This window comes from Oncorhynchus mykiss, chromosome 11, assembly GCF_057628025.1.
Source record: "Oncorhynchus mykiss isolate SJ-2025 chromosome 11, ASM5762802v1, whole genome shotgun sequence".
Classification (NCBI taxonomy): Eukaryota; Metazoa; Chordata; class Actinopteri; order Salmoniformes; family Salmonidae; genus Oncorhynchus; species Oncorhynchus mykiss.
In genome coordinates, this window is record NC_143032.1 from 65,337,473 (window position 1) to 65,481,651 (window position 144,179).

The window sequence follows — 144,179 nt, forward strand, 5'->3', positions numbered from 1 at the left end:
ACTGTCAGAAATGGGTGTGGCTTAAATAGCTGAATCCACTAATTTGAAGAGGTGTCCACATTTTTTATATTTGTAGTATATCTGCTGTTAAAAGAGAAGACAGCAGAGAATGATTGACCAGGACAATTATACCTATTTTTACACTGTCAGTCGCAGCAATTTGGACTTGCGCACATTGACTCCTATACCCATTTTTCCCAATTTAGTCACATCAGATGACAAAATAATTCTCTCTACTCTACTATCACAGGCAGAGTTTTAGGGAATTGATTCCTTCCCTGGAGCCACAGAGAGCACAGAGATTGCTGGGCTGACTGGTTGCCCACAAAGAGGGGAGAGGATGTGCTACACTTGTAAATCTCATACAGGGTTAGTTATCAAGATTTTCTTGAACTCGTTTTGCAGTCTGACTATCTCACAAAGCCGAAGTGACTGGAAGTGACCCCAATCAGCAGCTACTATCTACAGTTAGTTTCAGTTGTCACTCACTGCATAAACTTTTGCTCTTGCACAGCAGAAGTGTTCCTTCAGTCTGCCAGAGCAGCTGTTATCCCAATTAATCACCTCTGCTTCTACCCTCTTCTCCATTACATGAGGCTGATTGAGGTGCGGACTGGATGCTGACAGGTTGTTTTGCATAAGCTCTCTGCACTTGGGTCCTCCGGGTTTTCCTGTGTAACAATGTGTACTACTGTCTCCTTGGCGTCCATTCCAGTGATAATGTGCCTCGTTGTAAGTGGAGCAATTTCAATGACAGTAGGGCTGGCCAAGCACTGGCGTCACTGGACACTGGCGGTAATCTAATGCGACAATCATTATTACCGGCGTGCCCATCAGGCCCAGCAGTGGGTAATGACAAGCGAAGCCCTAGGCTGCACTGGTGATCACATCCGGGGGAGAGACAGACAGCCCAGGCAGTGGTGCTATGTGGGAAGGAGCTGGCCTTCCCAAGGCCCAGAGTGGTTAACATACCACAGCTGTTCCCTGGAGGATGTTGTGAGCAGCCTAAGAAGCTCTCTATCCCTTATGTCCTATCCATGCTGTCTGTCTCCCCCAGCATTTTTCCAATGTTGAAAATAACGTGTTTTCAACTCCAGTGGTTTTGACCGAATGTTCCTCCTCCGTTTATTTATAGACAGTTGCCCTCTGCCAGGCCCAGAGGTGGCATGGAAGACACCAGAAGGACTGTTTCCTATCTGATCTGCAAGGTCACAGTCCACAGTGCACATGCATGGGAAAATCAGGTACTTTCCCATGTATTGATTAGGAAGCAAGATGCCAACTATTTGTTTTGTTTATCATTAAGTACAGTTAACCCTGTACTTGACACTTCAAAACCAACACAACAAAAAAGTATTACACATATTTGTTTTTGTAGCGTCCATGTAATCAATCATACTATGACCAGACTCTGCCAAGAGGTTTGGTGTTTACGGCACAGGCAGTAATGCACTTGCTTTATTTCTCCATGGACCATTGGTTCAGGCCCCACCAATGATTACCCTTTATTTACTATACCAAGTAAAACAGTATGTCCAAAACATCTCAAAGAAAATGTGATTACAAATAACAGAAAGCAGTAATTTTACCTGGTTTATGTTTAATAATGTGAAATTAAGAATTTTGGGCATTTATAGCCCAGGAATCTAAATTGAGGATAGTATTAGGCTAATACAGCAATCTCCTCAATTTGAACCAGTATACTATACTGTCTGTCCTCAATTTAGATTTCCGATTATGTAAATATGTGAAGAATGATCCGTTTCCTTCATTGTTTAAATCCTGTTGTCCCTCCTGACCACCCACCACCCCCTCATAATCGCCGTATAGCTTTTAGTACATGAGAAATCACCTTTTTGATACTATTCAATTAACTTGCGTCGTAGCCTGTGTTTGTGAACTCATTTTCTGGTGTGAGCGTTCGCAGACGGAGCTAAAACCACTCGTGAGGAAATTCACATCTGTCAGCGAAACGAAACAAACCACACAGGGAAACAAGCTCGTCGTGCAAACAACTTTTTAAGAATTGCTTAACATTTCAAGTGATTTGTGACGTTTTAGGGATTTTTCTCTGAAGAAATGCGGTGCTGTCCATAGAATGCATTATTGTTTTTCGCCTCTTATTTTTGAAGAGGTGCGAATCACTATTTTGGGCAGGTGAAAGCTCTGACTGTGCATGGTTTTGATGAGCGGGCTTATGTTTCTCAGTACTGGCTGTCTTTTTATATAAGAAAATAGCTACTGGATCCAAGACCAGAGACAAACTAATCAAGGATGCGCTTAACTGGAGTAGCCTACACTGGCGAGGTGTCCCTTGGATCACCGCCGGGATTACGTTGTCGTAATGTTCAATACTTCGGACGTCGATCACACTTTCAATAAGAGAGAGGATGTTTCCGAAGTTATCAATGGCACTCTGGAGCTTGTCTACAACGTCACCGCTGATCCTACAGTCATGTGGAACGATACGTGCGGGGAGACACTACTTGATTTCGGCAGTGGAGAGAAGATAATTATCGGAGTGATGTTGGCTATCATCACAGCGGTCACTGTGATGGGAAACACATTGGTTGTCATAGCGGTTTGCGTGGTGAAAAAACTAAGACAACCATCAAACTATCTTCTCGTGTCTCTGGCCGTGGCAGATCTCTCCGTGGCAATAGTTGTAATGCCGTTTGTTATAGTGACCGACCTAACTGGAGGCAAGTGGCTTTTTGGGGAGGTGTTTTGCAACATCTTCATTGGTATGGATGTAATGTGCTGCACAGCCTCCATCATGACCCTGTGCGTGATCAGCGTTGACAGGTGAGTTAGTTAAACTCTAACAGTGGAATAAAATGTAGGGTGAATAATGGTAAAGTGAAACACTCAAGCTTTGTAATGGATATCTTTAAATGTGTACAATAACATAACCAACAATCAATGCCTGTGTGTTAGTGAGGAAGTATGTCAGGATAACTAATGGGTTCAATGGGAGTGACGTCATCGCTGTGGGCGTGGTATCCCATGGAATGACACGTGTCTCTAGACTAGAGACATAATGGTAAGTAAAATTACATAGGGTTCTGAGGTCAAATGTTATGGTTATCTAGACCTAGGAAAGGATATTCAGTGTCTCAGTAAAACATATTTTGTAATGGGATGTGCTTTTTACTCACAAGCATTTCGCTACACTAGCAATAACATCTGCTAACCATGTGTATGTGACCAATACTATTTAATTTGATTTACTTCTCTCACCTTTTTAGAATATAGACATTTTGGCGGTGTCCCAGTATGCCAATTTAACTACTGTCAAACTGGGACACTCCTCTAGGCCATTTTGATGCAATAAAATATTTGGGGGGATTATGAAATACATGTTTTCTTAACAGAAATCCTCTAAATTTTCTAAATCAGATGAAATGTTGGATTTAATTTTCCTCAAATCTGTTATCAGCTAGCATAGCTGCATTTTACTTAGAAAGATATTAATTCAACAACATAAAAAATCCTAGCTAGCTATATTCATAACCATACGATGACAAAAAAACATTTATTTTGCTGTATTTGACTCTGGTGACAATAAAACTAATTGAAATTGTTGAGGGGTGAGGTCTTTCTGGTTTCATTCTACAAAATTTCCACTAGAGTACACTGTTGAGAATGTTGAGCTGATAGGCCTAGATGAAGTTTGTTATTTATAGGATTTACAATTACATATAGGCTACTTCATATAATTATAATCAAGTATGATGATGATGATAATAATATGAATAATAGTGTAATAATAATAACAATAAATTATCATTCTTAATGTTCCACAAAAATATCTAAAGAATGCATATGAATAATTTATCATTAAAATATTCAAATCTCTAACTCATCCTTCTTTACAATAAAGAATGAAGTGTCCCACTTTGCCAATCAAGGTGTCCCAATTTGCCAGTATCGACAATAAATGTGGTCTCAGGACAATATGTTTGAAGAAGAGTCATCCATCCATTTTTCAATATTTTTTTTTATTTTGTATAGTCTAGTAGAGTTTTTAAGCTATTTGGAATGGTATCATGTTGGGGGTTGAGACAATGGGATGTTCCTGTAAGGTGTTCCAGAAAGCACATTTTCATAAAGTGTCCCACTTTATCAATACTCACCCTAAAACAAGGAAGGAAGTATCTAATGTATAGGCTATTAGGTGACATTAGTCTGGGGTTGGGCTGATTTTTATGATTAAATCGAATATCGCAATATTTGACATTGAAGATGTATCATGAAGTGTAAGACGATATACCGATAAGACTGTGCAAGACTCTATTTGAACTTTACAAATAAACTGTACAGTTTTTTTCAGTTAGACTGTATCAACATGTTAAACATTAAGTATACATTTATAAACTAAGCCAAAATAAACATGATTATTTAATGAGAATAGCTAAGTTATCCATCCAGTTGCCAACAGATTTTCATGCCGATATTCTAAAATCTGCTGAAAACAATATGTGCATTTTCCCACCAGAGGTGTTTCCATCAAATTGGCTTGTGGATAAAATGCTGTGTGTGATGATGTAGTGCACATAAACTTTTGCGGTTAAATTTCCATGTACCGAAAAAAATAAAACTAGTTAAATGGGTTTCCATAGCATGTTCAACTCTACTGATGGTTTAGAATTTTGCGCTATTTAGCAAATGTGCCTACTCTGGTCTTGGCACGTGCTCTCGAACCAACAGCTTGCAGATACAGTGAGGCTAGGCTACAGTACATACATAATGAGATTATTATGGACAATATAGCAAGATTATTTTGATTTGTCAATTGGCAGCCAAGTATCGATCATCATGTCACCAGAATAAGACCCTATTTTTATTGGAAAGGCGCAATCAAGCTCATCACCATGGACTTTCACCACCCTGTGAAGTTCATCATCATTTATTTGATCTGTGGCCTAATAAACTGTAGCCTATGCTTTCCAGAGTCCTAGTGGGAGGACCACAAAATATAATTGCGTGACTTCAAGTTTACTTTGATTTGATGGTTATTAATCAAATCAAATTTATTTATATAGCCCTTTGTACATCAGCTGATATCTCAAAGTGCTGTACAGAAACCCAACCTAAAACCCCAAACAGCAAGCAATGCAGGTGTAGAAGCATGGTGGCTAGGAAAAACTCCCTAGAAAGGCCAAAACCTAGGAAGAAACCTAGAGCGGAACCAGGCTATGAGGGGTGGCCAGTCCTCTTCTGGCTGTGCCGGGTGGAGATTATAACAGAACATGGCCAAGATGTTCAAATGTTCATAAATTACCAGCATGGTCAAATAATAATAATCACAGTAGTTGTCGAGGGTGCAGCAAGTCCGCACCTCAGGAGTAAATGTCAGTTGGCTTTTCATAGCCGATCTTTAAGAGTATCTCTACCACTAGAGAGTTGAAAACATCAGGTCTGGGACAGGTAGCACGTCCGGTAAACAGGTCAGGATTCCATAGCCGCAGGCAGAACAGTTGAAACTGGAGCAGCAGCATGGCCAGGTGGACTGGGGACAGCAAGGAGTCATCATGCCAGGTAGTCCTGAGGCATGGTCCTAGGGCTCAGGTCCTCCGAGAGAGAGAAAGAAAGAGAGAAAGAATTAGAGAGAGCATACATAAATTCACACAGGACACCGGATAAGACAGGAGAAGTACTCCAGATATAACAAACTGACCCTAGCTACTACTGCAGCATAAATACTGGAGGCTGAGACAGGAGGGGTCAGGAGACACTGTGGCCCCATCCGATGACACCCCCGGACAGGGCCAACAGGAAGGATGTAACCCCACCCACTTTGCCAAAGCACTGCCCCCACACCACTATAGGGATATCTTCAACCACCAATTTACCATCCTGAGACAAGGCTGAGTATAGCCCACAAAGATCTCCGCCACGGCACAACCCAAGGGGTTTGCGCATCAAGGCCTTTCCACCGCCATTTTACTGAAACAAAAAGTGCCCACCTTGTCTAGTGTATTTTGTTTTGTCGACATTTGGAACGTTTATGACAAATGTGCTTTTTTTCCCCGACATGTACTTTACTCTCATGAAAAGTTTAGATGGAAGCCTGGTTAGTGTGACTATGATATTGTAAATAAGCACAAAAATTGCACAGTCTGGAATGATTTAGTCATTAACAGAGCAAAACGATTATATCGGATATCGAAATATTTAGAGTAGCATATCATAGAAGAGGTCTCGCCAAATATCACATAACCCTACATTAGTCAAAACATTTATAGCGCCAAATGACACACAGTAAGCTGGATGTGAATTGGTTCGCTTGAGGTTGTCCAGCAGAAAAAACATGAGCTTGCCAACATGAGCCAACAATAACACTTCCCACTGTGCAAAAACTGGTTGAATCAATGTTGTTTCCACATAATTTCAACAACAAAAAATCTATGTGATGTTATCTAGTCATCAAAGTACGGGAATTTTGTATTTTTTGCACCCAACTTTTAAGCTAAATCCAATGACGGGGTGACATTTTTTTGTTGAATTCACATTAGTTGACAACTCAAACGAATGTAAATCAAATCTAGACATTGAACTGACATCTGTGCCCAGTGTTTTTTGTTGTTTAGTTTTTCCAGTTAGCAATAATCTAATTATTGATTCACAGCCCTTTGTGAGTGGATCAAGCAATTTATAAGGGTTGGTCGCTAGATTTGTTTCTTACATGCCAATGTTAAAGTTATGTTTAGTCACTGCAAAGAGCGTTTGACTGTGAATAACTAGTTAACAATTCTAGATAGACCATTTTTATGTTACCAGTAATGTTCCCCTGACGTTTGTGTGTCCAGTTTTCCTAAGTTAGGTGAACATTCTTTGTATGTCAGCAAAAACATCATAAGAACCTATTTAGCATGTTTTGGCGTTTAGTGTTAGAACACTCCCTTGATGTCAAACAGAACATACCCAGAACATGGTTACCAATGTTGGAAGGTTATTATAGTAAACTAAAACTGAAAATAAACTAATCATGAAAAAACTATATTAATTTAAGAAACCAATTTGAAAAATGTGAACCTTAGTGAAACTATTATCTTTGACTCCCAAACGAACTAAGAAAAACATAATAAATTATGTTCAGTTTTTAGGTAGTTAAAAAAAATACTTTGGGCAAAAATTGAATGGGGTTTCCAAGCAGTTCTTTCCAACAGGGTTTTCAGGCATCTGAATCTGGCAGGTAAATGCTGCCAGGAGATGCCGATGTTTTAAATAGGCCTAGTTTGTGCGTCACTAATCTCTGTCGACAGACTGATAGCCTCATACAATGTACCAATGTTCCTGCATAAGTTGCGTGTCACCAATGACGTCACCGCCACATCTTCTTATTTTCCTAGTGTAAACATACACAAAGTAGTAGCTAGCTAGGAAATGGAGAATGCAGAGGTTATTTTTAATGAATGCCTTTCGTAAGTGTTTAGTTTGTATCATCTACCTTCACTAAAACCACTGTTTTGCCTGCAAACTTTGGTTTCAAATTGTGATGTCCTGGTAGAGTTCAAAGGTGTTGACACTCTAGACCCAAACTGCCACAGACCTATATCTATCCTACCCTGTCTTTCTAAGGTCTTTGAAAGCCAAGTTAACAAACAGATTATCGACCATTTCGAATCCCACTGTACCTTCTCCACTATGCAATCTGGATTCAGAGCTGGTCATGGGTGCACCTCAGCCACGCTCAAGGTCCTAAACGATATCATAACCGCCATCGATAAGAGACATTACTGTGCAGCCATATTCATCGACCTGGCCAAGGCTTTCGACTGTCAATCACCACATTCTTATTGGCAGACTCGACAGCCTTGGTTTCTCAAATGATTGCCTTGCCTGGTTCACCATCTACTTCTCTGATAGAGTTCAGTGTGTTAAATCGGAGGGCCTGTTGTTCGGACCTCTGGCAGTCTCTATGGGGGTGCTACAGGGTTTAATTCTCGGGCCGACTCTCTTCTCTGTATACATCAATGATGTCGCTCTTGCTGCTGGTGAGTCTCTGATCCACCTCTACGCAGACGACACCATTCTGTATACTTCTGGCCCCTCTTTGGACACTGTGTTAATTAACCTCCAGACGAGCTTCAATGCCATACAACTCTCCTTCTGTGGCCTCCAATTGCTCTTAAATGAAAGTAAAACTAAATACAAGCGATCGATCATTGCCCACACCGGCCCGCCCGTCCAGCATCACTACTCTGGACAGCTCTGAATATGTGGACAACTACAAATACCTAGGTGTCTGGTTAGACTGTAAACTCTCCTTCCAGACTCACATGAAGCATCTCCAATCCAAAATTAAATCTAGAATTGGCTTCCTATTTCGTTTTGTCACCAAAGCCCCATATACTACCCACCACTGCGACCTGTACGCTCTCATTGGTTGGCCCTCAGTTCATACTCGTCGCCAAACCCACTGGCTATAGGTTATCTACAAGTCTCTGCTAGGTAAAGCCCCACCTTATCTCAGCTCACTGATCACCATAGCAGCACCCACTTGTAGCACGCGCTCCAACAGGTATATCTCACTGATCACCCCCAAAGCCAATTCCTCCTTTGGCCGCCTCTCCTTCCAGTTCTCTGCTGCCAATGACTGGAACGAACTGCAAAAATCATTGAAGCTGGAGACTCATATCTCCCTCACTAGCTTTATGCACCAGCTGTCAGAGCAGCTCATAGATCACTGCACCTGTACATATCCCATTTGTAAACAGCCCATCTATCTACCTCATCCCCATACTGTATTTATTTATTTTGCTCCTTTGCACCCCAGTATCTCTACTTGCACATTCATCTTCTGCACATCTACCATTCCAGTGTTTAAATGCTATATTGTAATTACTTCTCCACCATGGCCTATTTATTGCCTTAACTCCTTTATCTTACCTGATTTGCACTCACTGTATATAGACTTTGTTTTCTTTTTTCTACTGTATTATTGACTGTATGTTTGTTTATTCCATGTGTAACTCTGTGTTGTTGTATGTGTCTAATTGCTATGCTTTATCTTGGCCAGGTCGCAGTTGCAAATGAGAACTTGTTCTCAACTAACCTACCTGGTTAAATAAAGGTGAAATAAAATAAAGAGTTGTCTGTCTGAAGCGGACCCTCCCCGGAATTGTCCAAGAGAATCCGACATCCTCCTCAGACCTAATGCTGCTGTTGCCTAGGTTTGGGATTTATGGGACTAGTGCATCACTATCATTAACTAACAAATGTGCTATGACTTCATTTGTTGTTTTTCCTCTCTGTTTCTGTCAGATAAAGGTTGATTCTTCTTACATGTATTACTAAAGTTGAAAAAGCATGTCATTAATTTAAACATGGGGAAAGAGTTTCCTTCCATCATGTTTCTGGCACCAGTCTAGGTACTAATCCTTTTAAATCCAAGTCACATTGAGATTCACTTTATCATTTTAAAGCTAGAGTCCTTCATTGAAACAATAACAAATGGAACACCCAGTCTCTGTTTTGGTAAAAAGCTGAGGGATGCATGGGCCTGGAGAAATGTAACCACTCTCAAATTCATATACAGAGCTATGTCTGAAAGGGCTGACCAGGCATCCATGATATCAAAAGTATAATTTGTATTGTATTGAGGCTATAGTGTGTGTTTATATTACATTGTTTAGAAACATTGGATAATATTATTTGGAGTTCTGATGTTGAAAACATTTTTATTGAACCTTTATTTAACTAGGCAAGTCAGTTAAGAACAAATTCTTATTTACACTACGGTACTTAATTGCTATGCAGAAATGATTTGATATTGATAAAAACATCTGCATTGGGACTTTAAAGCTAGAATCCTTAGTTGCTACATTCATTTTTGGACTTATACATCAATTATATTAATACTTTTGTCCTAACAGGTCCGGAGCCTGCTGGTTTTCGGTTCTACCTGATAATTAATTGCACCCAGGTCTAAATCAGTCCCTGATTAGAGGGGAACAATTAAAGAGTGCAGTGGAACTGGATTCGAGGTCCAGAGTTAAGTTTGAGGGATATATACTGGATTGATTCTTGAAAAATACAACTTATAAATGCCTCAGGAGCTTAGTTGGGCTTCTGAGTGGCGCAGCGGTCTAAGGCACTGAATCTCAGTGCCTGAGGCGTCACTACAGACATCCTGGTTCGATTCCAGGCTGTATCACAACCGGCCGTGATTGGGAGTCCCATATGGCAGCGCACAATTGGCTCAACGTCGTCCGGGTTTAGCTGGTGTAGGCCATCCATTGTAAATAAGAATTTATTCTTAACTGACTTGCCTAGTTAAATAAATACAATGAAAAACCGATATCCATCCATTTTTAGCCCCCCAAAAATTCACAGGCAAGAATCTTTCTAGGATTGTCTTGGGGTGGTCATAGTGAGGAGGGGGAAACTGAAAACTAGCTGTTATTGGCAGAGAGGTTTGGAACTGTTTTTTTATTGGTCTATTGACCAAATTTGCCGCATGGTGATGTCACCATGGACAGCCAAAACTCCCGCCCCTGCAAACCTGCTGATTAGAAGGTCCTGTGTATGCTGTATTCTCATCCAGCAACTATCAGGACATAACACTGATCACATTTTAAAAACTTTTACAGTGTTCGTTTCATCAGCGGTTGTACAATATGATACAAAACACATAAAAAAACAGAATTTTGACAGCACTGGGCTTTTAAACCTACCCTAACCTATGACCTGACCCATCAATTTATGTATTACTGCCCAACAGTGGCAAGAAGTGACATCCCCAGAAACACAACTATAGGCCTACAACACATACAGTGCCTTGCGAAAGTATTCGGCCCCCTTGAACTTTGCGATCTTTTGCCACATTTCAGGCTTCAAAAAAAAAACTGTATTTTTTGTGAAGAATCAACAACAAGTGGGACACAATCATGAAGTGGAACGACATTTATTGGATACTTCAAACTTTTTTAACAAATCAAAAACTGAAAAATTGGGCGTGCAAAATTATTCAACCCCTTTACTTTCAGTGCAGCAAACTCTCTCCAGAAGTTCAGTGAGGATCTCTGAATGATCCAATGTTGACCTAAATTACTAATGATCATAAATACAATCCACCTGTGTGTAATCAAGTCTCCGTATAAATGCACCTGCACTGTGATAGTCTCAGAGGTCCGTTAAAAGCGCAGAGAGCATCATGAAGAACAAGGAACACACCAGGCAGGTCCGAGATACTGTTGTGAAGAAGTTTAAAGCCGGATTTGGATACAAAAATATTTCCCAAGCTTTAAACATCCCAAGGAGCACTGTGCAAGTGATAATATTGAAATGGAAGGAGTATCAGACCACTGCAAATCTACCAAGACCTGGCCGTCCCTCTAAACTTTCAGCTCATACAAGGAGAAGACTGATCAGAGATGCAGCCAAGAGGCCCATGATCACTCTGGATGAACTGCAGAGATCTACAGCTGAGGTGGGAGACTCTGTCCATAGGACAACAATCAGTCGTATATTGCACAAATCTGGCCTTTATGGAAGAGTGGCAAGAAGAAAGCCATTTCTTAAAGATATCCATAAGAAGTGTCGTTTAAAGTTTGCCACAAGCCACCTGAGAGACACACCAAACATGTGGAAGAAGGTGCTCTGGTCAGATGAAACCAAAATTGAACTTTTTGGCAACAATGCAAAACGTTATGTTTGGCGTAAAAGCAACACAGCTGAACACACCATCCCCACTGTCAAACATGGTGGTGGCAGCATCATGGTTTGGGCCTACTTTCGCAAGGCACTGTAACTATCTCCTAGCCTCCGACACAGTCTATTTGGTTCTTCTCATCTTTGTCCATTAAAACTTGTCCCCGAGGACCTTTTTGTAGGCCTCTTTTCACTATACTATTTCTCCTCTAACTTTAATTTTACTTCAATTAAAAAGGCTTACATGTTCCCAATCAACAGTAGCCTAGGCCAAGTCTCCTTTCACTCGCTCTGTCTCTCTCCTCAGCAGCAGGCACACTTGACATGAACAGCCAGAACCAGTTTCAGCTGTACATAAGCTGTACCTTTTATTGTGCTGCAATTGGCTAACACAGTTAACAAGCTCCCGCTTGAGTCCCGGGTTGGATCTCGGAATTTCGGGTCTGTTCGACCCGTGAAGACCTCTAGCCCTATGCTGCTTTCTGTCACTAAAACTGAAACTAAATAATATAAAAATGAAGTAGAAATGTTTTTGTCAAACTAAATTTGAATAAAACGAGTAAATCAAGTCTGAAATCTAACTGAAACTAAACTGAATTTCAAATGAGAATCGAAAACAAAAAAAATGTAAACACAAAACTATAATAATCTTGAAATGTTGTAAGAACGTTCATGTGTCCAGTTTTCTGAGGGTTAGGAGAATATTCCATCAACATCACACCAAACATACACAGAACATGGTTGCCATGTTCTCAGAATATAAGATATTAATGTTATAGACATGTTTCATTGTAACGTTGTAAGAACATTCCTCTATCCAAGGATGTTTAATACATAGGACATTCTGCAATGGTCTCCGAAGGTTTTTCTTGTTCCCGGCTTGTTCCTAAAGACGTTTTTAGGACGTCACCGCCCTAAAGAAACTTTCATTACACATCATCCCTTGATACTACTGCCGAGTCCATTGAGGCACTGATTGGTGAATCACTGATCCATGTTGAAAGCTCTTTTTCTGTTGGAAAGGTTTGGGACACCCACACACAGTTTTCAACTTTCATATTTGACATACATAATTACATTGTATATGTTTATTTATACAGTAACTATCATTCAACATGTCTTCACCTGGGATTTGAACTCCCAACATCTTGGTTCACAGCATTCCAATCTTCCTGGTACCCCACCATGTCTGTGTCAATGACTGATTTCACCTGTATTGCTACACTTTGCACATCTAAGTAAATCTCAGCTCTGTTAAATGCACACTCAAGAAAAACAATTGGTATTTATCATAGTGATTTAGGAGTAATATTAAAATAGAGTAATATGCCCCACAAACATTAGACAACTATACAGAAAAACCCGAAATTTGCTGATTTAAGTAAATAAAATCAATGATGTGAGATTAGCTGGCGTAGCAGGAAGATCGGAATGCCGTAAACCAGGTTTAATAATAATTCCTGTATAAATTAACAATGTTACCATGTATATCTGTCACCACTATTTTATGCGAGTAAAGTCGTACCGTATGGAGAAAAAAAATCACGACAGCTGTGATTTATGGGTGTCCCTGATCTTTATGGGTGTCCCTGATCTTGCCAACAGACACATAATGAATTAATTAGCTATGAATGGATCAGCTGCCATTCTGTATAGAAAGAAACAGCTAGATTGATATTTTCAATGTCTTTGTTAAGCCACGACTCAGAGAAACATAGAATATTACTGTTCTTCAGATCACATTGATAGGATAGTCTCAGTGAGCTTGTTCAGTTTATTCTCCAGTGAAAGGACGTTCGCCAATAGAACAGGGGTTCAAGGTGGTTCATCCACTCACCGAGGTTGTCTTGTCAGATATCCTGCATGCTGGCCTCTGTAATGCCCCCTCTTCCTTCTTAGAGTGTTGGGGATTTGGGCCTTCTCCTGGATGAGTAGTATGTCATTCATCATCGACATTGATCTAGAAATGCTCATCCAAATCGAGGTTAGTGGTCACTGTTCTGATGTTCAGACGCTCTTTTCTGTCATAGGAAATGATGGCATAAAGATGTAAACATTATTATATATATTTTTTTATCTGTGCCAGAACAACACACACAATTGCACAATTGGTCATGAGCCCGTAAAACGGCTGATATTCCATTCAGGCCATTTCATATCATTTTTTGGGACCATCAGGCAACGTCCTAAATATGCGTGACCCCGGATCAAGCTGAGAACTAGACCAAAACCTCCAGGAGACCATGATAGAACAACTTGTTTAGAACATTAACATCTTATATTCTGAGAACATGGCAACCATGTTCTGTGTATGTTTGGCGTGACGTTGATGGAATATTCATCTAACCCCCAGAAAACTGGACACATGAATGTTCTTGCAACATTCCCATGAAATGTGTCTATAACATTAATATTGAATATTCTGAGAACAGGGTAACCACATTCTGGTTAAGTCTTTTTGACATTAAGGGAATGAATGATATCTTGGAAACAGTCATTGCACATCACTGTAACATTCATATGAAAACGTTAGGTGACCTAATGAGACTCTTAAACGCTTAAGGGAATGTTTTCTGAAGTTGTGGGAATGTTTGTTGTTAGCTGGGTATGAATGCATAAATTATTATGATTCTGCAAGTCGCGCAAATGACACGATTACATGCCAGTGGTTTTTAGGAAAAACAAGCAAAAACAGGGAGCCATGCCAAGACCAAGGTCTCTTTTACAGATCTGCCATTTTCACACATCAATATACACTATAAACATCAATATACTCAAGGTTCACATCAATACACAAAAAGCAAAACATACTCATAGAAAACCAACACATTCTTCAGTAAAAATCTGCATTTTGAATTGCCCTAGAGGCACCAATTCATCCAATTTTAGAGAGCCTGGAGATTATTCCACAAGTAAGGTGCGGAGGTACGAACTGTTCTCTCATATGTTAAGAATGAAGTAAGGTACGGCAGAAGTTTATGCAGGTGGGCTTTCTTAACAAAAAGAGTGCAATACATCGATCTACAATACTTCAAAGAGGGCCAGCCTACTTTCTGATACAAAACGCAGTGATGTGTACGGAATCACCTAGCGTAATGTGCTGTGATAAACTGTGTCCACTGGCTTCAATACAGTGGCAGCTGCTTTCATACAGACAATATCACCATAGTCAATAACCTGTACAAATGTCGACTGAATTATTTTGCTTTATTATTATTCTGCTATTTAATGAAAGGCATGAGCTATTACTATAATTAAAGTCATTTGAATTATTAATGTATTTGTAAAAGATAGCTTTTCATCAATCCAGATGCCCAGATATTTATAAGCATGTACATGATCAATGAGGGCACCATCCAATGTACTTATGCATTAATCATCATTTATGTGATTTGGAGAATAATATATACAGTACTTAGGGTTGCAAAATCCCAGGAATGTTCAATATATTCCCCTTTTTTTTCCAGAAATCCTGGTTGAAGGATTTCCTGCTTATTCTCTCCTAATTACGAGAATCCTTCAACTGGGAATTTGGGAAAACCAGGGAATATATTAAAAGTTCCTGGTCCATACCAATTGCAGACAATATTCTTTACCAATAAACAGTATCGAAAGCCTTTGATAAGTCAATAAAGAGGGTCGCACAGTGTTTCCTCCTATCCATACCGATTACCACATCATTTAACACCAAGGTTGCAGCAGAGATGGTGCTATGACCAGGCTTGAAACCAGATTGGTGAACGCTTAGAATACAGCTCATATACAAGAAGGATCTAAGCTGACAGTTGATTAATGACTCTAAAAATGTTGCTAGGCAAGACAATTTTGACAAGGCACATTTTTGGGGGGTTGGAGTGGTCACCACCTTTGTGGAGACGGAGTACATGGGCCACCTTCCAATCCCCGGGGATAGAACCTGAGATAATCATAAGATTAAAAACATTTGTCAATGTCTCCGGAATCAGGGGAGCAGAAAGCTGCAGCAAGAAAAGAATGTACTTCCGTCCTGTCAAGTGATCTTCCCATTAGAAAATAAATGAGCAGACAAAACATTTATTTATTTAACTTTTTAAAATTAATGTATAGTCATTTTATTTGGTTATCCATTCATACCAGAACATGGATACAAGCATGCATAATTACACATGTTGGTTAATGCATTGTGTATTCTATGGATTATGTACAGTGTTTGTGTTAATTGTCCACATAAGCTACAATGCCTTCAGAAAGTATTCACACCCCTTGACTTTTTCCACATTTTGTTGTGTTACATCTTGAATTGAAAATGGATTATATAGAGTTTTTTTTGTCGCTGGCCTACACAATATACCCCATATTGTCAAAGTGGAATGATGTTTTTAGACATTTGTACAAATACATTAAAAAGTATTGGACTCCCAATCACGGCCAGTTGTGATTCAGCCTGGAATCAAACCAGGGTCTGTAGTAACGTGCCTCTAGCACTGAGATGCAGTGCCTTAGACTGCTGTGCCACTCAGGAACCCTATATTGCATGGACTCTGTGTGCAAAAATGGTGTTTAACATTATTTTGGAATGACTACGCCATTCAAATACAATTCTGTAAGGTCCCTCAAGTCGAGCAGTGAGATTCAACCACAAAGACCAGGGAGGTTTTCCATTGCTTCATAAAGAAGTGAACCTATTGGTAGTTGGATAAAAATAAAGCAGACATTGAATATCTTTTTGAGCCTGGTGAAGTTACAAAATTACACTTTGGATGGTGTATCAATACACCCAGTCACTACAAAGATACCGTCCTTCCTAGCTCAGTTGCTAGAGAGGGAGGAAACTGTGCAGCTATTTCACCATGAGGCCAATGGTGACTTTAAAACAGTTACAGAGTTTAATGGCTGTGATAGGAGAAAACTGAGGATAGATCAACGACATTGTAGTTACTGAACAATATTAATCTAATTGACAGAGGGAAAAGAAGGAAGCCTTACAGAAGATTCCAAAAAATACATCATAATTATTTACCTTTATTTCATCATGCAACGAGGCACTAAAGTAATACTGCAAAAAATGTGGCAAAGCACTTTACTTTTTGTAATGAATATTATGTTATGTTATGTTTGGGGCAAATCCAACACAAGACACTGCTGAGTACCACTCTCCATATTTTCAAGCGTAGTGGTGGCTGCATCATGTTATGGGTATGCTTGTAATCGTTAAAGACTGGGACTTTTTTCAGGATAAAAAATAAACGGAATGGAGCTAAGCACAGGCAAAATCCTTGAGGAAAACCTGGATCAGTCTGCTTTCTAACAGACACTGGGAGATGGAGTTGTTTACCAAGAAGACAGTGAATGTTCCCGAGTGGCCGAGTTACAGTTTTGACTTAAATCAGCTTGAAAATCTATGGCAAGGCTTGAAAATGGTTGTCGAGCAAGGATCAACAACCAATTTGGACACACCTACTCATTCAGGGGTGTTTCTTTATTTTTACTATTTTCTACATTGTAGAATAATAGTTAACACATCAAAACTATAAAATAACACATATAGAATCATGTAGTTACCAAAAAGTGTTAAACAAATATTTGAGATTCTTCAAAGTAGCCACCCTTTGCCTTGATGGCATCTTTGCACATTCTTGGCAATATCTCAACCAGCTTCACCTGGAATACTTTTCCAACAGTCTTGAAGGAGTTCCCACATATGCTGAGCACTTGTTGGCTGCTTTTCCTTCACGCTGCGGTCCAACTCATCCCAAACCATCTCAATTGGGTTGAGGTCGGGTGCCTGTGGAGGCCAGGCCATCTGATGCAGCACTCCATCACTCTCCTTCTTGGTCAGATATCCCTTACACAGTCTGGAGGTGTGTTGGGTCATTGTCCTGTTGAAAAACAAATGATAGTCCCACTAAGCGCAAACCAGATGGGATGGCGTATCGCTGCAGAATTCTGTGGTAGCCATGCTGGTTATGTGAGTCTTGAATTCTAAATAAATCACTGACAGTGTCACCAGAAAAGCATCCCTACACCATCACACCTCCTCCTCCTCACTCCTCCTCCACAGTACTGTCTTTTATCGATGGTTGTTATGATATCGTATAGTACCTTGAGCGTGGCTGAGGTGCACCCGTGACCAGCTCGGAAACCGGATTGCACAGCGGAGAAGGTACAGTGGGATTCGAAATGGTCAGTGATCTGTTTGTTAACTTGACTTTTGAAGACTTTAGAGAGGCAGGGCAGGATGGATATAGGTCTATAACAGTTTGGGTCTAGGGTGTCATCCCCTTTTGAAGAGGGGGATGACCGCGGCAGCTTTCCAATCTTTAGGGATCGCGGATAATACGAAAGAGAGGTTGAACAGACTGGTAATAGGGGTTGCAACAATAGCTGCGGATAATTTTAGAAAGAGAGTTCAGATTGTCTAGCCCAGCTGATTAGTACGGGTCCAGGTTTTGCAGCTCTTTCAGAACATCCGCTATCTGGGTTTTGGGTGGAAGAGACGCTGGGGAGGCTTTGGCATGTAGCTGCGGGGGGTGCAGAGCTGTGGGTAGGAGTAGCCAGGAGGAAAGCATGGCCAGCCGTAGAGAAATGCTTGTTGAAATTCTCGATTATCGTCGATTTATCGGTGTTGACAGTGTTTCCTAGCCTCAGTGCAGTGGGCAGCTGGGAGCAGGTGCTCTCATTCTCAATTGACTTTAGTGTCCCAAAACTTTTTGGAGTTAGAACTACAGGATGCAAATTTCTGTTTGAAAAGCTAGCCTTTGCTTTCCTAACTGACTGCATGTGTTGGTTCCTGACTTCCCTGAATAGTTGCATATCGCGGGGACTATTCGATGCTAGTGCAGTCTGCCACAGGATGTATTTTGTGCTGGTCGAGGGCAGTCAGGTCTGGAGTGAACCAAGGGCTATATGTGTTCATAGTTTTACATTTTTTGAAAGAGGCATGCTTATTTAAGATCAAATCAAATCCAATTTTATTTGTCACATACACATGGTTAGCAGATTTTAATGCGAGTGTAGCGAAATGCTTGTGCTTCTAGTTCCGCCAATGCAGTAATAACCAACGAGTAATCTAACCTAACAATTCCAAAACTACTACCTTATACACACAAGTATAAAGGGATAAAGTATATGTACATAAAGATATATGAATGAGTGATGGTACAGAACGGCATAGGCAAGATGCAGTAGATGGTATCGAGTACAGTATATACAGTGGGTAGAACAAGTATTTGATACACTGCCGATTTTGCAGGTTTTCCTACTTACAAAGCATGTAGAGGTCTGTAATTTTTGCCATAGGTACACATTAACTGTGAGAGACGGAATCTAAAACAAAAATCCAGAAAATCACATTGTATGATTTTTAAGTAATTCATTTGCATATTATTGCATATTATTGTCAGGTAGGGTGGAGGTGAAATGGTCCTTGACTAGTCTCTCAAAGCACTTCATGATGACGGAAGTGAGTGCTACGGGGCGGTAGTCGTTTAGCTCAGTTACCTTAGCTTTCTTGGGAACAGGAACAATGGTGGCCCTCTTGAAGCATGTGGGATAAGGATCCATTGAATATGTCCATAAACACACCTGCCAGCTGGTCTGCGCATGCTCTGAGGACGCGGCTGGGGATGCCGTCTGGGCCTGCAGCCTTGCGAGGGTTAACATGTTTAAATGTTTTACTCATGTTGGTTGCAGTGAAGGAGAGTCCGCAGGTTTTGGTAGCGGGCCGTGGCAGTGGCACTGTATTGTCCTCAAAGCGAGCAAAGAAGTTATTTAGTCTGCCTGGGAGCAAGACATCCTGGTCCGCGACGGGGCTGGTTTCTGGTTTTCTTTTTGTAATCCGTGATTGACTGTAGACCCTGCCACATACCTCTCTCTGTGTCTGAGCCATTGAATTGCAACTCTACTTTGTCTCTATACTGACGCTTAGCTTGTTTGATTGCCTTGCGGAGGGAATAGCTACACTGTTTGTATTTGGTCATGGTGGTGAGGAAAGCACTTTTAAAGAACGACCAGGTATCCTCTACTGACGGGATGAGGTCAATATCCTTCCAGGATGCCCGGGCCAGGTCGATTTAGAAATGCCTGGTCGCGGAAGTGTTTTAGGGAGCGTTTGACAGTGATGAGGGCTGGTCGTTTGACCGCAGACCCATATCAGATGCAGGTAATGAGGCAGTGATCGCTGAGATGCTGATTGAAAACAGCAGAGGTGTATTTGGAGGGCAAGTTGGTCAGGATAATGTCTATGAGGGTGCCCATGTTTACGGATTTTGGGTTGTAGCTGGTGGGTTCCTTGATAATTTGTGTGAGATTGAGGGCATCTGGCTTAGATTGTAGGACTGCCGGGGTGTTAAGCATATCCCACCTAACAGAATGAACTCTGAAGATAGATGGGGGGCAATCAATTCACAATTCACACACAGCTGGGAGCTGAGGGGGGTCTATAACAGGCAGAAATATCCCAAGGGTCCCAGCTACACAACAAATGTTTGTTTTGTTCGATAAAGTCCTTCTTTTTATCCCAAAAAAGTCAGTTTAGTTGGCGCGTTTGATTCAGTAATCCACCCTTTCCACTTGTTCAACATGCAGACAAAGGAATCCGAAAAGTTACCAATAAACTTCATCCAAACAAGTCAAACAACATTTCTAATCAATCCTCAGGTACCCTAATATGTAAATAAACAATAAAATTTAAGACGGAATGTAGTATGTTCAATCCCGGAGATAAATAATGAAGTGCGCGCCCTCATCCACCTGCGCCACAAGACTACAGTCCAAACTACTAATTAATTTTAAAAAAACAAGCCTGAAACCCTTTCTAAAGACTGTTGACATCTAGTGGACGCCATACTAGTGGACGCCATAGGTGGACATCTAGTGGACGCCATAGGTGATATAAATAATAGTAGCAAAAGAGAATGTTTTGGGATTTACACCCTCCAGACATTATTTCTTAGGCATTTCATCATTAAGACCTCTATGTATGTTATGTTGTAAATGTGAATATGAATTATGTCCCCATTTCAGATTATTATTCAATTTTTCTTGTGCTGTACCCAATGATTTATGAAATCTTGCTTGGTAGGTCGATGTCCTCATTGTGGTTTTACAGACGTGTTTAATAAGTTTTATGTACACTTATTCTAATATTTATGAAATGCACATTGTTATATTTGGTAGCACATATTTGTTTTCCCTCAACTCCAATATCATTCGATGCGTGGAACTAATGTGAGTGGGGCTATGTCTACATAAGAGTGCCAATTTAAACTCACAAAAGCTTTGACGAAGGCCGTGAGGCCGACACGTAAAGCTTATTAAAGAGCAGTGTGTGGGTTTCTTCTTTCTTCTAATTTTATTCAACTGTTACCTACCATGCACCTGCTAAAAAGATTGCTCAGATGTGCGAGTGCCTTTTGAATTAAGAATCTCAATTATAAAATATACACTTTTTTTTGTTACTAAATGATTCCATATGTGTTATTTCATAGTTATGATGTCTTCACTATTATTCTACAATGTAGAAAATTAAACTAAAGTAAAAACCCTTGAATGTGTGTCCAAACTTTTGACTGGTACTGTGTGACTTGTTTCAGGAAACTAGGCATTTTTCTTATATTACCTTTATTTAACTAGGCAAGTCAGTTAAGAACAAATTCTTATTTTCAATGACGGCCTAGGAACAGTGGATTAACTGCCTGTTCAGGGGCAGAACGACAGATTTGTACCTTGTCAGCTCAGGGATTTGAACTTGCAACCTTCCGGTTACTAGTCCAACGCTCTAACCGCAAGGCTACCCTGCCGCCCCACTTGCGTCACTAATTCACATAGCTCTCGACCTTCGCCTCTCCCGAGTCTGTACGGGATTTGCAGCGATGGGACAACACTGTAACTACCAATTGGATATCACAAAATTGGAGCGTAAAAGGGGTAAAAAAAAAGTCCCCCACCCCCCCCAAAAAAATATTTTTACAAAAATATAAAAAAATACATGACCTGGTCAGTGTGTGTGTAAGGTAATCCTTAAATAAATCACATAGTAGAACTACATGTTGCTCTCCACTTTCTGGAAGACCGAGATTAAGAGTATGATAGCTAAGGAGATGGAGAAAATTCTCGTGTTTGATTGCAAATATGCAGACAGAGTCGAAAAGAGAACAAACAGAAGGATGTTGAAAAAACACCTGTCTCCGGGTTACATCTTCAAACTAAGGGCAACCATGGCATCCGTGACAGAGCGGGAGAAGCCTAGTTGGTGTACGGGTCCATGTACGGGTAAGATAGTCTAGCTAGCTACATTTTCAGATATTACACGTTTCTAATTTTGTCAGAAGTAATTCATTTCAAGTTAAAGTGTACTGTACTGTATGATCTGTGTGTAGTTATAATATTCGTATCTCAGATCTATTTGCATTGCTAGCTATAGCTTAATGTTAGCTAGCTAACGTTGAACTGGGTTGGTTAGCAACCTGCCGTTTCCTTCAGATTAGTAACGTTATGAGTTGGGATTATGGTTCATTGTTTAGCTAGCTAGTTACATGTCTAAACAAAAGACTCCATTATGCAAGTAACCGTTTCAATACAATGTTCATGATGTCATTGCGACAACTGTCGCTAGACGTAGCTGGTAAATTTGCTCTGGCTATCTGTTCCAATTTTAGAGCACTCTCGTCTGAGTGTGCCTGAGTGCAAAATAACTGATGAATTTACAAACACTCAACACCCATTGAATAGGGCCTGAGTTAGTAAACATTGGCAAAAAAGCGTAATTAAATTGTTGCCAGCAGGACAGTTGCAGTCACCAATGCTCTGGATAACATAAATATAGCCTAACCAGCTCTGCCAGGCCGAGTAAAATGGTCAGAGTGAGGTGTTCTTTCATTTTTGTCTGGAAGTAGCTAGCAAGGTAGCTAAAGTTAGCCAGTTAACTTGGGTGCTTGACTGCTGTTGTTAGGTCAGAACGCTCGGATCAACTCTACTCCTCGGCCAGAGCGTCCAGTGTGCACTCTGGACGCTCCGAGAGCAAAACACTCTGAATTTACAAAAGGACAATCTGACAACGCTCTGAGTTTATGAACGACAAGTGCACACTCTGAGCACACTCTGGCACTCCAGGTTAAATTTACTTACACATCCGTAGTATAAACCAACCTTTAGTCCTAATTTTTGTTTGTTTGTTGTTACATGGCCACACATGTGAATCCTTAAAGAGATGGGTGGGGCTAAGGCTTTAGAGGATGTGAATGATGCTGAATGGGTGTAGTCGAAGAGCTCTCCAGTAGGTGTACCAAAACATTTCAAGGGCCATTTTCTCAAAAGTGGGTTTACAAATGTATACATTTTAAAAGCAGAATTACGTTCCCATTGTTCCTCAACTGGAGTGTATGATATAGCATTTCACATTTCGCTACATAAGCCATAATCATGCTGGTTGGTTATATTATTATTATTATTATTATATTTTAAAAAAAAAAAAATGTTTATGTACAAATCCATTTTAATCCCACCTTCTAACAAAATAATGTGGAAAAGGTCAAGGCTGTGAATACTTTCTGAAGGCACTGTGTATGTAATACAATCCACGTACTCACATTGCTAGATTTAAAATTCATGCAACATTTGATGTCATTCTGCAAGCATGCCGTATGTGACTCACTCTCCTACTGAGCATACTGGACCAACCCATTGCCAAACATCCCTGCTTTCAACGGTCAAATAAACATGCTCTCTGCCAATTACACTGATTTTTGATACTAATATGTAGATACAAATCATCAAAATGGGCAGCTCTTCAGCAAGCATACTCGGTACACGCTATCCTCATGCTTTTTGTACTAGCCTCTCTTTGATTTGCCAAAATTATGAATGCTTACAAACCAAATTATTTCCTCAATGTATCTTTGCTTGCATCCATCCACAGATCTTTCTCCTGATGATAACTGAGACCCTGATTAGTTCTACGTTGAACATTTTGATAATAATCGCCATACATTACACCAATAAATTATTCATGGTGCCAGCACTGCTTTCGCAAAAATAGAATAATTCTGTATGTCGGAAGAGCTAATACTATTAAAGGGGGAACAGGAACACTCCGACGCACAAGCACGTCAATTAATTAACATAATAACAAATACCCATAAAAATATGTCTGTTTAAGCTAAAGATATCCAGTTTTTTTGTATGGGCTGCGTCTCAATCCACCTCATCCGCCTATGTAGGCCTTCTGCATCTGCTGTGGAAAGTGGCAAAGCTACAGCGCTGTTTGTCAGACCAGGAGGCATCCTTAAAAAAAAATTATTGCGAAAATGTCTATAGCATCCGAACCGTTTGGTTTAGTTCTACAAATTAATGGAAAGGGGAGACTTACGAACATGATGGTGTTCTCCGTTTTGTTCTACAACCCCTGCAAGTGTCACGGGACTCGTCTGAAGGTAACCCGATACTGCTTTAAAAAATGTATGGAAGTAGTTTTGTGCCCGCTAGATATATTATTTTTTGACTGTCTGTTTTGTTATATTTATGAATGTGTTATTCAATGCGTTTCGATGGGCAATAGTAGTAAAAGCCAAATTCAAAATGTTATCAAAATAGCTAAATGATCCATAGTTTGACCATCTTATAATTAATTTAAAAAAAATAAAATAATAATATAATTCCATACTCACATTTAGACTGAGAAAACAAAGTAAAAGGGCCAACATACCAGGAATTAATTAACTCAAAAATCCTTACCAAAAGAACCAAAATAGCGAATGAATTTACCCAATATTACCAAAAAACTCTATACTCCAGAGGTACAAAACTCTAATATAGAGAAAATACAAAAATACTTAGAAAAAATGGTACTGTCCGAAGGGACAGATGAGCAAAATAATTTACCATTTACTTTTTTTTTTTTAAAGAAGAGAAATGTCCAGGTAGCTACGGATACACTAATGAATTCTATAAGAAATTCAAACAAGACATACAGTTGAAGTCAGAAGTTTACATACACCTTAGCCAATTACATTTAAACTCAGGTTTTCACAATTCCCGACATTTAATCCTAGTAAAAATTCCGTCTTAGGTCAGTAAGGATCACCACTTTATTTTAAGAATGTGAAATGTCAGAATAATAGTAGAGAGAGTGATTTATTTCAGCTTTTATTTCTTTCATCACATTCCCAGTGGGTCAGAAGTTTACATACAAATTGAGTGTATTTGGTAGCATTGCCTTTAAATTGTTTAACTTGGGTCAAACGTCTCAGGTAGCCTTCCACAAGCTTCCCACAATAAGTTGGGTTTTGTCCCATTCCTCCTGACAGAGCTGGTGTAACTGAGTCAGGTCAGTAGGCCTCCTTGCTCGCACATGCTTTTTCAGTTCTGCCGACAAATTTTCTACAGGATTGAGGTCAGGGCTTTGTGATGGCCACTCCAATACCTTGACTTTGTTGTCCTTAAGCCATTTTGCCACGACTGTGGAAGTATGCTTGGGGTAATTGTCCATTTGGAAGAACCATTTGCGACCAAGCTTTAACTTCCTGACTGATGTCTTAAGATGTTGCTTCAATATATCCACATAATGTTTCTGCCTAATCATGCCATATATGTTATGAAGTGCACCAGTCCCTCCTGCAGCAAAACACCCCCACAACATGATGCTGTCACCCCCATGCTTCACGGTTGGGATGGTGTTCTTTGGCTTGCAAGCCTCCCCCTTTTTCCTCCAAACATAACAATGGTCATTATGGCCAAACAGTTCTATTTTTGTTTTATCAGACCGGAAGACATTTCTCCAAAAAGTACAATCTTTGTCCCTATTTGCAGTTGTAAACCGTAGTCTGGCTTTTTTATGGCAGTTCTGGAGCAGTGGCTTCTACCTTGCTGAGCAGCCTTTCAAGATATGTCGATATAGGACTCGTTTTACTGCGGATATAGTTACTTTTGTACCTGTTTCGTCCAGCATCTTCACAAGGTCCTTTGCTGCTGTTCTGGGATTGATTTGCACTATTCGCACCAAAGTACGTTCTCTAGGAGACAGAACGTGTCTCCTTCCTGAGCGGTATGACGGCTGCGTGGTCCCATGGTGTTTATACTTGCATACTATTGTTTGTACAGATGAACATGGTACCTTCAGGCGTTTGGAAATTGCTCCCAAGGATGAACCAGACTTGTGGAGGTCTACATTTTTTTTCTGAGGTCTTGGCTGATTTATTTAGATTTTCCCATGATGTCAAGCAAAGAGGCACTGAGTTTGAAGGTAGGCCTTGAAATACATCCACAGGTACACCTCCAATTGACTCAATTATGTCAATTAGCCTATCAGAAGCTTCTAACGCCATGGCAACTTAAATGGGATCAAAATAAACTGAAATACTTATGTATTACTATCCCCTAAGATGTGACGAAACTACATCAGTATAACTTTGGGACATTGGAAAACCAGCTTATACTGGACCTACAAAGATGGAATTTTTTATTATTAAAACGAATGTCCTCCCAAGATTTGAATTCCTTTCCAAGAATCGACTAGTAACTATTACTCCAAATATTTTAAAACAGTGGGACAAGCTACTGAGCACATTCATTTGGGGAGGAAGAAATGCCAGTGTCAAACTTAAAACAATTAAACAATGTAAACATGCAGGCGGGCTAGCATGACCAAACCTAATTAATTATTACATAGCCACTAATGTTCACTCTAATTGTTTGGGGCAGTAATCAAATTATCGGTCTTGTGATTGGAAATTTGAACATTGTGAGAATTTTGTGCAACTTCCGTGTTGACATTGAAAACTGAGGCTGTACCCTTACAGTTTTAGACAGTAGCCAATACGATATTGTGCCTATTTGAGAATAATTTAGGCCTACCAACAAAACCAAAGGAGCAAATCCTATATGTGGTGTTCAATGTCGCCCTACATTACATGAGGCTTTTAAAAAACATTTTTACATTATGAAGGGCTTGCCATTAATTAATTAGTTTTTTCTTGATCTGTAACACCATGGACCAAATATGTGACTGTAAATTGCAGTGAATTGTGTTGTACCAGTTTACAAAATAAAATATAATTGTTATTACCATACAGAGAATTAGACAATGTAGGCTACCCCTCTGCATATTGGTTTATTTGCATATTCGAGCATGTCTCAAAATACAACACTGCCTCTTTTATTACGACGTAAGCATTTTACCTGACTGGCTTTTCAACTACAGCTTGAAATGTAGCCTACACGCAGTAACTCCCTATTGCTGACCTATACTTATCTAAAACTGGGCTAATAACTCGCTAACTAGCAAAGAATATTAACAAATGTGCACACACGCAGCTCTGCGCTCTGATCTGAAAAAACAATTCACTCGAGGGTGATTGAAAAACCGCTCATGGGTTACATCCGCCAATAGAATTCTACTCTGTTGCGATCTAGCTCTGACTACATAATCACAGACTCAGTCTTGCAAAGTTAGAATTGTTTTGTTTTGTTGCATTGAAAAGGGTCTGATATAATGTTGATTCGATCACAGAAAAAAACTTGATCTATATAGTGCAAACTAATGGGGCGAACTCAGTGAAGTTCATTCTCTTCTTCTGAGCGGCAGTCCTGGAGGAAGTGCGCGTTCGCAGTTTAGAGGGAATATTGATAGCCGCCCATCTAAAAAATTATTATTGTATGGATGAACCCGGCATCAACAACTAAATGGACAGAAGGAAATCCAACTATATTTAAGAAGACAATCAATACCGACTCTAGGAAGATGATACCTGTATAAATAACAACATAAAAGTCTGGACAGAGATCACTCAAACAAAATGCATCCAAACAGACCTACTACCTGCGAGAAATTGTAATGGACAGCGACTTTAAGCCAAATATGATCGGTGATACATTTAAATGATTTGGGAAGCCAAGCTGCAAATAAATCTATGCATGATGGCGCACGCGCGCAGCCGGTTTGGGTTCCGTGTAGAGGCCTTTCTACTGACTCTGAAAAACACAAAAAGAAGATGCCCAGGGTCCCTGCTCATCTGCGTGAACGTGCCTTAGGCATGCTGCAAGGAGGCATGAGGACTGCAGATGTGGCCAGGGCAATAAATTGCCATGTCCGTACTGTGAGACGCCTAAGACAGCGCTACAGGGAGACAGGACGGACAGCTGATCGTCCTCGCAGTGGCAGACCACGTGTAACAACACCTGCACAGGATTGGTACATCCGAACATCACACCTGCGGGACAGGTACAGGATGGCAACAACAGCTTCCAGAGTTACACCAGGAATACACAATCCCTCCATCAGTGCTCAGACTGTCCGCAATAGGCTGAGAGAGGCTGGACTGAGGGCTTGTAGACCTGTTGTAAGGCAGGTCCTCACCAGACATCACCGGCAACAAGGTTGTGCCCAAGGTGGGCACAAACCCACCGTCGCTGGAACAGACCGGACTGGCAAAAAGTGCTCTTCACTGACGAGTCGCGGTTTTGTCTCACCAGGGGTGATGGTTGGATTGGCGTTTATCGTCGAAGGAATGAGCGTTACAACGAGGTCTGTAGTCTGTAGCGGGATCGATTTGGAGGTGGAGGGTCCATCATGGTCTGGGGCGGTATGTCACAGCATCATCGGACTGAGCTTGTTGTCATTGCAGGCAATCTCAACGCTGTGCGTTACAGGGAAGACATCCTCCTCTCTCATGTGGTACCCTTCCTGCAGGCTCTTCCTGACATGACCCTCCAACATGACAATGTCACCAGCCATACTGCTCGTTCTGTGTTTAATTTCCTGCAAGACAGGAATGTCATTGTTCTGCCATGGCCAGCGAAGAGCCCGGATCTCAATCCCATTGAGCACGTCTGGGACCTGTTGGATCGGAGGGTGAGGGCTAGGGCCATTCCCCCCCAGAAATGTCCGGGAACTTGCAGGTGCCTTAGTGGAAGAGTGGGGTAACATCTCACAGCAAGAACTAGCAAATCTGGTGCAGTCCATGAGGAGGAGATGCACTGCAGTACTTAATGCAGCTGGTGTCAACACCACATACTGACTGTTACTTTTGATTTTGACCCCCTCTTTGTTCAGGGACACATTATTCAATTTCTGTTAGTCACATGTCTGTGGAACTTGTTCAGTTTATGTCTCAGTTGCTGAATCTTGTGTTCATACAAATATTTACACCTTAAGTTTACTGAAAAAAATGCAGTTGACAGTGAGTGAACATTTCTTATTTTTTTGCTGAGTTTAGTATGGAAACGATAACTCATAGAATAAGAAACAAAATGACTATTTGAGACGTTATAGTATGAAATATTTATAGGCCCTAACAGGAGATGAAATGTACATGTTTTAAACGGACGAGTGTGGGTGTGTGTGTGTGTGTGTGTGTGTGAATGGGTGCATGTATGCAAGTTTAGAAGTGCCAGTTTGTGTATGCATGTATGCAGTGTGTATGCTTGTATGTGCGTGTTTGTGTGTGCATATGTTTGTCCTGCATTAAAAAAAAAATACCCCTAAAAGGCTTAGACTTTTAGGGGTTAGTATTGTTGGGGCCCTTCCTTCATGATGCCTATATGGTAGGGAGGATAAGTATGACATATGATGACATGGTCCTATTATGAATCAACAAGTGTGACAGAAGCATTCGTTGGGGAAAAGATGGTTTGAGAATGACCGTATTTGAAATATTCAGCCAGGTCAGTGTGATAGACACTGACAGGTGAGGAAAATTGATGGCTCAGAGAGACAGAAACTATGGTATGCAGTATGGCCAGTGGTTGTTCACCCTTCAGTGAACTCAGCATCTGCCTTTCTATAGCATATGTCACTCATGGATCCTCTCTCAACAAATACTTCAGCTGTCCCACATGCAGGTGGTTCTAAAGGCCTACATTTTCATAACAATCAATGACAGGCTGTTGTCAATAGGATTGGAAAATAAAGGTAAATTAAAAAAACAAAAAATATCCTTAAACCTCCCTGACTTTCCTGCTTATACAGAATGACTCCAACATTTTCTTTGCGCAAGGAGAGCAAGATCCATTCATCTAACCATTTAAGCCATCGATTTCATCCTTCCTCACAAATATATTCCATCAAGCTAACCTATAAAAGGAGAAATAAACAAAGCTAATGTGTTAAATATAACCACGCTTTTGAGGACCGCAGCACGGAGAGCAAAGTCAACATGACCTCACCCCTTGTTGGGCATTGTTGACAGACAATTGGCCCCAATCTTTAAAAGGAGGTTGTCTCAGTCTCGCCCTAAACAAAAGAAAAGCGTCATTGTGACTGCTGTTTATCAGGGACCATTGTGTGAGATAAAATGTTCTAGTAATTAGGGCTCTGAACTGAACAGCTCATCGCTTGTGCTCAGCGGACCCAGGGAGAAAAATACCTTGTATGAGGGAAAGCATGTCTAAAATGATTAGATGGACAATTGGATCAGTCAACTACTTGAGACAAATAAGACATGTGCGTGTACACAAAATAGTCATCGAGAAAGGGAAGACCTTTCCAGAGTTTAGTTTCATGCTGCAACTCACTTCTCTATTGGGAAATTAAGTCTAAACTGATCTAGCACGGTAGCACCCTAGATCAATAATGCCATTTTATAAAGATGTAAATCATCTTGAGATAAATGCTTGAGATTATGAGGAGATAATCTTCTGGGATGTCAGTATTATTGTCAGATTGGGTATTTAGAGTGATTGACTGTACCTGCACACTAGGCTATATTCAGTCATATCCTGGAAAGCTGAAAAGGTTTTGCTCTTCAGTGTTGCGTACTCATTTAGAAAATGACTGTGCAGTTGTAGAAACATTTTATTGGCCTATACACTATTGATATCTGTGTAAAAAAAATATCTATAGATTGATGAATTTGTCAGTTGTAAAAAAAATAAAAAAATAACTAAAACTTTGATTGTGGATCATAGTGTCAGTGTGTTTCAGGGGACCAGTTTAAGTAAGGTGAGGTGCAGAATCTGTAATCTTAATGACATAATTTGGATTTATTTTGGATTCAAGGTGGTGATTTGTAGAACAGTGATTCTTCGCAGTCGAACAGCATGCATCGCAATGTAGTGATTTAGTGAATCTCAAACATATACAAGCAGTGGTTTTTCACCATATATTGCTACTGGTCAAAGGAAGTGTACTATAAATGATGCCTGCTAGATTGGCATGATCCTGTCAGCATTTTTGGCAGGGCTAAAGGATTTATTTTTATTTAACGAGACAAGTCAGTTAAGAACAAATTCCTATTCGCAATGACGGCCTACCCCGGCCAAACCCTAACCCGGACAATGTTGGGCCAATTGTGTGCCGCCCTATGGGACTCCCAATCACGGCCTGTTGTGATACAGCCTGGAATCAAACCAGGGTCTGTAATGACGCCTCTAGCACTGAGATGCAGTGCCTTAGACCACTGCACCACTCAGGAGCCCATCGAAAAACATGGACCACTCGGTTGGTCCCTAGCTGCCCCGTCTTGGACACACGCAGGCTTGCACGCGCACACACACACACACACACACACACACACACACACACACACACACCAATACAGTGGGGCAAAAAAGTATTTAGTCAGCCACCGATTGTGCAAGTTCTCCCACTTAAAAAGATGAGAGAGGCCTGTAATTTTCATCATAGGTACACTTCAACTATGACAGACAAAATGAGGGGGACAAAAAATCCAGAAAATCACATTGTAGGATTTTTAATGAATTTATTTGAAAATGATGGTGGAAAATAAGTATTTGGTCAATAACAAAAGTTTTTCTCAATACTTTGTTATATACCCTTTGTTGGCAATGACAGAGGTCAAACGTTTTCTGTAAGTCTTCACAAGGTTTTCACACACTGTTGCTGGTATTTTGGCCCATTCCTCCATGTAGATCTCCTCTAGAGCAGTGATGTTTTGGGGCTGTTGCTGGGCAACACGGACTTTCAACTCCCTCCAAAGATTTTCTATGGGGTTGAGATCTGGAGACTGGCTAGGCCACTCCAGGACCTTGAAATGCTTCTTACGAAGCCACTCCTTCGTTGCCCGGGCGGTGTGTTTGGGATCATTGTCATGCTGACAGACCCAGCCACGTTTCATCTTCAATGCCTTTGCTGATGGAAGGAGGTTTTCACTCAAAATCTCACGATACATGGCCCCATTCATTCTTTCCTTTACACGGATCAGTCGTCCTGGTCCCTTTGCAGAAAAACAGCCCCAAAGCATGTTTCCACCCCCATGCTCCACAGTAGGTATGGTGTTCTTTGGATCCAACTCAGTATTCTTTGTCCTCCAAACACGACGAGTTGTGTTTTTACCAAAAAGTTATATTTTGGTTTCATCTGACCATATGACATTCTCCCAATCTTCTTCTGGATCATCCAAATGCTCTCTAGCAAACTTCAGATGGGCCTGGACATGTACTGGCTTAACCATGGGGACACGTCTGGCACTGCAGGATTTGAGTCCCTGGCGGCGTAGTGTGTTACTGATGGTAGGCTTTGTTACTTTGGTCCCAGCTCTCTGCAGGTCATTCACTAGGTCCCCCCGTGTGGTTCTGGGATTTTTATGATCATTTTGACCCCACAGGGTGAGATCTTGCGTGGAGCCCCAGATCGAGGGAGATTATCAGTGGTCTTGTATGTCTTCCATTTCCTAATAATTGCTCCCACAGTTGATTTCTTCAAACCAAGCTGCTTACCTATTGCAGATTCAGTCTTCCCAGCCTGGTGCAGGTCTACAATTTTGTTTCTGGTGTCCTTTGACAGCTCTTTGGTCTTGGCCATAGTGGAGTTTGGAGTGTGACTGTTTGAGGTTGTGGACAGGTGTCTTTTATACTGATAACAAGTTCAAACAGGTGCCATTAATACAGGTAACGAGTGGAGGACAGAGGAGCCTCTTAAAGAAGTTGTTACAGGTCTGTGAGAGCCAGAAATCTTGCTTGTTTGTAGGTGACCAAATACTTATTTTCCACCATAATTTGCAAATAAATTCATTAAAAATCCTACAATGTGATTTTCTGGATTTTTTTTTCTTCTCATTTTGTCTGTCATAGTTGAAGTGTACCTATGATGAACATTACAGGCTTCTCTCATCTTTTTAAGTGGGAGAACTTGCACAATTGGTGTCAGACTAAATACTTTCCCCCCCACTGTATATACTCACAGTTGAAGTCGGAAGTTTACATACACCTGAGCCAAAAACATTTAGACTCAGTTTTTAACAATTCTTGACATTTAATCCTCGCAACAATTCCCTGTCTTAGGTCATTTAGGATCACCACTTTATTTTAAGAATGTGAAATGTCAGAATAATAGTAGAGAGCATTTTTATTTAAGCTTTTATTTCTCCTTGCTCTCACACGCTTTTTCAATTCTGCCCACAAATGTTCTATAGGATTGAGGTCAGGGCTTTGTGATGGCCACTCCAATACCTTGACTTTGTTGTCCTTAAGCCATTTTGCCACAACTTTGGAAATATGCTTGGGGTAATTGTCCACTTGGAAGGCCCATTTGCGACCAAGCTTTAACTTCCTGACTGATGTCTTGAGATGTTGCTTCAATATATCCACATAATATTCCGTCCTCATGATGCCATCTATTTTTTGAAGTGCACCAGTCCCTCCTGCAGCAAAGCACCCCCACAACATGATGCTGCCACCCACGTGCTTCTCGGTTGGGATGGTGTTCTTCGGCTTGCAAGCCTCCCCATTTTCCTCCAAACATAACGATGGTCATTATGGCCAAACAGTTCATCAGACCGAAGGGCATTTCTCCAAAAAGTATGATCTTTGTCCCCATGTGCAGTTACAAACTGTAGTCTGGCTTTTTTATGACGGTTTTGGAGCAGTGGCTTCTTCCTTGCTGAGCAGCCTGTCAAGTTATGTCGATATAGGACTCGTTTTACTGTGGATATAGATACTTGTGTACCCGTTTCCTACAGCATCTTCACAAGGTCCTTTGCTGTTGTTCTGGGAATGATTTGCACTTTTCGCACCAAAGTACGTTCATCTCAACGAGACAGAACATGTCTCCTTCCTGAGCGGTATGACGGCTGCGTGGTCCCATGGTGTTTATACTTGCGTACTATTGTTTATACAGATGAACGTGGTACCTTCAGGCATTTGGAAATTGCTCCCAAGGATGAACGACTTGTGGAGGTCTACAATTTTGTTTCTGAGGTCTTGGCTAATTTTTTTTGGATTGTCCCATGATGTCAATAAAAGAGGCACTGAGTTTGAAGGTAGGCCTTTAAATACATCCAGAGATACACCTCCAATTGACTCAAATGATGTCAATTAGCCTATCAGAAGCTTCTAACGCCATGACATCATTTTCTGGACTTTTAAACAGCTTGGAAAGGCACAGTCAACTTAGTGTATGTAAACTTCTCACCCACCGGAATTGTGATACAGTGAATTATAAGTGAAATAATCTGTCTAAACTATTGTGTCATGACTTGTGTCATGCACAAAGCAGATGTCTTAACCAACTTGCCAAAACTATAGTTTCTTAACAAGAAATTTGTGGAGTGGTTGAAAAATGAGTTTTAATGACTCCAACCTAAGTGTATGTAATCTTCCGACTTCAACTGTATATTTATATATATATATATATATACACACACACACACACACACACACACACACACACACACACACACACACACACACACACACTGACTGCACATTGGAGAGTGTGGCCCCACTTCACAATGATTGAGGATTATGTTTTTGTTGTCTTGGGATGGATTTTCTCTATGGGTTGTTTCTGCATCATTTGTGGTTATGAAAACCATGCAGGTAAATGAATTCTGGCTCAACTATCATCCCTGGATGAGGATCTTCTCAATTGGGTTCTACTCAGCTGTGCCAAACAATATACCCGAACAGCTCTTACTAAGTACATGATCACTGCATAAATCTTACTCTGGAAAGTGTGAGTAGGAAAAGAGTTTTCAGAAATATGATCAGGACTTTTCTCCATCCTTTGTTATTACTTTTCTGTCCCTCCTCACTCTCCAAACAAACAAATTCATCATCATTTGGAAATAGTCTTACCTAGCACTAGAGCGCCCTTGTCCACTCCTAAAAAGGTGCTTTCTCTTATGGCCAGTTCTAGTTCTCACCCCTCTGAGAGTAATACAGTATATTGTATATACATTTTTTCAAAAGCCAGATATTAATTATTCATTGGCAACAGAGGGGAGAGAGAGGATATTCACTGTCTAGAGTCACCCAGCCGTTGACAAAATCTAGATGGTACTAAAGGGAATGGAATAGTTAGTTATTGCAAAAACACATATCCTCATTAAAATTGCAAATGAATAAAAAACAGTCTTGCACTCAATGCATTTTTGGATGGAGGGAATGATATCGTATGTCTTAAATGGTGAGGTGTCCCTCTTACAGGGTCAGGCAGGCTGCTAGACTAAAGATGTCCCTTCTCTATGTGTGATGTGATTCCCCTCCATTTTAACAGCCTGCTTTGGCCCTTAAAGCACCTGGATAAGCCCAAGCAGACTTGACAATCCTGTAGATTCTAACATACTGTAGTGATCTTTGAAACTTTTTAAATTTTTTTAATAAATTATCCGCCTCTACCTCCATTCTATTGGTGATCGTACAATCACTGCAGGACAAACTGGACGAGCTCTGGTCGAGACTATCCTATCAAAGAGACTTGAAGAACTGTTTTTTGGAGTCATTGCTGAACAAGGACATGGATAATATACATCTAGCTGGTTTTTCTATGCATCAGCAGGACAGAACAGCAGCATCAGGTACGCTCCAGGTGGGAGGTGTGTGTATCTTTGTTAACAACAGCTTGTGTGCAATCTCTAATATTAAGGAAGTCTCGGAGTTCTGCTCACCTGAGTTAGAATACATCATGATAAACTGTAGACCATACTATTTTAAGAGTTTTAATCCATATTTTTTGTAGCTGTCAATTTACCACCACAAACCAATGCTGGCAATAAGACTGCATACAACAAGCTTTATTGGGCCAAAAGCAAACAAGAAAATGCTCATCCATAGGCGGCACTTTTAATGCAGGGAAACTGAAATCCATCTTACCTCATTTCTACCACTTTGTCACCTGTGCAACTAGAGGAGACAAAACCAGATCACCTTTAATCCACATGCAGAAATGCATACCAAAGCTCTTCCTAGCCCTCCATTTGGCAAATCTGACCATAGCTCTATCGTCCTGATTCCTGCTTACAAGTAAAAACTCAAACAGGAAGTACCAGTGAAGTGGTCCGATGAAGCGGATTCTAAGTTACAGGACTGTTATGCTAGCACAGGCTGGAATATGTTCTGGGATTCATCCGATGGCATTGAGGAGTTTACCACATCAGTCACCAGCTTCATTAATAAGTGCATCGACAATGTCGTCCCCACAGTGACCGTATGTACAGCTTACAATCCAGACACTTACCAGAAATCCCGCTATGACCTCCAAAGCATCACTACAGGACATAATTTGAATCCTACTACACTGGCTCTGACGCTCGTCGGATGTGGCAGGGCTTGCAAACTATTACGGATTACAAAGGGAAACCCAGCCGCAAGTTGCCCAGTGATGCAAGCCTACCAGACAAGCTAAATGTCTTCTATGCTCGCTTCGTGACAAGCAACACTGACCCATGCATGAGAGACACTAGCTGTTCCAGACGACTGTGTGATCAAGGTCTTTATAGCCGACGTGAGTAAGACCTTTAAACAGGTTAACATTCACAAGGCCGCAGGGCCAGATGGATTACCAGGACGCATACACAAGGCATGCGCTGACCAGCTGGCAATTGTCTTCACTGACAATTTCAACCTCTCCCTGACCCAGTCACCAATACCTACATGTTTCAAGCAGACCTCCATAGTCCCTCTACCAAAGAACAGCAAGGTAACCTGTCTAAATTACTATCTCCCTGTAGCACTCACATCTGCAGCCTTTCAAAGCATTTCATAATGCTGGTCATGGCTCACATCAACACTATCATCCCAGACACCCTGGACCCAATCCAATTTGCATACCACCCCAACAGATCCACAGATGACGCAATCTCTATTGCTCTCCACACTACCCTCTTCCTTCCTGGACAAGAGGAACACGTATGTGAGAATGCTGTTTATTGACTAAAGCAAAGAGATTTGATTTGATTTATTAGGACACCATAGTGCCCTCCAAGCTCATCACTAAGCTTAGGACCCTGGGACTGAACACCTCCCTTTGCAACTGGATCCTGTACTTTCTGACGGGCCGTCCCCAGGTGGTGAGGGTAGGCAACAGCACATCCGCCACGCTGACCCTCAACACGGGGGCCATTCAGGGGTGCGTTTTTAGTCCCCTCCTGAACTCCTTGTTCACCCACGACTGCGTGGCCACGCACGACTCCAACACCATCATTAAGTTTGCGGGCGACACAACGGTGGTTTTCCTGATCACCGACGACGTTGAGACAGCCTATAAGGAGGAGGTCAGACCTGGCAGTGTGGTGCCTGACATCCAGGACCTCTATTCCAGGCGGTGTCAGAGGAAGACCCTAAATATGTGAAAGACTCCAGCCACCCAAGTCATAGACTGTTCTCTCTGCTCCCGACCGGCAAGCAGTACCGATGCACCAAGTCTGGAACCAACAGGACACTGAACATCTTCTACCCCCAAACCATAAGACTGCTATAAAGTTAGTTAAATAGGTACCCAGACAATTGGCCCTTTTTGCACTAACATTTTTGACTCATCACATATGCTGCTGCTACTGTTTACTATCCATCTTGTTGCCTAGTCACTTTATTCCTAGTTATATATACATATCTGCAATTACCTCGTACCCCTGCACATTGACTTGGTACTGGTACCCTGTGTATATAGCCAAGTTACTCATTGTGTATTTATTATTACTTTTATTATTACGTTATTACTTTTCTGTTATTTCTCTATTTTCTTTCTGTCTGCATTGTTGGGAAGGGCCCATAAGTAAGTATTTCACTGTTACCTGTTGTTAATGAAGCAATAACCCTATTGGCGTGTAGCGAAGGGTGTTTGCCTTTCACACCTGTGACCCGGGTTCACTTCCCTGCCGAGCTTTTCGCTACAATACTTTATATAGTTCCTTTTTACTACCTTTTGATAATTGCATGTCAGCCAGTGCCAATTCTGTAGAACCATTGAAAAATACCAGTGCAGTGCAGTGTCTTCAGAAGGTATTCACACCCCTTTTCCACATGTTGTTGTGTTACAAAGTGGGATTAAAAATTGATTTAATTGTCATTTGTTTGGCAATGATCTACAGAAAATACTGGAAAGTGGAGGAAAAAATCTAAGATTTCAAAAATGTATGGAAAATGGAAAACCAATATATTTGGATTAGATACGTTTTCAACCCCTTGAGTCAATACATGTTAGAATCACCTTTTGCAGCGATTACAGCTGTTAATCTTTCTGGGTAAATCTCTAAGAGCTTTGCACACCTGGGTTGTACAATGTTTGCCCATTAGTCTTTTTTAAATTTTTCAAGCTCTGTCAAGGTGGTTGATCATTGCTAGTCAGCCCATGTCTTGCGATATACACTGCTCAAAAAATAAAGGGAACACTTAAACAACACAATGTAACTCCAAGTCAATCACACTTCTGTTAAATCAAACAGCAACACTGATTGACAATACATTTCACTTGCTGTTGTGCAAATGGAATAGACAACAGGTGGAAATTATAGGCAATTAGCAAGACACCCCCAATAAAGGAGTGCAGGTGGTGACCACAGACCACTTCTCAGTTCCTATGCTTCCTGGCTGATGTTTTGGTCACTTTTGAATGCTGGCGGTGCTTTCACTCTAGTGGTAGCATGAGACGGAGTCTACAACCCACACAAGTGGCTCAGGTAGTGCAGATCATCCAGGAAGGCACATCCAGGAAGGCACATCAATGCGAGCTGTGGCAAGAAGGTTTGCTGTGTCTGTCAGCATAGTGTCCAGAGCATGGAGGCGCTACCAGGAGACAGGCCAGTACATCAGGAGACGTGGAGGAGGCCGTAGGAGGGCAACAACCCAGCAGCAGGACCGCTACCGCCGCCTTTGTGCAAGGAGGAGCAGGAGGAGCACTGCCAGAGCACTGCAAAATGACCTCCAGCAGGCCACAAATGTGCATGTGTCTGCTCAAAATGTCAGAAACAGACTCCATGAGGGTGGTATGAGGGCCTGACGTCTACAGGTGGGGGTTGTGCTTACAGCCCAACACCGTGCAGGACGTTTGGCATTTGCCAGAGAACACCAAGATTGGCAAATTCGCCACTGGCGCCCTGTGCTCTTCACAGATGAAAGCAGGTTCACACTGAGCACATGTGACAGATGTGACAGAGTCTGGAGATGCCGTGGAGAACGTTCTGTTGCCTGCAACATCCTCCAGCATGACCGGTTTGGCGGTGGGTCAGTCATGGTGTGGGGTGGCATTTCTTTGGGGGGCCGCACAGCCCTCCATGTGCTCGCCAGAGGTAGCCTGACTGCCATTAGGTACCGAGATGAGATCCTCAGATCCCTTGTGAGACCATATGCTGGTGCGGTTGGCCCTGGGTTCCTCCTAATGCAAGACAATGCTAGACCTCATGTGGCTGGAGTGTGTCAGCAGTTCCTGCAAGAGGAAGGCATTGATGCTATGGATTGGCCCGCCCGTTCCCCAGACCTGAATCCAATTGAGCACATCTGAGACATCATGTTTTGCTCCATCCACCAACGCCACGTTGCACCACAGACTGTCCAGGAGTTGGCAGATGCTTTAGTCCAGGTCTGGGAGGAGATCCCTCAGGAGACCATTCGCCACCTCATCAGGAGCATGCCCAGGCGTTGTAGGGAGGTCATACAGGCACGTGGAGGCCACACACACTACTGAGCCTCATTTAGACTTGTTTTAAGGACATTACATCAAAGTTGGATCAGTCTGTAGTGGATCAGTCACTTTAATTTTGAGTGTGACTCCAAATCCAGACCTCCATGGGTTGATAGATTTGATTTCCATTGATAATTTTTGTGTGATTTTGTTGTCAGCACATTCAACTATGTAAAGAAAAAAGTATTTAATAAGAATATGAGCAGTGTATTTTCTAGCCCTATTTAAGTCAAAACTGTAACTAGGCCACTCAGGAATCTTGGTAAGCAACTCCAGTGTATATTTCGCCTTGTGTTTTAGGTTATTGCCCTGCTGAAAGGTGAATTTGTCTCCCTGGGTCTGTTGGAAAGCAGACTGAACCAATTTTTTCTTTAGGATTATGCCTGTGCTTAGCTCTAGTTCTTGCCTGCTTGAAAATATGAAGAGTGGTACTCGGTCACATCACTGGGGTGAATTTGCCCCAAACATAAGCTTTGTATTGATACACCATCTAAAGTGTCATTAATAACTGCACCATGCTCAAAGGGATTTTCAATGTTTTACCCATCTACCAATAGGTGCCCTTCTTTGCAAACCATTGGAAAACCCTCCCTGGTCTTTGTGATTGAATCTGTGCTTTAAATTCACTGCCCGACTGAGGGACCTTACTGATACAGTATATAGTCTTCCTCTATCATGTATTGTTGTTGGTGAGCCAGTGAATAAGTTCAAACAAGGGTAGGCCTGTGTGTGTGTAGTTGTTTGGTGCAGAATGAACATCCACCCACCAGAGCACAGCACAACAGCACACGACCTGGATGACGGTTGCACAGGTAATACAGAGTGACACAGAGGATGATACACACTCAGTGGCATTTTCCCTCCCTCCTCCACATCTCCAAAGATGCAGTCCCCTGCCTAATCTCAAATATGTAGGAGAGGAGGAATGTGGCTGAGGAGAGAGGACAGAGGAGGTCTCCTGTAAGCAATAGTAGTGCAGTCATATCAAAGTGAATGCGTGCTTGGAGAGGCATGCTTCTTCTCATGTAATCCTTTAATAAACACCCCCCAAAATGTATAGATTTTCTGCAGAAGTCCATCAGTATATTATCCACTGATATACAGTGCCTTTGGAAAGTATTCAGACCCCTTGACTTTGTCCACTTTTTCTTACGTTACAACCTTATTCTAAAAAGGATAAAATATTTTTTTTCTCATCAATCTACACACAATACCCCATAATGACGAAGTGAAAACCATTTTTTTGTAATTTTAGCGAATGTATTAAAAATAAAATAAATAAATACCTTATTTACATAAGTATTCAGACCCTTTGCTATGAGACTAGAAATTGAGCTCAGGTGCATCCTGTTTCCATTGATCATCCTTGAGATCTTTCTCCAACTTGATTGGAGTCCACCTGTGGTAAATTCAATTGATTGGACATGATTTGGAAAGGCACACACCTGTCTATATAAGGTCCCACAGTTGACAGTGCATGTCAGAGCAAAAACCAAGCCATGAGGTCAAAGGAATTGTCCGTAGAGCTCAGAGACAGGATTGTGTCGAGGCACAGATCTGGGCAAGGGTATCAAAACATTTCTGGTCCCCAAGAACACGTGGCTTCCATTATTCTTAAATGGAAGGAGTTTGTAACCACCAAGACTCTTCCTAGCAATCGGGAGATAGGCCTGTCTTGGTCGTTCACTTGGTTCTCAGCTGTCACAGAACTCTGATAAGCTGTCTGGCCAGCTCTCATTGTGCAGCATGTAGCCAAGCAGTTAGAGGTGAGCCACCAACCTGAGAGTTGCCAGTTCGAATCCCTGTTCCGATGGGAACATTTGGTGGGAAGTGAGCTGGCAACCGGAGGGCTGTAGGTATCAAATCCTAAATCCTATCCTTGAGCAAGGCACTTTACTACCCCACCTCCCACCTATTAGTGATGGACTTTAAACAAATACTGTACATGCCCGTCATTGAACAAACCCATGACATGAATAGAAAGTGAAAGAACACACCAATAGCTTTCATAATTTCTTTAAACAATGAAAGCTCATTTACCAACAATTCTGAAAATCGATATAAATCATTTTGGAATAAGACTCGTATGCATCATACTTAGAGAGAGAAGGCACAGTGATGGAACAGGGACCTTGAAAACTTCCCAGAATAAACTTCCTCAGGCAAGGTGTTAATGTAATGATCAGGGATAATTGGGTTGTGAATAATTTGCACATTTTGCACTGTGGGTTCAATACAGAGCAACACAAGTAAGAAAAAAAGAGGTTAAAGTATGATGGATTAGCTATAAACCTCCAGGAGATTGAGACCTGCTTCTTTTAATATGCATATCATGTGGCAGTGACTTGCATGTATAATCTCAGAGCAAGAGAGAGAGCATGCTGGGGGGAAAAGGCCAACTGTTTGCAAAGGTTTTAAATGGCGCAGGGAGTTTGGCATAAATCACATTGCATAAATAATGTTGCAGGTTGCATTATTCATCTGGGAAAGACAAAAGCTAAACGTTTTACACAGAGCAGGATAATGGGAATCCCATTGATGGAACAGATTATATACTGTAGATTGTGTGCTGTGTGTGTGTGCACGCGCGCTTTGGAGTTGTTATAATGCTCTCCAACCAAGGGTACTAATGAGACACAGATATACTGTACATCCCTGTCGATGTGAAGATATATCATGTTGGTAAAGTCTTCCACTCAAATGATGATTGGTAGTGAATTTTTTGTGTGTGTGTGCTGGTGTGTGCATGTGTGTGTATGTGTGTAGGCATGCATCTACATATCCGGGAAGAGTTTTCACTCTCAATTCCAAAATTCATCATTTAGAATTATGATGCTGTGGCAATATGGCTGGCATTTTGCTGCTTCCTATAACACCACAACTGACACAGGGAGAGAACACAAAGTACAATTATCTGTGAATCACAGATTCGTTTTTTCTTTTGGCCTTTACTCACATTAGAAAGCTAAGTCAGCAATCTTTCAAAGGTAATCTTCTCTCAGGGAATAAATATCCTACTTATTTCATGCTGGAATTAACTGTCATGACTTTGACACCCACTTAGGTATTTACAATAGGCTATAGCAGAGTGGAGACTTCTATCATTTTTAAACCCTTTCACTTAATGTAGAATAACCTAGCTAGGTTTATTTTTAGGAATCCTTAAGTCCATCAATGCTACTTTAGATTCTCCTATAACACTTCTGTCATATGTTGTTTATACTGTAGATGCCTGGTGCAATCCATGTTTACTGTGTGAGTGTACACTTTGTTTGCTCACCTGTAAAGGTACACTTCAGGTATCTAAGAGGAGATATATAATATATATATATATAGCGTAGAGATAACACGTCCTAGCAATATTCAAACTTGTAAGTGAAGATGATGAAATAGATAGAGGGTATGAACATAAGCTATTCCATGCTTACTTTTTTGCTCATAGCACTGAATGTGTTTAAAGAGATAAACAATATTGTGCTTCACTGTAAAGTTTCCCTGGTAATGGGATATATTAAGATAAAGTGGAGAGTTATGCTATAGTTTCCTACTATATTATTCTGTATGTGCATTGAACAAACAAACAGAAACAGACTCTCCCCAAAACCTGTCATTTCTGATGCATGTCAGTAGCTAGGTTCCCATCTAGGTTCCCATCTAGGTTCCCATCCAATTGGAGACAGATTTTCATGTGAATATTCGAAAAGAAAACATGTACATTTTCCCACCAGCGGTGTGTTTCCACCTAAAGGACTTACTGCAGATAAAAATCAGAGCGTGATGATGTAGTGCACACAAAATGTACTTTTCTGCTTAAGGTTTCATGTACCAAATAAAAATCTTAAGTTCAATGTGTTGCCATCTCATTTTCAATTCTACCAATAGTTTTGACACCAAACCTTCCGTTAAATGATCTTGGCACGTGTGCTCTAGCCAACAGCTTGTAGATACAGTGCGGGCAGGCTGTGGAGTTCATCATAACATATTTAATCTGTAGCCTAATAAACTGCATGGTTTCCTGAGTCGTAGAGGGATGACTACACACCATGTCATCCCGTCATTACGTCAATGTTTGTGCATAAAGGCGTTTCCACTGCAATTTCTCGCATAATTCATTTTACAGACACAAAAAGATCCCACCATGTCGAACGAGCAAGTGATCTGTCGGCTTTCATAAAATTGTACCGAAACGTACTGTTTTCATCACAGCTGATTTTTTTATATATGGTATGACTTTACTCGCATAAAAACTGTAGATGGAAACGTGGTTAGCGCCTGCATTCAAATTAGATTACATTACATGTTGTTTCCTTGCTCTCTCTTTTGGAGGTGTATTCATTGCTGATGTAAGCAATAGGGTAAGACCGTTGCCTTTCCTTCTTGATAAAATGAATTAGTCATGAATTTCCATGTTAAGATATTACCATCTTTTATCTGTACTTTTTTGCCCTAGTCTCTCAGTAATGTTTGGTGTTTGCAGTAACAAAGGTCAAACTACACACACTGTACAAGCCAGTAAGGGTTTATTTACTTGTAGGCAGTGGCGTGTCCACCCCCCACCCTGAAATATGATTGGCCACACCAGTGGCCCCCCAAGAAACTCTGAGATCTGAAAGGTTGTCTCTGAATATATTGATAATTTTGACCAAGACGCAATCTCACTGAAGAAAGCATCCGAGCTAGGCAAACAACACCCTCGGTCTTAGTATGTGTAAATCAAATCAAATCAAAGTTTATTTGTCACGTGCACCGAATTTAACAGGTGTAGACCTTACAGTGAAATGCTTATTTACAGGCTCTAACCAATAGTGCGGAGGAAAAAAAGTGTGTGTGTGTAGGTAAGTAAAGAAATAAACCAACAGTAAAAATACATTTGAAAATAAGAGTAGCAAGGCAAAATAAAGTTAAATAAATAAAGTTTGTCAGGCTTTTTGAGGTAGTATGTACATGTGGGTATGGTTAAAGTGACTATGCATATATGATGAACAGAGAGTAGGAATAGTGTAAAAAGAGGGGTTGGCGGGTGGTGGGACACAATGCAGATAGCCTGGTTAGCCAATGTGTGGGAGCACTGGTTGGTCGGGCCAATTGAGGTAGTATGTACATGAATGTATAGTTAAAGTGACTATGCACATAAGATAAACAGAGAGTAGCAGCAGCGTAAAAGAGGGGTTGGGGGGGCACACAATGCAAATAGTCCGGGTAACCGTTCAGGAGTCTTATGTCTTGGGGGTAAAAACTGTTGAGAAGCCTTTTTGTCCTAGACTTGGCACTCCGGTACCGCTTGCCATGTGGTAGTAGAGAGAACAGTCTATGACTGGGGTGGCTGGGGTCTTTGACAATTTTCAGGGCCTTCCTCTGACACCGCCTGGCGTAGAAGTCCTGGATGGCAGGTTTCTGGGTTAATGGTGTTGATGTGAGCCATGACCAGCCTTTCAAAGCACTTCATGGCTACGGACATGAGTGCCACGGGTCTGTAGTCATTTAGGCAGGTTGCCTTTGTGTTCTTGGGCACAGGGACTATGGTGGTCTGCTTGAAGCATGTTGGTATTACAGACTCAATCAGGGACATGTTGAAAATGTCAGTGAAGACACCTGCCAGTTGGTCAGCACATGCCTGGACCACACGTCCTGGTAATCCATCTGGCCCCGCAGCCTTGTGTATGTTGACCTGTTTAAATGTCTTACTCACGTCAGCTACGGTGAGCGTGATCATACAGTCGTCCGGAACAACTGATGCTCTCATGCATGCCTCAGTGGTGCTTGCCTCGAAGCGAGCGTATAAGTGGTTTAGCTCGTCTGGTAGGCTCGTGTCACTGGGCAGCTCGCGGCTGTGCTTCCCTTTGTAGTCTGTAACAGTTTGCAAGCCCTGCCTCATCCGACGAGCGTCGGAGCCGGTGTAGTATGATTCAATCTTAGCCCTGTATTGACGCTTTGCCTGTTTGATGGTTCGCGATTTCTTGTAGGCTTCCGGATTAGAGTCCCGCACCTTGAAAGCGGCAGCTCTACCCTTTAGCTCAGTGCGAATGTTGCCTGTAATCCATGGCTTCTGGTTGGGGTATGTACGTACAGTCACTGTGGGGACGACGTCCTCAATGCACTTATGGATAAAGCCAGTGACTGATGTGGTGTATTCCTCAATGTCATCGGAGGAATCCCAGAACATGTTCCAGTCTGTGATAGCAAAACTGTCGTTTAGCATCTGCCTCATCTGACCATTTTCTATATAGACCAAGTCACTGGTTCTTCCTGCTTTAATTTTTGCTTGTAAGCAGGAATCAGGAGGATAGAGTTCTGGTCGGATTTACAAAATGGAGGGCAAGGGAGAACTCTGTACGCATCTCTGTGTGTCGAGTATAGGTGATCTAGAATTTTTTTCCCTCTGGTTGCATTTAACATGTTGATAGATATTTGGTAGAACTGATTTAAGTTTCCCTGCATTAAAGTCTCCGACCTCTAGGAGCGCCGCCTCTGGGTGAGTGGTTTCCTGTTTGCTTATTTCCTTATACAGCTGGCTGAGAGCGGTCTTAGTGCCGGCATCTGTCTGTGGTGGTAAATAAACAGCCACGAAAAGTATTTCTGAGAACTCTCTAGACATGTAGTGTGGCCTGTAATTTATCATAATATACTCTACTTCAGGCGAGCAAAATCTAGAGACTTCCTTCGATTTCGTGCACCAGCTGTTGTTTACAAAAATACACAGACCACACCCCCTCGTCTTGTGCTGTTCTATCCTGCCGGTGCAGCGTGTATCCAGCTTACTGAATATCCATGTCGTCATTCAGCCACAATTCCGAGAAACATAGGATATTACAGTTTTTGATGTCCCGTTGGTAAGATATTTGTGATCGTACCTCGTCTAGTTTAGTGTCCAATGATTGCACATTGACGAGTAATATTGACGGTAACAGCAGCTTTCCTAGTTGCCTTCTGCGGGTCCGGACGAGGCATACGGCTCTTCTTCCTCGGCGTCGCTTCCTTTTGCGAATAATTGGGATCTCTACCCTGTGGGGTGTTTGGAGAATAACGTGTGAGTCCTGCTTGCTGCTGCTGTTGTTGTTGAAAAAATCTTAGTCTAATCCGAGGTGAGTGATCACTGTTCTGATATCTAGAAGCTCTTTTCTGACCTAAGATACGGTTGCAGAAACATTATGTACAAAATAATTTACAAATATCGCGAAAAAAAACACATAATAGCGCAACTGGTTAGGAGACCGTAACTACATGTGTAGCCCATGTATCTGATGCTGTCTGGCCAAAAAGAGCATCACATGTCATATTACTTTTGGCCAGAGAGCATCAGATACATGGGCTACACATGAGATACACCTTCTCCAGTGAGAGATTCAGTCTCTTGCGAATTGAAGAAGAAGTATGAAACACATATGGACACAAATAAGAAATAATTGGATATGTGTTATTTCTGTTTTTGTCCCTATCCGTGTTGCCCAGCAACAGCCCCAAAACATCACTGCTCTAGAGGAGATCTGCATGGAGGAATGGGCCAAAATACCAGTAACAGTGTGTGAAAACCTTGTGAAGACTTACAGAAAACGTTTGACATCTGTCAAACAGACACATCTCAACATCAACTGTTCCGAGGAGACTGCGTGAATCAGGCCTTTATGGTCGAAATGCTGCAACGACACCACTACTAAAGGACTCCAATAATAAGAAGAGAGTTGCTTGGGCCAGGAAACAGGAGTAATGGACATTAGACTGGTGGAAATCTGTCCTTTGGTCTGATGAGTCCAAATGTGATTTTTTTTTCTCCAACTGCCATGTCTTTGTGAGACGCAGATGAGGTGAACGGATGATCTCTGCATGTGTGGTTCCCACCGTGAAGCATGGAGGAGGTGGTGTGATTGTGTGGGGGTGATTTAATGGTTGACACTGTCAGTGATTTATTTAGAATTCAAGGGACACTTAACCAGCATGGCTACCACAGAATTTTGCAGCGATACACCATTCCATCTGGTTTGAGCTACCATTTGTTTTTCAACAGGACATTGACCCAACACACCTCCAGGCTGTGTAAGGGCTATTTGATCAAGAAGGAGAGTGATGGAGTGCTGCACCAAATGACCCGGCCTCCACAACCAACCGACCTCAACCCAATTGAGTTGGTTTTGGATGAGTTTGACCGCAGAGTGAAGGAAAAGCAACCAACAAGTACTCATCATATGTGGGAACCCCTTCAAGACTGTTGGAAAAGCATTCCAGGTGAAGCTAGTTGAGAGAATGCCAAGAGTGTGCAACGCTGTCATCAAGGCAAAGGTTGGCTTCTTTGAAGAATCTTAAATATAAAACATATTTTGATTTGTTTAACACTTTTTTTGGTTACTACGTAATTCCATATGTGTTATTTCATAGTTTTGATGTCTTCACTATTATTCTACAATGTAGAAAATATTAAAATAAATGCACTTCTGAATGAGTTGGTGTCCAATTTCTGACTGGTACTGTACATTTGCAAAAATGTATAAAACCTGTTTTTGCTTTTTCATTATGGGGTATTGTGTGTAGATTGATGAGGGGAAAAATAATTTAATCAATTTTAAAATAAGGCTCTAACGTAACAAAATGTGGAAAAAGTGAAGTGGTCTGAATACTTTCCGAATGCACTGTAAATGGTCAACTGTCTGGGCTAGTTTCTCTCCTACTGAAGCAGGATGTAACGTTCTGAGTGTAGTGGGTGAGAAGTCAGGCGCAGGAAGCAGAGAGTGCAGGGGAGTGCTATTTTAATGCACAACAACGGCGAACATAAGCCAACCCCACGAAAACACAGGGCGTAATACAAAACAAACGCCCCAAACAGGGGGACTTAAACTGTCCAGAAAAGACCCACGAAATGGGAAAGCACGTAACTCACAGACGTGCACACAAGTTTACACAACACAGAAGGTCACAATAATTAATCCTGCACAAGGAACCAGGCGGGCCGGCTGACTAAATAAAGCCTCACTAATTATACATAATTCAAAACAGGTGCACTCAATGAACACATAAGGAGGGGGAGGAAATAATCAGTGGCAGCTAGTAGGCCGGCGACGACGAGCGCCGAGCGCCACCCGAATGGGAAGGGAAGCCACCTTTGGTCAGAGTCGTGACACAGGAGCCAGGGGACAGTATAAACACCCAGTCTTTCAAAATTGGAGGCCGTTCACCCTTCAATGTTGCGATGAATATTGGCAAAATGTATTTGTCATAGAATTAAAAAGCTTCTTACCGGATATTATTCATCAAGGTCAGACAGGATTCCCAAAATGAATATATATTGGCGACAACATTACACAATGATTTTAAATAATTATAAACTTTGAGAATGCATTGAAACCAGGTACAATCTTTAAAGAATATTTTGAGAAAGGCTAGAATTTATTTATAAGTGCATGGATTATTTCAATTTTGGAGAATCTCATAAAATGGATAAAAGTAATGTATAACACTCATTTATGTACAATTATAAATAATGGTTATTTCTCTGAGAATTTTGAATTGCCAAGTGGTTTAAAACAAGGTTGCCCTCTATCACCATACTTGTTTGTTATTGCCATTGAATTGTTAGCTATAATAATCAGATCCCATGATAAAATGAAGGTGTTTGAAAATAATGCATTAGAAACAAAGGTATCAATGTATGCTGATGATTCAAGTTTTCAAGTGATTCAAGGGTCTGATTGAGGACCTGGAGAGTTTCTCCAGTTTATCTGGACTAAAACCCAACTATGATAAGTGTATTATATTATGGATTTGGTCTCTAAAAGACACAAACTTTTAATTGTTATGTGGTCTCCCGATTAAATGGACACATGGTGCAATTATGTACTTGGTGTTCACATCCCGGAAATGTTGAATGATCTTGCAACTATCCATTTTGATCAGAAAACTAAGCAAAATAGGTAGGATCTTGAAACCATGGAAATGGAAAGACTTGTCCATCTATGGGATAATATCACTAATTAATTATCTAGTGATATCACAGTTTACATATCTATTCATGGCTCTACCGACTCCAGGATAATCTTTTTGCGAGCAAAAACATGTGAGCCAACAGAAATATTTCATTTTATTTGGAATGGAAAACCAGATAAAGTTAAACAGACATATTTATATAATGAATATGACTTTGGAGGGCTAAAACTATTAAATATCAAGGCATTAAACCTCTCTCTTAAAGCTTCTATTATACTGAAACTGTATCTAAATCCAAACTGGTTTTCCAGTAGGCACAAAAGGGGGCTCTTTGCTCATGTACAGATTAAAACCATCCATTTATGGTGGATTAACAATGGAACCCGGTTTAACGTATCCATACAGAGTTGGCTACAGTTCCAATTTTATCCTCCAGTACAGGCAGAACATATATTACAGGAAATAATATGGCTAAACTCCAATATACTGACAGAAGATAAATCCATTTTCTTGAAGAGATTGTATAAGGATGGCATCGTGTTTATGAATGACATAGTAAGCAATGACACTAAAATTGTTACACAAGCAATTAATCAAGATTTATGGAGAATTATAACTAACTCATCGCAGCTCTGCCATAAAGAGGGAAGTGGCAATTACTTAAAAGAGGAAGAAATAAATTGGTTTGTCTGCCACCAATTAAAAATCATAAATGGCTTAAAATGACCAGTATAAATCTTAAAATGTATCAGTTTCACTGACGGTGAAGACGGCTGACAACTATGCTGCATAAAATACAAGATAATTGGGAACAGATTTTCAATGTCTCAGTACCATGGAAATGGGTTATGAACTGATTGACCCATCAATCTGTTATTTTCGATTGAATCTATTATATATAAAAAAAGCTCAGTGTATGGGCCATTGAACACGCGGAAACAGACTCAATAGAGCTCCTCTTTTGGGACTGTTCATCAGTGGCTTGTTTTTGGAGTCAGACCTGCAAACTGTATATTTGGGGGATTTGAAGGACCACAGTCTGTAAATAGGAAATATAATTTTGTTCTTGGGTAAAATGTTTATTGTTGGAGCAATTTTGTCAGAAATGTTGCAGATTGGGAGGTTCAAGTCCCTAGAGAGACACCATAATATAATGGATGGATGTATTGCAAGAGAAAAGCATGATGATTAACTGGGAAACATGGGTTGATCAACTGGGAAACATAGGTTGATCTGTGGCTGTCTGAAGTTTGGAATTAATGAGTAGGAATAAATACATACACACATGCACAGTATAAATGTTTGAGGTCCTCCAATCAGGGGTGAGTGTGGGGATGTGATTATTTTATGTTTTGTGTTTATTCCTGTTTTGGTTTCACACTGTGAGCGGTGTGTGTGCTGGTCCTGGTAGTTTGGGTGCGCTCACTTCCATGCCTGCATGGGCGTCCTCCCTGGGGGCGAGCACACCCACTGACCAGAGATCCCACTGATGGGAGTGGCCATTTGTATTGTTTTATATTGTATTGTTTTTATTTTTTTTAATTATTTTTTTAGAACAGGGAAATGTACCAAACCTAAGCTGAATCATTAATGCGTTTAACAATCATTATTTTATTTTAAAAATACACCTTGCATCTATTAAGGTTCAACATTTTATTGCCCCCTAAACTGGGTTTGTGCTCACCTTTGCCACCCCATTAAAAAAAATCTGGACACGCCACTGCTTGTTGGAACATGGATGTCACCACGAAACACTGAATGAATATTGAGATGAAGATTACCGTTGGTCTACATTGATAAAACCGTATGTCTTAGTTATGTTTTACTCTCTGTTTGCAGAGCTCAGGGCAGCAGACACATTGATATACCCCAGGGAAGACTTAACATTTACTATAATTAAAGTCTCTTCTCTTTCCAGCTATACACTGAGTATACAGAACATTAAGAACACCTGCTCTTTCCATGACACAGACTGACCAGGTGAATCCAGGTGAAAGCTATGATCCCTTATTGATGTCACCTGTTAAATCCACTTCAATCAGTGTAGATGGAGGTGAGAAGACAGGTTAAAGAAGGATGTTTAAGCCTTGAGACAATTGAGACGTGGATTGTATATATATGCCATTCAGAGGGTGAATGGGCAAAACAAAATATTTAAGTGCCTTTGAACGTGTATGGTAGTAGGTGCCAGGCGCACCAGTTTGTGTCAAGAACTCAAACGTTTCCTGTGTTTAACAAGAATAGTCCACTTAATTTGACACAACTGTGGGAAGCATTGAAGTCAACATTGGCCAGCATCCCTGTGGAACACTTTCGACATCTTGTAGGCAATGTTCCCTCAAAAAAAAGGTCAGCAAATTTCAGGTCTGCTGAGCTCAAACAATTCTGTGCAACTTCCAGCGTACGTTTACTGTGAACCTTGAGGCTGTACCCGCTTTAAGTTAGTTTTAACAGTTGCTAAGTAGGCTACTGTGGCTATTTGATCATAATGTAGGCCTACCAGAGTGGCCTACCATCAGTAACAATGGAGATAATGCATCCTATAACATTTTAACATGGAAATAGCTGTTCTATCATTCAGCCTACGGTAACAGCCAATATGTGGTGTTCAATTTACTGAGGAGTGGCTTCTATCTGGCCACTATAATATTAATACCTGATTTTGGTAAATTGCTGCAGAGATGGTTGACCTCCACAGAGGGACTGTGGAGCTCTGTCAGAGTGACCATTGGGTTCTTGGTCACCTCCCTGACCAAAGCCCTTCTCCCCCGATTGCTCGATTTGGCCGGGCGACCAGCTCTAGGATGAGTCTTACTGGTTCCAAACTTCTTCCATTTAAGAATGATGGAAGCCACTATGTTCTTGGGAACCTTCAATGTTGCAGACATTTTTTGGTACCCTTCCCCAGATCTGTGCCTTGACACACATCTGTCTCGGAGCTCTACGGACAATTCCTTCGACCTCATGGCTTCGTTTTTGCTCTGACATCACTGTCAACTGTGGGACCTTATATACTGTAGACAGGTGTGTGCCTTTCGTAATCATGTCCAATCAATAGAATTTACCACAGGTTGACTCCAATGAAGTTGGAGAAACATCTCAAGGATGATCAATGGAAACCGGATGCACCTGAGCTCAATTTCAAATCTCATAACAAAGGGTCTGAATACTTATGCAAATAAGGTATTTCTAGTATTGTGTGTAGATTGGTGAGGAAAACACATACTTTTATCAATTTTAGAATAAGACTATAATGTTACAAAACTTGCAAAAGCGGAAGGTGCTGAATACTTTGCGAATGCACTGCTGGCCACAGGAGGTTGGTGGCACCTTAATTGGGGAGGACGGGCTCGTGGTCATGGCTGGAGCAGAAGAGGTGGAATGGTATCAAATACATCAAACACATGGTTCCATGTGTTTGATGCCATTCCATTTGCTCTGTTCATTGCTTATTCCGCACCGGTCTGCCTAGAGTACGGGCTGAGTCGTGCTTAATAATGCAAAATAGTCCTACTCCAATGAGTTCTGCCTACAACAAAATCTATTGTAGTTAATTTTGCATACTAAGTCTTGCATGGTTCCTTTGTTTGGTTATGTTGCATTGAGAGTGGCTGATATTGCATTGATTCGATCACAATTGTCACAGTAAAGGGAAACGTTTATAGTGTTAACTAACAGAGAAAACTCTAGAAAGTTGAGTGAAGTTCAATCTTGTGCTTCTCTACGTGGGCTGATACTGTATTTCTGCTGCTGCAGTCTCGGGGCTACTGCGGGCCCGCGCAGGTGTGCAGCTTAGAGGGAACATTGCTTTTAGGTGTTCCTAATGTTTGCTCTACTCTGTAGCGTTAGCTCATTTCCCATAAATGTTGAATTACAGAGGTCGAGACAACGTACAGATTCTGAACAGATATTTAATGCTGTGTGAAGGACACATGGAGGAGAAAAGCATGACTTTTCACTGTAACATGAGATATATGCTGTTATATAAAACATATTATCCCGTGTGCTCTTTTGAAAAGCTGATGGAGCTCCCCCATCTTGAAGATCTTCGAAGGAAGATGGTCTCCCTTTCTCTCTCGCTCACACACTCTCTCTGTCTCAGGGTGTTTTTTTTACAATGTTGACCTGCAAAGTGCTATTAGGGTTGCATCATTTAAAAGCTATTAGGGACAATGAAATATGGACCTTTAACCAACATCCTTTGGTTTTTAAATGCATTCAAATGGACACAGTAAAGAGTTAGAAATAATTTCCCCCACATTCCTGTTCTATTCAGTTGTCTACATCTAGAGATGTTTAGGTTACAAGCGGAGGCTTCAACTAGGGAACTTAGATTGTGAAATGTAGGTGAGACGGATAAAATAAAACCTGCTCATTATGGTGTTGGTTACCTTGGTCCCAGAGGTCAAGAGCAAAAAAACATATTTAACATACAAAATTATTTAAACCTGTACCATATCAGATATAGAGTTTAAATTGATTCAATTTTGATTTTGCGTCCCAATATTATACTTTATGTAAATCACAGAAGACTGAAATATAACAAAACTGGGTTTTCGGAATTTAAAAAAAGTTATGTTTATTAATTATGAAATTATGAAAAATAGGAATAACATTCCACCCATGAGGCCACTAAGTCATTTGACTGCAGGAAAGGGCTACCAGTATGATATAGATTACACAGAATGATGGGTAAGTAAACATTATTATTATTTATTTTTTAATATATTTTTTTCACCTTTATTTAACCAGGTAGGCAAGTTGAGAACAAGTTCTCATTTACAATTGCAACCTGGCCAAGATAAAGCAAAGCAGTTCGACAGATACAACGACACAGAGTTACACATGGAGTAAAACGAACATACAGTCAATAATACAGTATAAACAAGTACAGTGCCTTGCGAAATTATTCGGCCCCCTTGAACTTTGCGACCTTTTGCCACATTTCAGGCTTCAAACATAAAGATATAAAACTGTATTTTTTTGTGAAGAATCAACAACAAGTGGGACACAATCATGAAGTGGAACGACATTTATTGGATATTTCAAACTTTTTTAACAAATCAAAAACTGAAAGATTGGGCGTGCAAAATTATTCAGCCCCTTTACTTTCAGTGCAGCAAACTCTCTCCAGAAGTTCAGTGAGGATCTCTGAATGATCCAATGTTGACCTAAATGACTAATGATGATAAATACAATCCACCTGTGTGTAATCAAGTCTCCGTATAAATGCACCTGCACTGTGATAGTCTCAGAGGTCCGTTAAAAGCGCAGAGAGCATCATGAAGAACAAGGAACACACCAGGCAGGTCCGAGATACTGTTGTGAAGAAGTTTAAAGCCGGATTTGGATACAAAAAGATTTCCCAAGCTTTAAACATCCCAAGGAGCACTGTGCAAGCGATAATATTGAAATGGAAGGAGTATCAGACCACTGCAAATCTACCAAGACCTGGCCGTCCCTCTAAACTTTCAGCTCATACAAGGAGAAGACTGATCAGAGATGCAGCCAAGAGGCCCATGATCACTCTGGATGAACTGCAGAGATCTACAGCTGAGGTGGGAGACTCTGTCCATAGGACAACAATCAGTCGTATATTGCACAAATATGGCCTTTATGGAAGAGTGGCAAGAAGAAAGCCATTTCTTAAAGATATCCATAAAAAGTGTTGTTTAAAGTTTGCCACAAGCCATCTGGGAGACACACCAAACATGTGGAAGAAGGTGCTCTGGTCAGATGAAACCAAAATTGAACTTTTTGGCAACAATGCAAAACGTTATGTTTGGCGTAAAAGCAACACAGCTGAACACACCATCCCCACTGTCAAACATGGTGGTGGCAGCATCATGGTTTGGGCCTGCTTTTCTTCAGCAGGGACAGGGAAGATGGTTAAAATTGATGGGAAGATGGATGGAGCCAAATACAGGACCATTCTGGAAGAAAACCTGATGGAGTCTGCAAAAGACCTGAGACTGGGACGGAGATTTGTCTTCCAACAAGACAATGATCCAAAACATAAAGCAAAATGTACAATGGAATGGTTCAAAAATAAACATATCCAGGTGTTAGAATGGCCAAGTCAAAGTCCAGACCTGAATCCAATCGAGAATCTGTGGAAAGAACTGAAAACTGCTGTTCACAAATGCTCTCCATCCAACCTCACTGAGCTCGAAAAAATGTCAGTCTCTCGATGTGCGACTTACAGCTGTAATCTCAGCAAAAGGTGGCACTATAAAATATTAACTTAAGGGGGCTGAATAATTTTGCACGCCCAATTTTTCAGTTTTTGATTTGTTAAAAAAGTTTGAAATATCCAATAAATGTCGTTCCACTTCATGATTGTGTCCCACTTGTTGTTGATTCTTCACAAAAAAATACAGTTTTATATCTTTATGTTTGAAGCCTGAAATGTGGCAAAAGGTCGCAAAGTTCAAGGGGGCCGAATACTTTCGCAAGGCACTGTATATATAAGGCAAAATATAAGGCAAAAAAAGGCCATGGTTGCAAAGTAAATACAATATAGCAAGTAAAACACTGGAATGGTAGATTTGCAATGGAAGAATGTGCAAAGTAGAAATAAATAAAGAAATAAAATACAGTAGGGAAAGAGGTAGTGTTTTGGGCTAAATTATAGGTGGGCTATGTACAGGTGCAGTAATCTGTGAGCTGCTCTGACAGTTGGTGCTTAAAGCTAGTGAGGGAGATAAGTGTTTCCAGTTTCAGAGATTTTTGTAGTTCGTTCCAGTCATTGGCAGCAGAGAACTGGAAGGAGAGGCGGCCAAAGAAAGAATTGGTTTTGGGGGTGACTAGAGAGATATACCTGCTGGAGCGTGTGCTACAGGTGGGAGATGCTATGGTGACCAACATGGATCACCATGATTTGGATAGAAACAATGGACTAGGTAAAGCATAAATATTCAGCTTCTACCAATAGACATACATATTCAGCATCTACCAATATATTTGTCGTTGCATAATAATGAGAAAATAGTTGTCAAATTCATAAATATTTTTGTGACCATTTTAGGACCCCTAGTAAATGAGTTTGGTTCTGGGACTGGCTGGCTCATAAATATACTCTTCATGGTAATATTACATGTCGTATAGCACAACTGTGTGTGTATGCTGGTTCATCACAATCTAATTTATATCCTCTCTTCACTCTTATACCTTAAACATATTTATCTATAATTGTTTTTTAGGTGTAATTACCCACAATATCCAGAGGAAACGATAGAGCTTATTATCTAATCACAGACTCATACACACTCAAATTAAACTTGACATACACACCCGCTCTTATGTATATAAAGTGACAGACCAGCTGTGCACTATATTAGTGTTCCCATTAACCGTTTATTGTTTTGACTCTAATAGCCGGCTATTATCTTTATATGTGGGAAACTCTATAAACTCGTGGTGCAGGTGGTTTCTGAGGCCTGCAATGATCCACTGTAAATAAGGCTATAAAACATGAATGTTTTATTGACTAACACACAGTACCAGCCGCTGAACAGGCTGGTTGGAGAGAGGAATGAAGAGACATAACAGAAGAGAGAGAATCTAACTTTGGGATATTATGTGCTCACGAACTTGCAAACTTTATCACAGGGTTACTGCTCAAACATCCTCCTCTTCTAAAGTGGAAAGAGTTATGGTTTCCAGTCGATGAGGCACAGGCCAGACAAAAAGGTCTACAGATTATATGCTTTTGGTGGGATTCTCACGTTTCAGTGTAACAGTGTAACAGATATGGTTATGTTTCCACTGTTTCCACTGACACTGCAGAAATATGTATTTGATTATTTTTTTGGGGTTCAAGTCAGATGTCAATAATGTGTTATGCCGTTGGTCATGCTTGCAGATAGGGGGAGATCGCAATTGCACATTCTTCCCAGTCTGATATAGACATGCAAGCGGTAGATCACGTTTTGAAACATTCTATTCTATTTTACAATGTATACGAGTTCACTATGTACATGTCCTGATGTGTGTGTGTGTGTGTGTGTGTGTGTGTGTGTGTGTGTGTGTGTGTATACATACACACATATATATATATATATATATATATATATATATATATATATATATATATATATATATATATATATATCTATGTGTATACATACATACGTGTGTGTATATATTAGAGGTCGACCGATTATGATTTTTCAACGCCGATACCGATACGGATAATTGGAGGACCAAAAAAGCCGATACCGATTAATCGGCCATTTTTTTAATTGTATTATTTGTAATAATGACAATTACAACAATACTGAATGAACACTTAATTTAACTTAACTGACTTGCCTAGTTAAATAAAGATTAAATAAAGGTGTAAAAAAAAAAATGACAAAAAATACCGATTTCCGATTGTTATGAAAACTTGAAAACGGCCCTAATTGATTATCCATTCCGATTAATCGGTCGACATCTAGTATATAGATAAGTTTGTGTGTATATGTATGTATGTATGTATGTATGTATGTATGTGTATGTATATATATATGTGTATGTGTATATATATATATGTGTGTGTGTGTACACATATATGTATTGTGGCGTACAGCAGGTCAGCCACCAGGGGGAGACTTGTCAAGGCCTGGTGGCAGACGGGTCTACATCACGAGGCGATGGCTCCCTCTGCTGGACGTGCCAGGTCTTGACGGGCTCTCCGGCCAGGACCAATTGGGGCTGATTGTGGTTGGTGGGTAATCAAGCTCACCTGCTGTACTAATCCCATAAAGATGCCAGAAGGGCAGCACACAAGGGGAGGGACTGGGGGAAGAATGTTGACTTCCGTATAGTTGAAGACAGTGCCCGAGCTAAAAGGAGGGAGTTCAGTTTTTGTGCCCGACAAGATACAGCAAGAGCCCAGAAGACGGTATCCCGGAGAGTATCCTTTTCTTTTGATTTATTATTTAATAAACACCCTTGAAACCGAGCTAATCCTACTCTGTCCGTGTCTGATCTGTGTAAACGTGTTGACTAAACGCCCTGGTCTGCCACAATATATACAGTAGGGCAAAAAAGTATTTAGTCAGCCACCAATTGTGCAAGTTCTCCCACTTAAAAAGATGAGAGAGACCTGTAATTTTCATCATAGGTACACCAACTATGACAGACAAAATGAGAAAAAAAATCCAGAAAATCACATTGTAGGATTTTTAATGAATTTATTTGCAAGTTATGGTGGAAAATAAGTATTTGGTCACCTACAAACAAGCAAGATTTCTGGCTCTCACATGCAGATCTCCTCTAGAGCAGTGATGTTTTGGGGCTGTTGCTGGGCAACACAGACTTTCAACTCGCTCCAAAGATTTTCTATGGGGTTGAGATCTGGAGACTGGCTAGGCCACTCCAGGACCTTGAAATGCTTCTTACGAAGCCACTCCTTCGTTGCCCGGGCAGTGTGTTTGGGATCATTGTCATGTGGAAAGACCCAGCCACGTTTCATCTTCAAAGTCCTTGCTAATGGAAGGAGGTTTTCACTCAAAATCTCACGATTACATGGCCCATTCATTCTTTCCTTTACACGGATCAGTCGTCCTGGTCCCTTTGCAGAAAAACAGCCCCAAAGCCTGATGTTTCCACCCCCATGCTTCACAGTAGGTATGGTGTTCTTTGAATGCAACTCAGCATTCTTTGTACTCCAAACACGCCGAGTTGTGTTTTTACCAAAAAGTTATATTTTGGTTTCATCTGACCATATGACATTCTCCCAATCTTCTTCTGGATCATCCAAATGCTCTCTAGCAAACTTCAGACGGGCCTGGACATGTACTGGCTTAACCATGGGGACACGTCTGGCACTGCAGGATTTGAGTCCCTGGCGGCGTAGTCTGTTGCTGATGGTAGGCTTTGTTACTTTGGTCCCAGCTCTCTGCAGGTCATTCATTAGGTCCCCCCGTGTGGTTCTGGAATTTTTGCTCACCGTTCTTGTGATCATTTTGACACCACAGGGTGAGATCTTGCGTGGAGCCCCAGATCGAGGGAGATTATCAGTGGTCTTGTATGTCTTCCATTTCCTAATAATTGCTCCCACAGTTGATTTCTTCAAACCAGGCTACTTACCTATTGCAGATTGTCTTCCCAGCCTGGTGCAGGTCTACAATTTTGATTCTGGTGTCCTTTGACAGCTCTTTGGTCTTGGCCATAGTGGAGTTTGGAGTGTGACTGTTTGAGGTTGTGGACAGGTGTCTTTTATACTGATAACAAGTTCAAACAGGTGCCATTAATACAGGTAACAAGTGGAGGACAGAGGAGCCTCTTAAAGAAGAAGTTACAGGTCTGTGAGAGCCAGAAATCTTGCTTGTTTGTAGGTGACCAAATACTTATTTTCCACTATAATTTGCAAATAAATTCAGTAAAAATCCTACAATGTGATTTTCTGGATTTTTTTTCCTTCTCCTTTTGTCTGTCATAGTTGAAGTGTACCTATGATGAAAATTACAGGACTCTCTCATCTTTTTAAGTGGGAGAACTTGCACAATTGGTGGCTGACTAATTACTTTTTTGCCCCACTGTACATATACATATGAGATGAGTAATGTAGGCTATGTAAACATTATATTAAGTAGCATTGTTTAAAGTGGCTAGTGATATATTTTACATCAATTTCCATCAATTCCCATTATTAAAGTGGCTGGAGTTGAGTCAGTGTGTTGGCAGCAGCCACTCAATGTTAGTGGTGGCTGTTTAACAGTCTGATGGCCTTGAGATAGAAGCTGTTTTTCAGTCTCTCGGTCCCTGCTTTGATGCACCTGTACTGACCTTGCCTTCTGGATGATAGCGGGATGAACAGGCAGTGGTTCGGGTGGTTGTTGTCCTTGATGATCTTTATGACCTTCCTGTGACATCGGGTGGTGTAGGTGTCCTGGAGGGCAGGTAGTTTGCCCCCGGTGATGTGTTGTGCAGACCTCACTACCCTCTGGAGAGCGTTACGGTTGTGGGCGGAGCCGTTGCCGTACCAGGCGGTGTTACAACCCGACAGGATGCTCTCGATTGTGCATCTGTAGAAGTTTGTGAGTGCTTTTGGTGACAAGCCTAATTTCTTCAGCCTCCTGAGGCTAATACTACTTCTTCACGATGCTGTCTGTGTGGGTGGACCAATTCAGTTTGTCCGTAATGTGTACGCCGAGGAACTTAAAACTTACTACCCTCTCCACTACTGTCCCATCGATGTGGATAGGGGGGTGCTCCCTCTGCTGTTTCTTGAAGTCCACAATCATCTCCTTTGAGTGTGAGGTTATTTTCCTAAGTCCAGTACCCAGTTGCACAGGGCGGGGTTGAGACCCAGGGTCTCGAGCTTGATGACGTGTTTGGAGGGTACTATGGTGTTAAATGCTGAGCTGTAGTCGATGAACAGCATTCTCACATACAGTGGGGAGAACAAGTATTTGATACACATCATACGATGTGATTTTCTGTATTTTTGTTTTAGATTCAGTCTCTCACAGTTGAAGTGTACCTATGATAAAAATTACAGACCTCTACATGCTTTGTAAGTGGGGAAACCTGCAAAATTGGCAGTGTATCAAATACTTGTTCTCCCCACTGTAGGTATTCCTCTTGTCCAAATGGGTTAGGGCAGTGTGCAGTGTGGTTGAGATTGCGTCGTCTGTGGACCTACAGTGCCTTGCGAAAGTATTCGGCCCCCTTGAACTTTGCGACCTTTTGCCACATTTCAGGCTTCAAACATAAAGATATAAAACTGTGTTTTTTTGTGAAGAATCAACAACAAGTGGGACACAATCATGAAGTGGAACGACATTTATTGGATATTTCAAACTTTTTTAACAAATCAAAAACTGAAAAATTGGGCGTGCAAAATTATTCAGCCCCTTTACTTTCAGCGCAGCCAACTCTCTCCAGAAGTTCAGTGAGGATCTCTGAATGATCCAATGTTGACCTAAATGACTAATGATGATAAATACAATCCACCTGTGTGTAATCAAGTCTCCGTATAAATGCACCTGCACTGTGATAGTCTCAGAGGTCCGTTAAAAGCGCAGAGAGCATCATGAAGAACAAGGAACACACCAGGCAGGTCCGAGATACTGTTGTGAAGAAGATTAAAGCCGGATTTGGATACAAAAAGATTTCCCAAGCTTTAAACATCCCAAGGAGCACTGTGCAAGCGATAATATTGAAATGGAAGGAGTATCAGACCACTGCAAATCTACCAAGACCTGGCCGTCCCTCTAAACTTTCAGCTCATACAAGGAGAAGACTGATCAGAGATGCAGCCAAGAGGCCCATGATCACTCTGGATGAACTGCAGAGATCTACACCTGAGGTGGGAGACTCTGTCCATAGGACAACAATCAGTTGTATATTGCACAAATCTGGCCTTTATGGAAGAGTGGCAAGAAGAAAGACATTTCTTAAAGATATCCATAAAAAGTGTTGTTTAAAGTTTGCCACAAGCCACCTGGGAGACACACCAAACATGTGGAAGAAGGTGCTCTGGTCAGATGAAAGCAAAATTGAACTTTTTGGCAACAATGCAAAACGTTATGTTTGGCGTAAAAGCAACACAGCTCATCACCCTGAACACACCATCCCCACTGTCAAACATGGTGGTGGCAGCATCATGGTTTGGGCCTGCTTTTCTTCAGCAGGGACAGGGAAGATGGTTAAAATTGATGGGAAGATGGATGGAGCCAAATACAGGACCATTCTGGAAGAAAACCTGATGGAGTCTGCAAAAGACCTGAGACTGGGACGGAGATTTGTCTTCCAACAAGACAATGATCCAAAACATAAAGCAAAATCTACAATGGAATCGTTCAAGAATAAACATATCCAGGTGTTAGAATGGCCAAGTCAAAGTCCAGACCTGAATCCAATCGAGAATCTGTGGAAAGAACTGAAAACTGCTGTTCACAAATGCTCTCCATCCAACCTCACTGAGCTCGAGCTGTTTTGCAAGGAGGAATGGGAAAAAATGTCAGTCTCTCGATGTGCAAAAACTGATAGAGACATACCCCAAGCGACTTACAGCTGTAATCTCAGCAAAAGGTGGCGCTACAAAGTATTAACTTAAGGGGGCTGAATAATTTTGCACGCCCAATTTTTCAGTTTTTGATTTGTTAAAAAAGTTTGAAATATCCAATAAATGTCGTTCCACTTCATGATTGTGTCCCACTTGTTGTTGATTCTTCACAAAAAAATACAGTTTTATATCTTTATGTTTGAAGCCTGAAATGTGGCAAAAGGTCGCAAAGTTCAAGGGGGCCGAATACTTTCGCAAGGCACTGTATTTGGGCGGTAAGCAAATTGGAGTGGGTCTAGCGTGTCAGGTAAGGTGGAGGTGATATGGTCCTTCACGAGTCTCTCAAAGTACTTCATGATGACGGAAGTGAGTGCTACGGGGCGGTAGTCTTTTTGCTCAGTTACCTTAGCTTTCTTGGGAATACGGACAATGGTGGCCCTCTTGAAGCATGTGGGAATAGCAGACTGGGAAAAGGATTGATTGAATATGTCCGTAAACACACCAGCCAGCTGGTCTGCGCATGCTCTGAGGACGCGGCTGGGGATCCCGTCTGGTCCTGCAGCCTTGCGAGGGTTAACACATTTAAATGTTTTACTCACGTCGGCAACCAAAAATAAATGTGGGCCTGGTCACCGTTTACAAATCATGGTTGTCAAGGGTGGGGCCAGACAGAGCACATTACGGACATCCATATTAATGTTCCATTAGGGAGTTTTTCAAAGATTCAAATAGTGTCACAGGCTAGGGAGCAATTTTATGCAAGCACATTGTATTTTTTCCAAATACTTCAGCTGTGCTTGATTTGAGCATTTCCAAATGGAACTAATGGAATCGACCGAGAAGGGCCCCAAACCCACCCATCTGGCACTCAATCAGGCTTTCGATCTGGACTGGCACGCTTAATCAAACTCTCAAATGTAATACTATTTAAACCCAGGTATTTTGAGCTGCAGAGAAAGGGGAGCGGGCAGCACAGGGGGATGGCATGTGGGGAAGGGCTGGTGGGAAGACAAACCCCAGCGCACAGATTAAACCGTCTAAGGATGACTCAGCCAGGGTTTATGTAAGAGACAATGCCATTTTATATTGGCACTTCCAGCTCCTAACTGACCTCTACGCTCATTCGTTTTAACCTTGACCTGGCCACAGATGGGCTAGACATCATTGTATAATGACATCATTATACAGACACATTTGTGTTAGTCCATTATCAGCAGGAGGACTGGTAAGGCAACTGCAGCATACTTCAGTAATACAGAGCTATTCAGTATGAAGATGTGCTGAAGTTGCTGTCTTTCTGTGCATTCAAGTTTCTCCATGGCACTAACATTTTCTTTATATTAAGGAAATGAACCATGAAGTGAGCAGCAAATGTACTGAACGTTTAAGGAAAAACAGCAACTTGACAGTTCTCACGTTCTGAAAAAAGTCAACTTCATTTCAGATTAGCATCAGCCCTGTGCATCTCATTCAAATCCACTGTTCTCTCATCTGTGCAAATACATTGCACAGCGTTATTGCAAATGCACATGACATGCACAGAACCTCTGATATTTTTACTAAAGCAGAGAGCGATCTACATTTGTAAAACTCAATCCGATTGTTTTGTTGACATTGAAAATCTCCCTTTAAGATAATAAACCCAATTTGTTTGAAAATTACAGAATTGTGCTCTTATTCTTAGAGACACTTGGCCTAAAAGCTACCCAGCAGACTATTTTCCTTTTTTAGTGTGTTGCTTTTTTTTGTTGTTGCTGGAAGCCATTCCAAATTAGCAGCTCCAGCCCAGTTAAATATTTCACCATGTTTCCCATCTCAGACATAGAACGCTTGAGTGGTGCTCCTGCTCCTGAAGGTGAATAACAGCCACTGCAACCATGATGCGGATCCAGGTCCTTCCATTATGCATGTGTGCAGAAAATAGTTCCACTTTACTGTGCTTCGCCAGCCTAGTGGAAGTAACAGTCTCCATTAACTCAGCCACACTGTTTGACTAGGGCAGGGGTTTCCAACCTTTTCTAGCAGGAAAGCTACTTTTTAAAAATGAAACATGTCTGGAGCTATTCATTTATTTTATAGCTTTCAAATAGGCACATTCTTCTCTTCTCCTCTTCTCTATCCTGCAGCTATTCCCCAGGTCCTTAGTGTACAAGGTATGTGTTTTCTGTTAATTAATACCTTAATACCTTGAAAATATGTCAGAAAACAACTCTAAGGGGCCCCAATATATTCACATTTACATAAGTATTCAGATCCTATACTCAATACTTTGTTGAAGCACCTTTGGCAGCGATTACAGCCTTGAGTCTTCTATGACACTATAAGCTTGGCACACTCTTCTCTGCAAATCCTCTCAAGCTCTGTCAGGTTGGATGGGAAGTGTCGCTGCACAGCTATTTTCAGGTCTCTGCAGAGATGTTTGATCAGGTTCAAGTCCGGGCTCTGGCTGGGCCACTCAAGGACATTCAGGGACTTGTCCCGAAGCCACTCCTGCATTGTCTTGGCTGTGTGCTTATGGTTGTTGTCCTGTTAGAATGTGAACCTTCACCTCAGTCTGAGGTCCTGAGTGGTCTGGAGCAGGTTTTCATCAAGGATCTCTCTGTACTTTGCTCCGTTCATCTTTCTTTCGATCCTGACTAGTCTTCCAATCATTGCCGCTGAAAAACATCCCCACAGCATAATTCTGCCACCACCAGATTTCCCCATAGGGATGGTATTGGCCAGGTAATGAGCGCTGCCTGGTTTCCTCCAGACGTGACGGGCCAAGGAGTTCAATCTTGGTTTCATCAGACCAGAGAATCTTGTTTCTCATGGTCTGAGAGTACTTTAAGTGCCTTTTGGCAAACTCCAAGCGGGCTGTCACGTGCCTTTTTACTGAGGAGTGGCTTTCGTCTGGCCACTCTACCATAAAGGCTTGATTGGTAGAGTGCTGCAGAGATTGTTGTCCTTCTGGAAGGTTCTCCCATCTCCACAAAGGAACCCTAGAGCTCTGTCAGATTGGCCATCGGGTCTTGGTCACCTCTCTGACAAAGGCCCTTCTCCGGTGATTGCTCAGTTTGGCTGGGCGGCCAGCTCTAGGTAGTGTCTTGGTGGTTCCAAACTAATTCCATTTAAGAATGATGGAGGCCAATGTGTTCTTTTTTAAATTTGTATTTATTTAACCTTTATTTAACTAGAAAAGTCAGTTAAGAACAAATTGTATTTACAATGACAGCCTACCAAAAGGCAGAAGGCCTCCTGCGGGGACGGGGGCCTGCGATTAGAAATAAAAAGTAAATACAATATAAATATAGGACAAAACACACATCACAACAAGAGAGACAACACTACATAAAGAGAGACCTAAGACAACAACATAGCAAAGCTACCATGACAACACAACATGGTAGTAACACAACACAGAAAACAGCACAAAGCGCAAGAAGGTAGAGACAACAATACATCACATAAAGCAGCCACAATTGTCAGTAAGAGTGTCCATGATTGAGGCTTTGAATCAAGAGATTGAGATAAAACTGTCCAGTTTGAGTGTTTGTTGCAGCTCATTCCAGTCGCTAGCTGCAGCGAACTGAAAAGACGAGCGACCCAGGGATGTGTGTGCCTTGGGGACCTTTAACCAAATGTGACTGGCAGAACGGGTGTTGTATGTGGAGGATGAGGGCTGCAGTAGATATCTCAGATAGGGGGGAGAGAGGCCTAAGAGAGTTTTATAAATAAGCATCAACCAGTGGGTCTTGCGACGGGTATTCAGAGATGACCAGTTTACAGAAGAATATAGAGTGCAGTGATGTGACCTATAAGGAGCATTGGTGGCAAATCTGATGGCCAAATGGTAAAGAACATCTAGCCGCTCGAGAGCACCCTTACCTGCCAATCTATAAATGATGTCTCCGTAATCTAGCATGGGTAGGATGGTCATCCGATTCAGGGTTAGTTTGGCAGCTGGGGTGAAAGAGGAGCAATTACGATAGAGGAAACCATGTCTAGATTTAACTTTAGCCTACAGCTTTGATATGTGCTGAGAGAAGGACAGTGCACCGTCTAGCCATACTCCCAAGTACTTGTATGAGGTGACTACCTCAAGTTCTAAACCCTCAGAGGTAATAACACCGGTGGGAGGAGGGTCATTATTCTTACCAAACCACATGACCTTTGTTTTGGAGGTGTTCAGATCAAGGTTAAGGGTAGAGAAAGCTTGTTGGACACTAAGAAAGCTTTGTTGTAGAGAATTTAACACCAGATCCGGGGGGGGGCTTGCTGAGTATAAGACTATCAGCTGTATATAAATGGATGAGAGAGCTTCCTACTGCCTGAGCTATGTTGTTGATGTAAATTGGAAAGAGCGTGGGGCCTAGGATCGAGCCTTGGTGACAGGCACTTCTAAAGCCATGACATAATTTTCTGGAATTTTCCAAGCTGTTTAAAGTTACTTAACTTAGTGTATGTAAACTTCTTACCCACTGGAATTGTGATACAGTGAATTGTAAGTGAAATAATCTGTCTGTAAACAATTGTTGGAAAAATTACTTGTGTCATGCACAAAGTAGATGTCTTAACCGACTTGCCAAAACTATAGATTGTTAACAAGAAATTTGTGGAGTTTTAATGATTCCAACCAAAGTGTATGTAAACTTCAGACTTCAACTGTATATACAGTGAGGAGAACAAGTATTTGATACACTGCCGATTTTGCAGGTTTTCCTACTTACAATATCATAGGTACACTTCAACTGTGAGAGAGACGGAATCTAAAACAAAAATCCAGAAAATCACATTGTATGATTTTTAAGTAATTAATTTGCATTTTATTGTATGACATAAGTATTTGATACATCAGAACAGCAGAACTTAATATTTGGTACAGAAACCTTTGTTTGCAATTACAGAGATCATACGTTTCATGTAGTTCTTGACCAGGTTTGCACACACTGCAGCAGGGATTTTGTCCCACTCCTCCATACAGACCTTCTCCAGATCCTTCAGGTTTCGGGGCTGTCGCTGGACAATACGGACTTTCAGCTCCCTCCAAAGATTTTCTATTGGGTTCAGGTCTGGAGACTGGCTAGGCCACTCCAGGACCTTGAGATGCTTCTTACGGAGCCACTCCTTAGTTGCCCTGGCTGTGTGTTTCGGGCCGTTGTCATGCTGGAAGACCCAGCCACGACCCATCTTCAATGCTCTTACTGAGGGAAGGAGGTTGTTGGCCAAGATCTCGCGATACATGGCCCCATCCATCCTCCCCTCAATACGGTGCAGTCGTCCTGTCCCCTTTGCAGAAAAGCATCCCCAAAGAATGATGTTTCCACCTCCATGCTTCACGGTTGGGATGGTGTTCTTGGGGTTGTACTCATCCTTCTTCTTCCTCCAAACACGGCGAGTGGAGTTTTGACCAAAAAGCTATATTTTTGTCTCATCAGGCCACATGACCTTCTCCCATTTCTCCTCTGGATCATCCAGATGGTCATTGGCAAACTTCAGACGGGCCTGGACATGCCCTGGCTTGAGCAAGGGGACCTTGCGTGCGCTGCAGGATTTTAATCCATGACGGCGTAGTGTGTTACTAATGGTTTTATTTGAGACTGTGGTCCAGCTCTCTTCAGGTCATTGACCAGGTCCTGCCGTGTAGTTCTGGGCTGATCCCTCACCTTCCTCATGACCAGTGATGCCCCACGAGGTGAGATCTTGCATGGAGCCCAAGATTAGGGTGATTGACCGTCATCTTGAACTTCTTCCATTTTCTAATAATTGCGCCAACAGTTGTTGCCTTCTCACCAAGCTGCTTGCCTATTGTCATGTAGCCCATCCCAGCCTTATGCAGGTCTATTTTATCGCTGATGTCCTTACACAGCTCTCTGGTCTTGGCCATTGTGGAGAGGTTGGAGTCTGTTTGATTGAGTGTGTGGACAGGTGTCTTTTATACAGGTAACGAGTTTAAACAGGTAATGAGTGGAGGAAAGGAGGGCTTCTTAAAGAGAAACTAACAGGTCTGTGAGAGCCGGAATTCTTACTGGTTGTTAGGTGGTAAAATACTTATGTCATGCAATAAAATGCAAATTAATTACTTAAAAATCATACAATGTGATTTTTTGGATTTTTGTTTTAGATTCTGCCTCTCACAGTTGAAGTGTACCTATGATAAAAATTACAGACCTCTACATGCTTTGTAAGTAGGAAAACCTGCAAAATTGGCAGTGTATCAAATACTTCTCCCCACTGTTTATAGTACCGATTCAAAGTTTGGACTCACCTACTCATTCCAGGGACTTTCTTTATTTTTACAATGTTCTACATTGTAGAATAATAGTGAAGACATCAAAACTATGAAATGACACATCTGGAATCGTGTAGTCACCAAAAAAGTGTTAAACAAATCAAAATATATTTTATATTTGAGATTCTTCAAATAGCCACCCCTTGGCTTTATGACAGCTTTGCACACTTTTGGCATTCTCTCAAAGAGCTTCATGAGATAGTCACCTGGAATGCGTTTTAATTAACAGATGCCTTGTAAAAATGTATTTTGTGGAATTTCTTTCCTTCTTAATGCGTTTGAGCCAAACAGTTGTGTTGTGACAAGGTCGGAGTGAAGATCGACTTGGTCTTTAACCAAATAGGGCTATATCATGGAAAGAACAGCTCAAATAAGCAAAGATAAATGACAGTATATAATTTCTTTAAGACATGAAGGTTAGTCAACCCTGAACATTTCAAGAACTTTGAAAGTATCTTCAAATGCAGTTGCAAAAATCATCAAGCGCTATGATGAAACTGGCGCTCATAAGGACCGCCAGAGAAAAGGAAGACCCAGAGTTACCTCTGCTGCAGAGGATAAGTTCATTAGAGTTAACTGCACCTCAGACTGCAGCCCAAATAAATGCTTCACAGAGTTCAAGTAACAGACACATCTCAACATCAACTGTTCAGAGGAGACTGTGTGAATCAGGCCTTCATGGTCAAATTGCTGCAAAGAATCCACTACAAAAGGACACCAAGAAGCACCAAGAAACACAAGCAATGGACATTAGGCTGGTGGAAATCTCTCCTTTGGTTTGATGAGTCCAAATTTGAGATTTTTGGTTCCAACTGCTGTGTTTTTGTGAGACGTGGAGTAGATGAACGGATGATCTCTGCATGTGTGGTTGCCACCGTGAAGCATGGAGGAGGTGTGATGTTGTGGGCGTTCTTTGCTGGCAACACTGTCAGTGATTTATTTAGAATTCAAGGCACAGTTAACCAGCATGGTTACCACATCATTCTGCAGCAATACACCATCCCATCTGGTTTGCACTTAGTGGGACTATAATTCATTTTTCAAAAGTACAATGACCCAACACACCTCCAGACTGTGTAAGGGCTTTTTAACCAAATAGCTATTTAACAAAGAAGGAGTGTGATGGTGTGCTGCATCAGCTGTGGCCTCCACAATCACCCTATCTCAAGCCAATCGAGATGGTTTGGGATGAGTTGGACCTCAGAGTGAAGGAAAAGCAGCCAACAAGTGCTCAGAATATGTGGGAACTTCTTCAAGACTGTTGGAAAAGCATTCACTATTTAGACTTTGGGACCACATACAGTGCCTTGCGAAAGTATTCGGCCCCCTTGAACTTTGCAACCTTTTGCCACATTTCAGGCTTCAAACATAATGATATAAAACTGTATTTTTTTGTGAAGAATCAACAACAAGTGGGACACAATCATGAAGTGGAACGACATTTATTGGATATTTCAAACTTTTTTAACAAATCAAAAACTGAAAAATTGGGCGTGCAAAATTATTCAGCCCCTTTACTTTCAGTGCAGCAAACTCTCTCCAGAAGTTCAGTGAGGATCTCTGAATGATCCAATGTTGACCTAAATGACTAATGATGATAAATACAATCCACCTGTGTGTAATCAAGTCTCCGTATAAATGCACCTGCACTGTGATAGTCTCAGAGGTCCGTTAAAAGCGCAGAGAGCATCATGAAGAACAAGGAACACACCAGGCAGGTCCGAGATACTGTTGTGAAGAAGTTTAAAGCCGGATTTGGAAACAAAAATATTTCCCAAGCTTTAAACATCCCAAGGAGCACTGTGCAAGCGATAATATTGAAATGGAAGGAGTATCAGACCACTGCAAATCTACCAAGACCTGGCCGTCCCTCTAAACTTTCAGCTCATACAAGCAGAAGACTGATCAGAGATGCAGCCAAAAGGCCCATGATCACTCTGGATGAACTGCAGAGATCTACAGCTGAGGTGGGAGACTCTGTCCATAGGACAACAATCAGTCGTATATTGCACAAATCTGGTCTTTATGGAAGAGTGGCAAGAAGAAAGCAATTTCTTAAAGATATCCATAAAAAGTGTTGTTTAAAGTTTGCTACAAGCAACCTGGGAGACACACCAAACATGTGGAAGAAGGTGCTCTGGTCAGATGAAACCAAAATTGAACTTTTTGGCAACAATGCAAAACGTTATGTTTGGCGTAAAAGCAACACAGCTGAACACACCATCCCCACTGTCAAACATGGTGGTGGCAGCATCATGGTTTGGGCCTGCTTTTCTTCAGCAGGGACAGGGAAGATGGTTAAAATTGATGGGAAGATGGATGGAGCCAAATACAGGACCATTCTGGAAGAAAACCTGATGGAGTCTGCAAAAGACCTGAGACTGGGACAGAGATTTGTCTTCCAACAAGACAATGATCCAAAACATGAAGCAAAATCTACAATGGAATGGTTCAAAAATAAACATATCCAGGTGTTAGAATGGCCAAGTCAAAGTCCAGACCTGAATCCAATCGAGAATCTGTGGAAAGAACTGAAAACTGCTGTTCACAAATGCTCTCCATCCAACCTCACTGAGCTCGAGCTGTTTTGCAAGGAGGAATGGGAAAAAATGTCAGTCTCTCGATGTGCAAAACTGATAGAGACATACCCCAAGCGACTTACAGCTGTAATCGCAGCAAAAGGTGGCGCTACAAAGTATTAACTTAAGGGGGCTGAATAATTTTGCACGCACAATTTTTCAGTTTTTGATTTGTTAAAAAAGTTTGAAATATCCAATAAATGTCATTCCACTTCATGATTGTGTCCCACTTGTTGTTGATTCTTCACAAAAAATACAGTTTTATATCTTTATGTTTGAAGCCTGAAATGTGGCAAAAGGTCGCAAAGTTCAAGGGGGCCGAATACTTTCGCAAGGCACTGTATGTATGCATTCACCTGTTGTCTTTTCTTTGTGGATTTTGTCATACATAGTCAAGTGCATTTTTCTTGATTGAAGAACGGCAACTACAGAGACATGTACTTGTTTGAGCAACTCAAATCTAAATTCAATGTAGAATCAGTTTAACAGGTGATAAACAGATTATTTTACTATTGTAACATTCAGTGGGGAGAATTCTACCGCTTCAGGAGCCCAGGCTTTTGCCATAGATGGTACATTTCTCGTCTCTGGACCACACCAGTTTTAGATTTCATTTTGCTAAGGCACTTCTCTCTCTACATCGGTCAGCTACTTTGGTGACCATGGTGGGATCCTTTTGAAATGCCTATGGGGCCTGGGCACACAAATGCTCCTAGAGAGAAAGGGGGAATACTGACAGTTCTACAGTGTCCATCAGAGGCCCAGGCTTTTGGCATAGATGGTAAAGCTCTCATTTCTGGACTGCAACATTGAAAGATTGTGCCCTCCACAGCACTTGATATACATTGATTAGTAGGTTACACTATATTTAGATACTTCAAATACTGCCTGAGACAACTTTGCTATTTGTCTCCATACTCAATAATTGTGAAACACTATTTGTGATGGTGTTCTTTGTTCAAATGTATATGCATGAAACGTACATTATGGGTAACATGTCTCACACTCTGTCATAGTTAGTAGATTAATGAATGGATTGGCAAGATTTTGGTACCGTCAACTTTTAGAAGGTTAGCAGGAAAGCGAATCATTTAAACCACCTTAATATACTCACATTCACTGAACATTTAGCATTTTAAACTCAAACATTCATTTCCCAACTGTTTCTATAATCCTACAGCCTCTCTATCATTCTCCATACCTTATATTCCAATGCATCCAACATTATGCACGCCTATCATGATATTGGGAAGCTGCTATTTGAAAACTCACCTGGTTTTGAAATCAAACTTTGTTTATCTTATTGCAGAGCACATTATACAACAGTTTTTTTTAGAGGAGATTTTATTGCTAAATGTGTAGGCTATGCCATATGTACTGGCTAATATGTATATGCAGCTGTCGTTTTTAAACCTCCATTCTAGCATACCTGACACACTCAAACACACACACCTTCGATCAACATGCTTTTGTTTCGGTTTCAGTGCCACGTTTATGATTGAATGTTTCTTTTAGCCTGCAGCTAGTTACTTGAAATGAGGCATATAATCGTGCATAAGCATGATTACAAAATGTAATTCACTGACAAAGATAGCTAATGAAACACAAACTGACATTTACGGTAGCTGGCTAGGCTACTCAAACTGTAACATTGGCTAGCTTTCAATAAATTGGCTAAATGGTCAACAGTGTTCCCTATTCATACGATCAAAACAATTCATATTGCATGCTGCATATTTGAAGTGCACTTGAAAACAGATATTTATCTTATTTCAGTCTTTGGGAGCCAGCTACAGTGTCTTCAGAAAGTATTCACAACCCTTGACCTTTTTAACATTTTGTTGTGTTACAGCCTAAATTTAAAATTGATTAAATTGAGATTTGGTGTAACTGGTCTACACACAATACTTCGTAATGTCAATTGGAATTCTATTTTGAGACGTTTTTACAAATTAATAAAAACTGTAAAGCTGAAATATCTTGAGTCAATAAATATTCAACCCCTTTTTTATGGTAAGCCTAAATAAGTTCAGGAGTAAACATTTTCTTAAGTCACAATACGTTGCATTGACTCACTCTGTGTGCAATAGTAGTGGTTACAATGGTTGTTGATGCCTCATCTCTGTACCCCACACATACAATTATCTGTAAGGTCCCTCAGTTGAGCACTGAATTTCAAACACAGATTCAAAGAAGGGCCCCTATTGGTAGATGGGTAAAAACAAAAGCAGACATTAAATATCCCATTGAGCATGGTGAAGTTATTAATTACACTTTGGATGATTTATCAATGCACCCAGTCACTACCAAGATACAGGCATCCTTCCTAACTCAGTTGCTGGAGAAGAAGGAAACCACTCAGGGATTTCACCATGAGGCCAATGGTGACTTTCAAACAGTCACAGAGTTTAATGGCTGTGATTGGGGAAAACTGAGGATGGATCAACAACATTGTAGTTACTTTACAAAACTAACCTAAATTACAGAGTGAAAAGCAGGAAGCCTGTACGGAATAAATAAGGCACTAAAGTCAAATGTGGCGAAGAAATGAACTTTATGTCCTGATTACAAAGTGTTATGATTGGGGCACATCCAACACATCACTGAGTACCACTCTTTATATTTTCAAGCATGGTAGTGACTGCATCATGCTATGGGTATGCGTGTCATCGGCAAGGACTAGGGAGTGTTTTGGGGGGGATAAAAAATATATGGTGTAGAGCTAAGCACAGGCAAAATCCTAGAGGAAACATGGTTCAGTCAGCTTTCCAACAGACACTGGGAGACAAAGCCACCTTTCAGCAGGACAATAAACTAAAACACAAGGCTAGATATACACTGGAGTTGCTTGAAAATCTAGGGCAAGACTTGAAAATGGCTGTCTAGCAATGATCAACAACCAACTTGACAGAACTTGAAGAATAAAAATAAAAATGCAAATATTGTACAATCCATGTGTCTCCAAGCTTTTAGAGACTTACTTCAAAAAGACTCATGGCTGTAATTGCTGCCAAAGATGCTTCTAACATGTATTGACAAAAAATGTTTTTTTTTACATTGTCCTTTTGGGGTACTGTGTGTAGATGGGTGAGACATTTTGTTTTAAAATCAATTTTGAAGTAAGGCTGTAATACAACAAAATGTAAAATAAGTCAAGCAGTGGAGGCTCCTCAGATGAGGAAGGGGAGGACCATCCTCAGTGAATTGCATAAAAAAAGTTAAACATAAAAAAGAAAACCTTTTTAGATAAAACTATATTAAATATATTTATGTCACCAAATAATTGATTAAAACACACTGTTTTGCAATGAAGGTCTACAGTAGCCTCAACAGCACTCTCTGAAGTAGTGCCATGGTGTAGCCGGAGGACAGCTAGTTTCCGTCCTCCTCTGGGTACATTGATTTCAATACAAAACCCAGGAGGCTCATGAGTATGCCCTTCCATAGACTTACACAGTAATTATGCCGTTCTCCAACGTATCAGAGCTCTTGCAGCATGAACTGACATGTTGTCCACCCAATCAAAGGATCAGAGAATGAATCTACTACTGAAAGCAAAAGCTTCAGCTGGTTAGTGCTGCAGTGCATGACATGTCATGAGTAGTTGACTCAAAGAGAAAGATAATAGTGTTAACAGTTTTGAACAAATACATTTCTTCAAAAATGAAGGATAGGTAAGAGAGAGAGAGTGAGAGAGCTAGCTAACGTTATATTCCGTAGGATTTTCTTTCACTTTCACTTACTTAGCTAGCGAATGCAGGTAGCTAGTTTAGCCTACTCAAACAGCCTGCTCAGAAAGGAATGCTATGTTAGCTAGCTGGCTATGACTATCCAACACTGGAACCCTTCCAAGTCAAGGTGAGCTTTTGGTTTTATAAATGTATTGTCACCAGGGCCCACCGGTGTAACTGCTAAACTGCTTGCTGTACTCTGTACTGCATGATTGTAGCAGATTTTCTAACGAGCTAGTTCTAGTAGCTATGTTGACTTTGACGTTAGCTAATATGGTGACAATGATGTAGGCTGTGTGTAACGGTTAGCGGTTATGGTATGAAGGTCTGGCTTGGAAAGTTTTTTTCACCTGTTCACAGACAGCTTTTCTGTTGTGTTCACAAGTGAAGAGAAAGGTGAGAGGAGAGTGCGTAGATGCGAGAAGGAGATATTATAAAACGAGCAAAGTGATCATGCTGTTTGTATGTGGCTGCTATAAATATATCTCAAAATGCTGTACAGAAACACAGCCTAAAACCCCAAGCAGCAAGCAATGCAGGTGTAGAAGCACGGTGGCTAGGAAAAACTCCCTAGAAAGGCCAAAACCTAGTAAAAAACCTAGAGAGGAACCAGGCTATGAGGGGTGGCCAGTCCTCTTCTGGCTGTGCCGGGTGGAGATTATAACAGAACATGGCCAAGATGTTCAAATGTTCATAAATGACCAGCATGGTCAAATAATAATAATCACAGTAGTTGTCGACGGTTCAGGAAGTCAGCACCTCAGGAATAATTGTCAGTTTCATTAAGAGTATCTCTACCACTCTTGTTGTCTCTGGAGAGTTGAAAACAGCAGGTCTGGGACAGGTAGCACGTCCGGTGAACAGGTCAGGATTCCATAGCCGCAGGCAGAACAGTTGAAACTGGAGCAGCAGCATGGCCAGGTGGAATGGGGACAGCAAGGAGTCATCATCCCAGGTAGTCCTGAGGCATGGTCCTAGGGCTCAGGTCCTCCGAGAGAGAGAAAGAAAGAGAGAATTAGAGAGAGCATACTTAAATTCACACAGGACACCGGATAAGACAGGAGAAGTACTCCAGATATAACAAACTGACCCTAGCCCCCCGACACATAAACTACTGCAGCATAAATACTGGAGGCTGAGACAGGAGGGGTCAGGAGACACTGTAGCCCCATCCGATGATACCCCCGGACAGGGCCAAACAGGAAGGATATAACCCCACCCACGTTGCCAAAGCACAGCCCCCACACCAATAGAGGGATATCTTCAACCACCTTCCTGGGACAAGGCCGAGTATAGCCCACAAAGATCTCCGCCACGGCACAACCCAAGGGGGGAGAGCAGGATTGATGGAGGCCACTGTGTTCTTGGGGACCTTCAATGCTGCAGACATTTTTTGGTACCCATGCCCAGATCTGTGCCTCGACACAATCCTGTCTCAGAGCTCTACGGACAATTCTTTCGACTTCATGGCTTAGTTTTTGCTCTGACATGCACTATCAACTGTTGGACCTTATACAGACCGATGTGTGCCTTTCCAAGTCATGTCCAATCAATTAAATTTACCGCAGGTGGACTCTAATCAAGTTGAAGAAACATCTCAATGATGATCAATGGAACTATGATGCACCTGAGTTCAATTTCGAGTCTCATAGCAAAGGGTCTGAATACTTATGTAAATATGTTTTTTTGTTTTTAATTTTTAATACATTTTCATCAAAAAAATAAACAACCTTTTTCGCTTTGTCATTATGGGGTATTGTGTGTAGATTGATGAGAGAGAGAAAAGGAGGACTCTGGATACTTTCCGAATGCACTGTATTTAATTACCCATTCACAGTCTTACCACAGTGGTGTAAGTGTACTGGGACTGACAGAGAAAGAGAGTTTGAGACTGAGATGGTTATTAATGCATTAGTAAGAGTTGGGATGGGGGAGTGAGTGGAGTGGAGTGGTGGCATGACTCTGTTGTTGTGTAACCAAGGCAAGACACATACACCAACCTACCAGTCTGATCCTGGAAAAACTCTCAGCTTACCATCACCCAGTTGATAAGAGAATGGAATGTATATGTTTTTTAAAAACATTCTTAGAACATTCTGTGAAAGTTATTTACATGTTCTTCTATTTTTGTATGTAAAGTTTTCTTCATGTTCTGAGAATGGAATTTAGAGCTAATTGATGTTAATGTGTAGATTATTTTTTACATTCCTGGAATATTGCCAAGGACTGACATAAGAGATACATACATTCTTTGAATGTTCTGAGAACATCTCTTAAGTCATACCATTTTTTAATGCTCCCGGAATGTTATAAAAATATGACATTAAATATTATCACATGGGAACGCGCGTGGAATATTCTGTAGAAGAATGTTATTTCTTAACGTTCTCTGAACTATTTGAGAACATTACTTTCAATAGAACCATGAGGAAACCTGTAGGAAATGTTATGCTGAAGTACTGAAATTTCCACAGAAGAACGTTTTTCCCAATGTTGTTCCCAATGTCAAACCAGTTGAAATGTCTATTGCCAGAAAAATATAAAATGTAACCATGTTAGAACTTTTAGAAAACATTCAGTTAAAGTAATAAAAATAAAGAAAATACAAATGCTTTGTCAAGTTTCTTTAATACCTATCTTGCACCATTCCCAGAAAGTTGTGGGAACGTTGTATGCAAAATAACCATAGGACATCTACTGAACGCTCTCAAGCTCTATACAACAGATGGTTCTCAGAACGTTATGTTCTAGCTCGGAGTGCTGTCGTGTTTTCCTGATCCTGCTGCCCCAGTGTCTCTATGTTTTGTATTTTCAAATCAAATCAAATGTTATTAGTCACATGCGCCGAATACAACAGGTGAACATTACAGTGAAATGCTTACACATTTGAGTAGATGCAAGATAGTGGCTGGCGGAAGGATTCACCCCCTTTGCATTTGTCCTATTTTGTTTCCTTACAACCTGGAATTAAAATAGATTTTGGGGGGATATGTATCATTTTATTTATACAACATGCTTACCACTTTGAAGATGCAAAATATTTTTTCAAGAAATAAGACAAAAAAACAGAAGACTTGAACGTTCACACCCCCCCCCCCGCACAAACCCAGTCTTCACTATGAGTCATCCATACATCAATTGTCTTAAATCATGTATTTATTAACTAACAATCACAGAAGTGCACACACAAACAAACAAAGTAAATATGGTTACAAGAACTTTGTAGAGCCACCAGCACTTACAGCTGCAAGTCTGTTGGGGTATGAATCTATAAGCTTGGCACATCTAGCCACTGGGATTTTTGCCCATTCTTCAAGGCAAAACTGCTCCAGTTTCTTCAAGTTGGATGGGTTCCGCTGGTGTTCAGCAATCTTTAAGTCATACCACAGATTCTCAATTGGATTGAGGTCTTTGCTTTGACTAGGCCATTGCAATACATTTAAATGTTTCCCCTTAAACCACTTGAGTGTTGCTTTAGCAGTATGCTTAGGGCCATTGTCCTGTTGGAAGGCGAACCTCCGTCCCAGTCTCAAATCTCTGGAAGACTGATACAGGTTTCCCTCAAGAATTTCCCTATATTTAGCACCATGCTTCAATTCTGACCAGTTTCCCAGTCCCTGCCGATGAAAAACATCCCCACAGCATGATGCTGTCACCACCATGCTTCACTGTGGGGATTGTGTTCTCGGGGTAATGAGAGGTGTTGGGTTTGTGCCAGACATAACGTTTTCCTTGATGGCCAAAAAGCTACATTTTAGTCTCATCTGACCAGAGTACCTTCTTTCATATGTTTGGGGAATCTCTCACATGCCTTTTGGCGAACATCAAACGTGTTTGCTTATTTATTTCTTTAAGCAATGGCTTTTTACTGGCCACTCTTCCGTAAAGCCCAGCTCTGTGGAGTGTATGGCTTAAAGTGGTCCTAAGAAATAAAAGTAACAAGTCATTTAAAGAGCAGCAGTAAAATAACAATAGCGAAACAATATACGGGGGGGGTACCGGTACAGCGTCAATGTGCGGGGGCACCGGTTAGTTGAGGTAATATGTACGTGTAGGAAGAGATATTAAAGTGACTACACATAGATGATAACAACAGAGAGTAACAGTGATGTAAAATAGGGGGGAGTGGCAATGCAAAAAGTCTGGTTGGCCATTTTATTAGATGTTCAGGATTCTTATGGCTTGGGGGTAGAAGCGGTTTAGAAGCCTCTTGGACCTAGACTTGGCTCTCCGCTACCGCTTGCTGTGCGGAAGCAGAGAGAACAGTCTATGACTAGGGTGGCTAGAGTCTTTGACAATTTTTAGGGCCTTCTTCTGACACCGCCTGGTATAGTGGTCCTGGATGGCAGGAAGTTTGGCCCCAGTGATGGACTGGGCCGTTCGCACTAGCCTCTGTAGTGCCTTGCGGTCGGAGGTCGAGCAGTTGCCATACCAGGCAGTGATGCAACCAGTCAGGATGCTCTCGATGGTGCAGCTGAGGAACCTTTTGAGGATATGAGGACCCATGCCAAATCTTTTCAGTCTCCTGAGGGGGAATAGGTTTTGTCGTGCCCTCGTCACGACTCTCTTGGTGTGCTTGGACCATGATAGTTTGTTGGTGATGTGGACACCAAGGTCAGTCCTCTTTTTCCTGTAGTCCACAATCATCTCCATTGTCTTGATCACGTTGAGGGAGAGGTTGTTGTCCTGGAACCACACGGACAGGTCTCTGACCTCCTCCCTATAGGCTGTCTCGTCGTTGTCGGTGATCAGGCCTACCACTGTTGTGTCATCGGCAAACTTAAATGGTGTTGGAGTTGTGCCTGGCCGTGCAGTCATGCGTGAATAGGAAGTACAGGAGGGGACTGAGCACGCACGCCTGAGGGGCTCCTGTGTTGAGAATTAACTTGGCGGATGTGTTGTTACCTACCTTTACCACCTGGGGGCGGCCCATCAGGAAGTCCAGGATCCAGTTGCAGAGGGACGTGTTTAGTCCCAGGGTCCTTAGCTTATTGATGAGCTTCGAGGGCACTGTGGTGTTGAACGCTGAGCTGTAGTCAATGAATAGCATTCTCACATAGGTGTTCCTTTTGTCCAGGTGGGAAAGGGCAGTGTAGAGTACAATAGAGATGCCATCATCTGTGGATCTGTTTGGGCGGTATGCAAATTGAAGTGGGTCTAGGGTTTCTGGGATAATGATGTTGATGTGAGCCATGACCAGCCGTTCAAAGCACTTCATGGCTACATATGTGAGTGCTATGATTCGGTAGTCTTTTAGGCAGGTTACCTTAGTGTTATTGGGCACAGGGACTATGGTGGTCTGCTTAAAACATATTGGTATTGCAGACGCGGACAGGGAGAGGTTGAAAATGTCAGTGAAGACACTTTCCAGTTTGTCAACGCATGCTCGCAGTACACATCCTGGTAATCCGTCTGGCGCTGTGGCCTTGTGAATGTTGACCTGTTTAAAGGTCTTACATGCATGTTTTAGTGTCATTTGCATCGAAGCGAGCATAGAAGTAGTTTTGCTCGTCTGGTAGGCTCGTGTCACTAGGCAGATCTCGGCTGTGCTTCCCTTTGTAGTCTGTAATGGTTTGCAAGCCCTGCCACATCTGACGAGTGTCAGAGCCGGTGTAGTACGATTCGATCTTAGTCGTGTATTGATGCTTTGCCTGTTTGATGGTTTGTCGGAGGGCATAGCGGGATTTCTTATAAGCGTCCAGGTTAGAGTCCCGGCAGCTCTAGCCTTTTGCTCAGTGAGGATGTTGCCTGTAATCCATGGCTTCTGGTTGGGGTATGTATGTACGGTCACTGTGGGGACGACATCATCAACGCACTTTTTGATGAAGCCAATGACTGATGTGGTGTACTCCTCAATTCCATCAGAGGAATCCTGGAACATTCCAGTCTATGCTAGCAAAACAGTCCTGTAGCTTAGCATCTGCTTCATCTGACCACTTTTTTAATTGATCGAGTCACTGGTGCTTCCTGCTTTAATTTTTACTTGTAAGCAGGAATCAGGAGGATAGCATTATGGTCAGATTTGCTAAATGGAAGGTGAGGGTGAGCTTTGTATACGTCTCTGTGTGGAGTTTTATTTTTTTGAAATTTCACCTTTATTTAACCAGGTAGGCTATGTCATGATGTTGCCCTCTTTGGGTACATCGAGCACCATCCCCCGCTCTCTGCTCCTACAACCAGACTGCTGTGGTCAGAGAGAGGTCGTAAATTCCCGAGGAGAGGATCTCCTCATGGCCACACAGTAAAACGACAGAGTGAATTTTCACAGAGAAAAAAGGAATTTCTTGCACCTCACAGAACTTGAGGTTCGAACAACATTTATGTTCCAGAGAAGGTATAAAAGATCAGTGAAGAATCCAGCTACGAACTGGTCCGTTTGTTACATTGTGGTGAGGCTCATGGGAGACGGTGCGGCCACATTACCATAACACTGTTTATACTGTATAATAGCCTCAGATATGAGGTTTACATCTAATTGTTGTATAAGATGAATGAGTGAGGAAGATACAGTTTGTAAAATTGTGTAATGTGATTGTGGACTGTTTAATGAAGGAAACTCCAATTCCCTTTTGAGTTTAACTAAATCCGAGGACTGCCCATGAGCCCAGTTAGGGCCGGGCATCCCGGGACAGCCCTTTTCTGCAATTCCGAATAAAACCCCAACTTTGAGAAATTCTCAGTAGACCATGTTTTTCTCTATTACGAGTGTACAAAGGTTGCAGACCATTGCTGAATCTTTTAACCATAATACGTGGTTAAACTCTTAGACTATCGATACCGACAGAATAAGAACAAGTCTTTGATATTAATTACTAGTCTGCAGCTAGGAATCATTGAACGCGAAGAACGACAATCGCCGAAACATCCATTCTACAACAACATGAATGAATGTCGCTCTGAACTATCCCCTCTAACCACGACAGAAAGTGAGAGAGAGCGAGACGGACAATTCTACAAAAGGAACAAACTTTTCAACAGTGATCAAGACGACACACTGAGCGTAAATATATTGATTGATTGCAATTGTTCCCGAATGAGTGAGCGTTCATGTGCAAAGGATTAGTATTTCAATTGCTACAATTATCAAATCTGTAGTGACTTCTCAGGTGAACCCTACTCCCCCTTTTGTCTAACAAGCCGCCATGCCGGTTTAGCCCACTAGGGCACATTCTCCTATCATTTCTTGTAACCATATTTACTTTGTTTGTTTGTGTGTGCACTTCTGTGATTGTTAGTTAATAAATACATGATTTAAGACAATTGATGTATGGATGACTCATAGTGAAGACTGGGTTCGTGCAGATGACAAACAATTCACGTTTGGAATGAGACTAACGTGAGGTAAAGTAAATAATTAATTAATCGGAAGACTATTGATCAGATGTGAAAATATCTGAAAGGTTATATTAGGAAATTATAACTTTGTAATCTGAATATTTTCCTCTGTGCCCGACTTCCTAGTTAATTACAGTTACATGATTAATCAGTTTGATCAGTTCGCGTAATACTAATTACAGAGAATCTTTGATAAAAACTATACGTCTTCAGTTTAATGATAGTAAAGACACGACAGCTAGTTGAGAACAAGTTCTCATTTTCAACTGCGACCTGGCCAAGATAAAGCAAAGCAGTGTGACACAGACAACAACACAGGGAGTAAACAATAAACAAGCCAATAACTCAAACAAGTCAATGACACAGTAGAGAAAAGAAGTAAAGGTGGTCCAGAGTTTTTTCCCTCTGGTTGCACATTTAAAATGCTGCTAGAAATTTGGTAAGACAGATTTAAGTTTCCCTGCATTAAAGTCCCCGGCTACTAGGAGCGCCGTCTCTGGGTGAGCGTTTCCCTGTTTGCTTATGGCAGAATACAGCTCATTCAATGCTTTCTTAGTGCCAGCATCAGTCTGTGGTGGTAAGTAGACATCTATGAAAAATGCAGATGAAAACTCTCTAGGTAGTTAGTGTGGTCTAGAGCTTATCATGAGATACTCTACCTCAGGCGAGCAAAACCTTGAGACTTCCTTAGATATCGTGCACCAGCTGTTATTTACAAAAATACATAGTCCGCCACCACTTGCCTTACCAGATGCCCCTGTTCTATCCTGCTGATACAGCGTTTAACCAGCCAGCTGAATGTTGATAATGTTGTCGTTCAGCCACGACCCCGTGAAGCATAAGATATTACAGTTTTGAATGTCCCGTTGGTAATTTAATCTTCCAAAGATTGCTGTGTGCTAGCAGAAGGGAAGGAAATGGGGGTTTATTCGATTGACTACAAATTCTCAGAAGGTAGCCCACCCTATGGCCCCTTTTTCTCCACCTTCTCTTCACGCAAATGACGGGGATCTGGGCCTGTTTCCGGGAAAGTGATATATCATTCATGTCGAACTTGTTAAATTAAAAAAGGATTCTGCCAGTCCGTGGTGAGTAATCGAAGTTCTGATGTCAAGAAGTTATTTTCGGTCAAAAGAGACAGTAGCAGCAACATGATGTACAAAATAAGTTAATAAGTTACTAACAACGCAAAGAAACAAACAAAAAAACTCAATTGGTTAGGAATACGTAAAACATCAGCCTTGTTCTCCGGCGCCATCTTTACATTGGAGTAGATGGTGTAGCCAAAGTCCTGGCTGATGAGGCACACACCGCCCGTTTGGACATTCTTGACCCAGCCGCAGAAGGGGGGCATGTAGCCTTGTATGTTTATCCTGCTTGCATTTCCATATGGGATAATAAAATTTACCTTGCTAAATTATTTTTGTTTCTTCTCTCTCAGGTATCTGGGAATCACCCGGCCCCTCACATACCCAGCCAGGCAGAACGGTCAGCTGATGGCCAAGATGATCCTGGGGGTGTGGTTGGTGTCCGCCTCCATCACCCTGCCCCCCTTCTGTGGCTGGGCCAAGAATGTCCACACGGGCGGCGTGTGCCTCATCAGCCAGGACTTTGGCTACACCATCTACTCCACGGCAGTGGCCTTCTACATCCCCATGCTTGTCATGCTCTTTATGTACTACAAGATCTTCAGGGCCGCCCGCAAGAGTGGTCTGAAGCACCGCTTCACCGACTTTGCCCGGCGGGAGCGGCTGGAGACAGTGGCCAGTGAGGCGCTGAGGATGCAGGGCCTGAAGCCGCAAGGTGTGGCCGAGGAGTGTGCGGCGCTATCCCGTCTGCTGTCCCGTGAGCGCCGCAACATCTCCATCTTCAAAAGGGAGCAGAAGGCAGCCACCACGCTGGGGGTGATCGTCGGTGTGTTCTCTGTCTGCTGGCTGCCCTTCTTCATCCTGTCCACAGCTAGGCCCTTCATCTGCGGGGTGGAGTGCAGCTGCGTGCCCATCTGGCTGGAAAGGTTCCTCCTCTGGCTGGGTTATGCCAACTCCCTCATGAACCCCTTCATCTATGCCTTCTTCAACCGGGATCTGCGCTCCACATACAAGGACCTGCTACGATGCCGCTACCGCAACATCAACCGACGCCTGTCCGCCGTGGGCGTGCATGAGGCCCTCAAGGTGTAGGAGGAAGGGGACAAGGATGAGGAGGAGGAGAGTTTGGGGCCCCAGAATCGTCCAAGGATTTTTAAATGCCGTCCTTATTGCAAAAACTACTGGGAAGTGCAGTTTCTGTGGTTGTATAATGGAAGCTTAGAGGGATGACCTGTGCCCTGGCAGTAGTATTGTAGATAAAGACAGATAAAGACAGAGGCTGACTGTTACTTCCTCTGTAACCCACTGCAGAGGCACAGAGATAAGGCCATTCCTTAGGTCTGTGTCTGTGTGACTCGCTCAGTCATTCTATTTTGGGACCCAAAACCATGGACCGTATTTGACGGGCTATTCAAGTTGACACTGGCTTTGTGCATATGCTACACAGTCCTGACTTCATATTCATGTCTGGTGGATGGTGCATTGACTGGGGAAATGACATGCGGACCTAGGCGATAATTCTGGGTCATTCAAAGCATGGGCTGCGAATAGATTTCTGCATGATGATATTTGCCAAATTGATGCTTGAGCAAGTGGGTGCCAGTGGCTATTGATTTAAACCAATGAAGGTCACGGAATCGGTATCTACATAACTGTTTCCAGTTCATCTTGTCTGTGGTACAGTAGGTGATGATGGTGAACAATTGAAAGTGGTCTGTATAGGTATATGTGAATCTATTACTTTGTGGAGGCAGTAAAGTGTTTTCTGTTTACCAACAAAAACACTGCAGAACAGAGGGGTATACTACAAAGCAGGATCAAGGAGCCTGAATATTCTGAAAATGTTGAACGTTTTCAGAAAGATTATCTTGAAATTGACATTGTCTCATTGACTCAACAACCAAAAACACATACATGTATCTATGTTTAGCTTTTTTAATGAACCATAATATCATCTGTTATTTGTAGTTGTTTATCAAAGTTAGCTGGCTAACTCACTGAATCTGCTTTGTAGTATACACCTCAGAAGGCACCTTTGCGTTGTCATTTTATTTCCAGACATGCCTTTGCCTGTCAGTTTCTCTATTCAATCATTGAATAGAATACATTGATCTCTGCTGGCCAACATCACTTAGCTATTAAAGAGTTAACTACAAAGTCAACCCAAGGGACACACACAGATCCAAGGGACACACACACACAGACACAAGGGACACACACACACACAGACGCAAGGGACACACACACACAGACGCAAGGGACACACGCACACAGACGCAAGGGACACACACACACACAGACCCAAGGGGGACACACACACAGACCCAAGGGACACACACACACAGACCCAAGGGACACACACACACAGACCCAAGGGACACACACACAGACCCAAGGGACACACACAGAGACCCAAGGGACACACACAGAGACCCAAGGGACACACACACAGTACATGGCCAAGATAGTATATTACTTTTGAATATAAATCGTAATGCAAATGAAAGCCAACAAACAAAATCGTTCAATGTTACCACAAAGCACCTGAGGGTAGCAAATATGACAAGCCTGTGATTTGAAGTGATTTAATGGGTAAGAGAAAAAAGAGATGGTACAACAAGTAGGCCTAATGGTTAGCGCCTGAGAATGTACTGTAACTAGAAACATATTATCTCTGAGAATGTACTGTAACTAGAAACATATTATCTCTGAGAAATGCCCATTTACAAAATCCACAGGAACCCTCACTATTTCAGAAAACAAAACTCTTCATTTGGCATTCATTGTTCAGTGGAGTCTGCATTGAAACTTGCAGCAGAATGTTGTGCATAGTAAATCTGACATACAGTACATACAGTGCCTTGCGAAAGTATTCGGCCCCCTTGAACTTTGCGACCTTTTGCCACATTTCAGGCTTCAAACATAAAGATATAAAACTGTATTTTTTGTGAAGAATCAACAACAAGTGGGACACAATCATGAAGTGGAACGACATTTATTGGATATTTCAAACTTTTTTAACAAATCAAAAACTGAAAAATTGGGCGTGCAAAATTATTCAGCCCCTTTACTTTCAGTGCAGCAAACTCTCTCCAGAAGTTCCGTGAGGATCTCTGAATGATCCAATGTTGACCTAAATGACTAATGATGATAAATACAATCCACCTTTTTTATATCTTAATGTTTGAAGCCTGAAATGTGGCAAAAGGTCGCAAAGTTCAAGGGGGCCGAATACTTTCGCAAGGCACTGTATGTAGGATCTTAAAACCTTTTACTGCAGTGGACTAAAACAGGGTCACACAGAGTGTTTCTTGGTAGTCTTAAACAAATCTACTTTGAAACAAAAGTATACACCTCACACACATGGTTATGGGCTTAAAAAAGAAGATACCTGTACCCTGTCAGATATAGATCATGTTTTAAATGTACACTTTATATACATCACAGAAGACTGAAATATAACAAAAGCTTTGACATAGAAACACACGTCGGTTTAAAAAAAATGATGTTTCTTAATTATGAAATTATGAAAACTATTAATAACATTCCACCCATGAGGCAACAAGGTCATTTGACTGCAGGAAAGGGCTACTTTGATCACCCTGTTGCATGAGAGCTTTCCTGCAATGCAGGACATTTAAAACTTGTAGTGTATTTGAGGTTTAAATAGGCTTCTGGAGTTTGTAATTTCCAGACTTGGTTTCCCCTTACGAAAAGTATATCAACCCCTAAAAAAATGTAATTCATTATAATCCACATAATAATTCACATTTCCTGTTGCTGGATTATTTTCTTGCTGTAGCAAACTGGCTGAAATTAAGATCCTACATCTGTAGTTCAGCAGCACAGTGGTTTAAACTACGTCACCCAAGCATACTTAAGCACATAAGGGTAAAACATGTAGAAGTGATCTTAAACTATGGAGCTCTATGGGGATGTTTTTGCTGAGTTGAGTTTTTACCACATACACAAACAGTTAGAGTTGGCTGCTCGAAACAGACTGATTTTCCCTACCGTTATGATTGTTTTGTAACAAAAGCTGATCAAACTATTCAACATGACCATTATGGAAAAGGCACTAATTATGCTGATGAGGTTCACCCAACAAGGAATAAGTCCACCCATCAACGTCTTCATCTCTAACACCTGAAGCATCAGGTATTGCTACTTCTGCTGTCCCTACTCCATAGCAGGATGTGGTCAAACTTCTAGGAACTCTGCCTCAACTTCGGTTGATCACAACAGCTGCTCTGTTCTGTTGACATTCTCTGTATTGATCTGTGTAAAACGTAATCATTGAAGCAGCGTGTGCTTTCTCTACCTCGATTTTTGTAAAGTACTTGTTCATTATTATTGCAAACAGATATCTATTCCTGGCTTGCACTATATTTTGTCATATGATTCCATGTTATTTAAAGTGTCTAGTGTCGACAAAATTCATTCACATACCGTCTACAACTGCTTTGCCGACATTATTCTCTCAAATTTACCTGGAGAAATGAAAGCATATTTATTTCATCACTTTGTAAATAAAGCAGCACTTGGTTTAAAATCTCACAGTGGTTTCTTCCAGTATGCACATATATTCCCCAGCCACTCAGACATTCATATGGTCATGAACTATTTAATACCCACAGATGTTAGATCTCTGCCAGCTGTTTCACACTTAAAACATGCCCTGTCATATTGCACTTTGAAACAAGAAACCGTCAAGAGGCCTTTAAAAGGCTCCTTCATTGTTACATAAAAGATCTCCTCACTAAAGAGCAAAACCTAAATAATGCAAAATATATCAACAAAGCTGGCTAGATTTATAGACCTTTCATAGAGGGAATCAGGATAGACCTTAAGGCATTGTATACTGTAGGTCTAGTCCTGAAACATTCATACATTTTCAGATGAACTCAAAACAATCCAAAAAGATTTGCTTCTGAAACATGACCGAGGTGTCTGGAGGAGTGAATGAGGACAGTGACCCAAAAACTCCTCATTATTATCAACCTGCTCCCAGCTAAATATTTTATTCAGCATTAGTTTGGCAGCTGTCTGCTTCATATCCCGAGAGTCATATGTAAGCGATAATCAACAAGGGGCTATGTGTTCTATGGAAAATAATGAACGATTTGGGAAAGGGGAATACCTAGTCAGTTGTACAACTGTATGCATTCCACTGAAATGTGTTTACTGCATTTAATCGAACGAGCTAGTGGAGTCTATTCTAGAGAGAGAGAATGGTTTTGTAATGTTACTCGTAATGTTCCCCAAATGTTTGAGTGGCCAGTTTTCCATTAGTTAGGGGAATATTCTATCTATGTTAGCAAAAAACATACTGAGAACCTTTTTAGCATGTTTTGGTGTTAAAGTTAAGAACATTCCCTTTAATGTCAATCAGAACTTACATTGCCTTCAGAAAGTATTCACAGCCCTTGACTTTTTCCACATTTTGTTAAAATCAAATCAAATGGTATTGTTCATATACACATGTTTAGCAGATGTTATTGTGGGTGTAGATACATGCTTGTGTTTCTAGCTCCAACAGTGCAGTAATATATTAACAATTCACAACAATACACACAAAACCTAAAAGTAATAGAATGGAATTAAGAAATATATAAATATTAGGATAAACAATGTCGGAGTGGCATATACTAAAATATGGTAGAATAGCAAAAATATGTAAACATTATTAAAGTGACTAGTGTTCCATTATTAAAGAGGCCAGTGATTTCAAGTCTATGAATATAGGGCAGCAGCCTCTGTGCAGGGTTACATAACCGGGTGGAAGCTGCCTAGTGATGGCTATTTAACAGTCTGATGGCCTTAAGATAGAAGCTGTTTTTCAGTCTCTCGGTCCCAGCTTTGATGCAGCTGTACTGACCTTGCCTTCTGGATGATAGCGGAGTGAACAGGCAGTGGCTCGGGTGGTTGTTGTCCTTGACATTGGGTGTAGTAGGTATCCTGGAGGGCAGGTAATTTGCCCGCAGTGATGCGTTGGGCAGACTGTACCCTCACCTCCTCCCTTTAGGCTGTCTCGTCATTGTTGTTAATCAGGCCTACCACTGTTCTGGCGTCTGCAAACTTGATGATTGAATTGGCGGCGTGCGTGACCACGCAGTCGTGGGTGAACAGGAAGTACAGGAGGGGGCTGAGCACACACCCTTGTGGGGCCCCTGTGTTGAGGATCAGCGAAGTGGAGGTGTTGTTTCCTACTTTCACCACCTGGTAGCGGCACGCCAGGAAGTCCAGGACCCAGTTGCACAGGGCTTGATGAGCTTGGATGGTACTATGGTGTTGAATGTTGAGCTATGGTCAATGAACAGCGTTCTTACATAGGTATTCCTCTTGTCCACATGGGATAGGGCAGTGTGCAGTGCGATGTTGATTGCGTCGTCTGTTGGTCTATTGGGGCAGTAAGCAAATTGAAGTGGGTCTAGGGTGATCCTTAACTAGCCTCTCAAAGCACTTCATGATGACAGAAGTGAGTGCTACGGGGCAATAGTTATTTAGTTCAGTTTCCCTTGCTTTCTTTGGTTCAGGAACAATGGTGGATATATTTAGGCAAGTGGGGACAGCAGACTGGGATTGGGAGAGATTGAATATGTCTGTAAACACTCCAGCCAGCTGGTCTGCGCATGATCTGAGGACGCGTCTAGAGATGCCGTCTGGGCCGGCAGCCTTGCAGGGGTTAACACGCTTAAATGTCTTACTGACGTCGGTCATGTAGAAGGCGAGCCCACAGTCCTTGGTAGAGGGCAGCGTCAGTAGCACTGTGTTATCCTCAAAGCGGGTGAAGAAGGTTTTTAGGTTGTGTTACAAAGTGGGATTTAAATGGATCTCACTGTCATTTTTTGTTAACGATCTACGCAAAATACTCTGTAATGTTAAAGCGTAAAAAAAATTCTAACAAAAAAACTAACAAAAAATATATATAAAAAATAAAACACCAATATATCTTGTTTAGGTAAGTATTTAACCCCCTGAGTCAATGCATGTTAGAATCACCTTTGCCAGCGATTACAGCTTTGCAATGTAAAAAAAAAGAAGGTGTGTGTCCTAACATTTGACTGGTACTGAAAGTTTAACTGTTCACAATGTAATCAAATGAAAGAAATTAAAGAAACATAATGTTTAGCAGGCACTAGTTTGCATCAAGGGTCGGAACCGCTATTTTAAAAGCATGGGAACCAGTTGAAAAAGTTATTTCACATTCCGGCCACTTATTTTCAAGTCCCACAAAAAACGCAACAAAGCACCGATACAAAGCTCTCCCTCTGCCACTCAGAAACTCATTCCAGCATCTGCCTGCCAGCTGGAAATCTTTGCCAGTGGGTGTGTGTGTGTAGGCATAGGTTACTGTAGCCTACTGACGACGTTACAAGAAAAAATCAGAAATTAGGGAGAGATGTTTTATTAGAGAAGAATTGATCGACTTTTCCAATGCTACATTCAACAAAAAAATAAATGCAGAATGCAACAATTTCAAAGATTTTACTGAGTAACAGTTCATATAAGGAAATCAGTAAATTGAAATAAATCCATTAGGCCCTAATCTATGTACTTCATATGACTGGGAATACAAAAAAAAGTATGGGCGTGGATCAGAAAACCAGTCAGGTCAGGACCCTGTCAAGGACGACGAGCACACAGATGTGCTTCCCTGAGACTGTTTCTGACAGTTTGTGCAGAAATTCTTCAGTTGTGCAAACCCACAGTTTCATCAGCTGTCCAGTTGGTTGTTTCTTAGACGTTCCCTGAGGTGAAGAAGCCAGATGTGGAGATCCTGGGCTGGAGTGGTTACACGTGGTCTGCGGTTGTAATGCCGGTTGGACATACTGCCAAATTCTCTAAAACGATCTTGAAGGCAGCTTATGGTGGATAAATGAACATTAAATGATCTGGCAACAGTTCTACAGTCCTGCAGTCAGTATGCCAATGGCACACTCTGTGGCATTGTGTTGTGTGACAAAACTGCACATTTTAAAGTGGCCTTTTATTGTCCCCAGCTCAAGGTGCACCTGTGTAATGATCATGCTGTTCGTTTCTTGATAGGCCATAAATGACAGGTGGATTGGTTGTGTTTATATTTTTATTCAGTGTAGTTAAGGACACGATAGTTATCACGTTTCACAATGGATTTACTAACAACAAAAAGGTAAGATGTGTTTTTAATTGTAGTGCTGCTCGGCACACACAGGCTTGTTAGCTTGCTGTTTGTGCTGGTCCAACGTTAAACCAACTCAGAAGTTCAAAGCCATTAAAAGTTTCTCAAAACAAAATGCCCAGCGCTTCTAGGCAAGCTTCATCCAACCTCTCTCGCTTTCTCCTTACCCTCAAAATTTCAGTTGCATCTCACGCCCTAGACTTGTGAGTGTTTATGTTTGTCTTTCATTATGATTAAACCATGCTGTTTTGGCAAAATAGAATTAGCTGTTAACAAATTTCCAATACAGATTAAATCGCTTCTCGCTCCACAGCGAGCTGCTCTATCCCCACTGATTGGTGGATAAGTAATTTAAGTAATTTAATGTCAATGTCAGGTTTAAAAAGGAACAGAAAGGTTCGAACGGGTTCATAACTTTATTTTGGTGGTCAGAACAGTGGAACGGAACGAAAATAATGGTTTGTTCAGAAGAAAATTAATATAAAATAATTTTGGTTTCAATCCTTGATTTGCATTTCATGCCTCATCCACGGCCAGAAGGAGGGTGGTACGCTCATGGGGATGGCAATCATACAACTTCCACCTGTATTGTAGTCGTGTATTGTATTTGACATTATTGTACCTATGTACAGTATTGTAGTCAGGGACGCAAATTTCGTTTTATCATTGGAATGTGATATAAAACGAGGCAACGGTGTGCTTTTTGGAGTGTTCATCCAACTGGATTAAAAATGTATACAGTACCAGTCAAAAGTTTGGACACACCTACTCATTCCAGGGTTTTTCTTTATTTTTACTATTTTCTACATTGTAGAATATTAGCGAAGACATCACAACAATGAAATAACACATATGGAATCATGTGGTAACCAAAAAAGTGTAATAGGTTTAGAGGCAGAGAATCCCAGTGGAAAGAGGGGAACCGGCCAGGCAGAGACAGCAAGGGTGGTTCATTGCTCCAGAGCCTTTCCGTTCACCTTCACACTCCTGGGCCAGACTACACTCAATCATATGACCCACTGAAGAGATGAGTCTTCAGTAAAGACTTAAAGGTTGAGACCGAGTTTGCGTCTCTCACATGGGTAGGCAGACCATTCCATAAAAATGGAGCACTATAGGAGCAAGCCCTGCCTCCAGCTGTTTGCTTAGAAATTTTAGGGACAATTAGGAGTCCTGCGTCTTGTGACCGTAGTGTACGTGTAGGTATGTACGGCAGGACCAAATCAGAGAGATAGGTAGGAGCAAGCCCATGTAATGCTTTGTAGGTTAGCAGTAAAACCTTGAAATCAGCCCTTGCCTTGACAGGAAGCCAGTGTAGGGAGGCTAGCACTGGAGTAATATTATCAAATATTTTGGTTCTCATCAGGATTCTAGCAGCCGTATTTAGCACTAACTGAAGTTTATTTAGTGCTTTATCCGGGTAGCCGGAAAGTAGAGCATTGCAGTAGTCTAACCTAGAAGTAACAAAAGCATGGATACATTTTTATGCATCATTTTTGGACAGAAGGTTTCTGATTTTTGCAATGTTATGTAGATGGAAAACAGCTGTCCTTGAAACAGTCTTGAGATGTTCGTCAAAAGAGAGATCAGGGTCCAAAGTAACGCCGAGGTCCTTCACAGTTTTATTTGAGACGACTGTACAACCATTAAGATTAAGTGCCCAACTGCACTGCCCCCAACCGCAGGGCTCTCTACAGGGTGGTGCTGTTTGCACAACGCATCACTGGGGGAAAACTACCTGCCCTATGTCATAATGTCATAATTACTGTGTAAGTCTATGGAAGGGGGTGAGAACCAAGACCCTCCTAGGTTTTATATTGAAGTCAATGTACCAAGAGGAGGACGGAAGCTAGCTGTCCTCTGGATACACCATGGTGCTACCCTACAGAGTGCCGTTGAGGCTACTGTAGACCTTCATTGCAAAACTGTGTGTTTCAATCAATTATTTGGTGACGTGAATATATTTAGTATAGTTTAGTATAGTTCAATGTTTTACCATTTTTTTTAAATGAAATTCACTAAGGAGGGTGGTCCTCCCCTTCCTCCTCTGAGGAGCCTCCACTGAGGCCTTCCAACCCTAACCCTAACGCGGTACATCCAAGATGGCAACATGTGAAGTCGTTTGTCTGTGACTAGTAGTTTTTAACCTAATAACCTATTAATTTATGGTGAAGAAAATCTACAATTTCCTTGTTGTGTAGTGAAAACTATTTTGTTTTGCTGTTTTGCTGTTTTGCTCCCTCAACTCAGATTTATTTTCTTCGCTATTTACGCTATTTACACTAATTTACTTGAAGTTTACCAAAGCTACCCTCTCTCTGGCTGGCCTGGGTTCTATCCTCAGCTTTCCCTCCGCAGACACTCTGCGGAGTGTCTCATCCAGTGTCTCATCCAAACTGCTCCTTTTCGCTCTCCGCCTGGCTCACAGAGGCAGCACAACAATCCCCAACCTATTCTCTCAATCGACCTCCACACCCAATACTCACACTTGCACACACTCACATACAGACTCATACATACACAGAGTCCCTCTCTCTCCTTACTTTTCCTTGGCCTCTATTTCTTACATCTCTCTGAAAAATGACAATTTTCGTGGTATTGCTTTGTGCACTGACTTTACTGAACTCTGGACAAAACAAACATTGTCGCTGGGTGAGTACATCTGACAATGTGCTCTCCCGTCCATTAGACATATTGTCTGCGGGAACTCTCTCTTTTTCACTCGGTCCACTCGTCCAAGTGCCGATGCATTTGTGGCATGATGTGAACAGTACGAACTTGTGTCACTACCAAAGTCTAATCGTTTTAAATGACTGTTTTTTTATTGTCTGGAAACTCACTTCTAGAATTCGCTTGCAGTAGGTCTCTTAAAGAAGAGAAGTCATGCAAGGTTATTAAACAGAGGTGCCTAGTTATTCTTATTTTGTTGATATCAGGTAACGTGCAACCTAACCCTGGCCCTGATATGCAATGTCTCCAAACCCCCTCTGATTTTAAATGTAGATCTAGTGTAGGTATATTTTATTTAAATGTACGCAGCCTGTTGTCAAAAATTGATGGGGTTATGATTTGGGCTTAATCAACTGATGCTGATGTAATTGTGTTTTCTGAAACCTGGCTCAGCAAGTATGTTCTTGATAAGGATATTTGTATAAATGGTTACAATGTTTATCGCACTGATCGAGTTAAGAAAGGTGGGGATGTGGCTATATACAGTACACTATGTAACGACTAAATCCCTTGTAAGTGTGGCAAAGTCTGAAACTATTTGTAAACAGTTGGAATTTCTTGCTTTGAATTTTGAGGTTTCTAAGGGTCTCTCTATAACTGTGATTGGCTGTTATAGACCCCCCTCTGTTCTCTGTGATGCATGTTCTTCTCTAATGCACCTTATGTCTAAACTTCTTTACAGTGAAATTATCTTGATTGGCGATCTCAACTGGTGTTGGTTAAAGCCGGTGTCTGATGATTTTAAAATGTATTGTAATTCTATGTACATGTATATTACCCAGTTGATTAACTCACCCACCCTCCCAAATCTCAAATGTCCAGAGAAATCTACCCTGATTGATTTGATATTGACAAATGTTCCACATAAATATTCTGCGGTTGGTGTTTTTTTAAATGATTTAAGTGACCATTGTGCTGTTGTTGTTGTTAGAATTACTAAGGTTCCTAAGACAAACCTATGCTTTATTTTATTTTGACTGGAGCAAGATTGAGTTTATTCCTGATGTGGAAACTGCCCGGAAATTCTTTCATTATGTTTTTTTCCAAATAGTAAACAAACATGCTCCATTCAGCAGGTTCAGGGTTAAAGGGCGGGATAATCCATGGTTTTCTTCTGAGCTGTCTTGTATTATTCACGACCGTAATCTAGCCTGGGCTAAAGCAAGGAAATCATGTTCTGATGCTGATTGGCTTATTTTTAGGCAGTTACGAAACAAGTGTTATTTTCTTCTCAGGAAGGCCAAGTCTGAATATTTTATGTCTGTTACCACTGATAACTTGAATGACCCTAGAACGTTTTGGAAGGCTATTACTGTACGTCTATGTCTGGTAACAGTCATGTTAATGAATTACCGTCATATGTATTGAAGGACATTATTGCTGTATATGACAACACTGAAATGCTGAATTTTCACTGAGCACTTTGTATCATCTGGTAGGCTGTGTTGATTCAGTATCCTCTGTCTCTGTACAACCCTGTGTGGATGAACCAGTGAGAGCTGGTCAAACTTTTAGATTTTTGCCATTCTCTGTGCAGGAGGTACATAAAGCCCTGAAATACTAGATCAGAGAAACCCTGCAGGTCCTGATCATCTTGAGCTTTTTAAAACCCGGCAGCTGATTTCATAGCTGAACCGCTTACATATCTGTTCAATCTAAACCTGGAATGTAAATTAAATTCCAAAGATCTGGAAATCAGCACTTGTCCTACCACTTTTAAAGGGGGGAGGGTCCAACTCTTTTAAATAATTATAGGCCAATTTCAAAGCTGTCACCCCTGGTGAAAATACTTGAAACCCTTGTTAGTGAACAGCTAAAAGCGTTTTTACATACTAACTCTATTTGATGAATATACCAATCGGGCTTCAGGAAGAAGCATAGCACAAGTACAGCAGCCTTGAAGGTTTTAAATGATATCACTGAAGCCCTTGACTAAAAACAGCACTGTGTCTCACTTTTTACTGATCTCTCTAAGGCTTTTGATACAGTTGATCATGCTATATTGAGGCAGAGATTGTCGAGTGTAGGTCTTTCGGAGCATGCATTTGCATGGTTTGCTAACTATCTGTCTGATAGAACTCAGTTAACTCAATTTGATGGTCTGTTAAATTGTCTGTCTGTAATGGTGTGCTCCAGGGCTTTGTACTTGGTCCCCTCTTATTCACTATTTATGTAAATTTAGACAAACTGTGCAAAATGCGCAACTTCACTTTCATGCTGATAACAAAAGCTTTCCAGAACTTGCAAACTGCATTTTATACTGTTCAACATACCTTGTGTCAATTGAAGCTTATCCTCAATACTGACAAAACTAAACAAATGGTGTTTTCTAAAGCAAGAAATAGACCCATGAACGTTTTTAACCTATTACTACCTGTGAGGGCAATGAGATTGAGACTGTAACCTGGAATTGTAATTAATTATGGCCTCTCTTTTAAAAAGCATATTCAAAACTTACAAAAAAATGTAAGCTGAAGTTGGGACTTTATTTTAGGAATAAGGCCTGTTTTTCTTTTGAAGCCAGAAGGAGGCTAGTATCAGCTACATTTATGCCTTTACTAGACTATGGGGATATTTTATATATGAATGCTTCCGCTCAGTGTTTAAGATCAATTGACACCCTTTACCATGGAGCATTGAGATTTATTTTAAACTGCAAAACCCTTACGCACCACAGCACTTTATATACCAGGGACGTCTGGCCTTCTCTAGTCAATCGTAGGCTCAGTCACTGGTATACTTTTATTTACAAAGCCATTTTGAGATTACTACCATTTTATTTGGACATTTTTATTGTTCAGAAATGTGGTGGGTACTCTCTTCGTTCGCAGGACTTTATCGTGCTAACTGTTTCAAATTTCCGAACTGAATTTGGTTAAAGGGCACCCTTGGCTTGGAACGCCTTACAAAATACTTTTAAACTAGAAGAACTTGTCCCGATTGGTGTTTTAAAATAATTGATGAAGGATTTTGAGGCTGATTCCCTGACCTGTCAATGTTTTTAATTTGCTGTTTTATGATCTTGTTATACTCTTGTGAATTCTATGTTTTTTTACTGGATTACCTGTTTTTCATGTTGTTTCTCTCTCTAATTGTTTAATGACTTGGTGCTGCCTATCTTGGCCAAGACACTCTTGAAAAAGAGCTTTCAAATCTCAATGAGCCCTTCCTGGTTAAATAAAGGTTAAATAATAATATATATTTTGTAAACCTAACCCAGAAAAATGTAACCATTAACTGCTGTTTAATCTTCTTCTGAGGCTTAACCCAACAATGGTCACAAATGTTTCTCAAAAGCTGTCTGGGTTTAAAGGATCCAACACTTTTTTCAATTTTCACCTAAAATGACACCCACATCTAACTGCCTGTAGTTCAGGACCTGAAGCAAGGATATGCATATTCTTGATACCATTTGAAAGGAAACACTTTGAAGTTTGTGGAAATTGAAATTAATGTTGGAGAATATAACACATTAGATCTGGTAAAAGATAATACAAAGAAAAAAACTACTGTTTTTTTGTGTATTTTTTTGTACCATCATCTTTGATTTTGGCCACTAGATGGCAGCAATGTATGTGCAAAGTTTTAGACTGATCCAATGAACCCTTGCATTTCTGTTCAAAATGTGGTATCAAGTCTGCCCAAATCTGCTTAATTGGTTTATTAAAAACATTTCAAGTTCATAACTGTGCACTCTCCTTAAACAGTAGCATGGTATTATTTCACTGTAATAGCTACTGTAAATTGGACAGTGCAGTTAGATTAACAATAATTTAAGCTTTCTGCCAATATCAGATATGTCTATGTCCTGGGAATTGTTATTGTTACTTACAACCTCATGCTAATTGCATTAGCGCACATTAGCTCAACCATCCAACGGTTGCAAGAGATTCTTAAGAGGTTTTAAACATCTAATGTACATCTAATGTGCAAAAAGTGAATAACTTAATCAATGGATAGTGACAGAATTGGACTGCTTCCCAAACAAATTCAGCCTCTGAATGTCAAAGAAACAAAACAATGATATGCCCATTATGCATCAGAGTCTTTCCCGGGTATTTTACAGACTCCATCTAGCATAAAGCATTGCGGACCAAAGCGCTCTTATAGATTACTTTATATAATCAGATCCATTTAATTTTCTTTAAAAACTTAAGCTAAAAAGCCTGTACTTTTTGCTATTTCCTTTAATACAAGGTAGGCCTATGGCATACCCCCTTATACCCCCTCAATTCATGTCTTGGTTTGAACTCAGCCTGTTTGTCACGCCCTGACCTTAGATATCCTTTTTATTCTCTGTTTTGGTTAGGTCAGGGTGTGACTGAGGTGGGCAGTCTAGTTTTCTCAATGAGTGGGCTGAACATGCCGAGAGATTTGTTTCAGATTGTTCTGTGGTGTAGCATCTTGTGTCTATGAAATGAGCTGCTCGTAATGCTTTCTACTGCAGTTTTTTCTAAAGATATAACGTTAGCCGTGGAGAACTGCAAATATGTTTTTACTGCTCTCAATAATATTGCTGCTCTGAATTGATCAGGTGCTATCGACAAAGGTCTGTAGGAAAAGTTGGGATGTACTACTTTAAGGAGGACGATCGTGGCATGCTGACTCTCTGACTTTGAAAATGATACAGACGATGAGGAAATCTCTGATTTAGGTAAAAACATTTTCCTTGAAGAAGACATTGTAGAGTCTTCTGATGACAGTGATGGCGAAGATACAGCAATCAACAGTGTTGTTGTCACGGAAGAAGTTGACCAAGTTTTGAAATCAGTGGAACACAACGGGCCAAACAAGCTGTGCAAACTAACCAGAAACAACACAGGATGTCTTATTTAATGAAAGGGGTTGCAATCTGCCCTGAAGCTTTCATCCATGTATATGGGTAAGAATCTAGCTACAGTTTCAGATATTTCAAATTTTTTCAGAAAGTTGTTTTCATTGCAAGTTAAGGCTTGCTGTTAGCTAGCCAGCTGGAGTTCGATGGCTCGCTTGCTAGCTAACGTTAACATTGAACCTAATTTATTTGGTTAACTTTAGCTATGACAATCGGTTTGTATTGCTTGTAACGTTACTCTATGGATTGGGATTATACTTAATTTTTTAGCTAGCTAACGTTAACGTGACATGTCTAAACAAAATACCCCAAGTTAAAGCTTGCTGTTAGCTAACTAATGTTAGCTGAGGTTAGATGGCTGGGAGTAAAGTTGCATGGAGTTTCTATGGGAAGGTGGGGGTAGAATCAGCTTATTACTTACATCTAAATACTCAAGCAATGGACCTAAAAACTAAAAACTGTCTGGGGTACTGACGAACCACCAAGTGTTATAAAAGGCCTAGAAGTGTTTTTGGGTGAACTTCACTTTTGATATAAATTGCCAGGCCATCAGCACCAATGACAAACATCCTAACCACTCTCCCGATAAGGGATATCTACGTATAGGGCATGTGTTTATGGGCCAGTATTAGGCTCTGTCCAGAAGAAACCCTAAACCTGTCACACCTTGATCTGTTTCACCTGTCTTTGTGCTTTGTCTCCACCCCCCTCCAGGTGTCGCCCATCTGCCAATTATCCCCTGTGTATTTATACCTGTGTTCTCTGTCTTTTGCCAGTTCGTCTTGTCATGTCTTACCAGCGTGCTTTCCCGTCTTACTTTTTCTCAAGTTTGTTTTCCTATTTTTCCCGGTTCTGACTATTCTGGCTGCCCTGACCCCGAGCCTGCCTGCTGTCCTGTACCTGCCTGACTCTGACCTGATCACGAACCCAGGCCTGTCCTCAACCTGCTGTTTGCCTGCACTGTGTTTTCAATAAATCATCTGAGAACTGTACTATCCGCCTCCTATGTCGTGATAAAACCAGCATTTGCAAACTAGGGGTCACAACCCCATGTTGGATTGCCTGATTTGATAATGGGGTCACGAGGGAAACACAAAGAAAATAAAATAAAATTGAGCTTGGTTCATAGAACTGGGTTACGTCTGTAACCTCCGGTAGCCAATAGATGCGGTTGTAATAAACAGAGCGGTATCTGTTTTCTTCCAACAAATGTGGCTCTTTTGATCTTTTGAACGGTTTAAGCTACAAAATATTATGACCCCGTCACTGAAAGATAAGACTCTCTGTTTCCCGCTACAATGCCCACAAGCCTCATTAGAACAGAGTGGATAAGATCAGGCACTAAATCAGACTGTGGGGAAAAGAACAATCCATTATGATGTTCTTTTCCACAAAGAGGATCATACAAAATTATTGCCTAATGATCTTCTGAATTTCCCAATATGTTCAGTCACTCAACCATATTTACTTCAGCTTGAAATACTGTCAAAACTACTTTCAGACTGATTTGTAATAGATTGTTATAGCCCCAATGAAAACGTTTTTTGAGTGGGGCCTCAAAATAATTTTTATGTCAAATTGCGTGCCAAAGACATTTTGGAACCCCTAACCTTTTAGGGGAACATTCTTTGTTGTGTGAACGTTTGTTGCTAGCTGGGTGTACAGCAATGTTCCCCAACTGGCAGCCTGCAGGCCAAAATTGTTTTATTTGTCCTCCCAAGTTTTCTGAGCAAAATATAACAAGAAAACAAATGTATTTTTTATTTTCATCGTTGGACATAAAAGACTGTAAAAACACCAGGAAATCACCTCCAAGTGATTTTAATTCAAGAACTATGTTCCCAAGTATTCTCTTGCATAATAGAGAGACACATGATTGCATACAAATGTAAGCAAGGTTTGAAATGATTATTTTTTCCTCAAAAAATATATAACTTTGGGCTTCTTCCGGTCAATTAGTAATCTGCAAATTATTTGGAAGTATGTTCCAGCCCCCTGACTATCCGCTCAGGAAATAATCGTTCCGCCGGCTGAATTTAGTTGATGATCCCTGGTATATAGTATGACTGAGAGGAGAGAAAGGAGCATACACAACAAACGAGGGAGTGAGAAAATAGCCTTTGCTCCTGTAGCTTGCTGACATTCTGGTTGTGGCAGTCAGACCCACAGGACTGCCAACCCCATCCTGTCCAACCGACGATGTCTGATCTCCTAACAGCCATGGGTAACACTGAGGAATGAGAAGAGCACACCCTGAGAGGGAGTCACCCTGCATGTCAGCACACAGCTTCTCTAGCTTCCTGTCTCTGTCCCTGTGCTGGAATAAATGCGTATTACCACTGGGAGGGAGATGGGGGCAAATGTTCACATGTGATGTCTGTTCATCAAAGGGAAGCAAACAGTAGCAGATGACTCCTTCACATATGCTACCCAAAGGCTCCCACTACCAACTGCAATATGACAGCCTGTGAGGGGGTGAGGGGTGAACATACGTGGACAACTGTCATCAGGCTTGAGACGTCGAACGACCACCATTCTGGAACACAAAATCTTCTTGAAGATAAACAGAAAAATCTTGTTTGGTTGAACAGAGAAACACACACACACACACACACACTGCTATTTTTTAATCCTGCCTGGAAATTAAGCGGAATACTTTTATTAAACATGAAAGGAAACAGCTCTGAAGTTGTAAAATGTTAACACCTTTTAATGTGTGTCCTGTGCCCTAATTCATAAAGGGAATGATTAGCCAAGAGCAGTACAAGCATGTCCTAAAGCATACAGTAGTAAATGTGTTTGATGTGTGCAATGGAGCAAGGAGAAGTTATGTAAATGTTGTTGGTATTATAAATATCACCAAACACTTGAGAAGTACGTCTAGGTCACCTATTCTGTTAGCATGAATTAAGGTACTGCGGTCCTCTTAAGGCTAATGCAGTGGTTGGTGAACCATAACGCTAGGAGGCCAAAACATGCATAGCCAGGAGGACTTATACACACACTCTTTCTCATGTAATTGGGCTACAAATGCAACCTTGTTTCCACTCACAACCACTCTCCCACCAACCTCCTTAAAGCCACAGCTATAAATAGACCTAGCTGTAAACACGGCAATTACTGAGTAATTACTGAGTGATCTGAAATATCAAGTTCCTCCCACAGACATACTTAGAATTTGTGCCGAATTCTGCACGAGAGATAGCTACACTCTTATAAACATAAACATGGCATCAAAGCAGTAGCTACTGTACCCTACATGATGTAGCCTTCTCCCCCCTCCCCCCTTTGCAAATCTTACCCACCATGCAGGCCTATCACTCTTTTCTGGAACAGTAAGTAATTACTTCCCTGCATCACAGAATATTTGAGTCTTGACTCACCATCTTCCATTTTAATACAGTATGTTCATTATGGTCAATGCCAAGAATACACTCCTATGAACAGTATATATATATATATATATATATATATATATATATATATATATATATACAGTAACGTGAGATCAACCAGAGTCTTGTGTGGGAAGGTGCTGCATCCATATTCAATTTACATATTTTCATATTCTCTCAATGTACAAAAAATGATCCCCCCTAACGGGTTATTCAATCATTCCTTAATGCTGTCGACAACGTCAGAGTTGGGTTGACAACAGGCGAGTGATTTTTTTGCCCCCCCACACACATTTTGTCGTGTTCCATCCTACATTTACAATGGATTCAATTGAGATGTTGTGCCAGTGATCCACAAACAATAACACACAATGTCAATGTTTTTAGATTTTTTTTTACAAATGAATAATAAATGTAAAGCTGCAATGTCTTGAGTCAATAAGTATTTAAGTCATATGTTATGGCAAGTGTAAATATGTTCAGGAGTAACATGACACATAATAAGTTGCATGGACTCTGTGTGCAATAATAGTGGTTTACATGATTCTTGAATGATTACCCCATTTCTGTACCCCAAACATACAATTATGTTTTCCAATGCCTCGCAAAGAAGCCCACCTATTGGTAGAAGGGTCAAAATAAAAAAGCTGACACTGAATATCCCTTTGACCATGGTGAAATTCTAAATTATTCTTGGGATGATGTATCAATACACCCAGTCACTACAAAGATACAGGCGCCTTTCTTAACTCAGTTTCTGAAGAGGAAGGAAACCACTCAGCAATTTCACCATGAGGCCAAATGGTGATGTTAAAGCAGTTCCAGAGTTTAATGGCTGTGATAGGAGAAAACTGAAGATGGATCAACAACATTGTAGATACTCCACAATACTAACCTAAATGAAGTCTGTACATCATATAAATATTCCAAAACATGCATCTGTTTGCAATAAGGCACTAAAGTAATTATGTAAAAAATGTGGCACAGAAATGACCTTTTGGCTTGAATACAAAGCATTATGTTGGGGGCAAATCCAACACCGCACATCACTGAGTACCACTCTTCATCGGCAACATGTTTTTGTTGTTGTTGATAAAATGAAAAGGAATAGAGCTAAGCACAGGCAAAATCCTAGAAGAAAACCTGGTTCAGTCTGCTTTCCAACAGACACTGGGAGACAAACGCAATAACATAAAACTCAAAGCCAAATATACACTGGAGTTGCTTACCAAAACGACATTAGTAGTTATTGTCGGGCGGTTTGTGTCAAACTGTATTGCACACCTTTGGATTTAGGATGGGGGCATGTCCGGTGGTAATAACATTTGGTAATTCAAATAGATAACCCGGTGGTTTCACCTGTGGTTGTAAACGCTTTTGATCTGAATTGTCTCGGGTTCAAACTACACACCAGTTTATTTTTGTTTTCCACTTTAGGTATATATAATGTCACAAAGCAAGGAGTTTTTGCAAAGTAAAACACCACATGTGGATTTCACCTCAAGGGTATGGGGTGATTTCAGGAGTGTTTTTTCTGTGTCTCACACGCAAGATGTCGCTAACAGAATAGATGTGTTGTTCAAATGTATTGAAGGGTTAAAACGGAATGACTATATTAGACCAGCGCTACTTCTGGCCAATGTTGAAGATGAGCTAGAGTGTGACTGTGGATATTAAACACTGACGTATTGTGGCCCCGCCTCGAGCTACCAGAACAACGGTTTAAAAGAGACAAGACAACTATTGAATGACAAATTCCTGGCACCAGTTTGAAGAGTATGTCTAAAGAATATTCACAAACCGGCTTTGAAGACCACAGCCCTATGGACTGGTACCTTGAGGCCTTGGCTGACAATGTGCAGACTGGTTTTCCTGGCGCATGTCCTCCCCAAATACCTACGACTCTGGAGGCTTTTCCACCAACAAACTACCACTGGCTCGAAAATAGGGCCTTTGAATCTAACATGCCTGCCAAAGCCTGTGGAAGTGCTTGATGACCCGGACAGACTCACCACCCCAATCGTAAAGGTTATCAAGGCAACATTGTTTTTTATCCTGGAGCACATCGTAGCGATCAAGCCAAATAAGTTGTGCATATGGTGTGAAGTAAACCATCTTAGCCAGCTAAGGCATTGTTGTTTGTTTCAACCAGATTATATTATTTTGAGAGGTACTTCGATGACATCACAAAACCATTTTATACACCAAGACTGAAACCGGCCTTGGCTAGGGCTCTGAAGGCCTTTAGTTTTCAACTGCCATTGCCCAAGATTCAAGGATCTGTTGAAACAATTGTTAGATCTCAAGGACGAACTGTAGTTTTTAAAATTATATAACTGCCTTAATTTTGCTGGGCCCTAGGAAAAGTAGCTGGGGATCCATAATAAATACTATCTATCCAAGGCTTTAGAGTTGGATGGTATGTTACAAAAAATTATTTGTGTTAGAGTTGATGATACAGGATTTTTTTTACAGTTACCAATGTGTTAATATAACGTGTTTTGTTAACCTGATCAAACATATGGATTTGGTCAAGAATACAAATTACCAATGGTCAAAATTGTTGTCAGATGGGTTTGATTTAGCTGATACTCTGTGAAACTTGTGTAAACTTTTAACAAAATTCTCGAAAGAATGTGAAGACATTGAAGTGGGTAATGTATTGTGCTTGTATACATACAGTACCAACTTTTAACTGGTACTGTATGTATACAAGCACAATACATTACCAACTTCAATGTCTTCACAATGTGGACACACCTACTCATTAAGGTGTTTCTTTATTTTTTACTATTTTCCACATTGTAGAATAATATCGAAGACATCAAAATGATTAAATAACATATATGTAATCATGTATTAACCAAAAAAGTGTTAAACAAATAAAAATAGATTTATATTTGAGATTCTTCAATGTAGCCACCTATTGTCTTGATGACAGCTTTGCACACTCTTGGCATTCTCTCAACCAGCTTCATGAGGTAGTCACCTGGAATGCATTTAAAAAAAAACAGGTGTGCCTTGTTAAAAGTGAATTTGTGTAATTTCTTTCCTTCTTAATGCATTTGAGCCAATCAGTTGGGTTGTGACAAGGTAGGGGTGATATACAGAAGATAGCCCTATTTGATAAAAGTCCATATTATGACAAGAACAGCTCAAATAAGCAAGGAGAAACGACAGTCCATCATTACTTTAAGACATGAAGATCAGTCAATCTGGAAAATTCTTCAAGTGCAGTTGCAAAAACCATCAAGCACTATGATGAAACTGGCTCTCATGAGGACCACCACAGGAAAGAAAGAACCAGAGTTACCTCTGCTGCAGAGGATACGTTGGTTAAAGTTACCAGCTTCAGAAATTGCAGACCAAATGAATGCTTCAATCAATCAATCAAATGTATTTATAAAGCGATTTTTACATCAGCCGATGTCACAAAGTGCTATACAGAAACCCAGCTTAAAACCCCAAACAGCAAGCAATGCAGATGTAAATGCACAGTGGATAGGAAAAACTCCCTTGAAAGGCAGGAACCTAAGAAGAAACCTAGAGAGGAACCTGGCTCCGAGTGGTGGCCAGTCCTCTTCTGGCTGTGCCAGGTGGAGATTATAAGAGTAATTGGCCATTTAAGGCCATATTGTTCTTCACGGAGTTCAAGTTACAGACACATCTCAATAGCAACTGTTCGAGGGAGACTGCCTTAATCAGACCAACATGGTCTTATTGCTGCAAAGAAACCACTACTAAAGAACACCAGTCCAATAGGTACCGAAGGGCAGGCAGATTGAAGGTCAGGGCAGGCAGGATGATCAGGCAAGCGGGAAAGTAGTCCAGAGTCAGGCAGTGGTCAAAACCGGGAAGACTAGCAAAAGAGAATAGAAAAGGAGCATGGGGAAAAACACGCTGGTTGACTTGACTAAACATACAGGACGAACTAGCAGAGAGACAGGAAACACAGGGATAAATACACTGGGGAAAATAAGCGACAACCTGGATGGGGTGGAGACAATCACAGGGACAGGTGAAACAGATCAGGGAGTGACAGCTGACTATAACTATCATCACCATGAAACATTGAAGTGAATGATGCAGCTGAGATGGCCAGTTAGCCTGTATAGTATACTACTATTGTTCATTCTCTCCTTCCGTCTCATAATCATTCCAGGTGAGTGTCATGCTGTTCTGTTATCTGTTCTAGTCTAGCAGGTATTCTGCCTCACCTACACTCTATCTCCCCAGGCCAGTGGCAGAGAAAATCTCTTTGTGGGGTCAGTTAAGATCATAAACACAGCATCCTATAAAATAAGTAGGCTTTATGTTTTATCTCCTGCCTTTCTCTTTTATGTCTGGTAACGTGCTGAGAGATCCTTTCATTTTAATCTGATGATGGTGTAATTTTCCAGCCACACATGGTATTATAAGTTAGAGGCTTTAATTACACTCGCACACAAGTCAGGTAGAAAATAACATGTATTTATTTTCATCTACACTGATTGAAGTGGATTTCAAAAGTGACATCAATAAGGGATCATAGCTTTCACCTGGATTCACCTGGTTAGTCTACAGCAGTGGTTCCCAAACTTTTATAGTCCCATACCCCTTCTAGCACCAGAGTCAGCGCACTCTCTAATTTAGTTTTTTTGCCATCGTTGTAAGCCTGAGTGTGTGTCTTAGCAGCGCGATTTGCAAAGGCAGGATACTCTGAGCGCAGCCCAATCCAGAAATCTTGCAGTGGCTTCTGATTAAATTCAATTTTCACAGAACCGCTTGTTGCAATTTCGATGAGGCTCTCTTTTTCAGATATCAGTAAGTGGAGGCAGGGCATGAAAGGGATAACGAATCCAGTTGTTTGGTTTGTGTCATCCATTTCGGGAAAGTACCTGCGTAATTGCACACCCAACTCACTCAGGTGCTTCGTTATATCACATCACAAGCTTGAGTTCATTTACGCACAAACAAATCATACAATGATGGAGAGACCTGTGTGTTGTCCTTGTTAATGCTGACAGAGAAGAGCTCCAACTTCTTAATCATAGCCTCAATTTTGTCCCGCACATTGAATATAGTTGCGGAGAGTCCCTGTAATCCTAGATTCAGATCATTCAGGCGAGAAAGAACATCACATAGGCCAGTCGTGTGAGAAACCCAAGTGGCGTCGGGAGCAACTGCTTGCACACGCGTTACCTCTCCACTATGTCTCCCTGTGCATCAGTACGGATACCAACACATCTTGACCACTAAAGTCTATTTGATGTCACAAAGCTGTGTGATGGAAAAATGATGTATTCACCTTATTTGTTGGAAATGTAACAAATATTTACTTAACAAACAGTAAGATATTTCTGACCTGCTAATGCTGTGTTTTATGGTCTCCACTCTAGCACCATGCAGATAGTCTAGGTGTTGAGGACATGGGTTTTACTAGAGATAGCTTGAAGCTGACAATTGATTGATGTTGGTGATTAAAAGATGGCATTTCATAGACAACATGTGGTGTGTGTGACCCGAGATAGAGAGAGCCTGTAAGAGTTTAGAACAATGCCTCATTGTCTCATCTTCCTGGCATCTGGGAAACTAAGCCGGTTTGGGGGTAAAACACCATCCCGTGTAGATAATCAAGGTGGCTTATGGGAGATGGAACCATCATGACTAAGCATTTTTTAGGTTCTATATAATATCATTTTTTTGATTTTCAGTTAGGCTCTCAGCCTAACTCTCAGCCTAACAGTCAGAACAATACTGTTGGGCTGACTGTTTCATTATTGCAATTATTATATTTATTTAACTAGGCAAGTCAGTTATGAACAAATTCTTATTTTCAATGACGGCCTAGGAACAGTGGGTTAACTGCCTGTTCAGGGGCAGAATGACAGATTTGTACCTTGTCAGCTCAGGGGTTTGAACTTGCAACCTTCCGGTTACTAGTCCAACGCTCTAACCACTAGGCTACCCTGCTGCCCTTTGATATTAAATAAAGATGATTGTTTGAAGAAATGACCAAGTCTCTCTCAGTACTGAACTTCCATGACAGCTGTCCAGTACTTTAAAAAATATCCTCTCCTGTTGTCCTGGTTTCCAGTGGTTTGCAGAAGAGGATGTCTTCCTTAATTGACCCCTCATAAAGGTAACGGTCATATACTGTACCAGGAGCTGTGCCAGGCCCGCAACGTCTGTTGACTCATCCAGCTCTAACGCATACAATTCACTGACTTGTATGCGAAGCAGTAATTGTTTCAAAACATCTTCTGCCATGTCACTGATGCGTCGTGTTGTTTGATGAAGGCATTGTCTGTATAGTTTTTTGGCCTTTTCCCCCAGCATTGTCCCAGCCATATCTGCAGCAGCAGGAAGAATTAAGTCCTCCACAATAGTATGGGGCTTGCCTGTCCTAAAGCAGGTATTCTTAATGTTTTGTATAATAAAACGGTTTCTCACCATATAAGATGCTTCTAGCCCTTTCTGTTCATGGTATCTAATTCTCACTGAAAAAAATCCTGTGGTTTATTTTTCAAATGGGCATGTTTTGTTTCTAAATGTCTGCGCAAGAGTGAAGGTTTCATCGAGTTATGAGATAGTACTTTTGCACATTTAACACACTGTGGTTGAGGAAAGGCACTACTCCCAATATAAGTGAACCCCAAATCAATGTAGTTCTCATCATATTTGTGCCTCTTCGATGGTCCAACGTCCCTGTCTGTTTGGTGCTTTCCCAGGTCTGGGGGCAGTAGCTCTTCGGCTGCATCAGATTCTGACACCCAAATGGCGACACGCATCTCTGTGTGCCTGGGGGACATCTCAGCTTGGATGTTGGCCCACCACCTCAAACTCAACAAAACAGAGCTGCTCTTCCTCCTGTGGAAGGCCGCCCAGCTCCAAGACCTCTCCATCATGGTTGACAACTTCACAGTTGACTAGAGTGTGAAAGAACCTTGGTGTGACCCTGGACAACACCCTGTCATTCTCTGCAAACATCAAAGCAGTGACTCGGTCCTGCAGGTTTATGCTCTACAACAGCCGTAGAGTACAACCTTTCCTCACACAGAAAGTGGTGCAGGTCCAAATCTAGGCACTTGTCATCTCCTGTCTAGACTACTGCAACTTTCTGTTGGCCAGGCTCCCTGCTTGTGCCATTAAACCCCCGCAACTTATCCAGAATGCCACAGCCCGCCTGATGTTCAACATTCCTAAGTTTCTTCCATGTCAGCCCGCTCCTCAGCACAATCCACTGGCTTCCAGTCGAAGCTCGCATCATCTCTAAGACACTGGTGCTTGCCTCTTCCTTACCTTCAAGCTATGCTGAAATCCTACCTTCATCATTGACAGGGCTGCAGTGGAGCAGGTTGAGAGCTTGTAGTTCCTTGGTGTCCACATCACCAACAAACTATCATGGTCCAAGCACACCAAGACAGTTGTAAAGAGGGCAGGACAAAACCTATTCCCCCTCAGGAGACTGAAAAGATTTGGCATGGGTCCTCAGATCCTCAAAAGGTTCTACAGCTGCACCATCGAGAACATCCTGACTGGTTGCATCACTGCCTGGTATGGCAACTGCTTGACCTCTGACCGCAAGGCAGGGTAGTGTGAACGGCTTGTCAAAGACTCTAGCCACCCTAGTCATAGACTGTTCTCTCTCGCCAAGTTTAGGTCCAAGAGGCTTCTAAACAGCTTCTACCCCCAAGCCATAAGTCTCCTGAACATCTAGTTAAATTGCTACCCAGACTATTTGCAGTGCCTGTGACTAATACAATTTGATTTGACCCTCCCAGCCCTATGGGAGGGCAGCTCCCGCTCAGCCCAGTCAAAGCTCTTCTCTGTCCTGGCACCACAAAAGTGGAACAAGCTTCCCCCTAAAATCAGGACAGCGGACTCCCTGCCGATCTTCCGAAAAAATCTGAAATGTAATAAATGTAATAAAATAAGCACTTGTCTTTTCCTGCTAGCACTGACTTAGCTGATAAATACTTTGTTGACAAATGTACTTGATATGATTGTGATGTGTTGTAGTCTCAACTAGCAATCTGAATGCAATAATTGTAAGTGACTATGGATAAAAACTTCTGCTAAATGACAAAAATGTAAATGTGGATAACATTAGGGTATTTGCAATCTGTTGTGCCATGAAACTAACTAGCGAACACGTCAAGTTAACTATATGGGAAATGCTAATTATGCTACCGCCGGCTTTTGAGTGATTATGCTACGTGAAAACAAATGTTTAACATTTTTCTATTATTTTCCTCACCAGAAAATTAACATGTCTTTTAATTTCTGTTCACGTTATTTAAAAGTTGACAAATATACTTAATATTTAACGACATTACCAGCTGTGTCAATGCCCCGGAAGTTGATGCATAAGGTGCATAGTACAGCCAGGTACTCTCCTCATATCTGTCTCAGCCACTTACACAGCCGGTCACTCCTGACCTTCCTGGTGTCAGAGCACATTGGTTCTGATCCATGACTTTAGCTGCTGTTAAACTATTTCTTCATGGCTGACACCCTGTCTGTCTGTCTGTCTTTCTGTCTGTTAGACGCTCCCATACCTGAGCCTGCTCCTCGGGGTTCCCACAATGCATTATCAGTCATCTGTGTGTTCAGTCTATCACTCAGTCACCTGTGTGTTGGTGGAGGAAGGGGCCAGCTAGTACACATGCAGTATTCTCCTATGTGGCTCTGGCCAGAACCCTGTCCTCTCTATTTAGTTTTTAGGACTGGAAATACAGAGTCTCTCAGTACATTGAGTTATACATGTGCTGACACTGACTAGTGGAATCGCTTCTTACATTATATTGGCCTGTAAAGTGAATATTGGGGCAACAACCCAAGCTCAAGGTGCCACAATAGAAAATGAGTTTCTCGCCTCGTATTGACCAGCCATATTGAAGAGAACACAGCCAGCTCAGACGCACAGAGCTACAGCTCTGAAGATCCTCACACAAAATCCATGGAGCTGAACAAAATCACCTAGACAGTAGACAAACCAGTTTCCTTTTCCCCTCATCTTTTCTACACAGATTTCCATCTCATAAGCCTTGACTTCAGATTGACTTTTTAAACTTCCGGGACAGTAGTTTTTAATGGCTCATATTGGCTGAAAATTATTAAGAAACACAAATCTTTATGTGGTCATGCAGCAACAGCAAAACAGACACACACACACACACACACAGCTTGTCATCTAAAATGTTTAACAGATGGTAATGTCATTCATTTGTGGAGTAATTCTACTGTTGAGTCTCGATATTCTAGATCAGGGGTACTCTTATCATCCGAGGTCTGGAGCCTGCTGGTTTTCTGTTCTACCTGATAATTAATTGCACACACCTGGTGAACAATGAACAAATGCAGTGGAACTGGCTTCGAGGTCCAGAGTTGAGTTTGAGGGTTCTAGATAATATAAACAATATTATTATTGTTGATTAATGAATCAGTTTTTGCCCATCCAGGTGGGTAATTTGTAATACATTATTTTATATACAGTACTTTGATTTCTATTTCTTCTCATTGCACAGAATGGAGGTAGGAACAGTATGATGTTCAGCAGGAGTCCAAATCATTTTCCTCAGATAGCATCAGATGGAACAGGAAGGCTCCTTGGCCAGTGACCGTGGTTGCTATTTTTGTCAAGGATATTAGGGAGGAGTCTGTCTCTGGGAGATAGGGGAGAGAGTGCTCTTGTTTTTGGGGCAAAATGTATTCAGGACAGAGTCATATATATTTGTGCCCCTGGTCTTCATGCGCCCGGGAGCAGAGTCAGAGTCGGTGCAGATTTAGTGTTTGAGATCTCCTCGGCTGATATCTGAATCCAGATTATTTACTCTTGAAAGGACACCAAGCTCGTTTTAACTAAATCAGGTCAAGCAAACTCCGTTGTGCATGAAGATACATTTCTGATATTGTACATCTCCACTCCAAATCCTCGACAAAAAACAACAGCACATTCACACATTACACAAGCACACGCATAGCTTGCATGGCAAGCAGAATGAAATATGGTGACACATGCATTGCCATCTGGCTAAAATCCCTTGTGAAAGTGACAATAAATACACAAAACAATAAATATACAAAACACAGAATGTCCCCAAACATATTCATTGGAGCGTCCACTGCCTCCCTCTTCCTTCGACCCAAGAGACCCATGCCTGGAGGGCGAGTATGATACCCACACCAACAGACAGACAAATAGCAGATGTGAGTGTGGATGATGTGGACTGTTTTAGTCTCTGTTTGATACTGAGGATAAGAAGCAGCTCTGGCTTTGGCGAGCGGAGCTACCGAGAGGGGGGCTAAGAGATATTCTTCCCATCAAGGTGATGATGAGTTAAGATGATGATGCAGGTTCTGTGGTGGTAAATATGCATAACGCTGTGTTACAGATTATAACCTCAGTACTTGGCTGCATCCCAAATAGCACACGGTTCCCTATTTAGTGCACTACTTTTGACCAGTGTGTAGGGAATAGGATGCCATTTGAGACGCAAGACGCTCTTAGTTATCCCTTATGGTCCTTCAGACAACAACAGCATGTCTAGGGCCTTTTCAGATGGCCATGGGTGGGTGGTCTGAGATGGGGAGAATTCTGGCACAGAGACAACATGCTGCAATCAAAAAAATCCACTGACAAACAGTCCATTCCAGACCATATATATCCATTGTTAATGTGATTTTATTTTATACATTTTAATCAATTTATACCTCTCATTCTTTTTGGTTTATGAATGTTTTAGAGGGGAATTTACCAGTCCATTCGTGTCTACAATTGGAAATGCATGTGAGGTCAAGTGTGCTTTTGAAACACTATTCAAACAGGCTGTCACTGTCTGACACTGATGTGGGATAATATGCTGAAGTGATGCTAAATCACGAGTTTAACACCTGTAGATGAATGATGTGGAAGCAAACACACTTTTCACACTTCTCTCCAGTGAAACTTTCAACCTGAAATCCTTCCAGTATGGCATGTCTTTTGCACACAATAAAATGAGAAGTGTTGCTCTCTTCGCTGCTCTAATGTCTGAGGTTTGAAACCAATGACCACAACCCAGCAGAAAAAAACACGCCACACTCTTCATTGTTTTTGGGGGTACTGTGAGCTGTCCACTCCTCACCCTTCACACACAGAACTAACCTATGTGCTTCAACAGATATATTGTAATTTTGTTCACAAGCCACTTAACAACATTCCCCTAATAGCTTGTCCACTCGTAGAAAACAAATCTATCCCCCATGAAATTACAGCTTAGTCACTCCTTAGCACATTATTATTCTGGTGACATATTTTAATATTCATCTCAACTCTTGAGGCTACAGAACATATCAGGATTTTTTTTTAAAGCCATTTGTAAACTAACACTCACACTTTTTCCCCCATTACTACCACTGACTTTGCTGATAGCTACTTTATTGAAGAAAAATGTACTTCCTATGACTGAGATACAGTATGTGGGTTGTCCCACCTAGTTATCTAAAGATGAATTCACTAACTGTAAGTCTGTCTGGATAAGAGCTTCTACTAAATGACTAAAATGTCAATGAGATACCCAGTCAAGCTTGCATGACAACTAGAGAATCAAGTCGCCTGTAGAAAATTATTCATAGTCTAATCAACCATGCATGCAGTATTTCAATTGTCCCTTTATCTCCTGCTGCACTGATGACAAATTCAGTCAAGGTCTCCTGGTGTAGGTCGGGAATGCGAAACCATTTGAGTCCATTTTATTCATGGACCAGTGCTATAATATACACTGCGTATACAACAAATTAAGAACACATGCTCTTTCCATGATATAAACTAACCAGGTGAATCCAGGTGAATGCTTATGGATGTCACTTATTAAATCCACTTCAATCAGTGTAGATGAAGGGGAGGAGACAGGTTAAAGATCGGCTATGAAAAGCCAACTGACATTTACTCCTGAGGAGCTGACCTGTTGAACCCTCTACAACCACTGTGATTATTATTTGACCCTGCTGGTCATCTATGAACATTTGAACATCTTGGCCATGTTCTGTTATAATCTCCACCTGGCACAGCCAGAAGAGGACTGGTCACTCCTCATAGCCTGGTTCCTCTCTTGGTTTCTTCCTAGGTTTTGGCCTTTCTAGGGAGTTTTTCCTAGCCTCTGGGCTGCTACACCTGCATTGCTTGCTGTTTGGGGTTTTAGGCTGGGTTTCTGTACAACACTTTGTGACATCAGCTGATGTAAGAAGGGCTTTATAAACACATTTGTGGCCAAAAGTTTGGAGAATGACACAAATATGAATTTTCACAAAGTCTGCTGCCTCAGTTTGTATGATGGCAATTTGCATATACTCCAGAATGTTATGAAGAGGGATCAGATGAATAGCAAATTAATTGTAAAGTCCCTCTTTGCCATGCAAATTAACTGAATCCCCAAAAAACATTTCCAATGTATTTCAGCCCTGCCACAAAAGGACAGCTGTGCGTGTTGACGAGGACAAGGCTGGAGATCACTCTGTCATGCTGATTGAGTTCGAATAACAGACTGGAAGCTTCAAAAGGAGGGTGGTGCTTGGAATCATTGTTCTTCCTCTGTCAGTCATGGTTACCTGCAAGAAAACACGTGCCATCATCATTGCTTTGCACAAAAAGGGCTTCACAAAATACATAATTAAAACAATGGAAACCCATCACCAAGCATATTGTATGCATAGCTGAACTTAGTAGTATTTGGAATAAAGAATTCTCTACGCGTCTGTTATTTTTTAAATGTTTAAATGACTTCCTGATTTAAGTATCTGTCATACAGGTGGCAGTAGAATCAATTTCCTCTCTCCTCACCCTCTCTGCTCTCACATTGTAATATGCAGAGGGTGAGGAGAGAATAAATAGATTTTACTGCTACCTGTTTGTCACACATGGTCCCAGCTATGTAATGTACTGGTACGATGGGTATCATACATTTTCACCCCCCTTGAATTTTTGTAACATTTGTTGCGATTGAAATAGATTTAATAGTGATTTTTTTGTAATTGATCTACACAAAATGAAGTCTTTTGACAGAAAAACAACCACGGGTGTGCGTAGCCAAAGTGCTCCATATTCATGTCATCCAATAAATATAAACACCTGGAGATTGCTAGATGGGTTTGCTGTCGAAAGAAAGATGCATATGAAGAAAATAACCCCATACTTAATGTAAAAAATGGTGGTGGATCTTTGATGTTATGGGGCTATTTTGCTTCCACTGGTCCTGGGGCCCTTGTTAAGGTCAACGGCATCATGAACTTTACCCAGTACATTAACATTTTAAATAAAAACCTGGTTGCGTCTTCCAGGAGGCTGATACTTGGCAGCAAGAGGATCTTCCAGCAAGACAATAACCCCAAGCACACATCAACATCCACAAAGAAATGGTTAATTGACCACAAAATCAACATTTTGCATTGGCCATACCTCACAAGGTGAGGTATTGAAAGGTATTGAAATCAGGGCTGACAATTTTGACCTCTCTTTTTTAGAAAACAAGTATTACTTGTTAAACAAAATGTATGTCTCTGAGCAATGGTATTAGTATAAAATAATCTTTTTGAGCATACATGTAGGAACATCTTTACAGTCTGACAGGCAGAGCAGTGGCAACAATGAGTTATCACACCATTCTGATTCACCGTTCTGGACTTCAAACAGTGTTCCTTTGTTGTCATGTGTGATTCACTCCCACTGGGTACAGATGTCAGTTCAATGTCTAGTTTTGATTTACATTTGGTTGAGTTGTCAACTAATGTGAATTCAACATTAAATTAAATAAAAATTATACGGATTTACGCAAAAAGTTGGGTGGAATAAATGCGAAATTCCCTTTGATTACTTTTTCACATTTTCACATCATCACATTGAATTATTTTGTTGAAATGATGTGGAAACAACATTGATTCAACCAGTTTTTGCCATGGCCTGTATCTGTATTAGAAAGTCTCCTTCATGACTGCTGTGTTTCCTATATGAACAAAGCCAAACAAAACACAAAATAATCAAATGCAACACCCCCCACCGTCCGTTTCCATTAGGGGGAAATCAAGAGGATTCACAAAGACATGGCAACTTGGGAGGAAGGCAGGGGAGGCCTTTGCATTGAGCCTCCTTTTATAAGAGCATAATCGTTTCTTCACCTGGAAACCTCACAGGGAGAAGGCTTTTATTCCAAATGTCTCCTTCACAGACACTCACTTCCCCCACACCTCTCAATACCCCATGGGACTCAGCCTCGGGCGTCATCAATGCTGCTATCCCATTCTCCACAGCCTTCAGGCACACAGGAAAGCACACCTGCACACAGACACACATGCAAATGCTGAACGCATGCACACATACACACACAGGTAAACTTGTGGGCACACACACACATAGACACACACACCTATAATTACTGACTATGCCGTCTCTGCTAACGTGAGAACATTGCGATGAAATTTCAATCACGCTGTAACGCTGAACTTCCACGAGACAGATTGAATAGAGCCTTAATACAAGCTAGAATAGATTTTTTTCTCTGACTTACATTGCTCCAGAGATTGATTTTGAGATCGAAACAGGTTGTTTTTTCTTCTCTCAGATGGCCTTTTTGGAAACCACTGTACAGCCTCTCAAGAGAAGCACAAAATAAAATAATAATAATTCAAACAATACAGTTACAGCAATGGCAATTGCTTGCTACAGTAATACAACCCAGTCATTACAAATACTTATGGAATTCACATTTAAACAGGTCACTGGCATCTACCCGGTGGCCTAGTCTTGTTGCTGATTTACCTATGAGCTGTTCATATTTCCTCCACAGAAAACAATGAAGGGCAAGCACAAACCAAATCACAGTAATGAGAGAGAGAGGGGGGGGGGGGGGGGGGGGTGATGAGGGAGAGAGATATTGAGAGAGAAAGAGAGTGAGGTATAGATAGATCTAAATGGGCTGGGTGATGAGGGCGAGGCAGTGGGCCGCCGGCTGTTTGTTCCACATCAGAATGTCAAGCACTGCAGCAGCAGCCTGCACTGAGTCACAGAGGTGAAAATAATGTCAGGCTCGGTAAGAGACGACGCACAAGGCTCCGTGGACCAAACACCAGTCGCAAAACAGAAATAAGCAAGACCGGATAAGGTCAGATAATACAGTAGTACCATCACTATACCCAGTCACAGGGAATAGGCCTGTGTCTTCTCACAGGCAAAGACGCAACTGTAGAGGAGATCATGTTTCGTTTACCAAAAATAGGGAATTTCATGTGCTGCACTTATATATTTTTTGTTTGTGTTGTGCTCTATCTACGCAACTACAGCCTCCCTGTGTTGTATGTGTCTGTGGAACACAGACTGATGTGGTGGCACCTCTTCAGGCTTTATCCACAGCAGCTCCACAGGTCATGTCTGGCCCTGTAGGACAGCTGGTCAGGAAGATGCAGATACAGATGTGAGCTGCCTTTAAAGGCATGGCTGGTGTCTAATCAATCAGCCATCACCTTACACATAAAACTGCCACTATATGCTACTGTGACTCAGAAAGACAGCTGCACTGGGTGCCATGGATTGCATGCCGCAAGTGTTTTTGTTTGTTGTCATAAAAGTTTGTCTCTGCCCTCTTTGACAAAGGGCACATCTGAAATGGCACGCTAGTGCACTATTGGGCATACAGGGAACAGGATACCATTTCAGACACCTGACATATGACAGACAATGTTAAGATTCATGGTGGATAACTTTTGGGTGAGCCCTGTCAGGCATTCACATCTCCCCAGTTAGTCTCCACTAGCTGGCTCGCCAATTGTGCAAAATCTGATGTGCTCAACTCTTACAAAATGATGTAAATACATCTTTGAGCCTTGTAGCCAAGGAGGAATAGTCTGACCTGGAAGAAAAAGATTATCAGCATTTGCAAATAAAGTATTACTTAGATTTATTGTATACAGTCACAATGGACATGGTTCGGCCATCATGCCTTCGTCAGACTTAGCATATTTGACTTGAATTGTGCCCTGAGACCCTTCTCACTGATCCATAGGATCCAAACCCAGGTTTCACAAAATGAAGTACCTGCAAAGCAGGGACTAGCTTATTAATTGACCGTCCTTCCTCAAAAAGATATTGCTGCTATATTTAATTAAGACTCATACATCTCCATCAAGGGCAAAGGGATAAAAATGTTATTATTTACAATTCACAATTTCATGAGTGTTGAAGTACTGACAGGAAGTTAATAGTCATCACATTTTCTCTTAGTTTGATGCCTTCACGTGGAAATCCAAATGTGATTTATTGGCCTGAATCTTCATGACGCAGGCTCCAGCATCCAATTGGCCTGAAACGTCTTGACGTAGGCTCCAGCATCCAATTGGCCTGAATCGTCATGACGCAGGCTCCAGCATCCAATTGGCCTGAATCTTCATGACGCAGGCTCCAGCATCCAATTGGCCTGAAACGTCTTGACGTAGGCTCCAGCATCCAATTGGCCTGAATCGTCTTGACGTAGGCTCCAGCATCCAATTGGCCTGAATCGTCTTGACATAGGCTCCAGCATCCAATTGGCCTGAATCTTCATGACGCAGGCTCCATCATCCAATTGGCCTGAATCTTCATGACGCAGGCTCCAGCATCCAATTGGCCTGAAACGTCTTGACGTAGGCTCCAGAATCCAATTGGCCTGAATCTTCTTGACGTCTGTTCCAGAACCCAATTTGCCTGAATTGTCTTGACGTCTGCTCCAGCATCCAATTGGCCTGACGGTTCTTGACACAGGCTCCATCATCCAATTGGCCTGACTCTTCTTAACACAGGCTCCATCATCCAATTGGCCTGACTCTTCTTAACACAGGCTCCATCATCCAATTGGCCTGACTCTTCTTAACACAGGCTCCATCATCCAATTGGCCTGACGGTTCTTAACACAGGCTCTATCATCCAATTGGCCTGACGGTTCTTGACACAGGCTCCATCATCCAATTGGCCTGACTCTTCTTAACACAGGCTCCATCATCCAATTGGCCTGCCTCTTCTTAACACAGGCTCCATCATCCAATTGGCCTGACGGTTCTTAACACAGGCTCCATCATCCAATTGGCCTGACTCTTCTTAACACAGGCTCCATCATCCAATTGGCCTGACGGTTCTTAACACAGGCTCCATCATCCAATTGGCCTGACGGTTCTTGACATAGGCTCCATCATCCAATTGGCCTGACTCTTCTTAACACAGGCTCCATCATCCAATTGGCCTGACTCTTCTTAACACAGGCTCCATCATCCAATTGGCCTGACGGTTCTTGACACAGGCTCCATCATCCAATTGGCCTGACAGTTCTTGACACAGGCTCCATCATCCAATTGGCCTGACTCTTCTTAACACAGGCTCCATCATCCAATTGGCCTGACTCTTCTTAACACAGGCTCCATCATCCAATTGGCCTGACTCTTCTTAACACAGGCTCCATCATCCAATTGGCCTGACGGTTCTTAACACAGGCTCTATCATCCAATTGGCCTGACGGTTCTTGACACAGGCTCCATCATCCAATTGGCCTGACTCTTCTTAACACAGGCTCCATCATCCAATTGGCCTGCCTCTTCTTAACACAGGCTCCATCATCCAATTGGCCTGACGGTTCTTAACACAGGCTCCATCATCCAATTGGCCTGACTCTTCTTAACACAGGCTCCATCATCCAATTGGCCTGACGGTTCTTAACACAGGCTCCATCATCCAATTGGCCTGACGGTTCTTGACATAGGCTCCATCATCCAATTGGCCTGACTCTTCTTAACACAGGCTCCATCATCCAATTGGCCTGACTCTTCTTAACACAGGCTCCAGCATCCAATTGGCCTGACGGTTCTTGACACAGGCTCCATCATCCAATTGGCCTGACAGTTCTTGACACAGGCTCCATCATCCAATTGGCCTGACTCTTCTTAACACAGGCTCCATCATCCAATTGGCCTGACGGTTCTTGACACAGGCTCCATCATCCAATTGGCCTGACTCTTCTTAACACAGGCTCCATCATCCAATTGGCCTGACTCTTCTTAACACAGGCTCCATCATCCAATTGGCCTGACGGTTCTTAACACAGGCTCCATCATCCAATTGGCCTGACGGTTCTTGACACAGGCTCCATCATCCAATTGGCCTGACTCTTCTTAACACAGGCTCCATCATCCAATTGGCCTGACTCTTCTTAACACAGGCTCCATAATCCAATTGGCCTGACGGTTCTTGACACAGGCTCCATAATCCAATTGGCCTGACGGTTCTTGACACAGGCTCCATCATCCAATTGGCCTGACGGTTCTTGACACAGGCTCCATCATCCAATTGGCCTGACAGTTCTTGACACAGGCTCCATCATCCAATTGGCCTGACTCTTCTTAACACAGGCTCCATCATCCAATTGGCCTGACGGTTCTTGACACAGGCTCCATCATCCAATTGGCCTGACTCTTCTTAACACAGGCTCCATCATCCAATTGGCCTGACTCTTCTTAACACAGGCTCCATCATCCAATTGGCCTGACGGTTCTTAACACAGGCTCCATCATCCAATTGGCCTGACGGTTCTTGACACAGGCTCCATCATCCAATTGGCCTGACTCTTCTTAACACAGGCTCCATCATCCAATTGGCCTGACTCTTCTTAACACAGGCTCCATAATCCAATTGGCCTGACGGTTCTTGACACAGGCTCCATAATCCAATTGGCCTGACGGTTCTTGACACAGGCTCCATCATCCAATTGGCCTGACGGTTCTTGACACAGGCTCCATCATCCAATTGGCCTGACTCTTCTTAACACAGGCTCCAGCATTCAATTGGCCTGACTCTTCTTAACACAGGCTCCATCATCCAATTGGCCTGACTCTTCTTAACACAGGCTCCATCATCCAATTGGCCTGACTCTTCTTAACACAGGCTCCATCATTCAATTGGCCTGACGGTTCTTGACACAGGCTCCATCGTCCAATTGGCCTGACGGTTCTTGACACAGGCTCCATCATCCAATTGGCCTGACTCTTCTTAACACAGGCTCCATCATCCAATTGGCCTGACTCTTCTTAACACAGGCTCCATCATCCAATTGGCCTGACTCTTCTTAACACAGGCTCCATCATCCAATTGGCCTGACTCTTCTTAACACAGGCTCCATCATCCAATTGGCCTGACTCTTCTTAACACAGGCTCCAGCATTCAATTGGCCTGACTCTTCTTAACACAGGCTCCATCATCCAATTGGCCTGACTCTTCTTAACACAGGCTCCATCATCCAATTGGCCTGACTCTTCTTAACACAGGCTCCATCATCCAATTGGCCTGACTCTTCTTAACACAGGCTCCAGCATTCAATTGGCCTGACTCTTCTTAACACAGGCTCCATCATCCAATTGGCCTGACTCTTCTTAACACAGGCTCCAGCATTCAATTGGCCTGACGGTTCTTAACACAGGCTCCTGCATTCAATTGGCCTGACGGTTCTTAACACAGGCTCCATCATACAATTGGCCTGACTCTTCTTAACACAGGCTCCATCATTCAATTGGCCTGACTCTTCTTAACACAGGCTCCATCATTCAATTGCTTTTTTGTTAAGCTTTTTTTGTCACTGTTAAGGGAATTTTTATCTCTAATGACTAATTATGTATACATTTCAATCAGGATGTACTAATCAGAATACAATTATGTTACTGTATATGTACTTATCAAAATACTAAATGTTACTGTATATGTATGAATTTTCTTATCTGATCCCAGTACTGAAGTGAATGTGATCAAGAGTTTAGTAACAATGACGGTCTGTTCATTGGTACAAATGAATCAGACTGGCTAGAATGCTTATCTACACAAGAAAACCTTGACTCGTAAATTATATTAAATTGGTAGGGAGACGGATGTGGGAAGGCTTGAGACACAGCCTTGGTACTGGAACGGAGATGGCACGGGGTAGTGTTAGAACAATGACAGTCTGTTCCTTTGTACAAATGAATGAACTATCTCCAGACTGTCTAGAATGCTTATCTACACTGACTGACCTTGGCTCTAGGCAAGGAGGGAATGTTTGAGAACTACAGGGCCTTTCTACCAGTGTCAAGAAGAGATGGAACATTTAGAAAACGCTGTCGTCATTTTCAGTTTATAACCTGTGGTAAAATGTGTATGAACTCAGTACTCTCTTGAATAAAGGCTGTTACTTGACTTTAAGACCGGGACTCCGTCCATTCCTATAAAATAAGGGTCATACAAATCCTTATGCATTGACAGAGTGTTTAATTTTGATTGGGAATTAAAACAGAGGAATTAAATTCCTTCAACAGTCACACAAATTGCACTACACCAAGAACATGATTACTTGGTGACTGGAGGAACTTTTTCTTGTTTTACAGTAAAGGCTCAAACTCTACTAAAGGTTGGAGTTCGGAGTTATATGGTTAAGGCTCCACCTATGGCCAAGTGTTGTTACTGTATATATCCTTTGAAATGGTAAATTGCTTACAATCTCAGACAATGCTTAGAACAGAGGTGCACAACTCTGACCATTATGTCAACATTTTTTTGTTCATCCATTTGATTGAGGCTACTCCCGCTGAGACTGAGGCTGTACTAATACGGACACCGTGCAGGTCTGTGGACTCTGGGCAATCAAGTTCCAGGGAGAAAGAAAAATCAGCAGGACTGCATTCATTAATGACTTGATGTCTGGCTTAGACACATACAGTCTTCACAAAACCACATGCATTTCAAGGAAATTAGTGTCTGTCCTGGGAAATAAGCTGTTTACCCCCAAATCTCACTATACTAAATAGTAATTAGCATCATGCCTATAAAATATGAACATGTGCTAATGATGGTGCCACATACATATTCAACATCCATTTGTAGGGGATGTCATAAACAACTGAGCTGGGTTTAAAGCACCTTCGAATGAATCCCTTTCAAGTGCTTAACTACTGAATATTTATTATTGAATAGATCCACCATATGTCAAGTGGTTCTAAGAATGCTCTACTTAACAATCACTTCAGACTTCATATGGTGAAAAAAAGTACACAATAATGCATCCTTAAAATGTTTGTTTGTGTAGAACAGTTTGGACATGCACAACTCCTCGTTGGACAGCTAATTACAACGTTTGGATTTAATTGATTGCGACTTTAATTGATCATTAACCAATACTGTAGAGACAAAGTCAAGTCAATCTCAGCCCAAAACGTCTGTCATTCGTTCCCACCCAACCACTCAGACATGTCGATGGCAACGGTTGGTAAGCAAAAGATGTCCAGGCAGTTGTTCCGGAGGGTGTAACATTACAGAACGTTCAAATAGAAATGTATTGATTGATTTTCCGTCAGCTATAACAGGGGAGTCATGTCAGCTCTATTCATTCTATTTCTATCTGCAACGTTCATAACGTTTCACACCACTAAATACAGCCCTGGTGACGGAGTTACACACGTCTCTGGGCGGTCGCCTTCCTCGCACGCCTTCTGCCTCCTCTCCTGCTGTGCTGTGCAGGGTGAATCATTCGCTCATATGTCTTCAGTGTGCCTGACGGTGGTGGAGAGAGGAGGCCTGCGAACCCCAGTGCACAATTAATTAGTGATCATTATCCCATCTCCGCTTCCCTGAGTGGGCGCATGGCTTTTGTCCTGCCTGATTAACATAGCTAACACAGCCGCCAACGTGACACCCGCTGCCTCTCAATTGAGCACATGATTTAGGAACATGGCATTGCATCATAACAGGCTGGCTATGGCTTTGCAGCAAGCTTGATAAACTGATAGGATTCATTAGGGCCATTGTAAACATGGAACAGAGAGGAAGGAAGGAAGCACAGGAGGATGGTGGATAGCAACCATAAGAAAGAAACAGATGAGATCACACTCTTTTTGTTCTTATTCTTTACAAAATCAGACTGACAGACCTGAAAGTTTGACTTCAACATTGGGGGTGTCATATCATTGGCGAGGACAAGTTTGCTTCTTTCTAAGGGCATCATTTACTTGCCTGACGACTAAAACTGAATTATTCCACTGCTCTATTGTTCGCTACATAACCAGACTATCAACGCCAATGACACATTTTCAAAATGCCGCTTTACCCACTTGTGTCCTGGCTCTTGCCCAATATATCAGTTTCTGAGGCCAATCAGAACATTTAAAATGTGTTTGCGTTCTAGAAATCATCAGGGAGGTACTCAGATCCAGACTGCGGAGAAGAAACAAACGGCCGAGGCGTAGCGTTTGGCCGGTGCAAGGAGTTTGGGTAGCCAGACATATAATTTACACCCCTCGACACACACAAAAAAATTGTATGCTGGGCCTCCTCTTTTGGAGGAGCTTTTCAGGTCTACGAAGGAGCAGTGTAATTCTCACCTTTGAGACCCTACATCAAGTCTGGAGATGACCTTTTTTCAACACCTCCTCTGATACATGCCATGTCGCCCTCCACGCACCCTATTTTACCTTGCATCTGCAGTGATGCAGACGGAAGGCCTCATTTACCAGCCCTAATATCCTGGCCTCTGTTTAACATATAGCTTCCATTCGGTGAAGAGGAGACAAAAAATGAGAAGAAAAGCTTGATGAAGAATGGAAAGTTATTTAAGGACAATACTTTTTATTAGCGAGCTGAGGGATAAACCACTTTAGGCTCTGGACATGTCTAAAACTCATAAAAGCTTTCTCTGTGTGTGTGATGCCTTGGAAATTCCTCTCGAATAGCAAACGTATTTTCTCTAACATTCTGAGAACTGTCAGAAGATATTGCTCTTTTGCAACACTTATGTCCAGTGGTAAAGTTGAAAGACATTTACATTTTAGTCCAGAGGGCATCCATTTTCATGACCGACTGTGGTAAACTTTAACTCCATTCATGTTCAGATCCACTGTCCGTTCCTAGAACATATGAATTCCATTATAACCACAAAGGGCATGTCACCTCCTCCAGTACTGAAGAAGCGCATGCAGCCAAAGTTGATTTGTGTTGACGTTTTTATTGTCTATTCATCACTTTAGATGCTGCTTTACAGATAGTGTTTGTCTTCTATTGGGGTCCTCTGACGCAAATACAAATTAATTGTGACCCTTTTCATATGCTGCTATTAATCAAGTAGGTGTGTGTGGCTCCCTTTCTCCCTGTTGCTGGATTTTTTAACCTTTATTTAACTAGGCAAGTCAGTTTAGAACAAATTCTTATTTTACAATGACGGCTTACCCCAGCCTCCCCTTAATGACGCCGGGCCAATTGTGCGCTGCCCTATAGGCCTCCCGATCACGGCCGGTTGTGATACAGCCCGGGATTGAACCAGGGTCTGTAGTGACACCTCTAGCGCTGAGATGCAGTGCTAGAGCCACTCGGGAGCACTCCATGATACTTTCCTTCTAATAAAACACATACATGATGATGAAAGTGGTCCCTATTGGAGGACTCCCACTGACCCGTCATGACTCAGCGGGATAGTGAGTAAACAAAACATGTGCTCCATTAAAAATTCCAAAGTCGATAAACCAACAGGATATCCTACTGAGAATTGTGGCGAGAACCACAGCTGACGCTGATTACTCAAGGCTCAGGTCGATCAAGTCGGCGGCATGCCGTGAGAGAACAGAGCGTCACGGTATGGGAGTGGATGCAGAGTATATCTGGTGGTAAAGTATGGATCGTTTCCACTGTCTCCTCTCAGAGCTAAAATGGAAAAAGGTTAAAAGGCCCAATACAGCTGTTTTTATCTCGATATCAAATCATTTCTGGGTAACAATTAAGTACCATACTGTGATTGTTTTCAATGAAAATGGTCAAAAATAAACAAAAAATGCTTCTTAGCAAAGAGCAATTTCTCAAGCAAGAATTTTGCTAGGACTGTCTGGGGATGGTCTGATTTGGGATGTGAAAACTGAAAAGTAACTGTTATTAGCAGAGAGGTTTGGAACTCTCTTATTGGTCTGTTAACTAATTTACCGCCTGGTAAAGGCAGGGAAACATTCCATCCCAATGAAACACGCTGAAATTTCAAACAGTCTTTTCAAACGGCTCTTACATTATCCTAACTTCCCAATTTCACAGTATTATTCCAACCTCATAATATGGAAATATAAAACAATGGAAATCTTGTTTTTGACTGCACTGGACCTTTAAGGTTGACAAGACAATGTTGTTCTGATACTGCTTTCTCAGCATGAGGAGCATAGGCTGGTGTGTCTGTATGGATCCTTTTCAAAGTCTCCACTCAGAGCTGATACCGAACAATGTTGAAGTCTGAGACAAGAAGTGGTTGTGTGATAAAAGCCACCGACAGCCTGACTGAGAGACATCTCTCTCAGCAGGCCTCTCTGATCTACAGTCATTCATGTTCAAATGGAACTGAAAGTTTTCCATTGAGACTCATGTTGTTTACCAAGAGATGGATAAAGTTCTATAATTGACAAGAACTGGGAGGGAACATGGAAGCCTTGCTTTGCTTTTTGACCCACATTTTAATGCTTCTTATGAAGATGAATTGGGTTAGTTGGGAGTCAAAAACCAGATGGCACATCAACAGTATCACAAGATGTGTTAGAAATGTAAAAATCCTCCAACTGCCAGCATCAATTTATCCACGCTTTGGCAATAACATCTTTGGTAGGACCCTCTACCCTCAGGGAAACCAAGTCAGCCAAAACATTTCGTTTTGGAAGGGCTGTCCTTTGCTTTTAAAAAAAGACTCAGGTTTATCTGACCAAATCCAGGCAAATCTTTTCCATTCCCAAATGGGCCCACGAGATTAGCAGGCTTTGTAGAGGTCCAGCAGTCCTCTATTGACCTAGCCAAATCCTATGGTTATTGTTAGCGCCTACAGAAAACGCATGCAAACATGACTGTCACAAGTGCTATGCAAGCTAGGACATTTTTTGAAAGCCTGGTATGAAGCAGAGGAGTTAAATCAGAGATGTGCTCTAGAGACAATGATGCACCACGGATTAGGTGAATTAAGGGAAATAATAGTGGGATAGTGGGTGAATAGTGAAGGGATAGTGGGCAACCTTGGACAGCATCCAGCCATCCGTGGCTTATACCTAGTGAGGATTATCATCAAAAACCAAACCAGATGATGCAGAGGGAAAGAAAGCGGAAACCAGTGGGAAATAAATACACAGGGAGTGGGACTGCTTAAGCATTTCTAAACAGCTGGATCTGCCCAGTTCCACACAATTTACATACAATGGGGGGCGGGGGGGTATTCAGTGAGCCACATATAACTTGTAGACCCATGTATAATGTGTCTCCTCACAGTTAAGTACAAAAGGTACTGTACTGTGTTTTGTCTGGGGGAATAGTCCGACTCAACACCCAGACCTGCCACTCATACTGCCGACCTGAGAGTAGCGGAGCCACAGCACCCGCCTGTGGTCACTCTTCAGAGGAAACTCTGACTGGCCAATCCTTAGTCAGCGGCAGCCTCCCTATTCATATTACCGAGAGTAAGTTAAGTAGAGGTCTAATGAGCAAGACTGAGAAAAGCCCATTCCAGAGTTGCATGTTGTAATATTCTGACAAAAGGAACAATCTGCGTAGCCCAAAATAAAATAATGGAACTGTGTGCCTGACTACAGTCCAATTCTACCAGACTGTAGTTGGACACCAATGGTCCTCCGAGAGTAAGGGACCTGAGAAGGTCTGTTTTCTTTTTCCAGGAAATTGATTTCTCACAAGGTGCACAAACCTGGTTTCCCAGGTCAAAATCAGATTCTTGTTTGAAAGAGAACAGAAAACAGCAGACAATGGGTCACACTAGAGACCAAGGCCTAACTGTAGAACTCTGTCTAGTTTCCATGGAGACAGACTGGAATGATTGACATTTTGAGACAGACTGCTGTGCTGGTCAATACCCATGTTTGAAGGTTGTTGATTATGGAACTGGCAAAAGCACAGCTGCTTTTTCACATTATATAAAGCATAAAATGATTTCAAGAACATTAGATTGTAAGACAGCAGACCAATGAAGGGCATATTACTGTGACATAAAACAAAAGAAGACATGAGGCAGCTACCTTCGTCAGTAAAGATTAATAATGTAGTCAGGAGTAGTTTCAATCCAATATTTGGAGACGTACAGTATTAAATACAGTGATGAACATTCAATAAAAAGTAGATTCAGAATATCAGATTTACCAACTGATTCAACTCCCAGGGACTCTTGGTCTTTGTTAACTGTAACATGTGTACTATTGTGTACCTAATGTTTCTCATTCTATTACTTAGACATGCAGACAACTAGACACTTGGGACAGTTTAGTGCTTGCCCAAAAGAACATTGACAGTGCAAATACAGTAATATTCCTTATTCAGTACTTTTTTAAAGCATGATTAAAAACCAATATTGATTCACATTTTCTCATAAGATGTGTGACACAAATAAATAATAATAACATTGATGACAGAGTTCTTAGAGACAGACTCTGTCCGGTCCCTCTCACCATGTGCTGTCTGTTCAACAGCGTTACAGTGGACAGCCCTGCTTCCCAGCTATATGTACAAAGGCCGTTTTCTAAGGCTCTAGTATTTTATGATGACTCCGGGCAATGGGGATGTTCTGGGACACTGTGTGGGAGGTTGGAATTAGTTGGTCAATTCAATCTGTAACAGTGGACAGACAGTAGGAATTAACTGGATACTGAAGGGTATTGGTGTGGGTTAAGAGAAGGGGTACAGAGAGATTGTGGTCCAGGGACATCTCTCTCAGACTGCTTTGGACCACTGTGCTAGGACTGGGAGATGTGTGTGTGTGTGTGTATGGGGGGGATAAACACTTGGGTCGGCCACTGGTCAGTAACAATGCATTTGTAAAGGGTGTCTGAAAGAAAGGTTTAGTCCAGAGGCACCTCTCGGGGTATGAGTTCCTGGGGCATGGTGGCCTTTTTGGACTCCTTCATCTTGTCCAGGCCGAACAGCAGGTCCAGCTGGGTGATGGGCCGCAGACGCTCCTCCACCCCTGCTCTGGAGACGGATGGGACAAAGGTCAACCAAAGATGCAGACACACAGTACCAGTCAAAAGTAGATAACCCTTGAATGAGTAGGTGTTCTTTATTTTTTTACTATTTTCTACACTGTAGAATAGTGACATAAAAAGACAAAAAATATGAAACACATGGTCATCATGTAGTAATGTGGTCATCACCTGGAATGCATTTCAATTAACAGGTGTGCCTTGTTAAAAGTTGATTTGTGGAATTTCTTTCCTTCTTAATGCATTTGAGCCAATCAGTTGTGAACCAATCAGTTGTGTTGTAACAAGGTAGGAGTGGTTTACAGAAGATAGCCCTATTTGGTAAGATACCAAGTCCATATTATGGCAAGAGGAGCTCTTATAAGCAAAGAGAAACAACAGTCCATTACTTTAAGACATGAAGGTCAGTCCAACTGGAACATTTCAAGAACTTTGAAAGTTTTTTCAAGTGTAGTCTCAAAAATCATCAAGCGGTATGATGAAACTGGTTCTCATGTGGACCGCCACAGGAAAGGAAGACCCAGAGTTACCTCTAATTAACTTATCCTCTGCAGCAGAGTTACCAGCCTCAGAAATTGCAGCCCGAATATATGCTTCACACAGTTCAAGTAACAGACATTTCAGCATCAACTGTTCAGGGACTGCATGAATCAGGCCTTCATGGTCGAATTGCTGAACAAACCCACTACTAAAGGACACCAATAATAAGAAGAGACTTGCTTGGGCCAAGAACCACGAGCAATGGACATTAGACCGGTGGAAATCTGTCCTTTGGTCTGATGAGTCCAAATTTGACATTTTTGGTTCCAACCGGCGTGTCTGTGAGACGCAGAGTAGGTGAACGGATGATCTCCGCATGTGTGGTTCCCACCGTGAAGCATGGAGGTGGTGGTGTGATGGTGCTTTGCTGGTGACACTGTCTGTGATTTATTTAGAATTCAAGGCACACTTAACCAGCATGGCTACAACAGCATTCTGTAGCGATACGCCATCCCATCTGGTTTGGGCTTAGTGGGACCATCATTTGTTTTTCCACAGGACAATGACCCAACACACCCCCAGGCTGTGTAAGGGCTGTTTGACCAAGAAGGAGAGTGATGGAGTGCTGCATCAGACGACCTGGCCTCCACAATCAATTGACCTCAACCCAACGGAGATGGTTTGGGATGAGTTGGACCGCAGAGTGAAGGAAAAGCATTCCATATGTTTTACTTCATAGTTGTGATGTCTTCACTATTATTCTACAATGTAGGAAATAGTCAAAGTAAACAGAAATCCTTGAATGAGTAGGTGTCCAAACTTTTGACTGGTACTGTATGTGTTTTATGAAAAATGTTCAACCATCACCAGTTTTGAAGAGCTGAAGACTTCTCTTGTTGAAAGCGAAAAACACAAGCACAACACAATGAAGTATACTGTAAGTTACAGCTACATTCAGCATAGCAAAAAGGTCAAAGACCAGCAGTTTGAAGCTTGAGTTAGAAACAGTAATGGGTGTTACTTGTCTTCCTCGTCCTCCTCCTGCATCTGCTGGGCTATCTGTTTCATCTGCTGCTTGCGGACGTAATCTCTAACACGGTACATGGCAGCATCGCGACACAGCTCCCTGAGGTCACTGCCTGATGAACCCTCCGACTTCTCTGCTATCTCCTTCAGATTAATGGCATTGCTTAGCTGAGGAAGACAGGGACAAAGTGTTGGTTTAGTATAAAGTACATTTATTCAGGAATGATACTGTAAATCACTATTCCAGATTTCATTGTCATTTGTGATGTTTGTTACTATTTAACCTGGAAATCCATCAACAGTGGATAGGTATGAAACGACTCAAACTGGTTGGATATCTGAGAGGAAACGAAGGAATGGAGATGGTGTTAGCTTACATTTTCTCCTGCCAGGATCAACTTCAGTATCTCTGTCCTCTGTCTTGTAGTCTACAGAAGTACATAATATAAGGAGAGACAGTTTTCAACATGACAGCTTGATTATCAGAGTGCATTCACAACGTTCAAGTGTGCATATCTCACTGGTAGGCCCACGTGAAAGGTGGTGGGCATTCTGCGCAGTATGGCTGGGTCCAGATCCTGTGGTCTATTGGTGGCCCCCATCACCATCACCTGCAAGAACAATACCACAACATCAACTAACTGTACAACCACCAAAGCAAGATATTAAACCAATGGCCAATACTCACGTAAAAGCAAATAAGACAAATCTAACTATGGGAGTTGGTAGTGGTACCTGGCTGCTTGCCCCAGTCTCCAGCCCGTCCCACAAGCTCATAAACTGGGCCTTCATCATGGCTGTGGCCTCATGGTCCAGACTGGAGCGATTCCTCAGGAAGGAGTCTGGAAAATAAGACTCAAAAAGTGAACACAGCCTCAAATATGATTATATAATGGTTGAGGTTAAAGAAATCAGTAAAGGATATCAATCAAGAGCATTTACACTACTGGATATTTAATGAACGGCTCTCACTAATGGTTCACATATTAGTTTTAAAGCAGAGATACGTAATGACACACACCAATTTCATCTATGAAAATGATACATGGCTGGATCTTGACAGCCAAAGAGAAGACCGCAGCGGTGAGCTTCTGTGATTCGCCGTACCACTTGTCAGTCAGAGTGGAGGGCTGCAGGTTGATGAACTGGCATCCTGAGGCTTTGGCGGTTGCCTTGGCAATAAGAGTCTTCCCACACCCAGGAGGCCCATACAACAACACCCCTGAGGTGGTGACAGAGAGAGAATCAAATCATTAATTCACTTAATGCCCAAAAGTGTTAACCAAAATAATTTACTTTGGAAGAAAAAAAATATGCAAAATACAAGATGATGTGCCCTGAAGCATTCACCTTTGGGAGGCTGAAAGAGTTTGGATCCAGCCAGTAGGTGTCTCTTCTGGAAGGGAAGGATGACAGTGTCCTGCAGCTCATAAATGACCTCATCAAGCCCTGCAATATCCCTCCAGGACACCTACAGATGAAGAGCAGCAAAATCATTAGGCTTTCAACTTCATAAACAATGTGCAAAATGACTCCTTTCCTCTAAGTCACAAAAATACAATTTAAAGAAGAACTGTCCCACTTTATAGATTTCCCTTACCCTCATGCTGCGTGGATCTACCAGGTGAGAAGCAATGTTCATCTCATATTCAGTGAGTTTGACACCCTCCACTCCAATCTGCTTCATCAGCTGCTCTGCCTGGAGGAGGAGATGGATGTCACTCTACTGCTTAACACAATTGATGGTTAATCTAACAATAATAAATAAATATATATTATAAGATGAATCAGATCTAAACATAAACAATATGTGCGCATACCCTTTTCTTGGCCTGGATCTTCTGTTTATGTGTAGGGTCCATTGCCTCCACCACCCATTTGATGCCGTAGTAGGTGGCAGCTCCAAAGATTGTCAGTCTCACGATCATTCCCACTACTTCATTTCGGGAAAGAGGGCGCATCAACACCTCCTGGGGAATGTCTTTCAGCAACATCTCAGCAACCAGCCGTCAGCCCATTGGCAGAGAATGACAATATGCGGTGCACAGGGAGCTGCCTGAAAGAGAAACTGGAAGCACAAAAGACAGTTTCAAGCTGTACTGTAGCAACTGAAGCAGAAGGAACTGTTCAGCTCAAGCTTAGCTCACGTTCACCAAAGTCAAAGACGCAAGCCTACACTCCTTAACAGTACATATTGGGCTAAGGTCAAGCTTAATCTTGTAACATACATGACTCATGATTAAGGTCATGCTGTTCTACAGTGATTCTCTATGAGATGAAACCACTGTCACGGAACGCCACTCCAGTAAATACAATTACTGCACACTAGCTACAGTCAGCTGCTAGTCCTAACAAAATAGCTCGCTAACGTTAGCCAACATCTCACTTCTGTCAACTGCACATCTGACTGCAAACATGTGTTACAAATTCTAATTGCTTACTCTAGTAGTTACGATCGGACATATAACAAACACTCACGATGAAGCTTGCTAGCTAGCTACTGCCTTCGGCTTAATTTGGATTGCTATGGATGCTAGTTATAGCTACCGTTATCATGAATGCTAGCTAAATAGCTGGCTAGCTACGTGTATCGCTAGCTAGTAACGTTAGTCAAGCGTCAAAATAAACAAATGAAATGAAACTACATATATGCAGTCTCTAGAAAACCGTATGTGATGTCATAAAATAACGAAACAACCCTAGAAATACACTCACGAAATTTAGGCAACCCCACAGCGAACTAGCTAGCATTATGTGAAGTGTTACTGGCACTGTACACCGATCTGAGGCAAAGGTTTAATCCTCGATAGTTCCGGTCTAGTTCCGTATCCGCAACTACCGTTCTTCTTCTTCTTCTGTAGGTTTTATGGCGGACTAAAACCACAAAGGGTGTTTTTGCCGCCAAACAAGGTACAAAGAAAATCCATACGTAATAAGAAACGAACTTAATCCATCCAAATAAAAATAGTACATTGATAAATCAAAACTCCCACTTCTTCCTTCTTTCAAATCTCTTTATTTCCCTTTTCAGGCTCTAGGGCCTGAGAGGGTGGTTCAGCTTGTGACAATATTTCATGTAACTCCTTTACCGAGAAATCTTTCAGCGCCAGGAAGTGCTCCACCGCATCCACAATGATTTATATCTCCCTGGACCTTCTCTCCACCTTGGCAGTGCCATTAATCACCATAGCTATAAATGCCACAAAGTCCACCTTCTTAAACTTCAAAATGTCAGGATCCTGCTGGTGAAAGGCAACCCCTGCAGACTGCAGTGAAGGCCTATCCACCACCATGGACTCTTCAGGTGCACCATTCAAACCCTCAACCCTTTTAACAGCTGCTGCATATGAAATGCTCTAGACAGCCCTGAATTTGGCCACGTCTTTCGAATGCCCCACAAGAATGAAAGAGAATGACGTGGCCAAAGTCAGGGCTGTCTTCATGGATCCCCCCACAATTGTAACATGTCACATTTTCATCACTTTTATAACACATTATATGATCTTTTCCACAACTTGGACATCTCAGCTTCTCCCTTCCTCAAACACTTCAAACATGATCAATAGCCTTACAATGATCACACTGCATTGGACTTGGAATAAATGCTCTGACTCTGTAGTTAATATACCCGAACTACACTTGAGTAGGGAGAGACTCCATATCAAAAAACAAAAGAACAGATAGACTCTTCACTTTTTCTTCATTCACCACACGTTTCGTTTGACATGCATCAATCACTCCAGGAATATTTTGAATCTCTTCAACATCGACTTCCCACGATGTGCCAGATATAACCCCCTTGAGGGGTGCCCTGTTTCCAAGAGACACACATAACACTTCAAACTTATTAAATCGGGTGAGACGCAACACACGTTTTTTCTGATCTGCCTCTCGTGATCCTTACAGCCTTCACTCTACCCAGCACTCTCTCCACCAGTTTGGATATCTCAAATGGATTCTTCAAGATTGGTAATTCGATCAGCTGCTCCTCATTTACAAACCATACTCATAAATACTCACCATACTTTTTCCATTATTTTGGACAAGATTCCAATTGTTCTTGATTCTACAACCATTAGACCGCTTCCGCCATCTTTTTCAGTCTCCCCACTCTCAAAGCCTAGACAAATCACTGTTCCGTCTCCCGACTACCATGCACCACAAATACTACTGAATAATAGTATTATAAAAATTTGACAGGATACCGTGTTCATCACAAATACATTTGTCTATTTAACAAGTAATGACACAGTAGTAATCTGAGAGATACAGTATCCTAATTCCACATAGGAGCCACTGGGTGGCATACTTAGTACACTGGATAAAACAGAGAGCAGCACAATGGAGAGCAGCACCATAAGCATGTACAGTGCCTTCAAAAAGGTATTCATACCACTATACAGTGCCTTCAAATGTTGTTGTTACAGCCTGAATTCAAAATGTATTAAATATATTTTCTCACCAATCTACACAAAATAGCCCATAACAACAAAGTAAAAACATGTTTATACAAATGTATTAAAGAAGGAAATACAGAAATATCTCATGTACATAAGTGTCATGTTCGTCATAAGGATCGGACCAAGGTGCAGCGTGGTATGCGTACATTCTTATTTATTTAAAGAATGAACACTGAACAAACTAAAAAAAAAATAACAAAACGAAACATGACTCTATACAAACGAGTGCTGACAGGCAACTACACATAGACAAGATCCCACAAACACCAAAGGGAAATGGCTACGTAAATATGATCCCCAATCAGAGACAACGATAAACAGCTGCCTCTGATTGGGAACCATATCAGGCCACCATAGACATACAAATCACCTAGACCTACAAAAACCCTAGACACAAAAAACCCTAGACAATACAAAAACTAGCGTATCCACCCTAGTCACGCCCTGACCTAACCAAAATATAAAGAAAACAGAGATATCTAAGGTCAGGGCGTGACAATAAGTATTCATAGTCTTTCTGGGTAAGAATTTTGCACACCTTTATTGTACAATATTTGTACATTTTTCATTAAACAATTCTTCAAGCTTTGCCAAGTCTAAACTGTAACTAGGCCACTCAAGAACATTCAATGTCGTCTTGGTAAGCAACTCCAGTTTTATGCTGAGTGTACACAACATTAGGAACATCTGCTCTTTCCCATGACGTAGACTGACCAGGGGAATCGAGGTGAAAGCTATTATCCCTTATTGATGTCACCTGTTAAATCCATTTCAATCAGTGTAGATGAAGGGGAGAAGGCATGTTAAAGAAGGAGTGTTCAGCCTTGAGACAATTGAGACATGGATGGTGTATGTGTGCCATTCAGAGGGTGAATGGGCAAGACAAAATATTTAAGCCCCTTTGAACGGGATATGGTAGTATGTGCCAGGCGCACTGGTTTGAGTGTGTCAAGAACTGCAACACTGCTGGGTATTTCACGCTCAACATTTTTCCGTGTGTATCAACAATGGGCCACCACCCAAAGGACATCCAGCCAACTTGACACAACTGTGGGAAGCATTGTAGCCAGCATCCCTGTGGAATGCTTTCAACACCTCGTAGAGTCCATGTCCTGACGAATTGACACTTATGAAAGTAAAAAGGGTGCAAATCAATAATAGGAAGGTGTTCCTAATGTTTTGTACACTCAGTGCATATATGACCTTGTGTATTAGGTTATGGTCCAGTGTCTATTGGAAAGCAGACTGAACCAGATTTTGCCTGTGCCTAGCCCTGTTTTTTTTGTTTTTTTTTATCAAAAAAACTCCCTAGACCTTGCCGATGACAAGCATACCCATAACATGATGCAGCCACAACCATGCTTGAAAATATGAAGATTGGGGAAAATCCAACACATCACTGAGTACCAAACATAATGCTTTATATTCAGGACATAAAGTTAATTTCTTTGCCACATTTCTTGCAGTTTTACTTTAGTGCCTTATTGCATAAAGAATGCATCTTTTGGAATGTTTTTTATTCTGTAAAGTCTTCCTTCTTTTCACTCTGTCATTTAGGTTAGTATTGTGGAGTAATTACAATGATGTTCATCCATCCTCAGTTTTCACCTGTCACAGCCATTAAACTCTGTAACTGTTTTAAAGTCATCATTGACCTCATGCTGAAATCCCTGAGCGGTTTCCTTTCTCTCCAGCAAATGAGTTTGGAAGGACACATGTATCTTTGTAGTGACTGGTTGTATTGATACACCATCCAAAGTGTAATTAATAACTTCACCATGCTCAAAGGGATATTCAATGTCTGCTTTTTTATTTATTTTCCCGTTTACCAATAGGTGCCATTCTTTGCGAAGCATAGGAAAATCTCCTTGGTCTTTGTGACTGAATCTGTGTTTGGAATTCACTGCTCGACTGAGGGACCTTACAGATAATAGTACGTGTGGGGTACAGAGATGAGGTAGTCATTCAAAAATCATATTAAACCCTATTATTGCACACAGAGTGAGTCCATGCAACTTATTATGTGACTTGTTAATCAAATCTTTACTGAACTTATTTAGGTTAGACAGAACAAAGCGGTAGAATACTTATTGACTCAAGACATTTCAGCTTTTCATTTGTAATTACTTTGTAAAAAATTCAAAAAACATAATTCCTGTTTGACATTATGGGGTAATTTGTGTAGGCCAGTGACACTCAATTTAATTATTTTTAAATTCAGGTTGTAACACAACAAAATGTTGAAAAAGTGTGAATACTTTCTGAAGGTACTATATATCATTGATTAGGACTTATCAACTTTCACACAATATTAAACCTCCATCAGTCAGACTGACCAGGGGATAAACTATGGCCAGATATATCACATGATATAGTCTTGAAGGAGGCTACATGTATGTTCAGTTTAAAAAAAGGATATTGAGACTTGTAGAAAACAAGACAACTTACTACATATTATTTTCCCACTTCATCATCAAATCTGGAACATCTGTAAGGCACTGTACTTTTACCTGATCTGCATTGATGGTCACCTATGGCATTGACTTTAAAAGGACTATTTCGTGTTTTACTGTATATGTCTGTGATCTACAGTGAGACGGCCAGCCCTTGGCTTAGAAATAGCGTATGGAGGTTTTAGGGCTGCTACTACTAAAAGAGAAGAGTTAGACCTTATCTGACAGAGCACACTTTATCCCTAGTGACAGGCCTCTGAATCGGCTGAGATTATGGGTGTTTGATCTGTCGCCAAGCGCACCATGAAGTCCTGAGATGGATGTAAATAATGCTTTTTTTTATTTGATTTTCATAAAATCTTCAAGTCCCATGATAGTGGATGAGTCAGTCATTCTAACAGCAGCCAGTCAGATAGGAATGTAACACACGTGGCTCTCTAGCACGCCACTTAGCACACCCGGGCCACAGGGATTACAATTATCACAGTTTGTGAGCTCACATTTGGAGCTGTTGTCACAGTTTGGGATAGGATTCTCTGCAGATATCCACTGATACGGCACAAAAAAAATGTTTTTTGGAGCAACACTGGTGGGGATCCATTGCAACATTGTTGTGAAAAGAAGTTCAAATAAACAGTTGTAATCATTACTGTGCGAATCTATGGGTACTTCAATTACATCTCTAAATTGCTTATGCAAAATTCAAATCCATGCAATTAGCTATAGCATGTACGACCATATAAAGCCCATCTTTTGTTGTTGTAAAACAGCAACCGACTGGAATTGCCAGTCACCTTTGGTCATGAAGCTGTTTCATAAAAAAAAGCTATAATCCCCCTGTAGTGCAAAACCAGGTCCCTTGAGAAAGGCAGCTGACAGGGCCATTTTGACGGGTCTGGGCATGAAAGCACAGTGGTGTGTATCTGCAAAGTGCAGCTGGGCCTCTGTATTCCCACAACACCTTGCACCTAGCCTGAAACAGCCAGCTCTCTGGGTGTGGTGAAAAACACATTCAGCTCTCTAACAACTCTCTTTCATGACTTTTTCTAACAACTCTTTCATGACTCTGTCTCAGCCTCTCACGTTGTGCCTGAATTAAAAGTAACAACTGCAGTCCCGTGGGAAATATTTTCTGTGATTTTGTCTTTCGCCTGGGGAACACGATGGAGACAGATAGTTCAGGGAGTGAAATTGTGCACTTCCCAATGGAACGTTATTAAAAATAAAATTAAAAATCCTCCGAAAACCCATTTGACACTTGTGTGTTTTTTGTTTAGAGTGCATTTTTATTTCATAGAATAGGACAGTGTTGATACCCATCTGTACGCTGCTATAGAATAAGTGTATAGGAAAAGAGATTAAAACCTTAATATGTTGGTCACACACCACAGTTAATTACTACATCTCCCTGTGAAAAGATATTACACCTGACAAGGTAAGAAAACATGTGAGAGTGGATTGTTTATTAGCCTGTTGCCCAGAGGAGCAAAATATGTATTCGTGTGATTGTGAATACCGGTCAAATTAAGTCCATGCAAGATGCCACATTTCTCTTCAATGGTAACATTAGGTGTTTTGTACCACTATAAAATATCTTATTGTTTGCACGATGTGCTTCCATATCAAAACCAGACCACTCAAAACAAGCGCTTAAAGCAGTCATGAGATATTAATGTAGGAGCTCACACGAATGGTATGTGTTTGCTCCTCGTATTTTACAGAGATGTTCGTTAGGCTTGGCATTTAACTAACCTGCAATAAACAGCTGCTAAATGTGCAGTACTTGATGAAATAATGGCAATTCAGATAATAATCAAATTATTTGTCACATACTCATGGTTAGCAGATGTTAATGCGAGTGTAGCGAAATGCTTGTGCTTCTATTACCGACCACACAGTAATATCTAACAAGTAATCTAACCTAACAATTTCACAACAACTACCTTATACACACAAGTGTAAAGGAATTAATAAGAATATGTACATAATAATATATGAATGAGCGATGGCCGAACGGCATAGGCAAGATGCAGTAGATGGTATAGAGTACAGTATATACATATGAGATAAGTAATGTAGGGTATGTAAACATTATATAAAGTGGCATTGTTTAAAGTGGCTAGTGATATGTATTTATTACATCAATTGTTTCATTATTAAAGTGGCTAGAAATGAGTCAGTATGTTGGCAGCAATCACTCAATGTTAGTGGTGGCTGTTTAACAGTCTGATGGCCTTGAGATAGAAGCTATTTTTCAGTCTCTCGGTCCCCGCTTTGTTTCACCTGTACTGACCTCTCCTTCTGGATGCTAGCGGGGTGAACAGACAGTGGCTTGGGTGGTTGTTGTCCTTGATTTTTCTGGCCTTCCTGTGACATCGGGTGGTGTAGGTGTCCTGAAGGGCAGGTAGTTTGACCCCGGTGATGCATTGTGCAGACCTCACTACCCTCTGGAGAGCCTTACAGTTGTGGGCGGAGCAGTTGCCGTACCAGCACGACAGGATGCTCTCGATTGTGCATCTATAAAAGTTTGTGAGTGTTTTTGGTGACAAGCCAAATTTCTTCAGCCTCCTGAGATTGAAGAGGAGCTGCTGCGCCTTCTTCACCACGCTGTCTGTGTGGCTGGACCATTTCAGTTTGTCCGTGATGTGTACGCCGAGGAACTTAAAACTTTCCACCTTCTACACTACTGTCCCGTCGATGTGGATAGGGGGCTGCTCCCTCTGCTGTTTCCTGAAGTCCACAGTCATCTCCTTTGTTTTGTTGACATTGAGGGCCCTCACCTCCTCCCCGTAGGTCGTCTAGTCGTTGTTGGTAATCAGGCCTACCACTGTAGTGTCGTCTGCAAACTTGATGATTGAGTTGGAAGTGTGCATGGCCACGCAGTCATGGGTGAACAATGTTACTATATCACTTGTGTTATTACTTTCCATGGTTAGTATTCCGTTTATGCATCTACTCTGTCTTTCTTCAGAAGTGCTACTCTCTGAAGCCTGGTTGTACCTTATAGCTGAACACCTCTCCTCTCATTCTTCCCTTTTAAGCATTAGTGTAACCTGTATGATTAATGCCTATCAGATTAGGCAAAAAGCTGATCATTCTTATCTGGCAAAGGAAGATGAAAATCCAATGAGTCATGAGCTGACAGGAGATGCATGAAAGAAATGTTGTCTGAGCGAGGACTCACGATAGGACTCACAAAGGGAAATTTCACACTGTGTTAAGTCTTCCTCAGGCAATGTGTGCTCTTTGTTAATTCTGAGAAGGTAACACAGACAGGCATAGATGACCCACTGACATCGGCAGAGTAAGAAGATTACAAATGTAGTTTCACAATGACAGTTTCCCCCCTGCTTTGTGTTCACTGGTATTTCCATGGTAACTGAGTCTGTCAACATAACAAGCAACTGAAAACAAAGGCTGATAATTGATGCCCTCTACTGCCATGATGTGTGGACAGCCAGAGAGTGAGGGGGAGTTAATGGCTTAGCATCCCATTTCCCTGCAAGGAAATATGTGGCATTCTTTAGGCGTCTTCTCGATTACACCATTAGGGTTTGAATCACATTTTGTTGTTATTGAATCAAAGTACGTAGATACGGTCTGAACAAATTGAAAGCAAATCCTTAACATTTTCTTTTGGTGCATTCTAGTAAAGGCATGTTCAAATACAAATAACCCTCTTCATTTTCGATTCGTTGCCTGTTCAAGCAAAGCCACTGATTTAAACCACAGAATTGCGAATTGTACATATACACTCAATCGTGAATAACAAAAATAACTGCTGAGTTGCCAAAAGAATGTGCACACACATGTATCTTCTCTCTGTAAACTGCTGCATGACAAACAAACAACACCACAGTCATCCATCATCATACACATTGTGGATAGGCCTATGCATTTTTTGATTCGTTCCAGTATGCATATGTGACACTGCAGATTGTCTTTCCATAATCCATCAGAGTATTCCAGTGAAAAATAAAGCATGTACTCTTCATTGGCAGCAGTCACAATGTCCACAATAAATCAAAAGGTTAATGCTCATTCAATGCTCTTGGTTGACACAATGTATTGGCAGGTCGAGCATTGTCCAGTGTGATTCAGATCAGTCAGTGTGTTTTTTCTGTTGCCTTGATTTGCCCTTTAAAAATAGCAGCTAATGAGGATTAGATTCCATCACTACAGGGATCTTAAAGGAATACTACACTCTAAAATAATATTTTGTCTGTTAGTCCACTGTTAGGAATACAATTTCCCAAAACTTTTCATATCAGCAGTCAGGTTTTCAAAATAAAGCAGTTTCAATAGAGCAAAAACTTGCCTTGATGCATCATACAGTATGATGCAAAACGCATCATAAAGGTAAAAGGTGATCTGAGGTGATCTTGAGGCAAACATGCTGCCAACCACCTAGCATTATCATAAAAAAACATACATACTGTCATGTCAACAATCTGCACATCTAGCTTTAGCTAGCTAGCAAATGCTAGACAATGTAGCTAGTTAAAGTAGACTGCTTATTAGTAAGTAAAAAACAATCAGAAAACAAGACACAAGATAGATAGGTAGCTAGTTTGCTAACATTTGCTTTTAGCTACATTGTTGAACACAAAGGTTAGCAGCTAACGTTAGATAGCAAGTAGCAATCAGGCTAACTTTATAAAGGCAACAATGTCAACGCTGACCTGAATAGGAGAACGTTGGCCATTTGTGTGTGACTTTGTCACTTGTCAGTGCGTGTTGGCTGTGTCTGCTGTGTTTGAGTCTGGCGGCAGTAGTCTCAGCTCCTCTCATTCCACTGGCTCCCAGATTGAGGCACGATGAAGGTCTTTTGAGCCACACCTTTCACCATGGTCAGCCCAGTGGCTATGGCTGGGCCAAACCCCCATGCTTTCGCTCAAACTCCATATTTCTTCTCTATCACTATACAAGCAGTAAGCCTTCTGTTGGGAAAAGCAACTGCAGATTTGGACTTTAAGGTTTGAGGATTTGTCAGCGTAAATGAATCATACACAGCTAATAATCCTTTTTTTTATCCAACAATGTTTTTGCATACCAATTACTGTCAAAATCATGTCCAGAGGTGACCTTGGACAGGTTTACAGCACATAGAGGTGAAACAGATTTACAATCTGATTAAACGTAACATTAATCATCTTCTATCGCCGGGCCATGACCTATATTTCTTCACTGACATTAGGAGTATATTCCTTTGATGGCTGTGCTGTAGGTCTCTAGCAGCAGGTTGATGTTTATTGTCATTAGTCTTGTCCTGGAGATAGAACTAAAGGTTATGTCCGTAGATAGGCCAGCTGAAAAGTCATAATTGGCTATATTGTAAAAATGCTTTTGGGTCTTAATTTAAAGTTAGGGTTAGGCATTAGGGTTAGAAGTGTGGTTATGGTTAGTGTTACTGTTACTGTTAGGGTTAGGTTTAAAATCAGATTGTATGACTTTGTGGCTCTGCCAGCTGGTGACCACTCTGAAGAGCTGCCTCCAAAACAAGATTGATGATGAAAAACGCTAACCTGCTCTCTAGTATGTAATGACGTAACCTCTGCTTGCTTTGGTTTTTATGCCCTAATGCACATGACCCTATGTCCAAGCCAGTCGCCTTACCCCAACCAGGTCTAGTCTTGGTTAATGTACGCTAATGTTTCGTGAGGTTTTCTGTGAAGTGTACAATGCCCCTGAATGGGGTTTGTTATGTGTGTATCAATTGTAAAGTATGTTGTACCTTGTTGTACCGTCTTCGGTGTTTTATTGTGCTGTGTTGCGGTGTCAACACCCCAAGGCCTCCACACCACCACAGTTACTCTAAACATCCACCATTGTTACTTCATCAACCCTCACCAGAAGAGCCAGAGCTGACTTAATAATAACCACCTGGAATGATGCATTTCAGACCACTGAGCCAGGATAGAACCGTACAGGGCTGAATCCTCAGGTGACTTCCAATAAGGAAAACCTCTGGGGACGTCAGTGGGGGTGAAGGCGGGCGGAGGGTAGCACACAGTTCGCCCCTCTCCTACAGGAAAGGACGTTTAAGTTCAAAGCATGGGAGACTTGTCTGCTGAGTGAAAACAATTGGCCAGTTCCAGCTCCCATTCATCAAAGTGACAGCGGTCGCCACATGGAAATGAATGAATAAATAAAGGGAATGCATTCAGTGTGCAGATGAAGTGGAGCCAGCTGTGTAATGCAAGCAGGCAGCCAGAACTACTAAAGTGAAGACTGTCAGTGGTAGTGGCTGAGCCCATG

General features: G+C 41.5%; 2 protein-coding genes across 3 annotated transcripts; one reads left to right on the plus strand and one right to left on the minus strand.

The window, feature by feature from the left end:
* Positions 1 to 1,957: 1,957 nt before the first annotated feature.
* Positions 1,958 to 87,955, plus strand: LOC110536220 (5-hydroxytryptamine receptor 7-like). The gene is made up of 2 exons (XM_021621855.3): positions 1,958 to 2,805; positions 83,757 to 87,955. The coding sequence occupies exons 1-2, from the start codon at positions 2,345 to 2,347 to the stop codon at positions 84,493 to 84,495; spliced, it is 1,200 nt and encodes a 399-aa protein (XP_021477530.1). The 5' UTR covers positions 1,958 to 2,344; the 3' UTR covers positions 84,496 to 87,955.
* Positions 87,956 to 128,545: 40,590 nt separating this feature from the next.
* On the minus strand, positions 128,546 to 133,848 carry atad1a (ATPase family AAA domain containing 1a). Of its 2 annotated transcripts, none has more exons than XM_021621856.3 (10): positions 133,724 to 133,848; positions 132,829 to 133,076; positions 132,609 to 132,707; positions 132,359 to 132,479; positions 132,030 to 132,230; positions 131,744 to 131,850; positions 131,530 to 131,619; positions 131,386 to 131,436; positions 131,004 to 131,176; positions 128,546 to 129,491 (listed from the first exon to the last, which is right to left on the minus strand). In XM_021621856.3, the coding sequence occupies exons 2-10, from the start codon at positions 133,000 to 133,002 to the stop codon at positions 129,362 to 129,364; spliced, it is 1,146 nt and encodes a 381-aa protein (XP_021477531.1). In that variant the 5' UTR covers positions 133,003 to 133,076; positions 133,724 to 133,848; the 3' UTR covers positions 128,546 to 129,361. The 2 variants fall into 2 exon arrangements, with proteins under 2 accessions (XP_021477531.1, XP_090045277.1); XM_090189151.1 differs by having other exon boundaries at positions 133,487 to 133,798.
* Positions 133,849 to 144,179: the final 10,331 nt, after the last annotated feature.

Bases quoted from the DNA above. Each gene is read 5' to 3' on its own strand.
- atad1a (XM_021621856.3), bottom strand. From the start codon at position 133,002: ATGTTGCTGAAAGACATTCCCCAGGAGGTGTTGATGCGCCCTCTTTCC. The intron at 131,851-132,029 runs GTGTGTGTCATT...CTTATTTTCCAG, and splicing joins CATTTTCATAGATGAAATTG to ACTCCTTCCTGAGGAATCGC. The intron at 131,437-131,529 runs GTGAGATATGCA...GTACTTCTGTAG, and splicing joins CCTTTCACGTGGGCCTACCA to ACTACAAGACAGAGGACAGA.
- LOC110536220 (XM_021621855.3), top strand. From the start codon at position 2,345: ATGTTCAATACTTCGGACGTCGATCACACTTTCAATAAGAGAGAGGAT. The intron at 2,806-83,756 runs GTGAGTTAGTTA...CTTCTCTCTCAG, and splicing joins TGCGTGATCAGCGTTGACAG to GTATCTGGGAATCACCCGGC.